The 144,179-nt window shown below is 44.6% G+C and overlaps 2 protein-coding genes and 1 long non-coding RNA gene across 6 annotated transcripts; 1 reads left to right on the plus strand and 2 right to left on the minus strand.

Annotated features, from left to right (window-relative positions):
* Window positions 1-41,383: 41,383 nt before the first annotated feature.
* Window positions 41,384-43,653, minus strand: LOC117705656 (uncharacterized). The gene is made up of 3 exons (XR_013109413.1): window positions 43,511-43,653; window positions 43,115-43,221; window positions 41,384-41,449 (listed from the first exon to the last, which is right to left on the minus strand). It is a non-coding gene; the product is annotated as an uncharacterized LOC117705656 (long non-coding RNA).
* A 5,416-nt stretch (window positions 43,654-49,069) lies between these two features.
* On the minus strand, window positions 49,070-88,060 carry Polr3a (RNA polymerase III subunit A). Its single transcript, XM_034498041.1, has 31 exons — window positions 87,850-88,060; window positions 85,207-85,342; window positions 84,823-84,960; window positions 83,296-83,467; window positions 82,888-83,042; window positions 80,255-80,494; window positions 79,986-80,148; window positions 79,740-79,876; window positions 77,591-77,694; window positions 77,310-77,451; window positions 75,407-75,547; window positions 72,951-73,020; window positions 72,004-72,131; window positions 71,717-71,855; window positions 70,516-70,680; window positions 67,914-68,086; window positions 66,222-66,333; window positions 65,209-65,327; window positions 64,496-64,633; window positions 62,532-62,702; window positions 61,118-61,231; window positions 58,089-58,175; window positions 57,896-57,978; window positions 56,724-56,894; window positions 55,691-55,784; window positions 55,407-55,499; window positions 53,961-54,125; window positions 53,283-53,447; window positions 52,954-53,085; window positions 51,185-51,317; window positions 49,070-49,603 (listed from the first exon to the last, which is right to left on the minus strand). The coding sequence occupies exons 1-31, from the start codon at window positions 87,891-87,893 to the stop codon at window positions 49,455-49,457; spliced, it is 4,173 nt and encodes a 1,390-aa protein (XP_034353932.1). The 5' UTR covers window positions 87,894-88,060; the 3' UTR covers window positions 49,070-49,454.
* A 3,053-nt stretch (window positions 88,061-91,113) lies between these two features.
* Window positions 91,114-96,073, plus strand: Rps24 (ribosomal protein S24). 4 transcript variants are annotated; one of them, XM_034498582.2, is made up of 7 exons: window positions 91,115-91,207; window positions 92,251-92,316; window positions 92,406-92,615; window positions 93,721-93,831; window positions 94,382-94,399; window positions 95,648-95,667; window positions 95,987-96,073. In XM_034498582.2, the coding sequence occupies exons 1-5, from the start codon at window positions 91,205-91,207 to the stop codon at window positions 94,385-94,387; spliced, it is 396 nt and encodes a 131-aa protein (XP_034354473.1). In that variant the 5' UTR covers window positions 91,115-91,204; the 3' UTR covers window positions 94,388-94,399; window positions 95,648-95,667; window positions 95,987-96,073. The 4 variants fall into 4 exon arrangements, with proteins under 4 accessions (XP_076787375.1, XP_034354473.1, XP_034354474.1 ...); XM_034498583.2 differs by lacking the exon at window positions 94,382-94,399; XM_076931260.1 differs by lacking the exons at window positions 94,382-94,399; window positions 95,648-95,667; window positions 95,987-96,073 and adding an exon at window positions 93,954-94,330 and having other exon boundaries at window positions 91,114-91,207.
* Window positions 96,074-144,179: the final 48,106 nt, after the last annotated feature.

Raw genomic sequence — 144,179 nt, forward strand, 5'->3', positions numbered from 1 at the left:
CTGTGTGAGATTCTGTTTTGAGTTTGTGATGAGTCTTCTAGTTGCCTGGCAGGTATTGAGAGTTGAAAGCTCCTGGTAGCTCCTGGAAAGAACCTGGTCCTACTTTTTCCCCTCTGAGTGCTTGACTATAAGGCTTGGGCTCATTGCTGTTCTCCTCTGGTCTTTGGCCTTATACTCTTGAGACATTACACCATGCATTTCTACTGTGTCCCATTGTTATCTCTCTCTTCTCTCTACCATGTCTGTGACTCTGTCTCTATCTCTACCCTGTGTGTGTGTGTGTGTGTGTGTGTGTGTGTGTGTTTTCTCATGCATGTACCCACAAGCCCAACTATATGTTTGCATATTTATGTGTCCCTCCAGACTTTGGTATCCAGGGGTCTGCTTCTTGGCCTGAGGATTTGTCTGTCTCACAGTTTCAAGGTGATGACAGTGCTGAGGTCTGGGAGCCCCACTTTAAACAGCACTTCTCTTGGCCTGTGTGGTCATATTTTCATCAAATTTGAACTCCTTCAGTAGTTCATAAAGCTCCCCTTATGCTGGGGTCTCAACTGAGAATTATGTGCAATGTCTACCTCTGCAGTAATGATTACCCAGGATCTGGAAATCCTGTTGTGAAAACAGGAGAAATGAAATGGCAAGTTTCTGGTGGGCCAAGACCTGTGTTGTAAGCTCCTGAGACTATAATGGGATAGACTGTCCCTTGGAACTTATTGAGTGACACATGCAGCCAGGGCACCCTCCACCCCAACACCTAGGCTCTCCTTGCTTGGGGCCAGGATAACAAGGTTCATAAGCACTAGGATGTCTCAGTATATAGGTATAGAAAGTGGCTATCTGTGGGCTGTGGCAGTCCTGGGCACAGGCTAAGTTATCATCCTGGGGTTCAGCTTTGACCTCAGGTCCAATCCCATCTTTGACATTGAAATTGGAGCATAAGCATGTCATGTCCAGATTCATACCTTGAACAATCATGGACAGGTAGAGATTCCTCTTTGTTTTGGAGGAACATGGATCCCTATTGGTTTGGGAGACTTCAGAATTTGTTTATCCTGTCCTGAATGGAACATTCTCTGTTTTTGATCCTTTTTGTGCAACTGTCAAGGATTTATTGGGATGTTTTGTAGGCCTTCATGGGAATTATGGCCCTGGAAGGTTAATGGGATCTGGGAGTAGGAATGGCAGGAGGTGGCTGTGGATCTTACTGTGCAGCGTGTGTTTCCAGCAACCTGCACAACTGGCTTCTGATGGAGCCATCTCAGCTGAAGAAGAAGATGGACATACTGAGGCAGGCAGTACTTATGGGAATTGAAACTCTTTTATAATGAACAGGAGGAGACCAGCAACTACCAGACAAGGCATCAGCAGGTAGGGACAGGCAACTGGGTCAGGCTAATATCTCACACCATATGTCCATTGGACTTCCGGTTCATTGAACCACCTCTGCTTCAACCCATCCCCTTTCTAATTCACACTCCCAACCAGCCACCTACCTCATGTAATGTGATTGTTCATTTCTCTGTGCATTCACAAAAGTTAGTGTCTTGTGAGAAACTGAATTATTGGCAAGCATATCCAGCTGCCCTGTTTGAAGATGCAGTCCAGTGAGGAAGATGGGCAAAAAATGTGGAAAAAAAAATATATATATATAATCTCCATCCATATCCTCAGGATAGGTTGGGTGCTAATCCCTGAGCTTTGGTGAGTTCTGAGTCCTGTGAGTCCTTTGTATGGCAGGGGTCATGAATATTACAGTTAGGAAGCAGTTTGCAGGGAGAGCCTAGTGCAAATGTCAAATAAGTACTTCTCTTTGTTAATTTGCATGTTCTGTGGTTTTCTCATTTCTTCTCCTTGCTCAATTCTTGGTTCACACTGACAGAAGCCCCAGTAGCAACTCTTCAGCTCTGTTTTCTGTGAGTGTTGCTGGAGAGTTCTCTTTTCCTGGAGCGTCTAGTCTGGACCTGACTACATGACCAGGAATGTGGGAACAACTTTTTTTTTTTCTCAAACATCAGTTTATTGAGCTTCCTTATAAAATACAAGTGAAGAATTACTTTGAGAGTTTTTGAGTTACCCAAAAACAAATACATAATGGCAAGGTCTCTCTCCACATGATAGATGAGACCATGTAGAAAATAGATGCTATAGCCCTTTTAATCCATGGGGAACAACTTTTGAAGGGCTTCTGGATTGGTTTGGAGATTTGTGGATTCAGGGAAAAACATTCTTTAATCACCTCCATATAGTCTGACAAAGCACAGAACCCCCCTCTCAGCAGATTTCCCAAGGGATGGATAGCAGAGTTCTGAATCTCTTCTGAAAGAGCTGGAGTGCTTTGTCTAAATGCCCATGCTCATCTCCAATGATATTGCTTCTTGCTAAATTCTCTCTCTCTCTCTCTCTCTCTCTCTCTCTCTCTCTCTCTCTCTCTCTGTGTGTGTGTGTGTGCGTGTGTGTGTTTGTGTGTGTGTTGTGCTTCACACATGTGCATTGGGTTTGTTCTTGACAGTCTCTACTGTGAAACAGGGATTTTTACTTCTCCAGAAGCTTGCTGGGGGAAGTGTCCGGCTTGGCTGACCAGTAATCTCTTGGGATACTCGTGTGTGGTTGCTCTTGTATGAAAAGCCTCTGCATTTCTGTGTATAACCGCCCACTCAGGACACAATCTTCTATTGAACAACACATGGATGGATGAAATGCTTCAGTATGTGCTGAAGCAGGAGGAGATGGCCACCAAGCAAGAAGAGTTATCAGAAAAGATGTAGCATCACTTTGAGCTCCTCCAGATGAGGTAGAAGCCCAGGATGAGAGAAAAGGGTAGAGCCAACTGGGTCCCTTGTACCTGGGTTCTCTGTCTTTTATGAGCTTCTGCTCATCAGCAAGACTAGAGCCACTGATATGAAAAGAATACCTCAAAATATTGTGCTGCTCTACCCAAGAATTTCTGTTGATACTTTCTGTGTATGAGCCATTGTGATGGCCTTCTCTCATCTCTGTGTTCTTTCTGAGCAGGCTGTTCTTGAACACAGAGATCTGCCTGCTTCACCCTCCAAAGTCACAGAATCTCAAGGTGTACATCCTTGGCTGAAGTTACATTTTACGTAGGAACATGCCCTGTAGAGAATAGATTACTATTTAACAGTGATCTCTGCAGTGTTTAATCAGTTCTTTGAAAAGGGTTTTCTGGATAGGTTAATTAGTTTCCATGATAAACCCAGACAAGGTTTATTGTAGATCTGCTGCAGGAATGGTTCAGATCCTTTACAGGGGTGTTCTGTAACAAGACTTCCATAGAGAGTCAGAATGCAGTTTCTGAGCTTAGTCCTAAGGAATTTCAGGTTTTTGTTTGGTGTCAGATCCTGTGCAGGACCATTGTTCTCAGACATAACACTGGAGAAATGCTGCTCCAGCATGACAGGCTCTATCTTGCATTTTGCTTGGGTGCAAGGTGCCTCCTGAGCAGGACTGAACTATCTCCATGACCTTGCTCAGGTGCCAAGGATGTAAAACTGTAGTATATTTCTCTAATGCTGCCACCCATTATTAACTCACCATAAATAATTGTATATCTCTCATATGCTATCTACTGTGGTAGGCTACCTTTACAAAATGATGTACCTGGACTGGAGGAGAAAGTCTAGTAGAACAGAGAACATACAGTAGCTCGATCAAATTCTTTCCTGTGTTTAAGGCTGAGATAATTTGTAGGCCCAGCTACTGTGTGAGTCTTACTCATTTGGGGCTATGAACAATGACTTCAGGTAAATGATCCATGTTGAGTGATCAGTACAGTTAGTTAAGGTAGTGGGAGGTAGTAGCCTGACAACTAACATGGCAGGTCCCTACCAAGCCAGTGGCTTAACTGCCTTCCTCTCCCAGATCTGAGAAACTGCAGCATGAGATGGTACTGGCCACATCCCAGAAGAGAGCGTACTGCAGAATGACCCGTTGCAACAGGAGCAATCTGCTGACCCCACCTCCACCACCACCAACCACAGAATCCCTTGGATGGATTTTCTTCCATACATTTTTTGTGAATAGGCCCTAATTTTATGTAGCCGGTGAGTTACCAAGCCTTGCATCTGAGTCTGCTTCCCTTTGATTTTCTGACAGCTCTCCTTTGAGAGAATTGAGGTGATTGCCCAGCCATGAAGTGTTCAACACTAGGCACAGGCTGCAGGCCGGTGCTGCTAACTCTGCAGTGAGAATGCTTCTCAGCGTAACTGTGTGTTTGGGTTTCTGTTTTCTCTTTTTAGATGTTTTGGTTTTGTTATTGTGGTGTTGTACGTGCTTGGTATTGTTTTTCAGAATTTGGCAAGTCTTCATATTGACTGCTCTTTAAATGTCCATTTAAAATGTTATATGAATAATAAATTGATCTCTACCTTCTTACTCTTTTTTATATTGTGGATTTTTTATTCCTCCAAATTTAAAAGTTTTGTATACAATATGGAAAATTCTTATAGCTATATTAAAGAGAATTATTTTATCCAAAATTTACATAGAATTTAAATTATACATGACATAAAACATAATTTGCACTTGAAAATATAACAATCCATTGGAGACCTGCCACACCAGGACCATCTCCAATACCTACTACAACAAGAACATCCAGGGACCAAAACTGTCCAGGTGGCTAAAGGCCCTGGAAAGAACACAATCAACAAGAGCCAGGTTAATATGACACCTTCAAAGTACAAGTACACACCAACACAACAAGCCATAGATCTGAAACACAACAAAATGATCTTAAATTCAATCTTATGAAGTTGATAGAGGCCTTTAAAGAGGAAATTCATTAAAACAGGAAAATACAATGAAACAGATAGAGAAAAGACATACAGGAAAATACATTTAAACAGCTGAATTTAAAAAAAAAAAAAAAAAAAAAACTGTACAAGACCAGAAAGTAGAAATAGAAGCAATAAAGAAAACACTAACTGAGGAAATCCTGGAGATGAAAAACCTAGGGAAGAGAACAGGAACAACAGATGCAGCATCATCAACAGAATACAAGAAATGGGAGAGAGAATCTCAGACATAGAAGATACAAAAGAAGACATTGATACATCCATCAGAGAAAGTATTAAAGCTAAAACTTTCCTGACACAAAACATCCAGGAAAACTGGGATGGCATGAAAAGACCTAATAATAATAGAAATAGAAGAAGGTGAAGAATCCTAGCTCCAAGGCCCAGAAAATATTCTCAACAAAATCATAGAAGAAAACTTTCCCAACCTAAAAAAAAAAAAAAAGTCTGTAAACATGAAAAGCTTATAGAACACGAACTAGATGGACCAGAAAAATCCTCCTGGCACATAATAAAACAAAAAAATCTATAGAAAAAAGAAAGAATAGTTAAAATGGTAAGGGGAAAAGACCAGGTAACATAAAAAACAGATCTATTAGAATTACACTTGATTTCTCAACAGAGACTTCAAAAGCTAGAAGGGCCTGTACAGATATCCTGCAACCACTAAACCACCAAAGGTGCCAACCTAGACTACTTTACCCAGTAAATAAATCACCATAGAGGGAGAAAACAAGATATTTGAAGACAAACCCAAATTCAAACAATATCTACAAATCCAGCCCTATAGAAAGTGGTAAAAGGAAACTCCAACTCAGCAGGGATAACTACATTCAAGAAAACACAGGAAATAAGTAATTCAGTACCAGTAAAAACAATGAAATCACACACAAAATTACACAACACACACACACACACACCACCACCACCACCACTACCAGCAGCAGCAGCAGCAGCAGCAGCAGCAGCAGCAGCAGCAGCAGCAGCAGCAGCAGAATGGTCCAAAAGCAGGATACATCATTCTGCTGCATACAAGAAAATTATCTCAGCCATAAAGGTAGATATTACTTCAGAGTAAAGGCTGGATAAAAGTTTTCATGTAAATGGACCCTAGAAGAAAGTTGGAGTAGCCATCCTTATATCTAGTAAAATAGATTTTGAACCAAAATTACTCAAAAGAGAAAGGGAAGGAGACTTCATACTCAAAGGAAAAATCTACCAAAATGATATCTCAATTCTGAACATCCATGCCCCAAATACAAGGGCACTCACTTTTGTAAAAGAAACATTGTAAAGCTTAAATAGCACATCAAACCTCACACATTAATTGTGGAAGGCTTCCAACAACACACTCTCACCAATTTACAAATCATCTAAACAAAAACTAAGCAGATAAACAGACATTATGAATCAAATAAACCTAACATATCTATAGTATACTTTACCCCAAAACAAAATATGCCTTCTCAGTATTTCATGACTTCTCCAAAATTGACTATATAGTCAGTTATAAATCAAACCTCAGCACACTCAAGAAAATTGAAATAATGCCTTGTTTCTCTTATCAGACTACCGTAAGAAAAGCTGTATATCAATATAAACAATAGTAACACTGGAAAGCCTACCTATTTATGGAAATCTAACAACTCTCTACTCAACGGTCTCTGGGACAGGAAAGAAATAAAGAAATGACTTTCTAGAATTCAATGAAAATGAAGGCACAACAGACTCAAATTGAAGGGACACAATAAAAGCAGTGCTAAGAGGAAAGTTCATAGCACTAGGTGCCTTCATAAAGAAATTAGAGAATTCCCATATCAGCAATTCAAAAGTACACCTGAAAGCTCTAGAAACATGAAGCAAGCCCGGAAAAGAGGGGTAGAAGGCAGGAAATAATAAAAATCAGGGCTGAAATCAGTTAGAAACAAGGAAAACAATACAAAGAATCAACAAAACCAAGAATTGGTTCTTTAAAAAAAAAAACAAAAAACAAAAAACAAGAAGATAGACAAACCCTTAGCCAAATTAACTAAAAGGCAGAAAGACTGTATCCAAATTAACAAAATTAACAAAACCAGAAATTAGGGAATCATAAGTTAGGGAAATTTAAAGAATCTTTATGTCTTAGTTCAAAAGCCTGCACTTCTCATACTTGCAAAATCAATGAAATGAATGATTTTCTAGACAGACACCACTTACCAAAGTTAAATCAAGATCAGGTAAGCCATCTGAATAATCCTGTAACCCCTAAGGAAATAGAAGCACTCATTGAAAAAAATCTCCAAACCAAAAAGAGGCCTGGGCAAGATGATTGTGGAACAGAATTCTACCAAACAGTCAAGAGCCAATGCAACATTCCTCAAACTACTCCACAAACAGAGACAGAGGGAACATTGCCACACTCATTCTATGACGCCTCAGTCACCTTGATAACTCAGCTACACAAACACTCATCAAAGTAAGAGAATTTCAGACCAATTTCCCTTATGAACATTGATGCAAAAATCTTCAATATTCACAAACAGAACCCAAGAACACATCAGAGACATCACCTACCATGACAAAGTAGGCTTCATCTCAAGGATGCAGCAGAGATGGTTTAATATAGGACAACCTAAGAGTGACATCCACCATATAAACAAACTGAAAGAAAAAAACCATATGATTATCTCCTTAGATTCTAAAAAAGTCTTTGACAATATCCCAAACCCCTTCATGTTAAAAGTCTTGGAGAGATCAGGGATGAAATAAAAACCTACCTAAACACAGTAAAATCAATATAAAGCAAGCTGATAGCCAACTTCAAATTAAATGGTGAGAAATATAAGATAATTCTACCTAAATTGGGGACAAGAAAAGGCTGTCCACTGTCTTCCTGTCTCTTCAGTGTAGCACTTGAATTTCTAGCCATAGCAATAAGACAATAGAATGAGTCAATGGGATACAAATCAGAAAGAAGTCAAAGTATTGCTACTTTGCAGATGATGTGATAGCAAGAGAGCTCCTACGGCTGATAAATACCTCCAGCAAAGTTGCTGGATACAAAATAAACTCAAAGAACTTTCGGTAGCCCCTCTTTAACACAAATGTTAAATGTGCTGAGAAAGAAGTTATGCAAACAGTACTCGGACAATAGCCACAAACAATATAAAGTATCTTGGTGTAACTCTAACCAACCAAGTGAAAGACCAGGAGGACAAGAAAGTCTCTGAGGAAGAAATGGAAGATATCAGAAGATGGAAAGGTCTTCTATGCTTTTGCATCTGTACATTTTACATAGTGAAAATGTGCATCTTACCAAAAGGATGTTTTTTACTTCCATCCATTTGTCTGCAAATTTCATGATGTCCTTGCTTTTAATAGCTGAATAGTATTCTGCTGTGTAAATGAACCATGTTTTCAGCACCCATTCTTTGGTTGAGGGGTATCTGGATTGTTTCCAGTTTCTGGCTATTGTGAACAAAGCTGCTGTGAACATAGTGGAACACTTCTCCTTGTGACAAGGTGGAGAATCTTTTGAGATGCCTCCTGCAAAGTGGCTGGATACAAAACAAACGGAAACAAATCAGTAGTCCCCCTCATGAAAATGTTAAATGTGCTGAGAAAAAATAACGGCTATGAACATAGTGGGACAAGTCTCCTTGCAATATGGTGGGGAGTCGTTTCTGTATATACTCAGGAGACATACAGCTGGATTTTCAGGTAGAACTATTTCCAGTTTTCTGAGAGTGAAGATTGGACTAGTCACTGAGCCCTGGGCTCCCTACATGCTGGCCAGTGATTCTGTCAACCGAGCTATGTCTATAGCTGTTATCCTCTGCTCTCAGCCTGTTTATTATTAAGTAGAATCTCACTGTGTAACTCAGAGAGGCCTGTAATCATGTAATCAGTCCTGCTTTGGTACATTTGTTCCACAGAGAACAACACACTCAGCCACAGGGAAGCTTCTCTTGTTGACCACTATTTAGGTTTCCTCTGACAACAGTTCGACATCACAGAGTTGCCGGCACCCTGATGGCTGCCTTCTGTATCTGATAAGACATCTTGGGGAAATTCTCAAAGGCTAACAGCACATGGCTCCTGCAGGTTCTTCCTGGATGTGCTTTCAAGCACCCTTACATAGGAGACAGATGATCTTTCCTTCTCCACTCCTGATGCTGTGACTTCTCAGTGTTATTTAATTGCTTATATAGATGAACAGGGGTATTTTGAAGGAGGAATTAGATTCTCCAGGACAGACTTCTGAAAGACTCCATTCTCCAGCTTGGAAGAACTACTATGTTTCCAATCAAGCCCTAATCAATCTCTGGCATTGGAAGGAGGAGGTGCTCAATGGCTATGCACAGGAGTATCTCCTGAAGAGGGCACCTCAGTTTCTAATCAGTACAGACAGAGCATTAGCAGAGAGGCAAAGGGTGGCTCCCATGACACCAGCAATCCCTCCTTTGGACACTGAATTGTATCCAGGAGAGCTTTTGGTATCCCTTGTGATGTCACCTGTGTTGTAGCAACACCAACTGCTCTTAGTGCATTCAATCAGTACCCATACAGTTTATCTATACGCCTGTTTGCAAGACTGAGGAGTTCAGTCAGGAGAGAGCTGGGGAGCATGAGAGATCAGAGAGGCAGAAGGAAGCTGGACTTCCATCTCAGTGTAAAACAGCAAAGAGGAGGAGGTCCTGGGGAAGACACATTGAGTCCTGGGTTGGGGCAGGAGCTGCACTTCCTGGAGAAGGTGGGCTTGAGCTGGGCTTTCCATCAATGGGGCACAGGAAATGAAGGCTTTGAGAACCTAATGAATGTCCCTGCTTATCATAATTCCTTAAATACAAGGATGCAGAAAATTTGTTACTCCATCTCCAAAGGTACTTGCTCACAAGGCCAACACAGTTACTCTGGGAGCCCCAAGATTTTATTATTAAGGGCATTTGGGGTGTAACATGAAGACAGAAGGAGAGATTCAGGAGTCAGGGAGGGACTAATGTTTCTCAGGTTAGTGTTGGGCATCACAGCACTTCACTCCCAGTTGCTTCTTTTAGGTGCAGTGCTATCTGTCAGTCGTAACAGAGAAATCTGCTTCGGGATCTGGGACCTTATGTTCTCACAGCTCTTGTGACTAGCTCTTCCTGAGAGTGATCTCTTAGATTTCTGAATCAGCTGCTGTGGGGTACAGGCGTTGGATCTAGTGCAGCCAAAACAAAGGTCAGAGGCAGTGGACACACACACAGACTGGAATCTTGCAAGCTCAGCAGTGTTTTAGTCTTTCCAGTAAGGCAATTGATCAGACTGTCGAACATGCTCTGCCCCTGCATGACCTGTTTTAAATGATAGTTCAAAATGATTTTATTATAAAATTTTTAAAAGTCCAAATAATAATAATTTTGGATTGATAAATACATTATGCATATGCTCATATCTGTTCATTTAATAGGAAATTCAGAAACTTTTAGTTTTGGTCTAACACAAGAGAAACTTGGGAAGAAGCAAGAAATTCTTTTTGGAAATAATTTAAAACATCTATGTGTAAACAAAGCAGTAAGTAGTGAACACATGGAATGAATCCAATTTTCAAATTGTGGGGATTACAAGCTAGACTCAGATAAAGCAAGAAAATTGAAAGCATTACGTTTTCCTGTATTTAAATATTTGAAAATCAGCAAATCCAATTCAACAAATATGCAAACAAAAGTATACAATAACCAAGGAGGCATTTTCCAGTTACATATGATTCATTTGAAATTAAAAAGAAATTCATGTAATCCATTACAATGGGAGGAAAATGAAGAAAGTTATATGATTTTATGGGTAGATATAAGAATAGTTTTACAAGTGTGACACATGTTTGGGATGGACACTCCCAGTAAAAGGGGAATACAGAGAATTTAGCAATATGGTATTTTCGCAGAAGTCAACTAAAATCACCTCTAACAGTAAGAATCTGGAAGATTCTTCATGAAGATTGGGAATGAAAAAGATCTCTCACTGTAACATCTCAGACTTATTGCAATAAGTCAAATGTAATGTAGAAATTGTACTAATTGCTAATGAAAGAGTAAAACTATCAATTTGGATAAGACATTATTGTCTCCTTGGATTGTCCAAAGGAATTCATTTCATAGAGTATTATAGAAAACAATTACATCACTATTATCAAAGATAGTTAAGGTAACATACAGAAGTTAGTTGGTTCTTTTTCTATGCTAGTGATTAACATGTAGAAAAAATTAAAATGTTATGTTACACTTAGCATGTTTAGCAAGAAAAATAAAAAAAACTGGAGTATAAACCTGACAAAGTATACATTAAACTTATATAAGCACAACTAAAAATTCTCAGATAAGTAAACAAAAAGGAGTAGAAAGGTATTTCATAATCATGGCTAAGAAGACTCAATTTGACCATGTTACTAGTTTTTATTAAATTGTATGGATAATTCAAAGAACATATGTAATTTTCTTATTTATTTATTCATTTATTTTTTTAAATGTAGTGCTGTTTTTTTATTATTGGATATCTTATTTACATTTCAGATGTTATTCCCTTACCCCATTTCTCCCCCACTCAGAAACCCCTTATCCCATCTCCCCTCCTCCTCCTTCTATGAGGATGTGCCCCCACCCAGCCAGCAACTCCCATCTCCCCTTCTCTGCCTTCTATGAGGATGTGCCCCCACCCAGCCAGCAACTCCCATCTCCCAGCCCTCAAATTCTCCCACAGTGGGACATTCAGGCTTCATGGGACCAAGGACTTCCTGTCCCACCTATGCCCAACAAAGCCATCCTCCCCTACATCTACAGCTGGGGCCATGGGTCTCTCCCTATGTGTTCCCAGGCTGGTGGTTTAGACCCTGAGAATTATGGTTGGTTGGTATTGTTGCTCTCCCTGAGAAATACAGAAAATGTAGTACATTTACACAATGGAATACTAGTCAGCTATTAAAAATGATGAATTTATGAAATTCTTAGGTAAATGGATGGAAAAAGAAAATATCATCCTGAGTGAGGTAACCCAATCACATGTATATTTTCTATTTCAATAGTTAGCATAATCTAAAGGTGATAGAAAGTTGGAGTAGATTTATAAAATACAATAAAGATGTTACAACACTAATTAAACATGAGGTTAAAAAAAAAACCCTGTGTCAGATGGAGGCCCACGTTAGAGGAAACCCCTCTTTGACAAATAAATGAGTGAAATACAACATATAGGTTACAGTTTCATCAACACTTCTAGCTTGAGCAAGCAGTTATAGGCATCAGGTTATTTTTCGTTAGCCTTAGCTGCAATTCTTCAGGATTCACATGAAGCTCAAGCTGAAGGCCCTCTACATATGTGCAGGGAGATCTATCTCCAGCTGGGGAATGTTGTTCAGTTGCTACTTCAGTCTCTGAGAGCCCCAGGGGTCCAGGTTAGTTGACTGTTGGTCTTCCTGTGGAGTTCCTATCCCCTTTGGGGCTAGCAATCCTTCCTCATATTCTTTCAGAAGAGTCCCCAAGCTCCATCCACTGTTTGGATATAGGTGTCTGTGTTTGTCTGAGTCAGCTGCTGGGAGGAGCCTCTCAGAGGACAGCCATGCCACGCCTGTCCGCAAGCATAACCGAGCATCATTTAGAGTGTCAAGGACAGCTGCTTGCCCATGGGATGGGCCTCCTGTTGTGCTGGTTATTGGTTGGCCATTCCCTCAGACTTTGTTGCAACCCACATGCCTGGCTTCCATGTAGATAGGATAATTTGGGGGTAAAAAGTTGTGTAGATGGGTTGGTGTCTATCATCCCACTGGGGTTCCTGCATGGCTACAATAGATGGCCCCCTTAGGTTCCATATCCCCAGTGTAGTGAGTCACAGCTAAGGTTGGGTATTTCCCTTTCCCAGATCTCTGTCTCCTCCTAGAGATGCGCTCACCTCCCCACCTCCATCAGTTGCAGATTTCCTTTCATTCTCATGGACATCTATCAATCTTTCCTGTCCCTCTCCACCTGATCCTAAATTCCCAATTCCCATTCCCATTTTCCGTCTCTCAGTATCCTCCCTCCTTCTGTTCTTATGACTATTTTATTCCCCATTCTAAGTGAGATTCAAAGCATGTTTGCTTGTGCCTTCCTCTTTTTTTTTTTTTTTTTTTTTTTTTTTGTTAGCATCTTTAAGTCTGGGGAGTGTAGCTTAGGTATCCTAGACTTTATGGCTAATATCCATTCTGACTAAGAAGTCTACTTGGGAGAAAGAATGGGTAGCATAGTGAGACCAGAGAAAGGAAGAAGGAAGTGGACTTACATCTCAGAGTAAACTAACAAAAAAGTAGCGATCCTGGGGCAGGTACAGTGAGTCCTGGGCAGGGGATATAAACTTCCTGGAGGAGGTGTACTTGAGCTGCACTTACCAGCAATGGGACACAGAAGATGGAGCCTCTGGGAAGCTAATGAATGTCCCTGCTTATCACAATTCCTTAAAGTCAAGGATTGCAGGGAATTTGGTCCTCTGTATCCAAAGCCACATGCTCACAAGGCCAACACAGTTACCCTGGAATCCTCTAGCTTTTATTCTTAAGGGCATTTGGGGTGTAACATGAAGACAGAAGGAGAGATTCGGGAGTCATGGAGGGACTAATGTTTCCCAGGTTAGGGCCGGGCATCACAGCACTTCACTCCCAGTTGCTTCTTTTAGGTGCAGTGCTATCTGTCAGTAGTAATGGAGAGATATGTGCTTCTGGATCAGGGACCATATGTTCTCATACCTCCTGTGACCAGTTCTTCCTAAGGGTGTCTGTCCCTTTTACATTTGTGAACCAGCAGTTGTGGTGGCAGGCATTCTAGGCAGCCAAAGAAACATCAGAAGCAGTGGATTAAGACAGAGACTGGATGTCATTGCCAGCTCAGCTCATGGGGGTTTTGGTCTTTCAGTGGGGTGAATTGATCAGTCTGTTGACCATCTTCTGACCCTGCGTGACTTTTAATTATACATAGACATAGGCCTAGAGTACAAGGCAGGACGTCTGGGACATCTCCACAGCACCTGTATGCTTGTGGACTGTTCCACTTTTCTCCTGGATGCTGGAAAACCAGGGCTGAGGGCTCTGAAGCCATGTTGCATCTTATGCATTTCTAAAGGCCTGGAGAGGTCAGTTCTGTGGTCATTGCTAGCCTGGGTAGGGAAAAAGGAGAACCCCTGGACTGTTTAGATATCTACATACTACAGTGTGATGGGAGAGTTGAGATCCACAGAAGAGGTATCTCAAGTCTGGACCAAAATCTTTGGGGTGTCACTGGACTCAGAGTGGTTTGTCCACCCTCTAGGTCTGTCCACCCTGTATGCCTTATCACCTATTCAAGTACACGAGGCTGCGGATTGCCACCAAGCACCCAACCCTCTTCAGCAAGCAGTTGATGAAGGAAATGAAGACCTGACCACTTAGTTCCAGTTGATGACCAGTGAGAGAAATGAGGTGCGAGATCACCTGGTCCTCATCACCAAAGGTTCTTTGGACAATAGGTATGTATAGTTTCAAACACGTGATGTCAGTCTTAGTCTGCAATGTCACAGTCATCTTATGCTTTTAAGGTCTTGGGTTCCAACTTGTAGAAGGCAGTACAGCATGACCCTGTGCCCAACTCATGTCCCTAAATGCTTCTCAGAGGAGAGGCAGAACCTGACCTGACGCTTGGGCAGGAATGAGATGGGAACTGGACTCTTCTGCTTCTTCCAAATGGAAACCGGAGCCTGTGGTCTGAATGACTGAACTCAAGGATTCGGGGATTGAGGGAGTAGAGAGTAAGTTGCCAGCATGCATTTGGAAGGACCTTGACTTGTGGTAGCTTGGGGAGTTTCCAGCTGCTCTGACTTTGTGTGAATCTTTGTACTTGCCTGGCATGTGACTGAGTACTGGCACCTCCTGGGACAAGCTCAGGTGGCCTGAACTTTCTATTTCAATGTTTGTGTGGAAGGCCTGAGTTCATTACTGCTCCTCTGTTCCTTGTGCCTGTTACTCTGAGACAATATTGCTGCACACATATCGTCTGCATTCCATTGTGCTCTTTCCCTCTTCCTCTGTCTCCTTTTCTCCTTTAGGGTTTATGCATATACATTTGTATCATTGTGTGTCCCACCAGACTTTGGGAACTAAGGGTGTGCATTTTCTTCTGAGTATTTGTTTCAGAGTTTCAAAGTGATTCCAGTGCTGACGTCTGAAAGCCCCACTGTGTGCAGCGCAGACCTGGAGGCACATTAAAATTCCTTGAGCAGTTTATAAAGCTGTCACGCCCTTGGGTCTCATCTGTAGAATTCTATCAACATCTGACTCTGCAGTAATAGTGACCCCGGAACTAGAATCCCTGTTGTGAAAACAGGAGAAATGAAATCACTGGTACCTGTGGGCCAAGCCCTGTGGCATAGGCTCCTGGAAACATAATGAGCTAGACTAAACTGCCCGTCCAGGCCTACTGAGTGACAATGCCTCCAGTGCACCCTGTATCTGGACACATGACCTCTACAGGCCTTGGGCCAGGATAAGACATTCATAATCACCATAATGTTCCCGTATGTGGAATCCAGAATGTGGCTTCCCCTGGGCTGGGGTCCCCCAGAATACAGACTGAATCCCCAGGCTCCTTCAGTCTGTGTTCCTGGGATTCTATCCTCCTGGAGCCAGCCTCTCCCACAGTTCAAATCCTTTGTATAAGAATCTGAAAAACAAGCCTAAACCAGTCACGAAGGAGCTTGGAGAATGAGAATACTGAGGCCTCAGAGATCCTCAAGGAGCTAGAGAAAGAGATAGGCTTCTCTAGGTAAGTGCCTATCAGGGACTCCAGCAGCGGAATGGCCATGTTTGCCATTCCTTGTTTCTAGACTGGAGAGTCTGCAGCTCAGGTTCAGGTTTGTACCCTTTCTGCTGCCTATCTCTCAACTTGCCTTGTGTCTTTTCAACCCAGTTTTGCCACGTGGGAAAGAGACTGCCACCCCTCCCTCCCAGCATTGTCCTGCCATCCTCAGGAGCCTCTAGATTGAAAAGGGATTCGCACTATGAGATGGGGGTCAGGTAGCCTTGGGCCTCTGGGGGATTAGGCTGGGTTTTGTTTTGTTTTGTTTTGTTTTTTTACAGAGCTTATAGTTATGGAAGATAGAATGTCCTCCTCTTGGTTCTCCTGTCCCACCTTGAGGCTATTTACACCCCACCTCCTTTACCCCTATTTACCTTCTTTTTATGTTTCCTTATTAACTTGGACAGTCAAGAACAGGTGGAGATCCACCTTTCTTTTGGGGGAACAGGGATCCTAATTGCTTTTAGGGGCTTCAGAAATTGTTTATTTCTCCCTGGTTTAGTTGTTCTCCTTTTATGGTCTTAGGAGTACAGCTTTCATATCTGTATTGGCTGGGCATTTTTTAAATACTTGCATGGGAACCTGGGGTGTGGTAGGGTTAATGGGATCTCGAAGTAGGAATGGCAGGAGGCGGCTACAGGGTCTTACTATGCAGAGTCTGTTGCCAACAACCTGTGAAGCTGGTTCATAATGGAGTAAACTCTCATGAAGCAGAAGTTATATATGTTAAGTCAGAGGAACAAGAAATTGCAGGGCAATTGATGCCTTCTACAGCAATATTTGGGGTCATGTGCTTATCTCTAAGAATCAACAAGAGGAAACCAATGACCTCCAGTCCCATCAACAGCAGGTAGTGTAGGCAGCTGGGTCAGGCCAGTGTCTGGCACTATTTGCCCTTTTGACCTCCTATCTGCTCTTCCAGACACCTGTGCTTTCACCCAACACCTGTCTAATCCGCACTCCCAACCAGTCACCCACCTCATGTGATTGTTCGATTCTCTGTCTGTGCACAAGTTTGGGGGGAACTTAGTCTCTTGTGAGAAAGTGAATTATTGACAAGCATATCCAGCTGCTCTGCTTGAACCTGCAGTCCAATGAAGGAGACAGGTGACTCACATGTCACACATGTACATGTCCTCATGATAGCTGTAGTGCGAGGCACAGAGCTTTGATTGAATTCTCAGTCCTGTGTCTCCTTTGCATGGCAGGGCATGGGACATCACAGGTGGGGAAGCTGCTTGCAAGGAGAATATCCTGGTACAAAGGCCAAGTGTGTGCTTCTCATTGTCATGGATTTCAGGGCAAGTGGCCTTCTTTCTTCCTGCAACCCAGTCATAGGGACAGAAGCCTTGAGAATCACTGTGATAGCCCTGTTTTCTCTTGAGTGTTGCTGGAACGTTCTTTCTTCCTGGAGCCTAAAGTCTGGAACTGACTAGGTGACCAGGCATTCAGGAAGGGCATTTGATAAGTTAGGCAAGAGAGCAGGAGACTTAGGACTTCAGAGAAAAAAGTTCTCTCACCACCTCAACGTAGGCTGGCCATGCAGAGAATGCCCTGTCCCGAAGTTTAGTCTCGAAGGAATGATATCAGAGTTTTCAACCAGTTCTGACATAGCTGGTGTGCTCAGTCTAAATTCACATGCCTGTCTGCCTGAAGCCTGTGGGAGGTGTGGTGCATGATGCCCGTGTTCATTAGCAAGAGGCGTTCTTTTGTTTTCTTAGTCTCTACCTTTACACAGGGTTTTGATTTCTCCACCTGGCTGAGCAGCATGCTCTTGGGATCCTCTGTGTGTGCATGCTCTTGTATGAGGGTCTATATAACCCTTCACTTAGAGCACCATCTTCTAATGAACCGTTTATGGAAACAATGGAAGAGATGCTTAAATATATGCCGAAGCAGGAGGAGCTGGCCATTGGGAAAAGCACATAGCGGAAAGGCTGAGTCAACACCTTGAAATCCTCCAGATGAGGGAGGAGCCTTGGTTGGGATGACAGGGTGGATCCACCTGTGCACCCTGAACTTGGAATCTCTGTCCTGTATGGGCTTCTCTTCACCAGCCAGGCTAAGAGCATCCTCCCAGGAAAAGAACACCTCAAAGTTTTGTGCTGGTCTAGTCAACAGGTACTTCTATCCAGAAAAAAAATGTTTGCTAGTCTGTGTCTGAGGATTTTGACTCTCCTCTGTTCTACTATGTTTTGAGCAGGCTGTCCTTGAAGTCAGATATTTGCCTGCTTCCTCCCTCCACCATCCTCTCCCCGTACCCCTCCCCCTCCCCCTGCCACCCCTTGATGGGATCTCAATGTGTACACCTTCCCTACCTGGTCGAATTTACATATTTAGGAACATTCCCTGTAAAGAATTCTACTCCTGTAATAGTGTTTTCTGGCGTGTCTACCCATATGTATCCATTCTGTGGATAGAATAGGTTAAGGAGTTCCCAAGACAAACCCAGGCAGAGAGAAGCCTCTGCTGCAGGGATGATCACATCCTTCTCAGGAGTGCAGTGGAACAGGCTGTTATAAATTTAACTCTTCGTAAAAATCATACTTTTTCCTTTATATTCTTATTGCTACTTTGTTAGTGGGTTTTTTGTTTTGTTTTGTTTTGTTTTTTAATCTATCTCCTACAATATCTCCCTTTACTTTCTCTTGCCACAAATGTCACCCTCTGTCTTCTCAGTCTGCTATCCCAATACACTTTCAACTGTCTCTTAGTTTCACTCCTCAAAATCCCTTCCCTTCCCTTCTGTTTCCTTTCCTTCCCTTCCCTTCTCTCTTCTTTCCAGCCCTACACATTCTCCTTTCTTCTTCTTCGACCCTTCTTTCTGTCTCCTGACCCCTACTCCTGCCCCCTCCCCAATCCTACTCTCTCTCTCCTCCCTCCTTATACTCTCTTCTCTTTTACCCTTTGATGGATTTTATATCCTCTCTTGTTCCCAGAAGTCCCAGAGCCAACTATCACTGAAGAGAATAGGGTCATTTAAAGGGCCAGGCACACAAAATATTTCATACTATATTTCCCACCCCCGATTTATTTTAGCCAATAATGAATCATAGCACTCTGGAAGCTGATCCAGAAAGATGCAGATTTCCAGACCTTCCTGGAATGTATAGCAAAACCCATTAAAAAAAAAAACAAAAAACAAAAAAACAAAAAACCAACAACACCAAAATGATTCTCTTCATACTATCCTGAAGCTTTCGCACTAACATAGCTTTTTGTAAAAAGTTACTTTTTGTTTTGTATGTTTTCCTCATATTATTATTGGCTACTTTGACTGTGGGATTTTCCTGGGTTCTTCTTTTATCTGTCTCCTAACAGTATCTTATCTGGCTGGGTCAGGGTCTCCTGCCTCAATTGTTACTACTGCCTTCTCAGTAGGCAGGTTTAGTTCACTCTCAACTGTCTCTTACTCCCTTCACACTTCACACACTAGTGCTTTCTTCTCTAGCCCAACTTTCTTCCTGTATCAACTGCCTTCTCTGACCCTATTCTTAGGTGGACCCTACCTCTGCCCACCATGAGGACTCTCTCCAACTACTTTATCTAACTCTCCTACTGTCTCTCTCATCTTCTTTTAAACCCTCTCCTGCTCCCAGAAGTCCAAAGGCCAACTGTTTCCGCAGGGCATTAAGATCATTTAAAGGGCCAGACAGGAAGTTAAGACAGGTGTGGTGGGAACCTGCCATGCCAGCTGTCAGGCTGCCGCCTCCCACCTCCTCAACTGTACTGGAAAGTCAACATTAAACATTTACCTCAAATCATTGTTTGTACCCCAAAAGAAAAAGAGTCACACAATAGCTGGCCCTAGCGATTTTCTCTGGCTTTAAGACATGTCAGAAATTGATCTAGGTACTGTATATTCTCTGTTCCATGAAAAAGACCAGGCCTTTCTCTTATAATCCAGTGGCATCATTTTGTAAAAGTAACCCTATACAGTCAATAGCATGAGAGTGATAGGCAGTATATTTATGATGAGTTACTGATAGTTCACAGCATGGATGTAATAGAGACCTGGACAAGGGCATGAGGCTAGCTCAGTTGTCCTGCTCAGGATGCACCTTGCTCACAAACAGCATGCAAGATAAAGCCTGTCAGGCTGGTGCTGCATTTCTCAAGTTGCCTGCTGGGAACAGTGGCTCCTCCATTGGTCTAGAAGCAAACAGAAGCCTCAATTTTCCTTACAACTAGTTCTGGAAAAACCACTTCCTGGCTCTCTCTGTGCAGTACGAAGTATTTTATGAGTCTGGCCCTTTAAATGATCTTAATGCCCTGCAGAAACAGTTGGCCTTTGGACTTCTGGGAGCAGGAGAGGGTTTAAAAGCCAACTGAAGATGAGAGAGACAGTAGGAGAGGTGAGACAGGAGACCCTGACCCAGCCAGATAAGATACTGTTAGGAGACAGATAAAAGAAGAACCCAGGAAAATCCCACAGTCAAAGTAGCCAATAATAATATGAGGAAAACATACAAAACAAAAAGTAACTTTTTACAAAAAGCTATGTTAGTGCGAAAGCTTCAGGATAGTATGAAGAGAATCATTTTGGTGTTGTTGGTTTTTTGTTTTTTTGTTTTTTGTTTTTTTTTTTAATGGGTTTTGCTATACATTCCAGGAAGGTCTGGAAATCTGCATCTTTCTGGATCAGCTTCCAGAGTGCTATGATTCATTATTGGCTAAAATAAATCGGGGGTGGGAAATATAGTATGAAATATTTTGTGTGCCTGGCCCTTTAAATGACCCTATTCTCTTCAGTGATAGTTGGCTCTGGGACTTCTGGGAACAAGAGAGGATATAAAATCCATCAAAGGGTAAAAGAGAAGAGAGTATAAGGAGGGAGGAGAGAGAGAGTAGGATTGGGGAGGGGGCAGGAGTAGGGGTCAGGAGACAGAAAGAAGGGTCGAAGAAGAAGAAAGGAGAATGTGTAGGGCTGGAAAGAAGAGAGAAGGGAAGGGAAGGAAAGGAAACAGAAGGGAAGGGAAGGGATTTTGAGGAGTGAAACTAAGAGACAGTTGAAAGTGTATTGGGATAGCAGACTGAGAAGACAGAGGGTGACATTTGTGGCAAGAGAAAGTAAAGGGAGATATTGTAGGAGATAGATTAAAAAACAAAACAAAACAAAACAAAAAACCCACTAACAAAGTAGCAATAAGAATATAAAGGAAAAAGTATGATTTTTACGAAGAGTTAAATTTATAACAGCCTGTTCCACTGCACTCCTGAGAAGGATGTGATCATCCCTGCAGCAGAGGCTTCTCTCTGCCTGGGTTTGTCTTGGGAACTCCTTAACCTATTCTATCCACAGAATGGATACATATGGGTAGACACGCCAGAAAACACTATTACAGGAGTAGAATTCTTTACAGGGAATGTTCCTAAATATGTAAATTCGACCAGGTAGGGAAGGTGTACACATTGAGATCCCATCAAGGGGTGGCAGGGGGAGGGGGAGGGGTACGGGGAGAGGATGGTGGAGGGAGGAAGCAGGCAAATATCTGACTTCAAGGACAGCCTGCTCAAAACATAGTAGAACAGAGGAGAGTCAAAATCCTCAGACACAGACTAGCAAACATTTTTTTTCTGGATAGAAGTACCTGTTGACTAGACCAGCACAAAACTTTGAGGTGTTCTTTTCCTGGGAGGATGCTCTTAGCCTGGCTGGTGAAGAGAAGCCCATACAGGACAGAGATTCCAAGTTCAGGGTGCACAGGTGGATCCACCCTGTCATCCCAACCAAGGCTCCTCCCTCATCTGGAGGATTTCAAGGTGTTGACTCAGCCTTTCCGCTATGTGCTTTTCCCAATGGCCAGCTCCTCCTGCTTCGGCATATATTTAAGCATCTCTTCCATTGTTTCCATAAACGGTTCATTAGAAGATGGTGCTCTAAGTGAAGGGTTATATAGACCCTCATACAAGAGCATGCACACACAGAGGATCCCAAGACCATGCTGCTCAGCCAGGTGGAGAAATCAAAACCCTGTGTAAAGGTAGAGACTAAGAAAACAAAAGAACGCCTCTTGCTAATGAACACGGGCATCATGCACCACACCTCCCACAGGCTTCAGGCAGACAGGCATGTGAGTTTAGACTGAGCACACCAGCTATGTCAGAACTGGTTGAAAACTCTGATATCATTCCTTCGAGACTAAACTTCGGGACAGGGCATTCTCTGCATGGCCAGCCTACGTTGAGGTGGTGAGAGAACTTTTTTCTCTGAAGTCCTAAGTCTCCTGCTCTCTTGCCTAACTTATCAAATGCCCTTCCTGAATGCCTGGTCACCTAGTCAGTTCCAGACTTTAGGCTCCAGGAAGAAAGAACGTTCCAGCAACACTCAAGAGAAAACAGGGCTATCACAGTGATTCTCAAGGCTTCTGTCCCTATGACTGGGTTGCAGGAAGAAAGAAGGCCACTTGCCCTGAAATCCATGACAATGAGAAGCACACACTTGGCCTTTGTACCAGGATATTCTCCTTGCAAGCAGCTTCCCCACCTGTGATGTCCCGTGCCCTGCCATGCAAAGGAGACACAGGACTGAGAATTCAATCAAAGCTCTGTGCCTCGCACTACAGCTATCATGAGGACATGTACATGTGTGACATGTGAGTCACCTGTCTCCTTCATTGGACTGCAGGTTCAAGCAGAGCAGCTGGATATGCTTGTCAATAATTCACTTTCTCACAAGAGACTAAGTTCCCCCCAAACTTGTGCACAGACAGAGAATCGAACAATCACATGAGGTGGGTGACTGGTTGGGAGTGCGGATTAGACAGGTGTTGGGTGAAAGCACAGGTGTCTGGAAGAGCAGATAGGAGGTCAAAAGGGCAAATAGTGCCAGACACTGGCCTGACCCAGCTGCCTACACTACCTGCTGTTGATGGGACTGGAGGTCATTGGTTTCCTCTTGTTGATTCTTAGAGATAAGCACATGACCCCAAATATTGCTGTAGAAGGCATCAATTGCCCTGCAATTTCTTGTTCCTCTGACTTAACATATATAACTTCTGCTTCATGAGAGTTTACTCCATTATGAACCAGCTTCACAGGTTGTTGGCAACAGACTCTGCATAGTAAGACCCTGTAGCCGCCTCCTGCCATTCCTACTTCGAGATCCCATTAACCCTACCACACCCCAGGTTCCCATGCAAGTATTTAAAAAATGCCCAGCCAATACAGATATGAAAGCTGTACTCCTAAGACCATAAAAGGAGAACAACTAAACCAGGGAGAAATAAACAATTTCTGAAGCCCCTAAAAGCAATTAGGATCCCTGTTCCCCCAAAAGAAAGGTGGCTCTCCACCTGTTCTTGACTGTCCAAGTTAATAAGGAAACATAAAAAGAAGGTAAATAGGGGTAAAGGAGGTGGGGTGTAAATAGCCTCAAGGTGGGACAGGAGAACCAAGAGGAGGACATTCTATCTTCCATAACTATAAGCTCTGTAAAAAAAACAAAACAAAACAAAACAAAACCCAGCCTAATCCCCCAGAGGCCCAAGGCTACCTGACCCCCATCTCATAGTGCGAATCCCTTTTCAATCTAGAGGCTCCTGAGGATGGCAGGACAATGCTGGGAGGGAGGGGTGGCAGTCTCTTTCCCACGTGGCAAAACTGGGTTGAAAAGACACAAGGCAAGTTGAGAGATAGGCAGCAGAAAGGGTACAAACCTGAACCTGAGCTGCAGACTCTCCAGTCTAGAAACAAGGAATGGCAAACATGGCCATTCCGCTGCTGGAGTCCCTGATAGGCACTTACCTAGAGAAGCCTATCTCTTTCTCTAGCTCCTTGAGGATCTCTGAGGCCTCAGTATTCTCATTCTCCAAGCTCCTTCGTGACTGGTTTAGGCTTGTTTTTCAGATTCTTATACAAAGGATTTGAACTGTGGGAGAGGCTGGCTCCAGGAGGATAGAATCCCAGGAACACAGACTGCAGGAGCCTGGGGATTCAGTCTGTATTCTGGGGGACCCCAGCCCAGGGGAAGCCACATTCTGGATTCCACATACGGGAACATTATGGTGATTATGAATGTCTTATCCTGGCCCAAGGCCTGTAGAGGTCATGTGTCCAGATACAGGGTGCACTGGAGGCATAGTCACTCAGTAGGCCTGGACGGGCAGTTTAGTCTAGCTCATTATGTTTCCAGGAGCCTATGCCACAGGGCTTGGCCCACAGGTACCAGTGATTTCATTTCTCCTGTTTTCACAACAGGGATTCTAGTTCCGGGGTCACTATTACTGCAGAGTCAGATGTTGATAGAATTCTACAGATGAGACCCAAGGGCGTGACAGCTTTATAAACTGCTCAAGGAATTTTAATGTGCCTCCAGGTCTGCGCTGCACACAGTGGGGCTTTCAGACGTCAGCACTGGAATCACTTTGAAACTCTGAAACAAATACTCAGAAGAAAATGCACACCCTTAGTTCCCAAAGTCTGGTGGGACACACAATGATACAAATGTATATGCATAAACCCTAAAGGAGAAAAGGAGACAGAGGAAGAGGGAAAGAGCACAATGGAATGCAGACGATATGTGTGCAGCAATATTGTCTCAGAGTAACAGGCACAAGGAACAGAGGAGCAGTAATGAACTCAGGCCTTCCGCACAAACATTGAAATAGAAAGTTCAGGCCACCTGAGCTTGTCCCAGGAGGTGCCAGTACTCAGTCACATGCCAGGCAAGTACAAAGATTCACACAAAGTCAGAGCAGCCGGAAACTCCCCAAGCTACCACAAGTCAAGGTCCTTCCAAATGCATGCTGGCAACTTACTCTCTACTCCCTCAATCCCCGAATCCTTGAGTTCAGTCATTCAGACCACAGGCTCCGGTTTCCATTTGGAAGAAGCAGAAGAGTCCAGTTCCCATCTCATTCCTGCCCAAGCGTCAGGTCAGGTTCTGCCTCTCCTCTGAGAAGCATTTAGGGACATGAGTTGGGCACAGGGTCATGCTGTACTGCCTTCTACAAGTTGGAACCCAAGACCTTAAAAGCATAAGATGACTGTGACATTGCAGACTAAGACTGACATCACGTGTTTGAAACTATACATACCTATTGTCCAAAGAACCTTTGGTGATGAGGACCAGGTGATCTCGCACCTCATTTCTCTCACTGGTCATCAACTGGAACTAAGTGGTCAGGTCTTCATTTCCTTCATCAACTGCTTGCTGAAGAGGGTTGGGTGCTTGGTGGCAATCCGAAGCCTCGTGTACTTGAATAGGTGATAAGGCATACAGGGTGGACAGACCTAGAGGGTGGACAAACCACTCTGAGTCCAGTGACACCCCAAAGATTTTGGTCCAGACTTGAGATACCTCTTCTGTGGATCTCAACTCTCCCATCACACTGTAGTACGTAGATATCTAAACAGTCCAGGGGTTCTCCTTTTTCCCTACCCAGGCTAGCAATGACCACAGAACTGACCTCTCCAGGCCTTTAGAAATGCATAAGATGCAACATGGCTTCAGAGCCCTCAGCCCTGGTTTTCCAGCATCCAGGAGAAAAGTGGAACAGTCCACAAGCATACAGGTGCTGTGGAGATGTCCCAGACGTCCTGCCTTGTACTCTAGGCCTATGTCTATGTATAATTAAAAGTCACGCAGGGTCAGAAGATGGTCAACAGACTGATCAATTCACCCCACTGAAAGACCAAAACCCCCATGAGCTGAGCTGGCAATGACATCCAGTCTCTGTCTTAATCCACTGCTTCTGATGTTTCTTTGGCTGCCTAGAATGCCTGCCACCACAACTGCTGGTTCACAAATGTAAAAGGGACAGACACCCTTAGGAAGAACTGGTCACAGGAGGTATGAGAACATATGGTCCCTGATCCAGAAGCACATATCTCTCCATTACTACTGACAGATAGCACTGCACCTAAAAGAAGCAACTGGGAGTGAAGTGCTGTGATGCCCGGCCCTAACCTGGGAAACATTAGTCCCTCCATGACTCCCGAATCTCTCCTTCTGTCTTCATGTTACACCCCAAATGCCCTTAAGAATAAAAGCTAGAGGATTCCAGGGTAACTGTGTTGGCCTTGTGAGCATGTGGCTTTGGATACAGAGGACCGAATTCCCTGCAATCCTTGACTTTAAGGAATTGTGATAAGCAGGGACATTCATTAGCTTCCCAGAGGCTCCATCTTCTGTGTCCCATTGCTGGTAAGTGCAGCTCAAGTACACCTCCTCCAGGAAGTTTATATCCCCTGCCCAGGACTCACTGTACCTGCCCCAGGATCGCTACTTTTTTGTTAGTTTACTCTGAGATGTAAGTCCACTTCCTTCTTCCTTTCTCTGGTCTCACTATGCTACCCATTCTTTCTCCCAAGTAGACTTCTTAGTCAGAATGGATATTAGCCATAAAGTCTAGGATACCTAAGCTACACTCCCCAGACTTAAAGATGCTAACAAAAAAAAAAAAAAAAAAAAAAAAAGAGGAAGGCACAAGCAAACATGCTTTGAATCTCACTTAGAATGGGGAATAAAATAGTCATAAGAACAGAAGGAGGGAGGATACTGAGAGACGGAAAATGGGAATGGGAATTGGGAATTTAGGATCAGGTGGAGAGGGACAGGAAAGATTGATAGATGTCCATGAGAATGAAAGGAAATCTGCAACTGATGGAGGTGGGGAGGTGAGCGCATCTCTAGGAGGAGACAGAGATCTGGGAAAGGGAAATACCCAACCTTAGCTGTGACTCACTACACTGGGGATATGGAACCTAAGGGGGCCATCTATTGTAGCCATGCAGGAACCCCAGTGGGATGATAGACACCAACCCATCTACACAACTTTTTACCCCCAAATTATCCTATCTACATGGAAGCCAGGCATGTGGGTTGCAACAAAGTCTGAGGGAATGGCCAACCAATAACCAGCACAACAGGAGGCCCATCCCATGGGCAAGCAGCTGTCCTTGACACTCTAAATGATGCTCGGTTATGCTTGCGGACAGGCGTGGCATGGCTGTCCTCTGAGAGGCTCCTCCCAGCAGCTGACTCAGACAAACACAGACACCTATATCCAAACAGTGGATGGAGCTTGGGGACTCTTCTGAAAGAATATGAGGAAGGATTGCTAGCCCCAAAGGGGATAGGAACTCCACAGGAAGACCAACAGTCAACTAACCTGGACCCCTGGGGCTCTCAGAGACTGAAGTAGCAACTGAACAACATTCCCCAGCTGGAGATAGATCTCCCTGCACATATGTAGAGGGCCTTCAGCTTGAGCTTCATGTGAATCCTGAAGAATTGCAGCTAAGGCTAACGAAAAATAACCTGATGCCTATAACTGCTTGCTCAAGCTAGAAGTGTTGATGAAACTGTAACCTATATGTTGTATTTCACTCATTTATTTGTCAAAGAGGGGTTTCCTCTAACGTGGGCCTCCATCTGACACAGGGTTTTTTTTTAACCTCATGTTTAATTAGTGTTGTAACATCTTTATTGTATTTTATAAATCTACTCCAACTTTCTATCACCTTTAGATTATGCTAACTATTGAAATAGAAAATATACATGTGATTGGGTTACCTCACTCAGGATGATATTTTCTTTTTCCATCCATTTACCTAAGAATTTCATAAATTCATCATTTTTAATAGCTGACTAGTATTCCATTGTGTAAATGTACTACATTTTCTGTATTTCTCAGGGAGAGCAACAATACCAACCAACCATAATTCTCAGGGTCTAAACCACCAGCCTGGGAACACATAGGGAGAGACCCATGGCCCCAGCTGTAGATGTAGGGGAGGATGGCTTTGTTGGGCATAGGTGGGACAGGAAGTCCTTGGTCCCATGAAGCCTGAATGTCCCACTGTGGGAGAATTTGAGGGCTGGGAGATGGGAGTTGCTGGCTGGGTGGGGGCACATCCTCATAGAAGGCAGAGAAGGGGAGATGGGAGTTGCTGGCTGGGTGGGGGCACATCCTCATAGAAGGAGGAGGAGGGGAGATGGGATAAGGGGTTTCTGAGTGGGGGAGAAATGGGGTAAGGGAATAACATCTGAAATGTAAATAAGATATCCAATAATAAAAAAACAGCACTACATTTAAAAAAATAAACGAATAAATAAATAAGAAAATTACATATGTTCTTTGAATTATCCATATAATTTAATAAAAACTAGTAACATGGTCAAATTGAGTCTTCTTAGCCATGATTATGAAATACCTTTCTACTCCTTTTGTTTACTTATCTGAGAATTTTTAGTTGTGCTTATATAAGTTTAATGTATACTTTGTCAGGTTTATACTCCAGTTTTTTTAATTTTTCTTGCTAAACATGCTAAGTGTAACATAACATTTTAATTTTTTCTACATGTTAATCACTAGCATAGAAAAAGAACCAACTAACTTCTGTATGTTACCTTAACTATCTTTGATAATAGTGATGTAATTGTTTTCTATAATACTCTATAAAATGAATTCCTTTGGACAATCCAAGGAGACAATAATGTCTTATCCAAATTGATAGTTTTACTCTTTCATTAGCAATTAGTACAATTTCTACATTACATTTGACTTATTGCAATAAGTCTGAGATGTTACAGTGAGAGATCTTTTTCATTCCCAATCTTCATGAAGAATCTTCCAGATTCTTACTGTTAGAGGTGATTTTAGTTGACTTCTGCGAAAATACCATATTGCTAAATTCTCTGTATTCCCCTTTTACTGGGAGTGTCCATCCCAAATATGTGTCACACTTGTAAAACTATTCTTATATCTACCCATAAAATCATATAACTTTCTTCATTTTCCTCCCATTGTAATGGATTACATGAATTTCTTTTTAATTTCAAATGAATCATATGTAACTGGAAAATGCCTCCTTGGTTATTGTATACTTTTGTTTGCATATTTGTTGAATTGGATTTGCTGATTTTCAAATATTTAAATACAGGAAAACGTAATGCTTTCAATTTTCTTGCTTTATCTGAGTCTAGCTTGTAATCCCCACAATTTGAAAATTGGATTCATTCCATGTGTTCACTACTTACTGCTTTGTTTACACATAGATGTTTTAAATTATTTCCAAAAAGAATTTCTTGCTTCTTCCCAAGTTTCTCTTGTGTTAGACCAAAACTAAAAGTTTCTGAATTTCCTATTAAATGAACAGATATGAGCATATGCATAATGTATTTATCAATCCAAAATTATTATTATTTGGACTTTTAAAAATTTTATAATAAAATCATTTTGAACTATCATTTAAAACAGGTCATGCAGGGGCAGAACATGTTCGACAGTCTGATCAATTGCCTTACTGGAAAGACTAAAACACTGCTGAGCTTGCAAGATTCCAGTCTGTGTGTGTGTCCACTGCCTCTGACCTTTGTTTTGGCTGCACTAGATCCAACGCCTGTACCCCACAGCAGCTGATTCAGAAATCTAAGAGATCACTCTCAGGAAGACCTAGTCACAAGAGCTGTGAGAACATAAGGTCCCAGATCCCGAAGCAGATTTCTCTGTTACGACTGACAGATAGCACTGCACCTAAAAGAAGCAACTGGGAGTGAAGTGCTGTGATGCCCAACACTAACCTGAGAAACATTAGTCCCTCCCTGACTCCTGAATCTTTCCTTCTGTCTTCATGTTACACCCCAAATGCCCTTAATAATAAAATCTTGGGGCTCCCAGAGTAACTGTGTTGGCCTTGTGAGCAAGTACCTTTGGAGATGGAGTAACAAATTTTCTGCATCCTTGTATTTAAGGAATTATGATAAGCAGGGACATTCATTAGGTTCTCAAAGCCTTCATTTCCTGTGCCCCATTGATGGAAAGCCCAGCTCAAGCCCACCTTCTCCAGGAAGTGCAGCTCCTGCCCCAACCCAGGACTCAATGTGTCTTCCCCAGGACCTCCTCTTCTTTGCTGTTTTACACTGAGATGGAAGTCCAGCTTCCTTCTGCCTCTCTGATCTCTCATGCTCCCCAGCTCTCTCCTGACTAAACTCCTCATTCTTGCAAACAGGCGTATAGATAAACTGTATGGGTACTGATTGAATGCACTAAGAGCAGTTGGTGTTGCTACAACACAGGTGACATCACAAGGGATACCAAAAGCTCTCCTGGATACAATTCAGTGTCCAAAGGAGGGACTGCTGGTGTCATGGGAGCCACCCTTTGCCTCTCTGCTAATTAATGCTCTGTCTGTACTGATTAGAAACTGAGGTGCCCTCTTCAGGAGATACTCCTGTGCATAGCCATTGAGCACCTCCTCCTTCCAATGCCAGAGATTGATTAGGGCTTGATTGGAAACATAGTAGTTCTTCCAAGCTGGAGAATGGAGTCTTTCAGAAGTCTGTCCTGGAGAATCTAATTCCTCCTTCAAAATACCCCTGTTCATCTATATAAGCAATTAAATAACACTGAGAAGTCACAGCATCAGGAGTGGAGAAGGAAAGATCATCTGTCTCCTATGTAAGGGTGCTTGAAAGCACATCCAGGAAGAACCTGCAGGAGCCATGTGCTGTTAGCCTTTGAGAATTTCCCCAAGATGTCTTATCAGATACAGAAGGCAGCCATCAGGGTGCCGGCAACTCTGTGATGTCGAACTGTTGTCAGAGGAAACCTAAATAGTGGTCACCAAGAGAAGCTTCCCTGTGGCTGAGTGTGTTGTTCTCAGTGGAACAAATGTACCAAAGCAGGATTGATTACATGATTACAGGCCTCTCTGAGTTACACAGTGAGATTCTACTTAATAATAAACAGGCTGAGAGCAGAGGATAACAGCTATAGACATGGCTCGGTTGACAGAATCACTGGCCAGCATGTAGGGAGCCCAGGGCTCAGTGACTAGTCCAATCTTCACTCTCAGAAAACTGGAAATAGTTCTACCTGAAAATCCAGCTGTATGTCTCCTGAGTATATACAGAAACGACTCCCCACCATATTGCAAGGAGACTTGTCCCACTATGTTCATAGCTGTTATTTTTTCTCAGCACATTTAACATTTTCATGAGGGGGACTACTGATTTGTTTCCGTTTGTTTTGTATCCAGCCACTTTGCAGGAGGCATCTCAAAAGATTCTCCACCTTGTCACAAGGAGAAGTGTTCCACTATGTTCACAGCAGCTTTGTTCACAATAGCCAGAAACTGGAAACAATCCAGATACCCCTCAACCAAAGAATGGGTGCTGAAAACATGGTTCATTTACACAGCAGAATACTATTCAGCTATTAAAAGCAAGGACATCATGAAATTTGCAGACAAATGGATGGAAGTAAAAAACATCCTTTTGGTAAGATGCACATTTTCACTATGTAAAATGTACAGATGCAAAAGCATAGAAGACCTTTCCATCTTCTGATATCTTCCATTTCTTCCTCAGAGACTTTCTTGTCCTCCTGGTCTTTCACTTGGTTGGTTAGAGTTACACCAAGATACTTTATATTGTTTGTGGCTATTGTCCGAGTACTGTTTGCATAACTTCTTTCTCAGCACATTTAACATTTGTGTTAAAGAGGGGCTACCGAAAGTTCTTTGAGTTTATTTTGTATCCAGCAACTTTGCTGGAGGTATTTATCAGCTGTAGGAGCTCTCTTGCTATCACATCCTCTGCAAAGTAGCAATACTTTGACTTCTTTCTGATTCGTATCCCATTGACTCATTTTATTGTCTTATTGCTATGGCTAGAAATTCAAGTGCTACACTGAAGAGACAGGAAGACAGTGGACAGCCTTTTCTTGTCCCTAATTTAGGTAGAATTATCTTATGTTTCTCACCATTTAATTTGAAGTTGGCTATCAGCTTGGTTTATATTGATTTTACTGTGTTTAGGTAGGGTTTTTTTTTTTTTCATCCCTGATCTCTCCAAGACTTTTAACATGAAGGGGTTTGGGATATTGTCAAAGACTTTTTTAGAATCTAAGGAGATAATTATATGGTTTTTTTCTTTCAGTTTGTTTATATGGTGGATTTCACTCTTAGATTGTCCTATATTAAACCATCTCTGCTGCATCCTTGAGATGAAGCCTACTTTGTCATGGTAGGTGATGTCTTTGATGTGTTCTTGGGTTCTGTTTGTGAATATTGAAGATTTTTGCATCAATGTTCATAAGGGAAATTGGTCTGAAATTCTCTTACTTTGATGAGTGTTTGTGTAGCTGAGTTATCAAAGTGACTGAGGTGTCATAGAATGAGTGTGGCAATGTTCCCTCTGTCTCTGTTTGTGGAGTAGTTTGAGGAATGTTGCATTGGCTCTTCTTGACTGTTTGGAAGAATTCTGTTCCACAATCATCTTGCCCAGGCCTCTTTTTGGTTTGGAGATTTTTTTTAATGAGTGCTTCTATTTCCTTAGGGGTTACAGGATTATTCAGATGGTTTACCTGATCTTGATTTAACTTTGGTAAGTGGTGTCTGTCTAGAAAATCATTCATTTCATTGATTTTGCAAGTATGAGAAGTGCAGGCTTTTGAACTAAGACATAAAGATTCTTTAAATTTCCCTAACTTATGATTCCCTAATTTCTGGTTTTGTTAATTTTGTTAATTTGGATACAGTCTTTCTGCCTTTTAGTTAATTTGGCTAAGGGTTTGTCTATCTTGGTTTTTTTTTTTTTAAGAACCAATTCTTGGTTCTGTTGATTCTTTGTATTGTTTCCCTTGTTTCTAACTGATTTCAGCCCTGATTTTTATTATTTCCTGCCTTCTACCCCTCTTTTCTGGGCTTGCTTCTTTTTTCTAGAGCTTTCAGGTGTACTTTTAAATTGCTGATATGGGAATTCTCTAATTTCTTTATGGAGGCACCTAGTGCTATGATCTTTCCTCTTAGCACTGCTTTCATTGTGTCTCCTGAATTTGGGTATGTTGTGCCTTCATTTTCATTGAATTCTAGAACGTCTTTCATTTATTTCTTCCCTGTCCCAGAGATCATTGAGTTAAAAGTTGTTCGATTTTCATGAATGTGTAGGCTTTCCTGTGTTACTATTGTTATTGATGTAGTTTTACTTCAAGGTAGTCTGATAAGAGATGCAAGGTGTTATTTCAATTTTCTTGAGTGTGCTGAGGTTTGCTTTATAACTGACTATATGGTCAGTTTTGGAGAAGGAGCCATGGAATGCTGAGAAGGCATATTATTTTGTTTGGGTGAAATATTCTATAGATGTCTGTTGATGTATTTATAAAAAGATAAAGAGAGAGTATGTCCTGTGGAGGTGTATGTTGTAAGGTATTGGGAAAGGGGGTGTCTCAGCTGTCCCATGCCGAGGCATCTCTTTCCCTCTGAGTGACCAGCCAGCCACACACTGGTGTAGTATAGAATAGAGTTTATTCAGGGCATGGGGAAGGGAGTTAAGAGCATAGTAGAGGCAAAGAGAGAGGGGGGGGAGAGGGAGAGAGAGGGGGGACAGAGAGGGAGAGGGAGAGTAAGAGGGAGACAGAGAGAGAGAGAGAGAGAGACAGAGAGAGAGAGAGAGAGACAGAGAGAGAGAGAGAGAGAGAGAGAGAGAGAGAGAGAGAGAGAGAAGAGGAGAAGTAGAGGCTGGCCATGAGCATGTGGAGAGAGGGGGGGAAGGGAATGGAAAGGGGAGAGGGAACAGAGGGCTCAAGAGCAAGCGGGAGAGAGAGAGAGAGAGAGAGAGAGAGAGAGATAGAGAGAGAGAGAGAGAGAGAGAGAGAGAGAGAGAGAGAGAGAGAGAGAGAGAGAGAGAGAGGAGGGGGCAAACAGCCCCTTTTATTTTTCAATTTTCTTGAGTGTGTTGAGGTTTGCTTGGTCAGGCCTTACCAGGTAACTGCGGGGGTGGAGTTTAGACAGAATGCTAATACCTGTAGGGTCTATTTGATTCATAACATCCGTTTCTTTGTTTCTCTGCTTAGTTTTTGTCTAGATCTGTGAATTGGTGAGAGTGGGTTGTTGGAAGTTTCCCACGTGTGAGGTTTGATGTGCAATTTAAGATTTACAATGTTTCTTTTACAAAAGTGGGTGCCCTTATATTGGGGGCATAGATGTTCAGAATTAAGATATCATTTTGGTAGATTTTTCTTTGATAAGTATAAGGTGTCCTTCCCTGTTTCTTTTGGTTAATTTTGGTTCAAAGTCTAATTTAATAGATATTAGGATGGCTACTCCAGCTTGCTTCTTGGGTTAATTTACATGGATACTGTTTATCTTTATGGCTTCTTGGGTTAATTTACATGGATTCTGTTTATGGCTGAGATGTTTCTTGTATGTAACAGAATGATGAATCCCGCTTTTGGACCATTCTGGTAGCCCGTGTCTTTATATTGGAGAATTGAGTCCTTTGGTGTTGAGAGATACTAACAACCTGTGAATCTTATTTCCTGTTATTTTGGTGGGGGGGGGGGGAGGCATGCATGTGTGTGTGTGTGTGTGTGTGTGTGTTTTGTGTTTTTGCATGTGATTTCCTTGTTTTTGCTGGTATGTAATTATTTCCTGTGTTTTCTTGAATGCAGTTATCTTTCCTAAGTTGGAGTTTTCCTTCTAGCACTTTCTGTAGGGCTGGATTTGTAGATAGATATTGTTTGAACTTGGATTTGTCTTCAATATCTTGTTTTCTCCCTCTATGGTGATTGAGAGGTTTACTGGGTACAGTAGTCTAGGTTGGCACCTGTGGTGGTTTAGTGGTTGCAGGATATCTGTACAGGCCCTTCTAGCTTTTGGAGTCTCTGTTGAGAAGTCAAGTGTAATTCTGATAGGACTACTTTTTTCTGTTACCTGGCCTTTTCCCCTTATCATTTTAACTATTCTTTCTTTGTCATTTAGATTTTTTTGTTTTGAATATTATGTACTAGGAAGATTTTTTTTTCCTGGTCCAGTCTAGTTGCTGTTCTATAAACTTCTTATATGTTTATAGACATCTCTTTCTTTAGGTTGAGAAATTTTTCTTCATGATTTTGTTGAGAATATTTTCTGGGCCTTGGAGCTAGGATTCTTCACCTTCTTCTATTTCTATTATTCTTAGGTCTTTTCATGCCATCCCAGTTTTTCTGGATGTTTTGTGTCAGGAAAGTTTTAGCTTTAACACTTTCTCTGACAGATGTATCAACGTCTCCTTTTGTATCTTTTATGTCTGAGATTCTCTCTTCTATCTCCTGTATTCTGTTGCTGATGCTGCATCTGTTGTTCCTGTTCTCTTCCCTAGGTTTTCCATCTTCAGGATTTCTTCGGTTAGTGTTTTCTTTATTGCTTCCTTTTCCACTTTCTGGTCTTACACCATTTTTTTTTTATTTCTTTCAGATGTTTAATTGTATTTTCCTGTATGTCTTTAGTGGATTCATTTGTTTCTTCTTTAAAGACTTCTGTTTCACTGTATTTTCCTGTAGGTAAGGGAATTCCTTTCCTCTTTAAAGGCCTCTATCAACTTTATAAGATTTTATTTAAGATCATTTTCTTGTGTTTCAGTAGTGTTAGGATGACCATGGCTTTCTCTAGTGGGCTGTAGTGTATGTTGGATGTGTCATATTGCCCTGGCACTTGCTGATTGTGTTCTTTCCAGGGCCTTTACCCATCTGGATGGTTTTGGTCCCTGGAGGTTCTGGTTGTAGTAGGAATTGGGGGGGGGGGGTGAACTTCGATGGTCCTGGTGTGGCAGGTCTCATGAATTATTATATTTTCAAGCACAAATTATGTTTCAGGTCATGCATAATTTAAATAATTTCTATGGAAATTTTGGATCCAATAATTCTCTTTAAGATAGCTGTAAGAATTTTCCATATTGTATACAAAACTTTGAGGCATTAAAAATCCACAATATAAAAAGTAAGGAGGTAGAAATCAATTTATTCATATAACATTTTTAAAAATGGACATTGAAACAGCAGTCAATATCAAGACTTATCAAATTTTTAAAAACAATAAGAGCATATAACAAAACAAAACCAAAACATCTAAAAGGAAAAAACAGAAACCCAACCACAAAATTAAGCAGCATTCTCTCACTGCAGATTTAGCAGCATCAACCTGCAGCCTGTGCCAGGTCTTTGGCACTCAGTGGCTGGGTAATCACCCTAGGTTTCTCATGGGGAGTTGTCAGAAAATCAAAAGGAGCACACCCAGAAGCAGGCTGGTAGCTCATTGGCTCCATAAAATTAGGGCCTATTCACACCGAGGAAATATAATATGTGGAAGCAAATCCACCCAAGGCATTCTGTGGTTTCTAGGGATGGGGCTCAGCAGGTGGCTCCTGGTGCAGCAGGTCATTCTGTAGGACACTCTCTTTCTGGGCTGTGGCCAGTTGTATCTCATGCTGCAGTTTTTCAGACCTGGGAGAAGGCAGTTAAGACACCGACTTGGTAGGGACCTGCCATATTAGCTGTCAGGTTGCTACCTCCCACTACCTCAACTGTACTGGTCACCCAACACAGATTGTTTACCTGAAGTCATTGTTTATACCCCAATGAATAACACTCACATAGTGGCTGGGCCTACAAATATTCTCAGACTTACACACAGGTCAAAATTTGATCGAGGTTTATATGTTCTTTATTCTGCTAAAAAAAAAATAGGACTTTCTCTTGTAGTCCAGGGGCATCATTTTGTAAATGTAGCCTACCATAGTCAACAGCAGATGAGTGATACACAAGTCATTGATGTTGAGTTAGAGATGGATCACAGCATTATAGAGACATAATGCAGTCTTACATCCTTGGTACCTGAAAAAGGCTGTGAGAATACCTCAGTCATCCTGCTCAGAAGGCCAATGATGGAGGAATTCACCTTGCAACTCCATGACATTGGAGAGAGAAGAAGGCAGATATCTGTGAGTGCAAAGAAACCCTTCTCAGAACATAGACACTGGAGATGCTACAAGGCAGTCACACTGCCACATGCACAAGGAGTAAGAATTGTCTGCTTTGCTGGATTGAAGCTCTTAATGACTAACTAGCACAAAACTTTGAGGTATTCTTTTCATGGTAGTGACTCTTAGACCTGCTGATGAACAGAAGCCCCATACACAGAGCACCCAGGTGGCTCTGCTATCTCCTTCCAGACTGGGCTCCTACCTCATCTGGAGGGCATCAAAGTGATGCTGCAGCTTTTGTGCTAACTCCTTTTGCTTGATGGTTACCTCCTATTTCATCACACACTGCAATGTTTCCTCCATTCTTTCCATGTGCTGTTCATTAGAAGATGGTGTTCTTAGAGGAGGGTTATACACGGGCATGCACAGACTTTCCTAGAAAAGCAACTTGATATAGAGGAACCTAAAAGCTTGCTGCTCAGCAAAGCAAACAAGAGCCTTCTCAAGCGAACTTCTAGGGAAGTAAACCATTTTTCAAGGTAGAGACAAGAAGCCCAGTGTTCCCTCTAGCCAAAACACTCATGCATGAAGCACTACACACACACACACACACACACACACACACACACACACACTCACGAATTGAGCAAAAAGCAACCTCATGTGAGATGAGCATGTGAGTTCAGACTAAGTACACCAACACTGTCCATCCCTGGGGACAGACTCTGCAGTATACTGTGCTTGGCCAGACTATATAGAGGTGATTTGAGAACTTTGTTCCCTGAATCCCCAAGCCTCAAAAACTCTTAAATCACCTTAATCTTTCCTGCATCCCTAGCCATGTAGTCAGGTCCAGACTAGAAGTTCCAGGAAAGGAGAACTCTCCAGTAACCCTCACAGAAAACAGGGCTAAAGAGTTGCTACTCAGCGGCTATTTACTTTGAGAGAAAAGATTTGGGAGTATGGTTTTCAGCTGACATTCTAAAGCCAAGAAAAAAGCCAGGTTCAGAATTAAGTCTTTTAGAAGAGATGACAGAGGTTCTGTTTAGTCAACAAAATGAACTGGGTATTAGGTCTATCTTGTAACTTACTGTTACAAATTGGTATAGTTATGCTCTAATTGTATTTTGAGAAAAGTTTTTTTTTAACAGGAAGGGTGATATGTAGGGAGGAGCTAAGGTGGGAGAAGTAAGGAGAGGAGGAGGAGTAAGAGTAGTAAGAGGAGGAGAGGAGGACCTAGGAAATGAGAGAGGAACAAGGAGGCGGATGTTCACGTGTCTCTGCCAGTCAAAGGTAGTTGGTATATCTAGGTTGGGTATTGGGTTACACTTCTGATTGTATGGGCATCTTGCTATTGAGAATTACCAAACTTTAAAGCCTTTGATTAACATTTTTTAAAAGTTACTAATAAAAAAACAAAAAGAGTTGCTACTCAGGCTTTTATCAGTGTGGAAAAAGAATTGGGCAAAGGGAAGAGAACTACTTGGGTTACAGAAAGAAAGGAGAAGGCCACAGGACATACAAATAGACCACGAGAGCCGGGCAGTGGTGGCGCACGCCTTTAGTCCCAGCACTTGGGAGGCAGAGGCAGGCGGATTTCTGAGTTTGAGGCCAGCCTGGAGTTCCAGGATAGCCCGGGCTATACAGAGAAACCTTGTCTTGAAAAACAAAAACAAAAAAAACAAGACAATGAGAAGCAGTTATTTCACAGTTTCACTAGGCTCTTCTAGCAATCAGATTCCCACCAGTGATGCTCCGTGACCCATCATGCAAATGACTCACAGTACTCAGAACTAATTCCATGCTCTATGCACAGTGCCCCATGTATCAGGAGGGCATGGACACATGCTATTCACCCATTTCCCTTGGTAGACTGCAACTTCAAGCAGGACAGAAGGATATTCTTGCCAATAATTGAGTTTCTTACAAGAAGCTAACTGACCAGAATACATGTGCATAGACAGGGAATGAATAATCATGCTAATGTGCTGGGTGGCTGCTTGGGAGTATGGATTACAAAGGTGATGGGTGTGAAAGCAGAGGTGGGTCAATGAGCAGACAGGAAATCCCATGAGAAATGGTGTGAGACATTAGCTGTATGTACCTAGATGCCTCTCCATACCTTTTGGTGCTGGGTCTGTGCGTCACTGGCCTCTTCCTGTTGCTTCCTGTATTTTCACTTCAATTCCCCCAAGTGCTGCTGTAGTTGTACACAATCCCCCTGCATTTTCTGGTTCTCCTCCCTCAAAATTTCAGCGTTTTTCACATGATTCAACTCAGGAAGCAGCTGTGCAGGTTTCTAGAAACAACCTCTGCATAGTAAGCCCCTGCCAGTTTCCTCCTGCCAACCCTACTTCAGGGTCCAAGTAACCCCAACAGGACCCATGTTCCCAAGAAGACCTAGGAAGGAGACCAATACAGCCATGACAGTTACACTTAGAAGACCCAAAGCAAAGAGAACAGCAAAATCAAAAAAGGATAAATGAATCCTTAACTTCCTAATACCAATAAAGATCCAAGTCCCTTGATAAAAAGAAAATTTCATCCTTTCTTGGATCTCCAAGGTCATGGGGAAACATCAAAAAGTAGGGGTTAGATAACCTCAAGGTAGGTGAGGGAACTAAGGGGAGGACATTGTTTGCAAGTGTTCTATATCAACTAGCTCTGTTAAAAACATGCCTAAGACCCAGAGGTCCAGGGGTGCATGAAATTATTGTAATTCCAATGAATAAAAGTCACCAAGTAACAGGGACTAGATATTTACTAACCTTAAACAGTATGCCAGCATGTTTAGATACTGTATGTTTAATGAAGTAGTAATAAGAATAGGACATTCTTCTGCAGCCCACAGGCATCATTTTGTAAAAGTAACCTTCCATACACAACAACATATGAGCAATAAACAACATATTCATGATTAGTTACTTATGCACCACACCATTTTATAGAAAGATTAAAGCCCTACAATCTGGACATCAGAACATGATCATGAGGCTAGCTCAAACCTTCTACTGGGGGCGGGAATACATCCTTCATTGAAGCAACATATTGGATTAAGATAAAGCACATCCTGCTGAAGCAGCATTTCTCCAGCTGTGTGACTGAGAAAATGGCCCCTGCACAGGCTTTGACACCAAACAGGAAGCTGTATTTCCTTAGGACCAGAGCTGAGAAACCACAACCTAGCTCTCTATGGGAGTCTGTCTGTTACAGAATATTTCCATTGAAGGTTCTGATCATCCCTGCAACAGAGCTATCAGCCTGGGTTCATCCTGGAAATTTCTTAAACTATATTATCCATAGAACTCTTTTCACAGAAGTGGGTAAACAGGGCAGAGGGCAGTGTTACGAAGTGGATTCTGTTCTGTAGAGGGGATGTTAGGAATAAAATATAAATATAGCCAAGCATGGAGGTGTACATGTTGAGATCCCATCAAATGGGAGACAGAAACAAGAAGATCTCTGTGACAACAAAACACCCTTCAAAACATACTAGAGAGCACAGAAGGTAGTCACAACAGGTCAGTCATATAGAGGATCAAAAATATAGTTTCCTAAACAGACGGTTGCCAGTTGCCTGGCTCTGAGAGGGTAGTGGCAGGGGCACAGAGTAGGACTCTGGTGATGGCTTTAAAGTCTGAGGGTCTCAGGTCTTTCTAGCTTTTTGACCTGTACTGGAATGCAGATAACTTCTAAAAAGTCCTAAAAACTTCTTCTGAGGGTAAAAGACTGCAAGTGTAGGTGATTAACACCTGTAGCCTATCTTTCTATAGGCCTTTGTTCTATCTCAGCAGGAACTGCTGGGCTCTAACTTACAAGTCTGCTAGTCTGAGGTTGCAGGAAGAAAGGACACTTAGAAAAGTTGCTATAGTTTATTAAGTGTAAAAAGTATCCTATGAAAGCTATCTGAGGGGAAAGGTGGAAAGGTCCTAAGTGGGGAAAAGGAGAAAACTTCTATTTGGGAAAAGGGAAAAACTCTATTCTATCTCTATTCTATCTTCTATTCTAACTCTATTCTATATCTAACTATTCTAACTCTTCTAACTATCCAATTCTCATCTCTTTGTCCTCAGAACTTATACATCTTTCAGAGTACATGGTCACATGTTACAAGGTTCATCACAAGTTCACACCAAAATTCAAATCATAAGTTGAAATAGAAGTTTACAACACAGAATGTTTACATGAATATCTATTAGGAGTAATTATCTAGCTAGACATTCATCACCTAGCTCCACAGGTTTGCCAAAGGTTTAAAACTATAACTTAAGAAATTAGTGAAATTTTGTATAGATAAACCCAGGTAATATTTTCTCTTCTGTCCTGGTACCTATAATAAATCATGAGTTCCTCTTTTAGTGACCTTGGTTAATTGTTTTACAACTTCTTGGAATGTGCTCTGAGCAGGAGAAAGTCTGGTTACTATCGCTCTTCTGGCAACTAACTGATAACATTCCAGAGACTATCAGAGTTCTCATTGCAGTTTTGACTATGCATGAGGGATTTAATACAGTCCCTTTATAAAAGAGCTTAATAATCATTGATATAATTTTAGGAATTCTTATAGGATCATCATTAAGACTTAAGTCATCTATTTGTCTATATAGTATCACTACAAGACAGTACATCTTCGTGGATTTGCAGAGATCTGCTCCAAAGGGGTGTGCTATTGCTTAGTGATTGTTACATATGTTTAATAATAATAATAATAATAGGAAAGGCATATTAATAGCAGGAATTTTTCCTAAAATTATGTCCGCCACAGCCTTGCTTAATGGGGCACACTTGTCTCAGATTATATAATAATCCAAGGCAAGCATTTCAGGATGATCATCTGCTAATTATTAGCTTGTCCCATTATGGCTCCTGACAGACAATAATATTGACTGGACCAGCAAAATCTATAAATTTTTTTTCTGGCAGTGGCTCTCAGACTTGCTGATGAGCAGAAGCCCATAAAACACAGAGATCTCAGGTACAGTGGACTCAGGTGGCTCCACATTCTCCTACCCTGGGCTCCTACCTCTTCTGGAAGACCTTAAAGTGATATGTTAGATTTTCTGTAAAATCCTTGTCTTGGATACCCAGCTCCTTCTGCTTGTATCTCTTCTGTAGCAATAACTCCATTTTCCCAGATCCTGTTCATTAGAAGACAGCGTTCTTAGAGGATGGGTAATGTATAAGCATGCACAAATATGCATCCAATACCAGACACCTACACAGGATCCCAAGAACTTGCAGGTAAGCCCAATAGCCCCAAAGTTTCTACAGTATGCTTCTGGGGATATAAGACATGTTCCAATGTATGGATTTCCATGGAAAAAAACCACAGTGTCTCCTCTAGCCAATGCACACAGGCATGGTGTGCTACACTGCCAATAAACTTCATGCTAGATGAGCATGGGAGTTCATATGAAGTACACCAGGGTTTCAGGAGAGGTTTAGAACTCTGGTATCCACACACTTGGAAAGTAAAACCTTATGGAAAGCTTTCCTTTGCCAGACTATGTTAAGATGGCTATAGAACTATTCTCCCTGAATCCCCACATGTCCAACCCTCATTTCAAGTCTTTCAAGTTGTTCCAACAACCCTGTCCATATAGTCAGCACCAGACCTTAAGCTCAAGGAAAAAAGAACTTTCCTGAATCATTTACAAATAACAGGGCTGACAAGCTGTTACTTGGGGTTCTATCAGTGTGAATCAATAACTGAGCAATGGGAAGAGACTTAATTGTGTTGGTCGCAGAATAAAAGAGAAGGCCAAATGCCACCTCATAGATACTTTTAAGAAGTACTCATTTAATCACTATTTCTAAGGGCTTATCAGGATGACCAAAATATCTGAGCCTACTTCCAGGTCCTAGCCCAAAGTCATTTTCATGTCTGAAGCCTACTACTTTGTTCTAGCCTAAGATTTAGATTCCTGCCTGAAATTACTTCTTTGTTCTAGCCTAATGTCAGGTTCCTGCCTGAAGCCTTGTCCTTGGCCAATGTCACATTACTGCCATGCAGCCCCAGAAGCTCTCTGCCTCTCCTCCTTTTTTCATATTCAAGACTGAGCCTGTCTTAGGTCATTCTGACAAGAATGCCTTCCTTATCCATCGTGGAATATGCATCATCAAAACCAATGCAGTTCTGTCTTAGGTTGGTAAGGCTCTGTGCAGAATCTTACCCATCCTTGTCTTGCCAGCCTGTTAATAACTCTGTCGGGGGTCCATTTTCAGTTTCAAGCCATGTACTTTGGCTGCCAACATGTTAATGCTATTAAAGACAAGCTTTAACATGATGGGCAAGAATAAAAGTATTCCCAGGACAAAAAGGGGCTGGCATGATCAAACTATATATGCCATTCTTGAAATTTGACCAAAATAGAAATATTGATCTCAGGCCATGGGTAATTTTATCAGCAGTATCTGCCACATCAATGCTCAGCAGAGCAGCATTCTTTAAGTTCATAAGCTCACTATGTAAAGTTAAAATATCCAGAGAGGTGTTAGAATTATGGGAGTGATCACGGAACTTTGTTTATTGCCTTGCTTATTCTTTGGCTATTTGTGTTTATTGTCTTGCTTGTTCCTTGATTATTTGCATCTATTGTATTGCTATTTCCTCAACCGAGAACTGACCTTAATACTTGCATGTAATTAAAATGGTATAAAAGCAAAAAGGAGGAGGAGGGAGGGGATAGGGGATTTCGGGGGGGGGGAAGAGGGGGTGACATCTGAAGTGTAAATAAATAAAATATCAAATAAAATAAAATTCCATGCTGAAATGGAAAAATAAAAATAAAAGAGGTTCTCACTTGACATATACACAGGGCTCTTCTAGCTTCAAGATGCTTCTCATTTGTGATGTCATATGACTCCTGCCATGCAGATGAGTTACAGGATCCAGAAATCCCCCAAAGCTCTGGACATAGCACAAAACTTATCATGACAACATGTACATGTGTGACATGTTATTTGCCTATCTCCCTCATAGGACTGCAGTTTCAAATAGAGTAGCAGGTATGATTCAGTTTCTTGCAAGACACTAACTTCCCAGATTACTTGTGCACAATCAGGGAAATGAACAGTCACATTAATGTGGGGTGTGGCTGTTTGGGAGTGTAGGTTAGAAAAGAGATAGGTGGAAGCAGAAGAAAGTTCAAAGGGCAAATGATGAGGGACACTAGCCTGAGCCAGCTGCCTGTCCCTACCTGCTGCTGGGTCTGGTGGTCGCCTGTGTCCTGCTGCTGATTCTTAGAAGTCATTTTCATGTCCCCCAAATGCTGCTGTACTAGGACACATTGCCCCTGGATTTTCTCCTGCCTCAGTATGCCCAGTTTGTTCAACTGAGACTGCTCCATCAGGAGCTGGTCATGCAGGTTGCTGGAAACACAGTTGCATAGTCAGATTCTGCAGCCTCCTCCTGCCATTCCTACTTCCAGATACCATTAACCCTACCACATCCCAGGTTCCCATGAAGACCTAGGAAAGAGTCCAATACAGCCACGGCAGCTGCACTCTTGAAGATCAAAAACAGAGAACAGCCATGTTAGAAAAGAAGAAATTAATTCTGAAGTCCCCAACACCAATAGAGAACCCTGTCACTCCAAAGAAAGAGGATTCTCTACCTGTCTTTGATTGTACAAGGTATTGGGGAACAACAAAGTTAGGGGGTAAATATTCTCAACATAGGACAGGGGAGACAAGGAGAGGGCATTCATTACAGGTGTTCCTTAACAATCAGTTCTGTAAAACCCTACTGACCCACAGAGTACCAAGGTTGCCTGACACCCATCTCCTGGTGTGAATCACTTTTCTGTCTAAAGGCTCCTGAGCATGGCAGGACAATGCTGGGAGCAATGACAGTCTCTTTCACACTTAGCTAAACTGAGTCCAAAAGGCCCAAGTTATGCTGATGGCTAAGAACCAAAGGTAAGAACCAGAGAGGGGACTCACCATTCTAGAAACAAAGACAGACAGAAATGACCATTCTACTCTGTCATGGGTACCTGCCAGGCACTTACTGATAGAAGCCAGTCTCCTTCTTGAGCATCTTGATATACTTGGAGGCCTCGGTGTTCTTAATCTTCAAGATCTGCAGTCCTGACATGATGTACTTATGCTCCAAATGCAATTTTTCACAATACGTTTTTGGCAGGTGGTAGGGCCTGGTTCCAAGAGGATAGTATCCCACGAACACAAGCCTATAGGAACACTTGGGATGTTCCCAGGACTGCCCCAACTTGGCCAATGCCACATTCTGAACCTATTTAATGGGACATCCTGGTGTATGTAACCTTGTTATCCTGGCCCCGGTCTGGCAGAGCCTAGCTGTCCAGGTAGAGGGTACTCTGGCTGCATGAACTCACTCAGTAGGCATAGATGGACAGTCTAGTCCAGTATAGTATCAGGAGACTATGACAAAAGTCTTGCCTCACCAGAAACTTGTGTGATTTCATATCTCCTGTTTTCACAACAGGGTTTCCAGATTCTGGATTACTATTACTGCAGAGGTAGACATTGTACACAATTCTTGGTTGAGAGCCCTCTTCAGAAGAACTTTATAAACTACTGGAGAGATTCAAATGCAACGAAAATGTGACCACATAGGTCAGGAGCAGTGCTGTTTAAAGAGGGACTACCAGACCTCAGCACTATTACCTTGAAAGTGTGAGACAGAGAAATCCTCAGGCCAAGAAGTAGACCCTTGGATTCTAAAGCCTGGAGGGACACAAATTCATGCAAACATAGTTGCGTGTGCAGGTGCTCGCATGTGCAAACACACTCTCTCTCTCTCTCTCTCTCTCTCTCTCTCTCTCTCTCTCTCTCTCAGGGGTTGGAGGAGACAGAGTCACAGAGACAGAGAAAGAGACTCGTACAATGGGATGCAGAAGAAATTCATGCACTATTGTCTCAGAGTGTAAGGCAAAAGACCAGAGGAGAACAGCAATGACTCCAGGCCTTGTAGTAAAGCACTCACAGGGGAAAATGTAGGACCAGACCCTTCCAGGTGCTTCCATGCGCTTTCAACTCTCAATCTCCTGCCAGGCAACTAGAAGACTCACCACAAACTCACAACAGCTAGAATTTTACACAATCTATCACCTGTCAAGTCTTTTCAAAATGCATGTTGAGAACTCACTCTCCAATACCCCAATCTCTGAGTTCTGTTACTCAGACCACAGGCTCTGGTTTTCATTTGGAGGAAACTGAAGAGACCATTTCCCATCTCACTCCTGCCCAACCTTCAAATATGCCTCTCCTCTGAGAAGTGTTTAGGGACATGAGGTTGGACACTGGGACACCTTGGAGGGGAAGACTTCTAGAAACCAAGATCTTAGAAGGGTAAGATAAGGGTGACAGAGCAGATTCGGTTCCAGACATCATAGAGTTTGAGACAATGAATACTTATTCTCCAAGGGTCCTCCCAGGATCAGTGTTCAGGTGATCTTGCAATTCATTCCTCTCAGTGGTGAGCTTCTGAAGCTGTGTGGTCAGCCTCTCCGTTTCCTTCTTCACCTGCTTCTTGGTGAGAACGGGTATGGAGGATGATGGCTGTCTGCCAGCCTCTGTAGGCAGAAGACTACAAGTGAACTTGCATAGTAAGAAGGCATAGAGAATGGACAGACCAGCCTAAGACTTAAAGAGAAAGAGAGCATGCAATTCAAATCAGAGACACCCCTAAGATTTTGGCCCAGACTTGAGATGCCTCCTGTGTGGATCTCAGCTCTCCCATCATTCTGTAGAGAGGACAAAGTATAAAAGCATCCAGGTGTTTCCTCTGCCTCTCTACACATGCTTATGATGACCTCACAAATGGCCTCTCAGAACTTATTAACAACTGCACAGGGGCGCACATTGACTTCAGAGCCCTCAAGCCTGTGGTTTCTGAAGCCAGGAAAAAAAATGGCACAGTCCATTCTACATTGTTCTCTAGGTAAATGACTATGGATTAGAAAGTCATGCAGGAGCAGAACATGATTAACAGACTGATCAGTTCACCCATATAGGTCACATAGACAGAAGCACATTTCTCTCCCAGCTACTACTGTCAGGAATCCACTATGCCTAAATCCCCACTAGGAGAAAACTTCAGTGATGTCCTGCCCTAAAGTGGGAAACATGAATCTGTCCCTTACCCTAATGGACTCCTTTTCCCCATGATGCACCCAATTCCCTGTAAGAATTTACACAATAAATTAAACTTTGAATAAAATAACTCACAATAAAATAACTTTGGTCTTACAGACTCTGACTTTGGACTGGACAAACTAATGTTTTGGAATCCTTGACTTTCAGGAGTTATAATAAGCACCAAAGTCCATTTGCGACCCAGAGGCTCCAGTTCCAGTGACATTACTTGAATCCACTTCAAGCCACCTCCTCCAAGTTCACCTTCCTACCCCCTTTCCAGGACTCACTATGTCTTCTCCAGGACCACTTGTTTCTTCCTGGATGACTCTCAGATGGAAGGGCAGCTTTTGTCTGCCTCTCTCTGGTCTCTCTTCGCTCCCCATTTTTTTTTTCTTGCAAATAGACTCCTCAGTCTAGAAAACATGTCTACAGATCGGCTCTGTAGTCACTGACTGAATTCTCTAAGAGCAGTAGCTGTGGCCACAATACTGGTGACATCACAGGGGATGCCATGAGCTCTCCAGGATACAATAGACTGTCCAGAGACGGGACGAGACTGCTGATGTCATAGCCTTTGCTCACTACTTATTATGTCTCCCTGAGCAAACAATAAACTGAGGTGCCCTTTAGCTCAGTTCCAAGTGAGCATCTCCGGGAACAGGGAAAGCCTTCAAGCCTCCCTCCAAAGTCATTTGCCCTAGGCTTGATTGAAAACTCCTTAGCTCATCCAGTATAGGGAACTGAGTGTTTATTTTTCAAACCCTGCCTAGAAATATCTGATTCCTTTCTCAAAACATTCCTATTCATCAATATCAGTAATAGTACTGGGAAATAACACCAGGATGGATATGGAGGTGGGAAGGTACCTCATCATGTACAGGTGTTTGAAAACACATCCAGGAAAAGCCTGCAAAGCTGGTTGCAAAGTGGGATGTGGATTAGGGGGAACAAGCATAGGAGCCATGTGCTTAGCCTTTGAATTTGCCCCAAGATGCTAAGAGCAGATAGAGAAGGCAGCCATCAGGGTGCTGGCTAAAGTGTGATCAACTGTTGGCAGAGGAACTGAAATAGTGGAGCCAACAAGAGAGAAGCCCTTAGGCTGAATGTGGTGTTCTTTTCTCTGCGCCCAAGGTACCAAAGCAGGATTGGTGACAGGCCTCTGTGAGTCACATAGCGAGAATTGCAATGGGTTTGGGGGCTAGTAAGAAGACAACAGATATAGATGTACTTCAGTTGACAGTGACTGCCTGGCATGTAGGAAGCCCAGGGCTGACTTTGCTGGCCTTGGTAGCCACACTTGTAATACTAGCCCTTAGGACGTGGAAGCAGCATGATCTAAGTTCAAGGTTAACCTGCAAAGCCTGGTTGAGGACAGCTTAGGACATATGAAAACCTGCCTCAATAGTACAAAAATACACTCTACCTCCAAGGTCTCACCTACTAATCTTTTTCTATTGAAAAGAACTTGGGGGAAGGAATTACAACCTGGAAGGGATAGGGACTCCACAAGAAGACCCAGAGTCAACTAACCTAGACTCTTGGGGGCTCCCAGAGTCTGAACCACCAACCAAGGAGCACACATTGACTGGATCTTGGTCTGTCTCCCAACCCCAAAAGTACGATGTGCAGCTTGGTCTTCATGTGGGACCCCTCCACAACTGGAGTGGGAAATTATTCTGACTCTGTTGCCTAGCTGTGGACTCTGTTCCCCTACTAGGACTGCAGTGTCTGGCCTCAGTGAGAGGATGTGTCTAGTTCTGCTGTGGCTTGAGGTGCCAGGGTAAGTTTGTACACAGGAAGGACTTTCCTCTACTCAAAGACAAAGCAAGGCAGAGGCCTGTGATTGTAATATAAAGTGATCAAATAAATTTGGAAAAAAAGTTAAAAGTTAGCATTCTCTCCACCACTCCTTTATTTTGGGAGGATGGAGAGAAGTGGACGTGATCTTTCAATTCTTGTCTTAGGTCCACGTTGAGACCAAATGAAAGTCGTTATCACCATCTGAACTACTGAGTAATATCCACTGTTGCCAGCATAGCAGTGCATCTATGACAAACTCTGCCTTCCAGTGCCATGTCATGAGGTCAATCACAGATCCCTTCAAGGGTCAGGACAGAAGCCATCAGGGATACTGCACTTCCTTGGTAAGAGATTAAATCAAGTTGATCCATTGGAAACTAGTGGATTATTTAACCACACCTGATACCCCCATCTCAACCCCTCAGAGATCAGAACAGGGTGGAGTTCAAGCATCTGCAAAAGTGATGAATACCTCGGTAGACTTCCTGGTATACCCATGGACCTAGATTTGTTAACAGACTGGGTAAAGACAAACAACTACTGCTCTCAAGAGAATTCGGGGGAATCACTCCTCCTCTTGTTAATGATGTTCCACGGTCTTTACCTGGGAGCCACAGGCTACAGAGTCCTCGAAAGTGACTCACTTTATTAAGAAACTCAGCTTGCCTCTCGTTTTCTTCTAAGGCATTTATATTCACATGGACAGTGCCTGACCAGGGACACGTCATCCCATACTGCACTTCACATTGGTATGTGCTTTCCCAGTATGCTTTGAAGCTGTTGTTCTTGTTTCAACAACCTCTGTCTCAAAGTAGAATAACAACAAACACTTAATATCTCTTGGAACGAATAAATAAAGGTAATGTATTTACATTAGTACATCAGTGGAAAATCTGGCATAACTGAGCAATGGGATACCAGGACTGTGTCCTAGCCTCTGTGGGTCTAGGCCTGGCTCACATGCAGGTGTGAGCACTCCTTCTGAGCCTCTGTAGAAACAGTGAGATGGCATGGGTCGTGAGCAGGCTGAGCAGCAATATTGAGGCCCCTCAGTGAAGAGAATCCCAGTTCCCCATCCAAGGAGCTCCTGCTGAGGGCATGGGCTTTGTCTGACCATGGTAAGTTCATACAGACATCTGTCCTAGTTATTACAAAGTTCTTCCATTCAGCAGCACATAGGACAAGGAGCCGAGGTCAGAAATGATGACCTCTTGCCATAAACTATGTGACAAGAGGGATGTGGAATTCATGTGTGTCAAAGATCAGGGGCCTCCTGGGTGGTTTTGGGTCCCTGTTGGCTTTGTGTAACAGCTTGAAGAGACCAGTTCCAATGTTCATTGGGATTCCCATGATGATGCACTCAGACACACCTGGAACCAACCAGAACCTTGGTTAGAGAAAGGATTCCCAGAGTGGAGAAAACATTAAGATTGTAAACTTGAGATATGAGGCCCAGCTCTACCATATATCACCTGCCCATCTATATCTTGCTCATTATTTTCCTTCCCATGTAAGGGCAAAGACTGCGGAGCCCTGTCTCTGGGAGGACAGTGCCCACCAGTCTAGTAGGTCACTGTAAACCAATTCAGCTCAGCTATTTCTGAAACATGAGTCAAAAAGCAGAAGACAGTCTTTGGGAAACAGCTAGACAGTAGGAGGCCTGCACATGATCAGGAGATGGTGAGTGTCACTTGCCTTTCTTACCCTAGTGCCCGAACAAAGGATGACAACAGCTGGAAGTGCAGGGCCCTGAGTAACCAGTGCCCGCATCAGAACACTGAGAAGGCTCCCACTGACCTCGAGAAAGGATGGGTGCAGAATTCCCCTCTCGGCTTCAAATCTTTCTTTTCCTTTTTTTGTTTTTGGGGTTTTGTTTGTTTGTTTGTTTGTTTTGTTTTTTTCAAGGCAGAGTTTCTCTGCTTACCCCTGGAATCCCTGGAACTCACTCTGTAGACCAGCCTGACCTCAAACTCAAGAGATCTGCCTGCTTCTGCCTTCACAGTTCTTGGGATTATAGGCATGCAATACCACTGGGCAGTTTTAGTAAGTTTTAAAAGCTCTAAGTATAGGCTCTGTGCATGTCTCTGATTCTCTAAGAAGCAAGCAAGAGGCAGATGCATTACAGGTTGATGCCAAAGACAACTACAGAACCAGAGAGACAAAGAGCCAACCTACGCCCAATACACAGAGAGCTACTGTTGGGCTACAGTGCTCCACGCATAGAGACAGGGGCAACTCCAAGCAGGATGGGGGACAGAGGGTTTACTAAGTCTGCATGCTGTCAGTGGTGGTAAAGCATCAGAAAGTTGGTGGGTACAGCTTGAGGAAGGACCCAGTCTCCTATATCAGGTGGGTGCTAGGTCTCAGTCCCAGTATCTCACAGCTAGCTCTACTCTGGCTTGTGCCTGGGCTTCTCCCATGCTAAGCCTCCTCACTTTTCTTTCATCTCTCCTTGGTGTTTTTAAGACAAGCTCTCACTGCATAGCCTCGACTAGGTTGAACTCACTGTGTAGAACAGGCTGGCATGGAACTCACAGGTTTCTGGTTGCCTCTGTCTCTTTAGTTTTGGGATTAGAGATATGCATTACCTGGCCTGGCTTTCCAGTCATCCCCACACCTCCTCCCCATCCCCCGAGCCTCCCTCTCTCTCCAGCTTGTGTCTCTCCTCATTTTCTGTGGTACTTGATTTTTGAAATGATGTCCAATGCCTCACTAGGAGGCATGACCACAAGCCATCTCTTCTACTCCTGGTGGCACTTTCACTGTCCCCACCTGTCATCCCTGGACAACATGAGGGCTGTTAGGCAATGGGGCCAAGCACAGCTTCAGGGACGCAGGATCCACATATTCTTTTGGAACTCAAAACCTGTCTTCACTGAAAGTAGCTCAGATTTGGTAGAACAGGGTGCTTCAGCCGGGTTCTAGAGACAACAGATCTATTCCAAACCTACCACATACGGAGTCTTTCTGCCCAAAGTAGGCAGCATCAAAAAGATGGTCAGCTGTCTTCTCAAAGGAGGCCAGCATCAACACACTCTCCTTCATCTTGGCCAGGCCAAACCTGGTTATACCCAGGACTTCACCCTGTGTGAGGAGAGATTGTCAGAAGGGAATAAAGCCACTCCCTGAAGTTCCAAACCAAAGCAACAGACAATATCCCAACACTAGAAACACCAAAAGCAGCCATGCAGCTGGAACAGAATTAGGGTTTTGAAACAATGGGGTTGGGGTGGAGGTGGCTTCTTTCTTCTTAAGAAGCCAGTACTAGAAACAATGTAGGTACTTCCAGTTAAGAAAAGGCCTAACGTGCACAAGCCTGGTGCTGTCAACATCTTAGGATGGAGGGAGTGCTTCAGAAACTCTTATGAAAGGATTTACATCTTGGATGGGCACAGGGAAAAACATTCTTCAATGATATAAACACTGCTAAGGTGCCCATGTTCCTGTACCTGACCCCTCCCTCACCCTGACGCTCTAAGCAGTCATACTGAGATTTGGGTCTTTAAAAAGAGGGACATGAAAATGGAAGGACAGCTGGGACCAAGAAGGGGATGAGCAGGAGTGAGTCAGTCAGACATGGTAAATGGAGGTGACTCCAACAAACAACAGCATACACATACACAAAAGGGTCATAGTGAAATCCCCGGTAATGCACAATTAACATATGCTAATAAGATCATTTAAAAGCCTGGCGTGGTGGGGCACACCTTCAATCCCAGAGCTTAGGAGGCACAGGCAGGTGGATCTCTAAGTTTCAGGCCAGGACAGCCAGAGCTATCCAAAGAAACCATGTCTTGAAAAAACAAAAACAAAAACAAAACAAAACAGCATTAAAAATCAAAGGTCAATGTCTTGTGAGGAAGAGTATCTATCCAAGGTTGAACTCTGACCTCCATACATGAAGGACTAACCGTGTGATTACACCCCCACATGTTCATACAACACACAAATAGAACGAAACCTGTCTGGCAGACACAGTGAACTAGTACATACATTCAAACAATAGCAGAGGGCACACCTGAGACACCCTCTCCTTTAGGGATGCTACTGTCACAGAAGCCAGAGACTCAGGGATATTTATCACGACTGTGCTCCACCTCTGACTTACACCTCTGGTTCCTGAAAGCCCTCTACTGCAGCAGCAGCTTACCATGAAAAACCCAGTACTACAGTACGAGGAATCAAACACCCTCGGCAGCTTCCTCCGATGCTCCTACTTGAGAGCAGGGCAAATCTGTGTGTGTGTGTGTGTGTGTGTGTGTGTGTGTGTGTGTGTGTGTGTGTGTGTGTTTTGATGGTGTTCAAGCACAAGGCCCATGCATGCAAGGCAGACAATCTATGACTGAGCAACATCCCCAGCTCTACTCTCTGGAAACTGTTAAATAATCTGCACAAGGCATGCTTTAGTGAAAAACACCCCAAGTCACCATGGACAGCCTTGTTTTGGTGATGGCCAGGTTTGCTGTAGAGTAAGACTCGGGACATGGAAAAGCCATGTTCAAACACTTCTCTTCCATAAACTACCGGTGTTGAAATTCTGTCCCTGGGAATTTACCAGAATACCTGGCCTAGCCTCACACTTAAGGCCATTTGGTGACACCTTACTTCCCATCCAGGTCAGTCCTCACTGTATTTTACATGATACAGAAGTTCTCTGGCTCTTTTCACCATACTGTGGATGTCACGATCCCTGACAACCTGGAACCAACCTCTCTCATACCTTGTAGGTCATCAGGTCAGAGAGCAGCATCACGTGCCTCCTGTCAATGCTCATGCCATGGTTGACCATCGTGTACTGGATCTCGTTGATGATAGTTGTTCGGGCAGCCTCAATGCCCAGGGTTTTCTCCACCTAGGAAAGGCTTGGAGTGAGCAGAGGCAGCCCCTGTAGGGAGCCGCCCCACTCCTTCTTCTGCCTGACAAGCACAAAGCAAGTCCTGCTCTATTTCCCACAACACATTGCTGTGCAATTGTTGGGGGAAGAGAGAGTAAATATCAGGGTCAGGTAACTGTGCTGGGTATTGGGCAAGGGTCCAAAGGGGATGGTACCTCATAGGTGTTGTTAGAAGTGGTTCGGGTGCCTTTCACACCATGGGTGGCCATGACTGCACGCAGGTTGTCACCTTCTACTAGAAGCTTGAACTTCTCCTTCCCACTCTGCTCATCGATATGGATGACAGCTCTTGACACCTCTGGGATGCCCTGCACCACCACCTACATTCAACATAAAATGTTCAAGATACAGCAACCCCTCGGTCCCCCCCGAGAACCTCAGAAACAGGGCAGAGGAATGGGCTGATAACCTGACTCATGCCATTCTTGGGCATCCCCACTTCAATGTGTGTAATCCAGGGGGGCTATGTATTGTCTGGGGGTAGGGGAAGACAGTTCAGAGGACTGTGCCCCAACCTACAATCAGCTTGGAGAGAGCAGAAAGAAGACTAAGCGACAGAGCTTCAGTCACAGAATAAAATATAAAAGTAGGCTGAGTCAATAAAAAAGTCTGACAACCCAAGTTTGATTCTAAGAACCCAAAGGTAGAAAGAGCTGACTACCACAAGCATACCACATACTCCCACACCTCCAAAAATATTTACTAAGAACCAGATTGACCCCTTGGGTATATGACCATGAAGGACTGGGGTGCCTTCTTTGGTATTATAGTGAGTGACCTGGTCCCCAGCTCCACCCCTGGCTGTTTCTCCAAGAGAGGATGCTTTGCCTCACCTTGGGTAAATCCTCTTTCAGAAACTGTAGCACATAATACATGGAGCTCTTGCTGTTTTCCCTGGGGGTGACACACACCACAGCCTCTCCATGAACAGCCACATCACCAGGCTTCACTCGGAGCTTGGATGTGCAGATGGAGTACCGCACTGTCTCAGCATTGACCTGCAAGGTGCCAGGGACATTAGCAACAGACATCTGCAGAATTCCAAGACAATGGCTTTCATCTTTGATGACGTGATGACTCTTTAAGAAGTCTTGGTAGTCAATTTTTGCCACCTCCTCTGCCACAAGGTTTACTCTTATTTTTACTCATGTATATGGTGTATCTCTGTGAATGTACGTACCTATGTGTAGGTATACATGAAGACAAAAAGGAGTCAGATCCCATGGAGCTGGAATTACTCAAGGTTTTGAGATAATCTATGTGGGTGTTGGACAGAACTTATACTTCCTGGAAGAGCAGTAAGTACTCCTAACTGTTCAATCTCTCCAAGCCCACAAATGTTGCTATATTATGTATTTATGTTCAATACCCATGCTTTATTCATAAACAGGAGATTCTTTCACTGAAAAAAATGAACAGTTTTCTTATTGAACATTCATGTTCAACTCATGGCAATAAACGCGACTCATGGAGAAAGTTCTAGAGTGTCTGGAGAACAGAGGCCAGGAAGGCTGAAAAGTTTGTTGGTTTTGTGCTATACTCCCAAATGCAAATGCATTCTTCATTTTTTTTATTTTTTTCCAATCGCTAGATAAAACTGAGGAGTTTATACATAAGAGGCAATTATTCTACTATCATGCTACATTAAGGCCTACAAAGCAAGTGTTACCACAGTCACAAGTTACACAACAAGACAGACTTGACTGCCATGTGGGAACCACAAGAATACGGCATCTGAGAATGGCTTTGGGAACCACAAGAATACGGCACCTGAGAATGGCTTTCAAAATTTTTTTCAAGGCTAAGAAAGGCTTAACTAGCAGTTGACCTCAGCTCACCCCTTACAAAGGCTGTTGTCAGTTAACTGTTATCTATCTCCACAAATACTAGTAAGAGAGGTCAGGCTAACTCACCAACTGAAAACATTACAAACCAGCCAAGTGCTGTGCTTGGGATCCACAGTGATTACCACAGAACGGGCCCAGGCTTCTTCCACCGTGCATAAAAATGGACAGAAATAAGTTATCCTAACACCATGTGATGATAAAACAGTAAATGGAGATGGCACCCACACCAAGTCAATAGTTTCTTGTGATGGCCATGTCTTGTCTACATCGAGGTCAACTCAGAAGGATGTGACAACTAATGGTATGACCAACAACAACCACCAGCCAAAAATCTTTACACTGCTTCTCTGGCTGCTCAACTTCTCCCTTGGTTTCTCAGCACCTGTCTCAGAACACACTGGATCACATCCTCACACATTAACTCTGACTCACCTCTAGTCTCAGAAGTCGGATCCGTTCCAGGGAGAGCTTGACAAGAATAAAGCAGTCATCAGGAAGAAACACTTCTTCAATATACTCTGAGATCTGCCATGGCAAAAGAGCAGATCATTACCTCCATTCTCATGGCCCCTTCCCCATCCAACCCTACACAGGAACACACTCTGCATGGCCTCAGCTGCAGGCTACATCCACAGCAGCTGCTCTGCCACATCCCAACACTTCAGAGAGGAGAGGATGTCTGGTAACATTTTCCTGTTATCAAAGGGACTCCTTACCTCCCCCAGGAGTGTCTTCTCGATCCTGCCCTTCACCAGGCGTGCGTAGTCCGCATCGTCATCCTTGTCCAGCTGTGCTGTGATGATTGGAGTGCTGCCCGGAGGAGCAAGGGTCAGCACACAAGGAAGGGACCAGGACTGAGCAGTGCGCTGCTATGTTATGTCTGAGTGCTACTCACGGCCATGAGGGCTTTCCTAGAGCTCACCTCAGGGAGGCCTGCGACAAACACTTCACAGACCTCTCACTGAGGCTACCTAATTTTGGGAGATCCCGGGTCCCTATTCTGTCCATGGAAAGACTTAAGAAAATTTCCATATGGAAGAAGCCTTGACCTTCTGCTCCAGGGGGAACCAAGTCTTCAGGCATTTCACCTCCCTTTGCCCCTCTGCAGCAATACCCTGGCTCCTCTCACAACTATCACCATCTGTTCTCACAGCAGACAGTGTCCCTTCAACACAGGCCCTTGAGACAGATCTGACCAGCCCACAGGAGGAAAGTAGACCTCCAACCTGGAGATCCACCGCTGCTGGTCTACAACCAGGAGCAGCTATCTTTAGCTGTTCCTAAGATGTTATTTCTACTGCAAGACTTACAGAATAGACAGAATAATTTTTACCCCCTAGACATGATACATCTCTAGTTCATCTGGTCTCAGGTCTTTTGGAAACTCGCCTGAATCACTAGGGGCTTACAGAGAATGGCTAGAAACAAAGCAGGGGAAAAATCAATCAGGGTTATTCCAGCATGGAATAATGGCACCAAAGAAATAAAATGTCTAGTAACCTAGTCTTTAATACTGCTAGTGAGTTTAACATTTTTTCTTGTAACTAGAAGCCATAAAAAAAAAAAAAAAAAAGACAACAGATTTGTTTTGACCATATCCAGTTTTGACTTGAGTGACTTTCTAAAACTCCAATGATCACTACAGCAGACCTGCCCTCTGGACATCAGAAACTGCCCAGTTAATAAATCACAGGCATTCATGAGCACAAGGACCACTGGTCCCCAGGAAACAGGCCAGGGCACAGCTACCTGATAGCCTTGGAAGCGTTGATGATCTCTTTGATTCGAGGCACTCCCAGGGTGATGTTCATGGAGGCTACCCCGGCAAAGTGGAAAGTCTTCAGGGTCATCTGGGTGCCTGGCTCACCAATGCTCTGTGCACAGAGTGCACCCACTGCAGAGCCTGGCTCCATCTGTGCTCTAGAAGAAAAGACACATGAGAAGAAGATAAGATGCTACAAAGAAAAGGCCATCACAGTGCTGGGACAGGCTTCTGGTTACTGCCTCTTAAAGGAGAATATATAGATTCCGTTGGTTTCAGCAATGAGCCAGGCAGTGTGTGCCAGAGGAAGGGGCTGGCACAGGCTAGGAATAAGTGTCATTAGGGGAGTGAGATGGTCAGAGGGGCAAACAATATGACTAACTTCTGTGTGATGAGCCTGTCATATATACAGGGCTGGTGTCCACTGTGTGCAGGAGTTGGAAGTGGTCTGCTCTTACTGGGTAGTAAACGTGGTCAGAGAAGTGGAATCTGCAATATATGACTTTCCTTACAGACAAAAGACATTCAGGAAAGTCCTTTGTAAGTCCTTTCATGTTTAGGAGCATCCAGCCTAGGGTCCCACGGGAGACTCCAGATGAAAGGCACAAATTTGTCCAAAGCCTGGCATTGATGCCGGGCAATGTGCTTGTTAGCTGTTATTATCAGCCTGACCCGACCTAGAGTCACCTGGGAATGAGGAATTATGTAGATCAGGTTGACTGTGGGCATGTCTGTGGAAGATTTTACAGATTGTTAATTGAGTTGGGAAGACCCACCCTAAGAGGTCAGAATCACTTCATCGTCTGGGACCTGAACTGTGTAACATGAAGGAAGCTACAGCATGACTGTGTGATATGCCAGCTGACTGAGAGGCAGGCAGGCGACACGGCTGCTCCCCTTTCCCTCTGCTCCTGACTGTGGGTGTGATGTGACAGCTGACTGAGTGCCTGCCTTGACTTCTCCAAATGGATTCTAACCTGGAACTGTGTGTTAAAAATCATTCCTTCCCCCTCCCACCCCCCAAGTTGCTTTTGCACAAAGTATTTTACCACATCAACAGAGGTAAAACTAGGCCAGCCAGGATCCTGAACCCAGAGAAAATATCCAGGACATGGGAGTCCTGCATGGATGCCTGGCAGTGTAGGATAGTTATGCCTACCTCATGTACTTATCCCTACAGGTCTCCAGAAACTTCTCTAGTTGGGTGGGGGTAATGCGGTCCAGCTGGTACAGCACACGAGGCTGGAAGGTCAAAGGCAAGCACATAGTCAGGACAAGCTGTATCTGTGAAACACTACAGCGCACAGTCAGAACAAGTTGAATCTGTGAAGCACTGTGTCTCAACAGTCTACCTCTGTTGTGCCGTTGTCGTTGATCCCATATTTATCTCTGGTTTTCTTAATCTTCTCGGACACCCCTTTAATGAATGTTTTTATTTCCTGAAAAGATTACAGAACACATATCAATTTGTGTGATTTTCAATGATTGTCAATGATTTAGAACAGCAGACAGCAGAATCACTCCATAACCCAACAATGGACACAGTGCTCCATATCTTAGCCACTGCAACCTATACAGTGCAGAGGATGCAATATGTCCACTGGTTCCCTTACACAGCGTGTTTGTAAGGAGCCCACTGTGCTTTCTGCTCTGGGGAAACTGGCTCTTTGCTTAAGATGTTCATTAAGCTTCATAACCAACCTTTCCCCATGTGTTATCCTGGACCCTTATCTCAGCCACATGGCTGTAGGAAGAAGCCTGCCATAGCTCTCAGGGGGCTCTACAAGGCATTGAGATTCCACACTCAGAACCCTCATGAGTCCACAGTGAAAACCTCTTTCAAAGCATTGACAGTCACTCTAAACATCACTGTCTCTCTCCTATGGTCTCTCTGCAGGTCTCATAGCTGCCTGGGCTAATCAACTGTCTTTATATTGAGAAGGTGGGAGACATGGAGGGTGAGTCTGCAGTTCAGACATCTGTTAGACATTCAGATAGAAATGATTTCATTTTAGAAAGAGCTTTATTAAATTGTAAGATTTAAAGTCTCAGAATGGGCTGGAAAGAATGCTCTGCACTTAAAAGCACTGGTTACTCTTCCAGGACATCCAGATTCAATTCCTAACACTCCTGTGGAAGCTCATAACCATTGTAACTCCAGTCCCAAGGGACTTGATACCTGTGGACTGGCCTCCATGGGCACCAGGCATGCAAATGGTGCACAAACATACACCCATATACATAATTTTTTAAATGACTCAAAGACTGACTGATATTGAAGAAAAACTCATTGCTAGTGAGATGGCTTGGTGGGTAAAGATGTCTAACCCAAAGCCGGATGGCCTGAGTTCTGTCCCCAAGACCATATGGAAGAAAGAGTTGTCCTCTGATTTCCACATGCTTGCCATGGCACACATATGCATGTCACCAAAAATCTAAATAAATAAAAATGTAGTAATATTGAAAAGGAAAGAAAAGAAAAATTCTCCAGACTCCTTCATCAGTCACCTGGAGCTGGGCCAGTGAGTAACTGCAAAGGACAACCTGAAAGGGAAGGTGGAGCACTGCGAGACAGGGCAGACTTCTCTCTGTGCTGCTCAGGGCAAAACCCCTGCACACTACCGGCTTTCACACCTTGCCACTTGTCTGGCTCAGGGCTGAGATCTAAGGGCTCAGGAGCTGGGACAACTCTTTCAGCAAGGGGAACAGAAACGATAGAAGGCAAAGAGGCCTGGGGGTTCCAGCCGTGAGGAGACGAAAACAGACAAACACAGAGACACACACACACACAATCAGACACACACACCAAACCGCAGCCTACAGGCATTAGGAGTAACACCCATCAGTGTCTCCCCCCCACCCCCCAACAAGCTCCTAGTGGCTTTGTTGAAAGGAATAAAAAGCCTAGGGCACAGACGTACACTGGATATGAAGTTTCTAAAAAAAAGGGTAGATTCACATGCAAGAACCAACCTGATATAAGTACCAAGAACTCTAGCGGGTGAGTCTATGCGTGCTAGAGGGACGGCACGTACAACACTCAGCAAGCAAATGAACTCATGGGCAATTCATTGTTGGGTTCACACTGCAGTGTACCAATAGCATTTATATAAGCCTCTGGTCAGGACCAGGGAACAAGGGCTGGCTACTCAGACCTGCCTCAGCTGTAGTGTGGCCTGTGCTCAGCATTAAATTTTGGTTCTCTTAGTGCATGTGAGTTCCTCAGATAGTGAGAGACTAGACAGAGAGCACATGTTTCGCCATTGTCAATCATCAAGTCTTTAATATGAGTGACACAGTGGACAAGCTGAGCCAGTGCTCACTGAGAAACTGCTAGCTATAAGGCCACCTATGAAAACTGGTCAAAGGTATAAGAATCAGCCAGAAGAGGAGCCTCTGTTTACTAGAACTGGGACAGAAATGTGTGGCCCTCATGCTGGCTCACAGGCCATGCCAACACAGCACATGGCTGCTTTTTTCCAGTGAAGGTCCTTGAGGATGAAGAGAAAGATAACTAATACAGTCACGTGGGAAAACAAAAATGTCATTCTAATCTCTAAAAAGCAAAAAAGGAAGATGACTTCTAGGGTAGAATCCAACACAAATGGTACTTGGAAGAGACCGTTCACCTTCCACACCTCCACACAGGATGAAGGGGAGTGGGGTCTCCCCAGGATTCCCCTCTGGTCCTGCTGCAGACACAAAACTGGCCTGTAGATTCAAGCCCAAAGGTGAGCACTGGTTAGGGTCTCTCGATCCCTCTGCTTTTGATCCCAGCCATGATTATAGACAAGGAGACACTGCTGGAGCAGGTCCTCATTGGTCAAAACCAAAAAGCAAACGGATGAAACCTTAAGGCCCAGCATGGTGATGGCCCCAGGAGGAATGGGAAGACCACTCAATAGGTTTGTGATCTGTGATAGAAAGAAGCTGCAATGTGAGGCAGATGGCAGTCTCTAAACACAGCCGTTCAGAATGGCAGCAGAAAAAAGAAAGTGGACACGAGACTAGTGACAGACAGACAGATCTCTAGGTTCCTCCTCCTGACAGGGAGTCACTTGTGTGAACGACAAGACATTATTCTTCATCTGGCTAGTAAAATACTGTCCAGGACACAACAAAAACCCACAAGAGAACTTATAAAATGCAGTGGGAGGGCCGGGCGGTAGTGGCACACGCCTTTAATCCCAGCACTTGGGAGGCAGATGCAGGCGGATTTCTGAGTTCAAGGCCAGCCTGGTCTACAGAGTGAGTTCCAGGACAGCCAGGGCTACACAGAGAAACCCTGTCTCAAAAAACAAAACAAACAAACAAACAAACAAAAAATGCAGTGGGAGGCACCAGAGAGAGTCCTCGGGACACCAGGCAAGGCAGAGCCTACCTGCAGGAAGCTGTCTTGGCAGCACAGGAACTCGTTCTTCTTCATGATGGCCTCAGTGGTCAAGGTAAGCTCATTCTTACTGAGAGCAGGTTCACTCTGACATGGATACACTGCCTGAGTATCAGAAAGACATGGTTTACATGTGACTGGTGAGGGGGGAGGGAGAGGACTAGGCAGAGGAATTTCCCAGATATAAAACTCTGCAGAGAAAGCTCTTAGCAACCTGTGGCATTCTTTGCTAACAAACTCTGGACTCCACATCTCATGTGGAAATGAACACCAGATAAGCTCTGTCTTCTGTTTCGTCTGTCTGAGACAGTGTCCTGTGTAGCTCAGGCTGGCCTCAAGCTCACTGTGCAGCAGAAGCTGGCCTTTACACTCCTGATCTTCTTCCCTGCCAAGTGAAAGGATTACAGGCATGCTCTATCATGCTGTCAGAAATCCACCTTATTTAAAGAGTTCCACTCTAATTGGTAAGTATGGATATTGTTAAGTTATTGTTGTTGCTACTAGTCTGTTGTGAGACAGGATTTCTCTGTGTAGCCCAGGCTGTACTGGAACTTGCTCTGTAGACCAGGCTGGCCTCAAACTCAGAAATCTACCTGCTTCTGCCTCCAAAATGCTGGGATTACTACAGCCTGGCATACTTTATATTTGTAAAAATGTACATTGCTGTTACCAGGCCTAGTGGCCCACCCTATAATCTCAGCTACTTAAAAGGCCCAGGCAGGATCACATGTTCTAGCTTGCCTAAGCTACAGAACAAATTCAACTGCAGTTGGCAAGTTAGCAGCCAAGTAAGACTTTACCTGAAAATAAAAAGTACAAAAGTAACAAAGGATCAAAGACACTGCTCATGGTAGAGGCTTTCCCAGCATACTCCAGGCCCTGGGCTCGACTTCAGGACTACAAAAAACAGCAAGCCAACTAAACATCTCAAGAGGTGAAATACTTCAACACACATTAAGCTCATGGGGTTTCCTCAAAGTTTTACTAGTTTTTTGACCCATTCTTAACTGGTAGCTTGCAACTACTAGTGGAGAAGCCCCCTCAATGGAACAACCTTCTGTCGATAAAAGAGCTGGCTCAAAAGCACTAAACCGAAATCTAGATGAATCTTGTCCAAAGATTCTTCAAAAAGAATAGTTCCAACATACATTCTTGGCTCTAGTGTATGAAATGAGCCTGCTGCCTAACTCCATTCTTTTTAAAGCTCATCTCTAGCTCACTCCACTAGGTGTGAGGAGCCAAGCCTCTTACACTTGCATCTGATTTAGACTAACAGGGTCATTCGGAGAAAGGTACTGATCCTCAGGCAGAGGTGACTAAGAGGGAAGTGTGACACTATGAACAGTGTCAACAGAGGACAGAGTCCCCAGAAGTTTGTAGCCCCCAATAGAATGCTGTATCTCACCTTGATGTTGTCCAGAACCCTTTTAAACTCCAGCGGCTCATCTTTGCCCTCCATGGCGGCAGGATCTAAGCCATCTCCTCCGTAGATGAACTGGATGATGTCACCGGTGGAACTGCGCACTGTCAGATCGTACTGAGAGCAGAGGTCTTCCAGGGATTTGACCAGTCTTCTCTACAGGAAGAGAAGGAGGCTCAGCTGCCTGCTGAGGACTGCTTCATAGCACACAATCAGACTTGCCATTCAGAGTTTTAAGGTCACAGGTCAATGATTTACTTGTCTGTTTTTCCTGGTGCTAGAGATCAACCAGGGGACTTACGTGCGCTAGATAACCACTGGGTCATCAAGCCTCATCCCAGCCCTGGGTTACAAGCACTTGTTACATCAACAGCACTTTATTAGCCATCCCTTAGCAGTGCCTCCCTTGACTGAGGACATGGAGGCACAGGCTCAGCAAGAGGCACCTCTTGCTCTAACCTTATCTTCACTGGGTTAAGTCTCCCTGTAACAGAAACCTCACCAGCCCCAACAACTTTGCACAGTGCTTTTCTGGGCTGCTTTGCCTTCCCGCCCAGCTCCCTATGGTACAAACTATAGTTTCTACACACACGCAAGCCAGGACACCTGTAGACTTCAGTACAGAGACTCGGATGCAAACTCTGCTTTTGGAAGGAACAGGGCAAGAATCTGAACCAAGAGCTGCAACCATTTCTCAAACTCCGCTTGGGAGAGTCTTCCACCAGCAGCCAACAGTGTACCTTAAAAAAACAAACTTCCCCTTGCCAGAACCCACTGCTTCTAGGTTAACATACTGCTCCGGGAATTCATACCACACATGTTCATACACTAAGTCACAGCTCATCATGCAGAAGTAGGAAAGGCATTCACAGTCCAGTGGGTTTCCGAGTGGCATACCTCATACCAAAGGGTGACTCCCAGCAGATAGCTATAGCACTCAACACGTGCGATACCAAACACGGCACAGACGGGGCTCTGTCTGGAACAGGTGTGTCTGCCACTATGCCCTCATCACCTTTGTTTGGCTCACTGGTTCATCAATCTTGGCCTATAGGGACCACACTTCCAGGGGAGATACAGGGGAGATACAAGCCGGAATCAAGTTTGTGGCCCAATAATGTGTCCTGTCAATTTTAACTGGTGCCAGTCAAAAACATGAAGAATTTTGGTGGGGCTAGGACTATGCTCGGCAGTGAAAGCCCTGGCCTAGCATTTGGGAGGCCCTGTGCTAGATCCCCGGGGCCTTCCAAAGGATCTATGTCTTGTAACACATAGAGCTACTGATGTCTAGGGAGTGGAAATGACCTCCACCAGGGTCTGGAAAGAAATCCTGCTGCAACCTTACAGGAGACACACAGGGTCAAGGTCGACAGCCATTTGAGAAGTGCAGCAAAAATTCGCTAGCTCAGCCCTGCTACCCTGCAGCTGTAATTCCCAGCAGCCATGGAAAGAGAGAATAATGGGACTTAAACAGTAGCAAAGTGGGAGGTAGAACCTTTTCAGTAACTAGCAGGCAGGTACCAACCCCACACCCTTCATGCTAGGAAACAGCCAGGGAGGCTGAATCACAAATCCCAGGCTATGAGCCGAGCATCCACCTACAGGGCACTCGGTTCCGCCAACTCCAGCCTGGTCTCCACTATTCAAGGTCCACAGGACAATCTGAGTTGGGCGACTATTCTGTTTATTTCTCTAGTTCTGTAGCACCAACATGTCTAAATGTTCCCTTCAAATCCAAGATGGTGGTAAACCACAGCTCACGAACAAAACCATAGACACACAGACACACACGTCTCTCTCTCTCTCTCTCTCTCTCTCTCTCTCTCTCTCTCTCTCTCTCCCTCCCTCCCTCCCTCTCTCCTTCCCTCCCTACCTCTCTCTCCTCCTACAGGCAGAGTTCACACTCACACAGAGCTATGCTCTGCAGCTAATGACACTTCCTCACTTACCTGCATGTATCCTGTTTCAGCAGTCTTTACAGCTGTGTCCACCAGACCCTCCCGACCAGCCATTGTGTGGAAGAAAAACTCAGTAGGCGTTAAGCCAGAGTAAAAGCTATTGGCCACAAAGCCTTTGGCAGCAGGAAGCTAAAGAGAAGTAGGAAAGAAGAAAATGAGGTTCAAGATCCAAAACAGTAAAATCCATCCACAAAAGAAAATGTCCCCTGGACATTTCCCTATGGCTGAAGGACTGGCAGGTGCTGTATGCCCTTGCCTGTAGTAGGAACAATCTGAATAGGCTATCTTTCTGGAGTGCCAGTGCATCTGAGTGCCTCAGAAGAGGGAAACGTGTGTTGGAGCTGCTGTTCCAAAGTGTCAAGGAACTCCAAAGGTGCTGAACCCATTCTCTAGGCAGCTGCTGCCTTCAAGGCATCCTTACTGTGGGCCAGCCCCACCCACCTCCACGCACGAACCATATGTAGCTAGAGCTACTAAAAATGTAAATATAGACTGTTGTGATGGTGGGGAAACTCTCACATGTCAGCAGTCACCAAACAAGCACTTCAAATGTTTGAAGACTGATGTGAAGGGGACCTAGTACCACAACAACACATCATAGTAAACACCACATGGAAATAACCAATGGTGGCGCTACACCCTGATAGTTCTGTGTTCCTCAGAGGACAACCTAAACAAACCTTCAATCTTCCACTGCCATTTACCTTTGAATGCTTCTCAAAGTGAGGCAAAGATCTGTTCTCAAAGCCATCTGGAACCCGAGAACCACTGATGGCTTGCTGTCCCACACAGGCAATCATCTGTGATATGTTAATGAAGGAACCTGGGGTACAGGTCAGAAATGTAAATTGTACTGGAAAAACATAAAAATGCAAAACAGTAACAGAAGCCAGGCAGACAGAGGCTAAAACAGAATGGGAACACAACCCTTATGCTCATAGCCTAGGAGTCCAGGGGTGGTGAAGGACAGAAGCTACAGCAATGTGGGTGAAGCCAAGGAAAGGCCTCAGGGGCACGTGCATGTGTGGGGTGGAGGGAAGAGCCTCTGGAACTTTCCACAGTCACCAGACTGGCCTTCTGGACATGGGGTTTGCATACAGAGGAGGACAGGGAGGAGGCGTCTGAATGAATGACAAGACTAAGAAGCAAAGACAGAGGAGGAGAGACTCTAGGTGTACACCAGGGGCAGGAAGTAGAACAACGGGTAAAAGGCAGCCAAGGTAGAGAGCTAGAATTCTACTTCATAATAAACAAAAAGTACAGCAACAGAAGCCCCAGGTTCTGAGTTTGAGTGTGGATTATGAAATCTAATGCCTTTAAGGGTCTGAGTAAATACAAAGTCACACTTGCCACACCTAAGATAAGGCTATAGCGCAGTAGTAAAGCACTTGCCTAAGGTGCACGAGGCCCTGAATTTGATATTCAACACCACACACACAAAGAAAGGAAAAAGATTGTTACATCACTAAATCTATTACTGAGAATTCCCAGCTTTTTTCTTAACATCAAATTTAGTCAAAGCACCTCCAAACTCAGGAACCCAGCCATAATACCAACCAGTTTCTCCGAAAGACTTAAACTGCCCTAAATGCAAGCAAAGGCTCACTCATCCATGACTTAGAGACAGGCGCTTAAAGAAATGAAGAGCCTCTATGAAGTTCTAGAGGCAATCCCCTGGCAGGCCACACAAAAAGCCAACCCTGAGGGCTTAGCTCACCTTTGGAACCACACAAGGCCATGGTGAGAGGGCTGTTGCTCTTGTCCAGCTCTCGGAGGCAGGCACTGCCAGCATGGTCCCGGATCACAGACAGCTCCTTCAGGATCAGAGCCTGGGGCAGGAGGGAAGAAAATGCAGTCCATGAAAAGGCACAGCTTCAGTCTGATATTTACAGAAAATTCAAATGAGTCCAATTTCCAATTGGTGAAGTTTACTGAGCTCTGATAATCAAAAGGCCCAAGTTGCATAAAGGCCTTTCTTCTGTAGAGTTCTGAAAGAGTGTGAATAGCTATTCATGAAGCAGCATGTATAAATGGCCTTGTACACTGCTATGTGACAGCACCTGAATATAGCACTGTGTGCACATATGGCCCTGTAAAGACACATTCAGCAAGTGAAGGAAAACTACTCACTCTGCTTAAACACTCTATCTCTCTACCTGTTCTCACCAAGCACGCTTTTAATCTGCGTGAGCAAAGAATGTTGACAAGATGACTCCAGGAGCCCCCTTACCTGTGAGCACAGTCATAACCCACAATTTAAGGTGCCGAACCCCCTAGAAGTCCTGGTCCTATTGAGGACTCTAGTAATTTGAAGCACTCTCTTATCTCTCTGTCTAAAACTCAGTAAGACTGAAAGTGAGCTGACTTCCAGGGGATTAATATAGTCCTTGGAGCCCAGCACTCAGAAGGCTATGGAGGAATTGTGAATTAGAGACTATATAGGCTTACATAGAGAAACCTTGTCTCAAAAAACTGTCACAAAGAGAATTCTTCATCTCGCCACCTCTCTTTTAGTCATAGTATTGCTAAAGCTGCCCAACCTGGTTTTGAACCCTCTTTAGCAAAGTATTTCTATGATCTGAAGAGAAAACAAAACACTGGCTTTGAAATCTCCATTTTCCTGCCTCAGCCTCCAGGTAACTGGGATTATAGGTATGCGCCACCACATTCAGCTTAGAAAACTTAATGCTTCAAGAGCCTATCTCCCCCACGACAGTGAGATACAGACACAAGGTGCAGGCCAAGAGAAGGCAGAAGAAAGAGAGACATGGTGACACATACTTGCAAGTCCCAAGACTCCAAGAGGCTGAGGTCAGAAGAGCTTAAATTAGAGGCCAGCCTGAGCTACAGAGTGAGACTGTCACAAAACAGAACAAAACAAAGCCTGGTGCCCCACCTGTTGGGAGTGCCCCACCTCCTGGCACCCCACCTCCTGGCACCCCAGTCACTCTGGAACTCCAGGCTTCTAGAGGAGAAGTAACAGATTTTGATGTGGCCAGCTCAGCACTCAGCCAAGTGGCTTCACATGTGAGGCTGTAGGCTGAGCGTGTAAGACTAAGACCGTCCAGTATTTGTATTCCCCGTCCTGTACCCAAGTTGTGGTAATGATCAACCCACTGAGTTAGTTTCTGAGTGGTGTCTCTGGAAGGATGCTGCAAGCAGGGAGGGCAGAGGCACTGAGGGACAGAGCAGCCCCATGAGGTCAAAAGAATAGATATCATGTTTTCATACCAAAGAGTGTGGAGCAAAGACCCTGCCTTGTCAAATAAATAAGAACACAGGCCAGGACTGTGACCAGATGGTGCTCCCCTTCTTAGTCCTCTGCCATCTCCTCTTCCTGGCTTTTAACCCATCCCCAAGCACACTGTAAGCAGGACAACTGACCATGCTGATCTGAGGGCAGTCTCACCTCGAGCGTCTCCTCGGCGGTGCAGCCTGGCTGCTGCTGCAGCTTGCCTGTGTTCAGAGCTTCAATGTATTCATCGCACTTTTTGTAACCAGCATTTAGCAGCTCATACTTGGCTTTCAGCAGTCCCTGGCCAGGCGTGACATCACCAATCCCGATGGAGAACCCACGGTTAGCTGAGGAAGAATTGGCAGGCAGAATGGGGGTGATAACCATCATCAGTTGAGCTGTCAGGAGAGCTCATCCCTACTGTCTGCCCTCCTCATCTCAGAAATCACTCTCAAAGAGAGAAAAAGAAGAAGTGCCAGGTTGGGGTGTAACTCAGTGGAGAGAGTGCTGTGTGAATCGTGGTTCTGTCCCAATAGGGAGAAGAAAAGGCAATATAAATGCCTCTTCTGGTAGGCTAGGACCAAGCTTCAGATGTGAAGAAGTGAGTAGCTGATCGGTCAGTCTTAGCTAAAGAAGAGGACTTCTCATGTCATGAGGGGGAGAACTAACAAGTCTAGAGAAGCTTAAACCTGAGGTCACTAGGTCCTATAGACATGGAGATGAATGTACCAGAAACAAGGTGAGTGGGTGGAAGGTCTGTGTAAGGAACAGGCTTGGGTTGTGCTTCAAAGGGAGATAGCAGGACACATGCTCAGAAAAGGACCCAAGGGTTCTGGATTTGGGAATACCAGTCACAGCCAGATAGGACAAGACACTGGAGAACCACCTGTGGAATATATAACAGGGAAAACTGAGCCCCCTCCTTGCCCAGCTTCCAAGTCACTATCCCCAGGGAAGACATGTCTTCTGATGTCTCTGAAGAAATCAAGCCTCCCTAGGAAAACCTGTTATTAATGGGGATAAGTGGTGGCCCTTTGGATGTGAGGTACTAATCACTGACTGGAAATGAAGCTGTGGACTGATGGGCCTCTAGGTTCCTTAGTTGAGGTGAGAGCCAGTCTTCTCACTGCAGGCCACCACTTACCAACAGAAATGCTGAGAAGTGAAAGGAATCAAGAATAAAGACAAAGATAATAGAAAAAAGGTATAAAAAGCAGAATTGATACAGAAATAGAAATGCAATTAACACAAGGTAAAAACAGCAAGAAATGAGAATAAAATTATCCAAGAAATAATGAGGAAATTTCCTGAAAGAAAGGATACTGTTGCAAACTTATAGGAGTTGCCTGAGTGATTAGCACAAGAAATGAAAAAGCGGCGGCTGGAGGAATGGCTCAGAGGTTAAGAGCACTGGCTGCTCTCCCAGAGGTCCTGAGTTCAATTCCCAGCAATCACATGGTAGTTTACAACCATCTGTAATGAGATCTGGTGCCCTTTTCTGACATGCAGGGAAAACATTATATCCATAATAAATAAATCTTAATCTTTAAACAAAACAAAACAGAAAAAGGAAAAAAAAAAAGGAAAAAGCCTATACCTGGGCTTAACACACACACACACACACACACAAACATCCAAAACATCATGGGAATAAAAATAGCCACACCTGGGCTAGAGAGATGGCTCAGCAGTTAAAAGCGCTCACTGCACTTCTAGAGGATCTGGGTTCAATTTTCAGCAACCACATGGCAGCTGCCTCTAACTCCAGTTCTAGGGTTCCTGACACCTTCACACAGACATACATCCAGGTAAAATATCAATGAACATTAAAAATATAAATGATAAAAAAGAAAAAGCCACACCCTTTCAATTGTACCTCTAGAAGCTAAAACGGACAAGAACAACACTGAAGGGATTCTGAGGAGAAGTATCCGATCTAGAATTTTTCATCCAGACAGAATTAGTCAAGTGTGAGTAGAATCAAGATTTTATGGTTGGCAAGGTGGCTCAGTGGATAAAGGTGTTTGCCACCAAGCCGGATACCAGAGTCTGATCTCTAAGACCCACATGGTAAAAGGGGAGATTCCTGTAAGTTGTCCTCTGACCTCTGCACTCACGCTGTGGCATAGCGTACCCTTACTCAAACACCACACACCACACACACCAGCAATGAAACTCAATTTGGGACACATGCAAAAATCACTTGAGATAGCCAGGTGGTGGTAGTGGCACACACCTTTTATCTCAGCCCTCAGGAGGCAGAGGCAAGTAGATCTCAGTGAGTTCAAGGCCAGTAGGGTCTACAGAGTAAGTTCTAAGACAGCAGGGATACACAGAGAAACCCTATCACGAAAAACCAAAAGCACTCGATATATATACCTTTAAGTGTGAGCAAGCAGAAGAGAGCCGTGTAAGCACAGCGGGCTGATTCGGAATCATCTGGTTGGGATGCAAGGGAAGCCTAGAGGCTGCAGACCTTTCCCAAGTACCTGGGAAGCATCCCACAAAGGGCTTTTTATGCAATGTACCCATTTATAGACAACAGGAAGCTACTACAAGTTCTGACTAGAAAGGAAAAAAAAGGAAATCAAATTCGTATCCCCAACATGGCAGCCTTAAGTCAACCTCACTAATACATGCACAAATGACTTAACATTTTGTCCTGTGTGGGTGTGGGATGAAGCAGTGGAAGAGCACACTCATAACACACTAAGCCTTTCCCTATGGCAGCATTAACACGAAACTACTGTACAGTAGAAGCTACTGAGACACTCACACAGGTAGACAGGAGCCAGCCTGGCAAGCCGAGACATGGCATCGGCAGCCTCATTCTGCCCCCAGTCTCGTAGCAAGATGTAGAAGATGTTGTTCTTAGACCCCGAGCCCAGGGTCCCTTTGTCCATGCTGCCGCACATCAGCTCGCTGTTCTGGATGGTGACATCTGGAAAGGTGATACTGACAATGCATTTAAGTGAACAATTATCTGGTCGAGAATAATGCTTACATCCTGAAAATTCAAAGTACAGCCAAAGAATTTTGCCTTAAAAATTTGTTTTCTGAGAAGGCAACAAATATGAGAAGAACCAGTATCCCTCCAAACACTAGACACAGTAGAAGTTCTGACCTTCCGAGAACTCAGCAGAGCATCCTGGAGATTCACACAGCTAGTCCCAAGGCCCTGCTAGCCACATTGATTTTGACCTTCACTATGCCAGGGACTGTTTACCGGTGAGCTGGGGAGAGCTAAAACAGATTGTGCTAGGCAGTGACCACTTGATGCCGCTTGTGAACCTCACTCGGAGTCACTGTTTCTATTAAAGAGACTCAAATGAACTGTATTTAAATCCTCTTTCTGTTATACTGAATCTTCATGTTAGCAAGACTTCTTTCTGACAAAGTAAAATCAGTTTTAAAAAAAAAAACCCATCAGTCTTGAGGAGGGCTGTGGTTCTGTGATAGCATCATGCATGAGGCCCTGAGTTCAGTCCTCAGCACCAAAACAGATCGAGGTGGGACTGCTCACCACTGAAGAGCCAGCTAGCACTCTTGAAGTGAGGCAGAAGGATGCTGTTAGCTCCATGCTGGCGTGGGTTGCAGTGTGAGACTTTACCGCCATTAAAAATCTCACTTAGTAGTCGTGCTGTTAGACAACGAACACACTGTCTAAAAGGCATATATAATAATAACAACAATTGTAATGATAATAACTTATAAACCTTAAACAAACTTTGATGCTCACCTGCTCCCCACCCCCCACCCCCCAAGAAAAAAAGAGAAAGTGCACTAACTGACAAAACCATTAAAAAGGACCACTTTGACCCAGGATCTCTGCCACCTACAGGAATGGAGACTGATACTTCCTAAAGAAAACCTTTCCTCCTGGGCCTTTGTAGAAACAATGGAGGTGGGCTTACAGAGTGGAGGTCACTCTCGGCCACCTGCTTGCTCCTCCCATGCCCTCCTTTCCTTCTACTCACAGGAATCGTTGGTACAGAGGTCTTCCCCCTTGCCACAGTACTGTTTGCCCTTGGTTCGGAGGTTGGCCCTCACTGGATTGTCATCACTAGGTTTGAGGATGACACTGAAGATCTGCTTTCCCGTCCACAGAGTAACAGGCTGGAGGAAAGGAGGGGGCAGATGAGGGCTGGTCTGCTCTCACCACAGCCCACTTCAGTAAAGCAAGAGGGTGCAGTGGGGACAGGCAAGCCCAGCAGCAGCACAGTCCCCTCCACTCCACCCCCAACCCACACAGACCCCAACACACCTTTAATATTGTAGGGGGTGGGAGGCGCACTTTAATTTTTTCATCTTTGCCAACCAGTATTGAAGCAATAATCTGGCAAGCCTTGGCTCGATCAAAGAAAGTGTCCTTGAGGGTGAGGAGGTAGGCACCTAAGAAGGTAAAGAATCAGCGCGTGCACACACACACACACACACACACACACACACACACACACACACACAAGGAAACATACTGGGGGAACGCACACATTATTAACCTTCAAGTCTGTTTCCCAGAGAAGAATTAAAACAGAGGTGCGGACTGTGGCCTTGACTCTACTCCAAAGTTAGTGAAGTGGCTTTGTTTCATCCCCTGCCTCAATTCAGAGCTGTGGCAGTGCCTCGGCCTGATACTAGGCCTAGAGAACTTCTAGTTTCAGGAAGATCAGCCTTGGCTGCATCATAAGCTCAGTCAGCCCAGATGAAGCCCTAATAAACACCTTCCAACACGTACTTAGCCTACATGAAGACCTTCTAAATTGCTCTCCCAGTTCAGCCAGTATGAAGTCCCACCTAATCCCCCAAACGCAGACTCAGCCTACCTGAAGCAATGGCCCCTGCCCCAACCTCCTCTTTCTAAGCCTCCACCACAAAAGAAACAACAGAAAAACAAATGGAATGTCTGTGGAGCTCAGTGAGTGTACCCAGAATCAAATGCTTAAACAACCAGTTAATAAGAAGACTTCCAGCAAGCTCAAGGGCAAACGACACACCTAAACAGGGCGGAGCACAGAGGTGCACACCTATAACCCTGACACCTGGGAGTGTGAGACAGGATTCTGAGCACAGCCCAGCCGAAGCCATACAGGGGACCCTGTCTCAAGCCAACACATGAATAGCATACAGTAAATACTGTTCAGTTCAGGCCATCGTGTGAATCACTGTGGCTAGAGAATTCAGCCTTCTTTCAAGTTGACTTCACAAACTCACCTGTTAAGAAGTCCTGAATGGCCGCAATGAGTGGCTCCCCATTTCGTGGGGTTACAAGGTTCGCTTTGGTCTGAAGGAGAAACAAGTACACGTCAGACACTCTAGCTGGACATTGCAGTCTGAACCACATGACTGTTGAACCGAGAGGTCTCTACCCAGCATTCTTATCACCTTGTAGTTTTCTTATCTATCAAGGGAAAGAAAACTCTTTAGTAGGCACTCATTCCGTAGCCCAGGCTGGCCTGGAACTCACAGTGATCCTCCAGCCTCAGCTTCTCCAGCACTAGCATTAACAAGTATAGACCCAGTCAGCTAAGAACTCCCTTCCCTGGGTGCTAAGGGGAGTGTCTTCTCTGAAATCAGCCGCCAAGTCCACGATTCTCCACACTCACAACAGAACTGAGCAAGTTCTCTTGTTTGAGCTGCTAAGTTCTAACAGCACTTGAGAGCAAACACAAGTTTCCACGTCAGAATAGGAATCGTCTAACATCCATGAGGTGATGTGGAGTGAGTGCTCCTGTGACTGGGTTTTCTGGGTCTCCTTACTACCTCCAAAACCCTGTCAGACAAAGACCTTTGACTTCACAACTGTAAGCCACTACACAGTAATGACTCTAATGGGTCTGGAGTGGGGCCAAGACCCACTCACCTAGGTTTAGAGACCCCAGAGGGAGAGCAGCAGGTGACCTGGGGCAGGCAGAGGATGTGGGGTAGAGTTCCATCATTTTGTAAATCTGTGTACTCTGGGCCTACATCCAAGCTCAGCCCTATAGGCCTTCCTGAGAACTATTGCATCGTAGTGCCAGGTCAAAACCTTCTCCAGTGAAACTCAAACATTTGTTCAGATGAGAACCCCATCCCCACTCCACCCCCTACAAACACACACAAGTGTCTAAGCCTCTAGTTAACAGATGTTACTTTAACCATTAAGTTTGTCTAAAGAATGACAGTGGGACTGCTCCCCACAAGCAAATTCTGACTGGCTGAGTCCAAATATTGTCTGTTCTTCCTGGGAATATTTTAGTATATTACTTTTAATTACAAAACAGCATATGCTTTCTGTTAGAAAAACAAAAACCCTACAAAGACGGACAACACAAAACCCCAGAATTAACACCTAGACTAAGGCCTGAATCGGTTAAGTCTGAAGTATCACATCAGTGATGAAGCCTGTGGCTAAGCATGGTATTTCACGTCTGTTATATTAGGGCTAAAAGCAGATGTAGGAACATCACAGTGAGTTCTAAGCTAGCCTGTGCTACAGAGCAAGCCCATCTCAACAATGCAAATGTGGAGGCTGGGAGTGTAGCTTAGTGTGTGGGAGTGTGGTCAAGGTTATGAGTCAATCCCAACACTATAGAAGAAAAGATGAAGAAAGAAATAATTGGCTTTAAAAAAAAAACTATTTACATTTAGTGGGACTGGGGACTGAATTAAAGGCTCTGAGCATGTCAGGAAAGAGTCCACCATAGCTACAGCCACACTCGACCTACAGGTGATTTTTTTCAGGGTAGGATTACAGAATACTTACAACTATAACACAGGTTAGTTTACAATGTAGAAATGTAAGCCAGAGGAGAAAAAAGCCAAGGCAGATGTAGTGTAATGTGTGTAGTCTTGACCACTAGGGAGACTAAGGCAGGAGGATCACTTGAGCTCATGAGTTCAAGGCTAATACAGGCAAAACACCTAGGTCCCAATTAAAATCCACAAAGCCCAAAGCTATACCAAGTAACTAGTCAGGAATTATTAGAGGGCAGAGCCCTACAGAGCAGGCACCCAACAGTGCCATGTGCAGCAGGGGTAGGAAGCCCTGTGAGGACAGTCCGATAGACAGAGACCAACTCCTCTGAGCAGGCACAAACCTCCGTATCACAGAACCCCTGCAGCCACAGCAGTCTCATTTTAAGTCTGGAGGAGAAAATAGTAAAGTGCCCTTTAAGAGGCCAAAGCAGCATGCAATACACTTCAGGAAAAGTTTAATTTAGAACATACATGGGCCAAAAGCTACCAGGCAATCCACTTAGTAGGGCACCTTCCCCCAACAAGGCCCATACCAGAAATGATGAACTCCCTCCCCCACCCTTTTTGAGACAGAATCATGTAGTACATGCTGGCCTTGAACTCATAATGTTCTTGTCTCTACCTCCAGTAGGCTGGGTCTCACTCTGCAGCTCAGGTTCTTAAGTGCTGCAATTACAAGCACGCATCATCATGCTAGGTTACATCTTCCCTTCTTTTTACTTCTTTTCTTTTAGAAAAGTTTCTCTGTGTAGCCCTGGCTGATCTGGAACTCATTCTGTAAAGCAGGCTGGCCTTGAACTCAGAGATCTGCCTGCCTCTGCCTCCTGAGCGCTGGGATTAAAGTCACGCACCACCCACCCAGCTGAGCCTGGCATTAACTGCACTGCCATCTCATGTGGAGCCCTTCTCACAGGCAGTGTCCCACTACCTACCCCCATGAGAACAAGGGCCTCTGCTTTGGCTTCCTCTGTCTGAGGAAGATGAAGGTTCATTTCATCCCCATCGAAGTCTGCATTGTAGGGGGTGCAGACACACTCATTGAATCTGAAGGTCCGGTGGGGCTTGACCCTGGCCTGGAGAATACCAAACAAAATGAAATATGAAAAGGACTTAGGCATGTCCAGAAGAAAAGCATTTCTACATGTTCTGTGTGGTAAATACTCATTTGTAGATTTAGTCAACAAGCTCTGGGAGACCAAGACAAAGCTAACATACAGAGGCAGACACCACCACAGGAGACGACACGTACAGTCCACACTACCCAAGCACTCATAAAGTTTCACACTGAGCTTATGACAGGTGGAAGCCAAAGAACAAAGAACCCAAGCCTATCAAGTAAGGAACTTGGCAGTGGCTGAGTCCCACCTCCCCAGACTGGAAAGGAAGGGAACAAACTAGTCATGAATGCTGCCTTTCCTCTGTGAATGGTACTGCAGGGTGAGCCGCTGCCCTAACAGCAAAGGAAATACTTTCATTAAAATTTGTCTGGATAATGCATGATAATAGAAAGAAGTTAGAAATTAGGGTTCCCTTTGTGGGCTCAGTATTTGAATCTTTTTGTTAGTATCAGCAAGAGGGATGGGCAGATTACATGAACCTCCCCAAACAACACAATAACCAACACCATCTATGCATCAGTTCTGCCAAAAAGCTGAACCTGAATCTGGTGAGACCTTCAGGCCCATTTCGAGCTCACAGGGATGAAAAGCAGCAGCAGGAGCAGAGCCTCATCTGCAGGTGAGCCCACAGCACACAGCTCTTCAAAGCCTTGTCTGCTTCTGCTGGTAAGCCTATGACACTCAACACTCCTCAAGAGGCCTGCTGAGGCGAGTCTTTTAAGCATTTTAGTTGCTTCCCCCCCCCCAGGGTTTCTCGGTTATAAAAAGGGTTTCAGGGTTATAGCCCTGGCTGTCCTGGAACTCACTCTGTAGTCCAGGCTGGCCTTGAACTCAGAAATCCGCCTGCCTCTGCTTCCCGAGTGCTGGGATTAAAGGTGTGTGTACCACCACTGCCTGAGCATTTTAGTTGCCAAGTTAACAGGCAAAAGCAAACCCAGATGATTTTCTGCCTATTTTATATAAAGCTGTGTGCACAACACGTGTGCCTTTGCAAATTGAACCATTTCTGCCTTTTTCACAACAGCTCCCACTTATATCTGTGCTGTGTATGGTTCTTACAGCTCGCATCTAAAGAACTCTTAGGGGAGCTACAGATGGTTCTGAGGTTAGAAGCATTGCTACTCCAGAGCGCTCATGTTTAGTTCCCAGCCCATCCTGGTCCTCCAGTTCAGGGGATCCCATACCCTCTTTGGGTAACTATAGGTACCTGCACACATATGGTGTTTGCGCACGTGCGTGTATACACGTATGCACACACACGCAAACACACACACACACACACACACACACACACACACACACACACACACACACAAATAATAAAATCTAAAGAATAACGTAAAAACTAAAAAGTTTTATTCCTGACAACCTGAGAACCCGAGTTTGATTTCTGGGAAGCTCATGGGAGAAGAGGAGAATCAATTTCTACAAGTTGTTCCCTAATTCCACATATGCATCATGTCAGAACCACAGACACAGACATACACACATACACACAGACACACACAGACACACACAGACACACACAGACACACACACACACACACACACACACAATTTTAAAGGCTAAAAGAAGTTTTATTTAAACCGAAAGGGAAAATTCAAAGTTGTAAAACTTTGAGATTTCCAGCAATTTTAACTCATTCAGAACTCAGCTCTGCGTATACCCTGTAAGCTCCCACTCAGCAGGAAATAAGAAAGGCAACCTCACACTCACCAGATGGGCCATGATGCTCAGTTTGTGCAGTGAGGGCTGCCGGTTGAACAATACCACATCTCCATCTATCAGGTGTCTCTCTACAATGTCACCAAACTTGAGCTCCTGAGCCATCTTTTCCCGATTTCCGTACTTGAGGAACCTAGGGGTGCAGCATACATATGGTGTCTGAACTAAGTTCTCTACACTCCAAAATGCCACTCACTATCTGGAATGCATGCCATGGTCCCGGTAGCAGTTCTGTAAAGCAAGTTAATCCCACTCAACTGAAAAGGTGTTACCTTTTCATCTGCATGTGTCTCTGTTGGATGAAATTGGCTCCTGGGTGGACATCAGGACCATTTCGAACCAGTTTCCTCAAAAAATGGATGTTTGCTTTGTTCACCTAAGGGACCGTGATAAAAAACACAGTGAAACAGTCTTTCCTTTCATAAGCTAGCCAACAGCACTCAGTTGTTCCTTGTATAGATTCTAAGAGAAAAAAAAGCTACCATAGGGCTTGACTGAGGTTTAAGAACAAGCTGCAGACAGAAGCCTAGATCTAAGGAGGCATGGCTAAGTCTCTTCTCAGTCTCCAGCTTCCCCATCTCTACTATACCGTACTGCACTGTGCCAACACTGAACAGGGCTGCAATCAGTGGCAACTTCATCTGCCAAAGTCTACTAGGCTCTAAGACTTAGAGGACATGGCAGCAACACCACAGGCTGTGGCCTGCTCCAGCCACACTCTGTAACTTCTCAGTCAGCAGTTCCCTGGGAAGGTATTAGATCATTTTTCATTCAAATGAGCACACGTTGTTACTAGTTTACCACAAGCACTGATGACCCAGGCTAGAAATCCCAGGCTAATCAGCAAGCTTTTACAAGCAGGACCTTCAGTGCTCTAGGTGTCCATGCAGAGCTCAGGGTTGGGTGTAACCACCATCTTATATAAACTCAGAGTATGAACTGAATGCAGACTGCTACAAACCAGCAACAGCTTTTAAATGATCAAACTCCTTGACTCTGTGATTAAAAACTAAGAACCCATCCCAAGAAAACTAACTAGGAAGAAGAACTGATTGTTTTGATTGTTTTGACAATTGTGTGGCCAGAAGTTTTTGGACGGCCAGACTGCAAAATGTACAAGCAACCGAGAAACCCTGACTATTTTAATTAATAGCACTGTTTAGGAAAACGTTTTCAGTGAAGTAGTTTAAAATATGGGGATTAAACCAACAAAGGTGTTCAAAGTGTTGTTGGTAGGCAAAACAAGTTGGGGAACAGAGGTGGGAATGTATGCATTCATAAACAGGAAGCATGAAAGAGAGATACTCCAAATACCACACTCCCCAAACCGTCACACATCTCAATATGCCCACATCACTAAAACATGGAACCCAGAATGGTTAAGTAACACTGACTGAAGTGAAAACGGATTGAGTGGGTTTTGATGTTTGGGGGAAGCCTGAGCTAGAGGGCAGGACTTTTTGCTTTAAAACACTGCTGAGCTGGGCAGTGGTGGTGCACGTCTTTAATCCCAGCACTTGGGAGGCAGAGGCAGGCAGATTTCTGAGTTCGAGGCCAGCCTGGTCTACAGAGTGAGCTCCAGGACAATTAGAGCCACAGAGTGAGACCCTGTGTCAAACAAACAAACAAACAAACAAACAAACACAACCCCAACAAACCACACCTTACCAAAACAAAACACTTAAAAAAACTAATATTGGCAGACTGGAGAGGTAGCTCAGTGGTTAAGAGCACTAACTGCTCTTCTAGAGGTCCTGAGTTCAATTCCCAGCAACCATATGGTTGCTCACAATCATCTGTAATGGGGTCTGCTGCCCTCTTCTGGTGTGTATTATTTATATATGTATACTCACATACATAAATAAAATCTTAAAAAACAAAACTAAAACAAAACCCTATTATTGACTATAGTTACTTGATAATAACTGTCTCTTCAGAGTCAGTGAGATGCCATTTTTGGTCTGTGGTGCAGGGTGCAAGTAAACGACTGAGTGTTTATGTGCCTGGCACAAGCAGTCCCAGGTTAGACCTCTACCACTACAACAAACAAACACCCAATAACCACCCCCTACAACTTTGACTGTACCAGTGCAGATGTTACAGAGGTTGTGTGTGTTTAAAGTGAAATGAACTGGAGAGATGGCTAAGGGGTTAAGAGCACTGACTGTTCTTCCAGAGGCCTTGAACCTCATGGTGGATCATCACCATCTATAGTAGGATCTGATGCCCCCTTCTTGTGTGCAGATATACATGAAGACAGGATACCCATTTAAAAACAAACAAAACCCCCATAAAGAGGAATGAGATATTTTCACAAAGCTGTGTGGGTTTTTTGGATATTTGCTTCTATGTGTAGCATGAACTATCAAAATTAAAACACTGGACTGTAAACAAAGAACTGGGGAACTGAATGCTATTTACCTTCTCAGGAAAAGTTAGGATTTTGGCCACATGAACTGGCACAGCTACTTCATCAATCCGGAGGTTAGGGTCAGGTGAGATAACTGTTCGGCCAGAAAAATCCACCCTCTTCCCGGACAGATTACCTCTAAACCGACCTAAATAAATCAAAACACATCATGAGTTCCATGACACACTCTGTGCTGTTTGGTGGTTATCAAACAGACATCTACTCCCTCAACAGGGACAATCTTGTCAGGAACATACCCTGTTTCCCCTTCAGGCGCTGCACAAAGCCTCGAGTCCACTTCTTAGGAGCCATATTGAGAGGGATGCCAGAGAGCTCACTGTTGATGTAGAGGGCACACTGCAGCTGCAGGAAGTCCCAGTCCTCCATGATCATCTGTGTCTTGGCTCCGGAGATCCGATGCTATGAGTACAGAGAGAGGAGAAACAAGCCTGCTCTCTCAGTCTTCTCGGATGTGACTGAGCAAACATCTCCAGGGGGCAGAAGTTAACAGGAAGGAAACACTGACCTTTTTAATAACATCATTTAGGAAAATGATCTCTGTCAGTTTCATTGTCAGATCATCTTCATTGGTTCCAGACTTCAAATCACTCACAACAGAAGGTCTGATACACAGGGGAGGCACCAAAAGTCGGGTGAGGATCAAATCAGAGGGCTTTCCAGCTTCTGGGTTCATCAGAAGTAACGGGACATCTTCAGCTGGGATGCGCTTAAACAAGTTCAGAACTACTAAGGGATTCAAGTTCTCCTAGGGGAAGTAGGAAGGAATAGGGATAGTAGGTTAGTTTCTTTCAGGTTGGTAAGGTTATCCTTCCCTGTTTGCTTTGCTTGGAGACAGGATCCCATATAGCCTCAAACTTGCTATGTAGTGGAGAATTGCCTAGGGCTAGCTGGCCAGCCAAGTCCTGTCTCTGCTTCCCCAGAGCTGGGATTACAAGCGTATATCATCACACTGGCTACCTCCGACATCTGGGTTCTAGATACTCATCAAAAATCCTTTTATAAGCACTTAACTGAGTATCTGTTTTCTTTTTATTATAATCAATTTTTTCTTAATAAGCTTATATGTATTACCTTTGAATTAAGCCCATTAATAAGTGTTACTTTGTGAGGAAGGCCAGGGCTCACAAGACTCCACTCCTAGCTGAGGAGCCACTGCTAATTGATGGCCCTTAGGGAAAGGACAGCCAGTTCTCTTTAAGGAGCCACATGTTCCAGTAATGACCTCACTCTTGATAAATTTGACTTGGTGGATTAGTTAAGAGTCGGAGAACATGAAGCTAGGAAGGGACAAGCCATGGATCTGAGGGGATGTAGAAGAAGAGTAGGGTGAATATGATGAAGATATACTGTATGCATATATGGACTTCTTAAAGAATCAACAACAATATTACATTAAAAACATTAGGCTATGAGTTGCTAACTTATTAAGAACTATGCAAGTGATCAGAGATCTAAAAACTCTAAGAATATAGCCAGGCATGGTATCACACACCTTTAATTCCAGCTTTTGGGAAGCAGCCGCAGAGGCAGGCCAGCCTGGTCTACATATTGAGTTACAGGACAGCTAGGACTACATAGAACAGTGGTTTTCAACCTTCCTAATGCTGTAACCCTCTAATACAGTTCCTCATGTTGTGGTGACCCCTAACCATAAAGTGATTTTCATTCCTATTCATAACTGTAATTTTGTTACTGTGTTTTCTGATGGTCTCGGGTGACCCCTGAGAAAGGGTTGTTCGATCCCAGCAGTTAAGATGCACAGACTGAGAACCACTGACACAGAAAGACCTTGTCTCAAAAAAATATCAAATTGGGGCTGGAGAGATGGCTCAGTGGTTAAGAGCACTGACTGCTCTCCCAGAGGTCCTGAGTTCAACTCCCAGTAACTACATGGTGGTTCACAACCACCTGTAATGGGATCTGATGCCCTCTTCTGGCGTGTCTGAAGAGAGACAGTACTCACATACATAAAATAAATAAATAATAAATAAATAAATATTTTTTTTAAAAAAGTCATTATGTGGCTTGCTTTCTACTTATTAAATTTTCTGGGGATTTTTACTAACTAAATCTTACATTTCAATAGTGAAATGTTATACTTAAGTTGACATTAACACATATTTTCTCCAGGGATCTAGGAGAAAAACAAAGTAAGAAAGAAACATCTGAATAGCTACTGCTATCATGGAAGGCAACTGTGAACTGGAGGGATGGGACTGGTTAGGTAGCTCCTGTCTTCCAGCCGTGAACGCCTCCCTACCATCTGAGAAAATAAGGTAGGAAATCTTCAAGTGCACTAAGAAATGGTAGGAAAAGAACAGAGAGAGGCCAGACCTCAGCTGAGAACCAGTCGCAGCTAGACAGGACACTGGAATGGCATGGAACTGAAAGGCCAGAGGACTGGAAAGTCTAGCCTGCTGGGGGCACTGGGAAGAGGCTGCTGGCAACTGTACCCTATACAAGGATGCAGAGACCAGGAACCACAGGTGAGGAACACAGCAAGCAGGCCTAGACAATGTGAGAGACTGATGACCTCCATGGAGGGACTATCCACCAACCTCAGGCTGTGCACTGTGTGACATGAGTTTGAGGACACACTAGTCTTTTGGGGACAGACTGTAATTCCTGTCCAATTCCTCATGGACCTGTATTGTTTGAGAACCACTGCTGTAGATCCTTTTCTACTCAATCATGTGGTGCTACCCACAACAGCATAGACTGGGCTGGACTAACCAGCTCCACCCATGACCTGGGTGTGGGAGCACAAGCCTGTAATGCCAGCACTTAGGAGATTGGAAAGTTATGGGAATGGAGGATCCTGGGCTACACCCTGAGACCCTGTCCACCCTTCCCACCCCCACTAGGAAAGAAAAATACTAAAGGGAAATCACAACGAAGTAGAGTTACAAAGCCAATTCAGATAAACTTTGTGCCACACATACACCTATCACAGTCCCGGAAGGTGCCATGGGGAAAGACAACATAAAACCCTCGTTACTTTTTGAAGAATGTGGATATACTGGGGATGGAGAGTGGAAGAGGAAAGGAATGTGTATGACTGTATTTGTATACATGTGCATGCCCCTGTATGATGTTTGAGAGGTGCAGGTGAAGGGCCAGCATACTCCTCCAGCTCACCTGGGCCTTTCCCAGCAGTGGTTCAACCTCCTTGTTATGCTCAATGGCTGTCTCAAAGGACTGCAGAAAGTCTGATACAATCGGATCCATGACTTTTTTGTTTGTCTTGTATTTTTCATGAATTATCTTCAGTAAACCACATTTCTTTACGGTACCTACAAGAGGGAATTAATTTACCAAGGATTAAAAAAGTCAGGTTCTCAGCTACTCTGGCTAAAGGTTATAGTCAAACGAAGCTGCTACAGCAATCAAAGGGAGAGGAACATTTTTCTAGGAACACACCAGCTGCTGGGCCCATAATCCTAACTCACAGGAAAACAGCTGATTTAAAAACATCATCCAGAACCAATCCATCAAACAAAGAGTGAGCAGAAGAGCCATCACTGAGCCTCTGGGCATTCCCCTCACCATTAAAGGCACCACAGTAGTGACAAGTGGTTTTCTTCCGGCACTTATCTGAGATCTTCTTCTTCAGGCCTCGCTTCTGCAGGTAGGTTAGGCCAGGCCTCTTCAGGAAATCCAGAAACTGCTGCTTCTCTTCCTGGGACAGCATAATGTGGCAGCAGGTTTTGCAGATCATCTTTCAAAGGGTAAGCAGAATGAAGACAAAGATAAGAGGCTAAAAAATTTCCCTTCTTTAAAAATGTCACCTCTGGAGTTACCAAGATGGGTCATTGGCCATGGTGCTTGCTGCCAAGCCTGATAACCTGAGTCCAATCTCTGGGAGCCACAAGGCAGACGGAGAAAACTGACTCCTGTGAGTTATCCTCTGATACCCACTGAGTGGCACTATACATACATACATACATACACACACACACACACACACACACACACACACAATACTACTAAACATCACCACTTTGTGTGTACATGGAGTGAATTATCAGGAACCAAGACCTACAAATAGAGTCAGCCCGTGTTCCCTGCACGCTGCTGGCGCTCAAGGCCGGATGGCAAGATTCTGTTTCTGTTTCTTCTTTGTGCTTTGTGATTGTTACAACTGTCATTATTTTTGTGCAGTGCTTGGGACTGAAGCTAGGGCCTTACGCATGCTAGGCATGCCTATCAATGAATACATCTACCCTATGGCCCTTGTTTTTTGAGACAGAATCATGCTATTTAGTTCAGGCTGATCTTGAACTCACATGTCTCAAGCTAGCTTCAAATTTGCAATCTTCCTGCCTCTGCCTCTCCAGCCCTGTGATTACACGTGCACATCACCACTCCTATAGTTTTTAACACTTGGAATCTAGATTTTTTAAGACCTTAAGACGCCGGGCGTTGGTGGCACACGCCTTTAATCCCAGCACTTGGGAGGCAGAGGCAGGCGGATTTCTGAGTTCGAGGCCAGCCTGGTCTACAGAGTGAGCTCCAGGACAGCCAGGGCTACACAGAGAAACCCTGTCTCGAAAAACCAAAAAAAAAAAAAAAAAAAACCTTAAGACAAGGTTTCATTGCACAGCCCAAGCTGGCGTTGAACCTGGGATTCTCCTTTTCTGCTTCTTGAGTGCTTAGTGTATGTTAAGCCTAGCTTAGCACTGTTTGCAATGAATAAACTACCACTTCCACTTGGGCAGATTTTTCTTTTCTTTTAACACGTACTTATTTCAGTGTGAGCTACAGCTTATGTGTGAAGATCAGAGGACATTAGGAGTCAGCTCTCTCCTTCAACAACATGGGACCTGGGAATTGAACTCAGGTGCTTAGATTGGCACCAAATGCCTTTACCCATTAAGCCAATTCCTCTGCCAGCTACTACTTTCTCAAGGAAAACAGAATATTACAGAATCTGTAAGGAATTTTAACATAATGCAAGATTATAACACTATGTACTGAGTATAGAAACTTCTGGATATATCCCTCCTCAGTCACAATTCCCGGGTTCATTCCAACGCCTCTTAGTGAGCACTGCTGAACTTCTCCCTTGCTTACCTGTAAGATGCCGATGACAGCTCTGAAGTACCCGACATGAAAGCATGGCAACTCTAGATCAATGTACCCATAGTGGCCTAGACAGTCGGCCAAGTTCTTCCCACAGGTCTCACAAGGCCGATCCTTTTCACTTGTACCCTTTGGAGGAAAGAACACCCAGCCATTAGTGGAGAGCACAAGAAAGGGGCTCAACCTCATAACTCACAACCCGCTGGGAAGCCAGAGTGTCCATATGGGTCCCACAAAGGCTAGAGTTCCTGATTCAAACTCAGATATTCGGGGAAGGAGAAGGAGGGAAGACTGAGAAACCTGGCTCCTTCTTTTGTGGCAAGCCAACTGATTAAGTGTGTCAACTGTGGAACACTGGGAGGGACAGGGCCTTACCATTCTGTGGTCAAGCACTCCATACAACAAGGGGGCGTGGTTGTTGTCTTGGCTGTACAGGTTCTTACTGACAACCTGGATATGTGCCTGCTGGCGCATCTCCTCAGGGGATTTCATTCCAAAGCAGATATGGCTTCTGCAGCGGGAGCAAACAGGGGAAAGGTATAGGAAAGCCCATGGATCTAGGCACACACACAGAAACAACCAAAACCAACCTGCCCTCCGACTCGCTGGACAGGCTCGTTCCACCAGACCCAAATACAGCTTAATAACTGGGTCTTCCTTCAAAATATCCCTTTATCGTCTGGGAAAATTTCTATTTTCCTCATGAAATGTTATTGCTCAAGATCTCTCCCTTGGTGGGTGGCCTAATGATGAACATACCTTTCTCATGTTACTGTTCTGCAGGCAGTGGTTCACCCCCACTCTCTTACCAACCTGGACTTGCTTCCCTGTCTCTGCTCTCAGGGCTCCCTACACCCCGAGTGTTCCTCTCCTCTCTGTATACTCTTCTTCTTTACTGTCTTCATTTAATCCTTTAGAGTCTTTTGAGGTTTCTTCTTCCATTGCTATCATTTAGATATTGGAACCCCCCCCCCCCCCCCCCCCCCCCCCCGCCACAACCCTCCTCTTCTTTTCATTGCACAATCCTCCTAGGGATGTCCTTTGTATATAGAGATGTCTTCCAAATCTCTTTATGTTGGCCATCTCTAGCCAATTGGGCACGAGCATTTCCAATTCAGTGAATCTGAAAAGCTATGTCTATATCACACGTGTACAGACTTCCCCCCCCCTTGGCTGTTTTCTAAGAAACACAGTCAAACAACAATGTACACAGACAAAGAGTTTATCTAGAGATACTGTGCTGTTTTGAATAAAAGACTTAACATCTTCAGAGTTAACTATCTGTTTGGAGTGGATGGGGGGAGGGCTTGGAAACAATGTCCCATAGAGTGCTAACTGTTTATAAAAGATATAGAGGGGCTGGAGAGATGGCTCAGTGGTTAAGAGCACTGACTGCTCTTGCAGAGGTCCTGAGTGCAATTCCCAGTATCCACATGGTGGCTTCACAACCATCTGTAATGGGATCTGATGCCCTCTTCTGGTGTGTCTGAAGACAGCTACAGTGTAGTCATATACATTAAATAAATAAATAAATAAATAAATATCTTAGAAATGCCTAAAAAAAAAAAGATATAGAGAATTAAAACGACATGGAATGGTACACCAGGGTCTGGTCAGAACGCCTCTCCACAAAGGTGACCTTCCAGCTGAATTCTAAGTAGGAAAGGGCAATTAGGAGAATGAATGTCTGAAGCAAAGGTAAAGATGCCTGGGCCCCCACGCACTGGGCATCATCAAAGTATCACATCAAGTGGCACAGTGATGGGCAGACAGCTAAGGGGACAAGATGAGCCTAGTAAGGCCTGCAGGGGAACAGGGCTTGGGAATTAGGAGGGAAACAAGTGTAGGTGTTATTGAGAGCTGCTAGAATATCCAACTGACATAGACCTAGCTCGAGTTTGAAATGGAGGGTCTTGCTCTGTAGCTTGGACCAGTCTCAAACTCCTGACTTCCTCCCTTGGCCTGAGTGTGTGACTATAGCTTGTGCCATCTAACCTGACCTCATCTGCCTTCTAAGAGCATCCCTGGGCTGCTGTGTGAGGATCCTTATGGGTGGACAGTGAGAACAGCCGGGAGGTCACTCAGGTAAGACGCCTGTCCCAGTGAATTCGGTGTGGGTTCCTTTAAATCCACTTCTCTCCAATGTCCCCACATCCACCCTCAGACCCCTGGCCCCAGCTCAAGTCATCATTATTGCCAGTCTGGATCACTGTCATGGCCTCAAACTGTGCCCTAGTCAAACATTCCAAAAGTCTGACAGGACTTTCAAGACTCACAGTGTACGTCCACTGCTTCACTTCTATCAGCCCACCCTGTCCCTCCAGTATGCGTTTTAAAAGAGGCCTGGTCTGCACCGAGCCCGAACTTATTCATTACTAGGTGTTCTCCATATCCCTTCTGCTTGTCCTTGCATTTGCCACAACCATGGCTTATTTGTCTACTCTACAATAGACCAAGCAGAAAGACTGCATTTGTGTGGAACCTCTAGTGCACAATAATGGCCTCAGTACACTCTCTTATGCAAGTTGAAGAAGAAAAAAAAAGATCCGCCTTAAGCCTCGCTCCAAAAAAACAAAACAACCCCCCCCCCCAAACAAAAAACAAAACATGAAAACTCATAAGGAGGGTCTAGGGCTTAATAGTTAAACTTTGAAACAGAGAGCCCAGAATAAGCAGCTTGGTTTCTGAGTCTGCCACCTAGCTGCCAGTGAAGCCACTTTCTAGCTGGCAACCTTGAGTCAGCATACATAGTCTCCTCGTGCCAGAGGAAAAGGTTCGCCGAGAGGAGTCAGCGCAGGGATTCGGGAGGTGGCATCTTTGCCTAGAATGCCTGTTCCGACGCCGTTCCATCCATCCCACTTTCTCCACTGTATTTAGGGAACCCTCCCACCCCAGGATCTGAAATCCCATCCTGGAACTTCTTTCTTGACTTCTTTAACAACTGTCCCTCACCTGGGAACCTCGGGACCCGGGACCTCAGCCTCCACCTCACCCCCACCCCTCCGGCTGCGTCCTTACATTTTCTTAGCCACATCCGTCTCGCGAAACTGCTCCTTCACCATGGTGCCGGCTGGCCGGACGCCCTTCTCGGAGCTGCGACTACAAAAACCACTGTCGCTGCACCTTGCCGGGGGTGCTTAGGTAGTCAGGGGTAAGGAAGCCGAAGCAGTCTCCTCCTCGGCCACCGTAGAGCGCCGCACGTGTCGCTTCCTCTTCCGCCGCGGGACTTAATGAAGAGAGGCTTCGCTCACGCTGCTTTGAATCCTCCCTCTAAGATCGCCACCTAGCGACTCCTGTATGAAAATGCATCTATGTCGCGCAGAGCAAAACAATGCCTTTTCCGGTGGGTTTCTCAAAAACAAAACAAACAAACAAACAAACAAAAAACCAACCAACCAACCAACAACAACAACAAAACGGCAGAAGAGAAGTACCGCTCTCTGTCTCTTTTTAAATCTCAAGACCAAAAAGTTACATCAAATAGGAAAAAAAAATCAAAAAGTATTTTGAATAAAGAGAGTAATTATTTAAGGGACATCGGAAGCCAAAATCCACCTGCCAAAGGAACAGAACAGCACCATGTAGGCAATCCGAAGAAGAAACAAGTAGCTGAAAACAATAGCTATGCACACAAGGCTTCAGTTTATGAAGTTATTTGAAGAGAAAATGTAATATGTACAAGAGCAAACAAAGATGTGTGTGTGTGTGTGTGTGTGTGTGTGTTGTTTCCTGAAAAAGGATCTCCGTACACAGTTCCTACTGGTATTGCACTTGTCATCCTCTGCCTCCGTAGTCTCAATGCTTCGATTACTTTCCACCTGGTGTAAATAAGCAAATTTATACATCTATTTACATACCTGTGTATAAACACATATACAAACACATATAAACATGTTAATACTTACATAGTATATATAACATATTATATATGTATGGTTGATTTTTTTTCTGAGACAGGGTTTCTCTTTGTAGCCCTGAATGGAATTCACTCTGTAGATCAGGCTGGCCTCGAACTCAGAAATCCGCCTGCCTCTGCCTCCCAAGTGCTGGGATTAAAGGTGTGGGCCACCACCGCCCGGCTGTATGGTTGATTTTTAATCGTGTGTTTTGTAAGTAGGTGCAACAAAAAAACCCCCACTGAACCCTCCTGCTCTCCATGGAGAGAAAGAATGGTTTATTAAAAGCTTCCAGGCCAACGCTAAGAGCAGTAGAAGACAGCCCCCAGCTGCAAGGTTTTAGGGGCTTATACGAACTGGAGTGGAAGCAGCTCAGAAAAGCCAGGTGGTTAGCATGGGAACTCTGTCAGGCAGAGAGGAGACTGATAGATACAACCAGGAGCTTTCAGTCAGTTGTTAAGAGCTTCTGAGAAATGCTTTAAGTCTGTTTCCTAGCAAAACCAAGTTCTGGTGGGGCCCAGACCATCACTCTAAAATACTGCCATCAGCACTGCCATTGAGGGCCTGCTTTGGGGACCTGGCATACGTGTGTGTGTGTGTGTGTGTGTGTGTGTGTGTGTATGGGGGGAGAGAGAGAGAGAGAGAGAGAGAGAGAGAGAGAGAGAGAGAGAGAAATCTTTCTGTGTAACCCTAGTTGGTATGTTGGTGCTTGCTTTGCAGCCCAGGGTAGCCTCAAGTTCTTGGCTAAAGCTCTTATTCAACTTCCCAGATTGGTGTGCTCATCGGTGTACACCACACACCTGAATCAAATAGATGATTTCATTTTTCTCCCATCCAGGGCCGGGCATTAAACCCAAAGCCATTGCATACTGAACAACATAGATCAAACCCAGAGCCTTTGCATATTAGACAATGTTCCACCACTGAGTGGACCTACATCCTCGGTTCTTTTAAATTTTTAGTTGGAGCCAGGATCCAACCATGTTATCCAGGATAAGTGGCTTAGCAGCCTAGGGTAGGCTTCAACTTTTGATCCTCTTGCATGACCACACCCAGCTCAGCAAAATTTTAAAGACATTCAGTAAGTCTCAAAGCCAAAACAACCACAATCCCCCTCCCAATCCGATCTATTACTAGGTGTGGTGCCACACTGGGGAGGTGAAGGCAACACAATGGATTTTTCAAGGCCTTTCGTGGGCTTCGTGGGTTTTGCTACAGGCCCTGTTTTAAAGACTCTAAAGCAGCATCCAAAAAAAACCCTATGAAAAAGTCACTAACTGTGTGCAGTGTGCATGCGTGAAATAAGGATGGAGTGTGCTAAGGTGTCTGCTGTTTCCCTTGGTGTAAAGTGAGGATGCTGACTGAAAGACCTTTATTTCTCATTAATTTATTCACTTTACATCCGGATCAAAGTCCCCCTCCTCTAAGTGCCCCTCCCCAACCCTCAAGGCCTTTTTTTTGGTTTTTTTGTTTGTTTGTTTTTTTCGAGATAGGGTTTCTCTGTGTAGCCCTGGCTGTCCTGGAACTCACTCTGTAGACCAGGCCGGCCTCAAACTCAGAAATCCGATTGCCTCTGCCTCCCAAGTGCTGGGATTAAAGGCGTGTGCCACCATGCCCGGCCACAAGGCCTTCTTAAAATGCCTTCAAGATTAACTTTCCTGGAGACAAGTTTTACTTTATTTTAGAGTCAGAGGCTCACTGATTGACCTAAAGCTTTGTAGACAGTGCAGACCTCAAACTCAGAGATCTGCCTGCCTCTGCCTCTTAGGCCCGGCTTGATTTAAACCAGTGGTTCTCAATCTTCCTGATGCTGCCTTTATTATAGTTCCTCATATATTGACTTGACTCCCAACTATAAAATTATTCTCATTGCTACTTCATAATTGTAATTTTGCTATTATGAATTGTAATGTAAATATCTGTTTTCTGATGGTCTTGGGTAACCCCTGTAAAAGGGTTGTTTGACTCTCAAAAGGGTCGTGACCCTTGGGTTGAGAACCGCTGATTTAAACAAATTGCATTGAAAGCGAATTTTGCTTGGTGCAGTAAGTAGTGCACGTCTCTCAAATGCCAGTACCCAGGGAGAAGCAGGCAGATCTCTTGGGTTCGAGGTCAACCCGGTCTACAGCGGTAGTTCCAGGACACTCAGAGCTATACAGTGAAAGCCTGTTTCAGAAAACAACAAAATACAAAAGCAGGAGGGAAAAGAAGTGAATCGGAAAGGAACACGCGGCTGTGGAACCAGGAGTCAGTTTGAGCTGATCCACTTTGCTTCAGATCAGGCAACCCACAGTTCTGGGGGCGTGGCTAAAGGTTAGAGAGATGAGACTTTCGGTACTTTCAGTCAGGCATTGGTGTGGTCTGCCTCGAAGCCTTGGCCACGCCCCCACGTTGGGGCCTTCCGTCCGCGTTGATATGATTGGTCGGCAGTGAGCAGTCCTCTTTTCCTCCTCTACAGCTCCGGCACCGTAGCCATCATGGTGAGTCTCCTCCGGCTCTTTGCGCTATCCGTCGCTTATCCGCGCCATCCCTGCCTGCTCAGGCCCGCCACTGGAGCCGCAACCACCCAGGGCCCACTAACTCTGCTCCGGCCTGCCTCACGGTGGCCGGTCGCTCAGGGTCCCCGAGTCGCGGCTGTCCGGCGCCGCCATCCAGAACACGCCGGGCTTTGGGCTACCGGGCCTCTGCCATGGAAACCCATGTTGAGCTTCAGGGCCACGAGTGAGACAGGCGCTGACGGGCCAAGGTGATGAAGGCGCCTCCCGCTCTTGGGCCAGTGGGCCCCTCGAGTAAACCAGCAAACTTAGCGGTGGGGTAGAACTTGGGTGTCTTGGGAACATTAAGATTCTTGGAAAGGGGGCCGCTAAAAAATAGCCTTGCCTATTTCTCTCAGGTGGAGTACTTAGAGTTTTGCGCCATTTGCAGGCTGTTTTTCTTGAACTCGTGGCTTTGGTGCTATCGAGGCGACTTGATCCCGATTTCTCGAGTCAAGCTACCAACCATTTGCAAGCTGCTGATTTAAGTTGATCTCTGTTAAACTTACGCCTGCTTAAGCTCGCTGAATGCCAGCTACCAAAGTACTTCTTACTCTCCTTAGAGAGAAAGTTGAAGTCATGTGCCCGAGTATTCACGGAGAGGTGATGCTGGGAACCACGACGACTTGGCTCCAAGCACTGGGGGCATTAGTTGCAGCACGTAGAGGGTGCTGGTGGTATCTAATATCAGGTGGCCTGGGATTCTTAAATCCGCATGTGAGATCACAAAACCAATAGTAGTGAGGTTTACTAAGTGCTATCCATAATTTAAAAGTGAAGTTTGGATGACGGGTGAGAGAAAATGTAGTTGTTTTATGGTAGTTTTTATAAGGTGGCCACCTGCTTTGGGGGCTCTTGCCTGTTCTTTCCTCTATAGCTTGTCCCCAATTCCTGCCTCTTTCTAGACCATATGGGTAGTAATTGCTGAAATAGAGCAAAGGCAAGTAGAGGTTGTAACACAATATTTCTGTCTTGTATGTTATCTGCAGAATGACACGGTAACCATCCGGACCAGGAAGTTCATGACAAACCGTCTGCTTCAGAGGAAACAGATGGTAAGGGTCAGCATGTCAAAATTTGGTCTTCCGTGTCTGCTTTTGAAGAAGCAGTTGTAATGGGTACTAAACCTTAAACCTCTTTTCAGGTCATTGATGTCCTTCATCCTGGGAAGGCAACAGTACCAAAGACAGAAATTCGGGAAAAGCTGGCCAAAATGTACAAAACCACACCAGATGTCATCTTCGTATTTGGATTCAGAACACATTTCGGTGGTGGCAAGACAACTGGCTTTGGCATGATCTATGACTCCTTAGATTATGCAAAGAAGAATGAGCCTAAACACAGACTTGCAAGAGTGGGTATCTTGTTGTACAACTCTTGAAGATGTAGATGCACTTTTCTGGATGCATTCCTGTAATTCCAGCCCAGGCTGAGTTAGGATGGCAAGTTAGATTTTGTTTTCCAGTGTGTGTTGGGATACAAGAACAGTTTGGGCCAAACTTGTGGTTATCTCCTACCTACCAACTAGCCCATCACCTGTTCTTCTGAACTGGGGCTTAGCAGTCTGTCCTGGACTTTGTAGTAGTGTGCACTACCATCCCTGGCTTTTGCTTGAGCTGTGCTGCCTTATATGCTTAGGGAAAGTTGGTAGTCATTTAATGGGCAAGTTAACCATACTTACTGCAATGTACAGACAGTGCCGTTAAAAATTTAGGACCAAACTTCATGTAGTCCAAAATGGGTAACAAGCTTGATACTTGATTGATGATCAGGATGGCCCTGGCTGGTTTTATTTCATTCTTTAGTTGGGTTCTCAGCTTTGTCCAAGCTGGCCTGGAACTTGTGATCCTGTCTCCAGAGTGGTGAGATCACAGGCATGGACCACCCTGAGTTATTTTCTTGTTTCATTGGGTTTATTTGAGGCATGGCCTCTAGCACAGGCTGGCCACAAACTAGGAGTTACTTTTTACCCCAGTTTCATGAGTGGCTAGGATTGTAAATGTGAGTTGTTTCTTGAATCCATTTATTCCTTGCTGTGATGAGTTCTCTAGTATAACAGTTGAATATGAAGATTTCCTGAGGGTATTTTTGTGGATAGGGTGTTGCCCCAAATCACAGAGATTATCCTGCCTCTGTCTCCAAGGTCTGGGATTAGAGGCATGTACCACCACACCTGGCTAGATAACTTTCAAGGTGGTGCTTTGGGAATTTGGCTGAAAGCCTTGTAAAGATTCTGTCTGGATTGCCAAGTGCAGATTAGTGGGTTAGGATCCACAGTGGGAGGGGTAGGGTTCTTAGTAAAAGTGTCCATCCTTCACTGGAGAAGTAGGAATTGAAAGGCAAGATGCTGAGCAAAGTCGAGTTGGTTTTTAAAGCTTTGTTTCAAAGTTGTCTGATCATGTCAGCTTCCCTCTCAGAGTGGTGAGGAATGATTTCATTGATGCACTTTTCTCTTGTAGCATGGCCTTTATGAGAAGAAAAAGACCTCCCGAAAACAGAGAAAGGAACGCAAGAACAGAATGAAGAAGGTCAGGGGGACTGCAAAGGCCAATGTTGGTGCTGGCAAAAAGGTATGGTTCATGGGTGGTACAGAAATGTCGTTCATAGTTAAGCTTAATATTGCCTGTGAGGAAGGGTTTTCTTTTCTAATAATTTTTCTTGGTGTTTTTCTTTTCCCTCTTCTGGACTGCAGAAGGTAACGTTTTGAGAAGCTCCATATCGTGGTAGTATCCTAGAGTAGATTGGCCCACCTCTTCTGCTCATAGACTAGCAACTCCAACATAAGGCCACATTGATTCAGGGATCCGAGTGGTTAGGCCTCTTGTAGGCGTTTCCGTCTCGTGTTAATTGACACAGGCCTCAAGGGAGAGCAGATTGTGCTCCCGAGGATTTCTTTTGTTTTTTTAACATGGGCGCTAGTTTTTGATTGCAGTTGGATCAGTGTGGCCTGTGCTTTCCTCTCCAGTTCGCTGAGGTCACCGTGATCTGAGTCGTAGCTTTACACTAGCTTTGCTAGCTGATCTTGACTAGTCAGTGGAATTACGGTGCTGGGTTGCTGAATAATCAAGTGTTTCTGTGATTTTTCCCCTCTCCTCCTGTCTTGGATTTCTTGTTCAACAGAAATGAAATATCTAGCAGGTACTGCCGTTGGGCACGGTGTGGGGTGTGCCACCTTCACTGAGCTGGCTCTGATGCTTTGCATGTTGGCTTTTAGATGATGATTTTCATAGTATGGCTTGTTAAAATGCCAGTGCCTGTTTTTTAAGTAATATCTTAACTACCAGAAGGAAAAGCTTATATTTATGTTGGAAACCCCAAAACGCATGTTAGATGGAGGGTGGTGTCTACTAAAGGAAGGTAGGTACCCTGGTCTCCTTTAATTTGTAGTTTGAACTGGTATTCAGGAAATGGCTTTAGTGACCCATCCTCTTTGGGTTGCTGGAAGACCAACAGATTCTCATGGGAATGGCATCTGATCCAAACTGGTTGGTCCTAGCAAGTAGTTTTAATAGAAAACTTTGAGGTAACCTACTGAAGCTTTGGGTACTATCTTTATCAAATGCATTTTAGTCACTATTCCACATGTATAATGATGTGCAGTAGATTAAGTGCAGAGGGGCTAAGTTTCTATTGTTTTAGAAATGTGCCCACTACCCACTGGCTGCCTGAGACTATAGGAATGATTTACACTTTCCTACCAGCACTGGAGTTAATGAACACTGCCTGTAGACACACTTCATAGGTGTTGCAGATTAGACCTGTTGACCAGTAGAAATTTTGATACAGATTTGTCCTTTGAGCCAGAACTGAAGGCCATATGACATTCTTTGCTAGCCTTTGTCCCTCTGGAGGTATTCTGTGGAGCTGGTGATCTCACTAGCACCACTTTGAAAGGCTAGCTCAAAAATGGGCTTAAAATAGTAATAACGCTGAATTTGTTTTGTTTGATGTTAGAACATCCTTTGTATAGGGTGGAGCAATGCCTTAGACCAAGGCATTGGTGGTCATATATTTGCAAAGTAGTTGGAAAGACTTGCCGAATCATGTAGACTCCATTGGACTCTAAAGATTCCCAAGTCAGGGTCCTCTGCTTGCCACAAGGCTAACCTGAGCCAAAGGGTCCAGCCTCATGTGTCCTCCATCCATATGCTGGTAGTAACAATATGGGTTTGGTACCACTCTGGCATTAATGCAGTTGCCTGTTATTCAGGGAAGATGCTGTCAGGTGGGTGATGTGCAAGGAATGATTTGTACACAACCACAGAGAACAGTCAGCTGAGGTATCTGGTTGCATGTACTTCAGATAATTTTGATATTTAAAAAAGGACTACTAATGAACTGTCTGTTTTCCTCCTTCCCATTCCCCCTTTCCTGCCACTGATTCAGTGAGTGGAGATTGGATACAGGTATAATTCCAGCTACTATGTAGATCACTAGACTCCTTGTTACTGACATAGTTTGAGCAAGCACGTAAACACTTATAAGTAGATTTGCAAGTGTAGTTTGTAACAATACTAACAGTGAGTGTCTAAAATTCAGAGATGTTGACTTGTTTTTGTTTCATTTCTAACGTGAATGTTTAGTTTCTGTGTTTGTTTGCATCATCCTTACAGTTCCTGTTTTAGGTTAATACTTGTTCTGCATGAGTTATTTTTAGAATTTGTCTTTGAACTTTAAAGACCTTTTCAAAATTGTTGCTGACTGAATTTTTTTCTCCATTTACAGCCAAAGGAGTAGATCTGCGGTGACTTGATGTTCTGCTGTGATGTGCAGATTTCTGAGAGAACAAATAAACTAACAAGCTTCTATGTATCTGGAGTCTGCTGCTTATTGGGCATTAGAATTGGGTAGCTGCTCAGGTGTTGAGTTGTAGAAAGCCCCGTGTGAAGCCGGGATGTGCCCGGCTCGTGCACATCCTTCTGGCAGAGGGTGGTGATGGGAAAATAACTACATGGGCAAAGTATAGGACCAGTGTGGTGTGTACTGTAGCGTTTGTCTTGGCTGAACCCCTTTCTGTGTCCCTAGGCTCCAACTTAGTTCTTAAGAGTTTTCTGGGCCTTCCTCCCTGCTTGGTTAGCTCTGGCTGGTCTGGAACTCCTTATGTAGATTAGGCTGGTCTGAACAGAGGATAAAGGTGTGTCTCTCTCATTCTCCATATCTGGCTTCTGGCCTTAGTTGAAACATACCTGTTTAAGACTAAGACATCTTACCAGATCTTGTCTAGCCCCAATGGAAATTGAACCTGTTTTGGGCCAGGACCCCATGCTTGGTGGCAAATGTTCTGGCAGTGACCCATAGCCACCAGTCCAGCCATAGATACTTTACTTTGCCTATTGGGAGGGATCCAAGTCAGGTTTTTTGTTGGGCAGTTAGAGTAGGAGTCACCTGAAAGGCATTAGAGCTTACATTTGTTTTTATGCTGGGAGTGAAGCTCGGGCTATGTGGATTTTAGGTGAATTTTTCTCTAAAGGCTGTATTTTAATCAATTTGTATGGGTCCATATGGGAGTCAGACTTGTAAATGTAATGAACATTGGATGGAAAACTAGTAACATTTTGGGACTGCAGAGATGTGTTGTTGTCCGTACTGTCCGTTCTGGTCCGAGGGTCAGGGTCTAGTGAGAGAGAGAGAGTGGGGATAAAGGGGAAGAGACTCGAAGAATGGAGACAAGACAGAGATTCTGATCAAGTCTCGTTTATTGAAGGGAATTTTGAGCTATTTATAGGCTTTTGCCACGTGCCTTGCAGGTGTTGATATGACGTAAGCCTTACAGGCGTCTATAGCGTGGACAGCACGTGCACCGCAATGCCTTGCAGACGTGGATAGCACGTGTGCCTTACAGGCATGTATGGCGTAGATAGCACGTGGACAGCACGTGAACTGCAATACCTTGCAGGCGTGGCCACCACGTGCACCTTGCAGCTGGGGGCAGTAAGCAGCAACACAAAATATGTGGGATATCAGAGTGTGCTTCAGCTGTTGTAGGCTATTGAAAACCAAATCTTTCGTCAGGGTATATGGTTCCAGATGGCTGCAAAGTTGATCTAGCCGCTTTCTGCTAAAGTCGGCTCCCAACAGAGATGAGTGGATCAGTAGTTTGCTTTTGAAGATGGACTGCTTTCAATATTTCAGTGACTCATGGCTGACGAGTAGTTTGTTTCAGGAAATACATACATTTTGTGCATTGGTGTTTTGGTTACATGTGTGTGAGCGTGTAAGATCCCCTGGAACTAGTTGTGAGATGCCATGGGGTTGCTGGGAAATGAACATAGGTACTTGGAGGAGCAGCCAATGCTCTTAATCACTGAGCCCCTCCCACCCTTGCACAATTGTATTGAGATATCTTGAAGCCATGGACAGGTGAGACTTGGGCAGCAATGGAAAGGCTTCAACGTGGAGAGCTAAGAAGTGACTATTGTAGCTGCAGACTTGGGTGTGAAGCTTTGTTGTATTTTAGGCAATCAGTTCCCTGGCTGCAATCAGGTGAGTAGAATGGACCATGGGCTGAACTGGTTATCTGGCTGCAGGGTTATGTGATGAGCCAGGGTAGGATGAGCCAAGGTAACTAAACAGCAAAGGCTACAATGCAGCTAGGTGGTGGTAAGGGAGCTTTATTCCGGAGCAGGAGGCAAGTGAATCTCTTGAGGTTAGCCTGGATCCAGGATAGGCAGGGCTACACAGAAGAACCCTGTCTCAAAAAGCCAGGGAAACCTGGAACAGGAGGTTGCTTGCTGAGCTTCAGTATGAAAGCAGGTTAACCTGTGGGTACAGGAGGGACGGATGGTGGGAAGATATATATATATAGCTGGTCTGTTGAAAGGAGTGCAGCATAGAGATCCTGTCTTGCTTCCTGAGTGCTATTTAAAGGCCTGTGCCAGCGGTTGTCAAAGCTGATAACTAGCTGGGGCAAGTGGGAAGGGTGGCAAGGATTACATGATGTGCATGGGCCTTTTCTGTGGCTGCTGTGGGCAGGGGCAGTTGTACAGGCATGCTTCCTGGCCTCCAGAAAGTGGGCCGGGTTCTCCAGAGAAACAAGTCAGACCAGCTGCCTGTAAGCTTTCCTTGATAGTGGTGAAGCCACTGTGGCCCACCTTCCTATGTGATGGCTGTAGGCAGCCTGAGTGGGCCAGTTAGCAGCACTCTGATCCGTTTGTCCCCTGTCATCTAAATCCTCTTTTAGTTCCTCTGGATGTTTGGGTTAATGTCAAATCGAGGGCTTTGAAGGGTACCTGTTCTGATATTCTGAATCCTAAGTTATTTTGAGTCTCAGGATGACAGAACTGGAGGCTGAAGGGCTTAAGCAACTGACAGGAAGTGAGGCGATGGGGAGAGTAGGTTGTGTGTAATTGTGTGCTATTGAGCTTGGGAATGTTGGGGGCTGTATCACAGCCCTGCTGATAACTAGGCTGACACTGCTCTATGCAGGCGTTGGGCAAGCCTTTATGAGAACGTAAAGTTGATTTTACCAAGGAGACAGCACAGCTCCTCCAACTTAGCACTAACTGGACATTGATGAGATGAGAGCACAAGACTCAAACCTCTACACCGTGTGCCTATGTGATGGGTGGCATGTGACCTTCCTTCCACGCAGAGACCATCAAGTGTGGGGAGAAAGGTTGGAGATGGTTCTGCAAGTGTGTCGTTTCCATTGTGTTGTGTTTGAGGTGCTGCTTTTGGATTGCCCCTGTACCCATGTGTTTGTAGCTTTCGGTTGTCCTTCACTGCTTCCCTTCCTTGCCTATTTAGGATTTCAGTTTGCTCTAAGGAGAATATCTTATACCAAATTCATGGAGCTGAGGCAGGTGGGGTTATAAGGGTACATTTTTTTCAACATTGGTGTACAATTTACCTCAAAAGGAAGGTGTATCTTCCAGGCTGGAGAGGTATGACAACCAGTAGTTTTAACCACCAGGCTTTTTTGGGTATGTGTGTGTGTGTGAGGGTGTGGTGAGTGGTGTAACCCCAAGGTATTAAGCTGCTTTCTTTTGAGCATACTATTGGTCAGTGAGGTGCCATTTGCCATAGGGATACTGAGCATAGGTAGCCAACCACATTCCCCGTTTACCACATTCCCCGTTTACCAAGTTAACCATGTGCACCACCAGTCCCTGATCTGTCTCCTGGGGAGGAAAGATAAGCCAATAGGAGAGTAAACCTGAGGATCTTGTGCTCTGGCTCCTGAAGTGGCTAGCAGGTTGGGACATGGTGGCAGCCCACAGACAAACTTGGGTGTAAGAAGCTGGATCCTGGAAGGTTTCTGGAGGTAATGGGGTTAAGTGATCTGGCTCAAACTCAAGAGCATAATCTCATTCGAGGCCATGAGAAATGATGAAGCAGCTGTACGAGGGAGTGGCCATTCTACAATGGGGCAGGGAAAAGAGGCATGAGATGGGAATCCTGAATTTAGATGGAAAGCTCTGTGACTGGTGGCTCCAGACAGTTGCCCTTTATTTACTCCTGCTATTCTTACAGGAGAAATCCCATTCTGAACAGACCTCAGGTCGGCAAGGACAGCTGACACTGAGTTATCAATGCTGACAGCCAAGTTCTGAGTCCCAAAGCTCTACACAGCTGTTCCTCTGTCCTCCAAATTTTCCTCCTATGCCAGACCTGAGGCCCTGTCTCCCAGTGTCTTCAGCCTGGGAGTGAGGTTATAGGACCTGCTGTAGCAGAAGGGGCTTGGGAAGGTCAGCAGGGAACAACCCAAGGAAGACCTTGTGTGCCAGGTTGAGGACCTTTCTCATTCATTATTTTGGTTGAGTAAAAGAAAATGTGGAAAGTTAGAGATTGAACAGTAGATCAAGTGTCCTTGTCACATGCTGAGTTTTTCCACATAGAATACTTGAACCGTTTGACTGCTCCATCAGGTATGATGGAGCGATTACGGCAGCAGAGGGCTGATGAGCTGGTATTTGAGCAGTGTACCGAGAAAGGGGGCCAGGCAGGAGCCATGGGGAATAGAGGGCTTACCATTTGGGCTCCCACTCTTCTATATCAGGTACTAGGACTGGCTTGAGTAGTGAGGGTTTGTTAAAAATACTCAGCTGTTCACCCCAGTGTTCACTTTGTAGCTCGGAGTGGGAGCACTCATTCATCTAGAATTTTAACAGCTTTGAGGCTTGGACTGAAAGTTCACGAAGGTCCTTTCTGCCTATGTCTCTCATGCGGCAGATCTTGTCCAAAAGAAGCTTGCAAATGAATGACAATACTATGACTACTGCTAATAAAAATTCTAAGCACAGAACTAGGGAGATGCTTAGTGGGTAAGGTGCTTGCTGTGCACCCGTGAGGACTTGAGTTGGAATCCCTATCACTGACATAAAAGCTGGGCTGAAGAGTGGGTATCTGTAACCCTAGTGCCAGGGAAGCCATAGGCAGATTTCTGGGAGTCTTCCCAGCCTAAGCCATAGGTTTAGTGAGAGACCCTGTCTCAAAAAGTAAGGTGAAGATTAATAGAAGAGATCTGAGGTCTCCCTCTGCCCTCCATATGTACATGCACAGGTGAGCACATGTAAATATACACATGTGATACATGCATGAACAGATTTATTGAGGTTTTACTGAGATCTGAGTCTAGGAGGGAGGCACTATAACCCCCATTTTGCAGATGAAGAAATTGAAGTTTACAGGGAGTTAAAGCTGGGTAGTCAGCCTGATGAGCCAGAGTAGCTAAGGAAGGTCGGTCATGCATGTTCACTCTAGCTAGCCACAGCACCAACTGCTAACTTGTTAGAATTGCACATTTCAGGACCCTACTCAGCCTACTGGAAAGTGAGAGTGGAGCCCAGTAACCTGGATTTTAACAAGCCTGGAAGCATCTGGTGCGGGGTAAAGTTAAGGGTATTGGGGGAGGAGACAGTTGTGGCCCCCCCCATGGATGCTTTTGATAGCCACAATTCTGAACCTTCCTTGGTGGAGTAAAAGTGGTCCATCCGGCCGACTTCCACGAGGGGGCACTGTGGGTTCAGGCTTGGAACCGCCGGCTTTGTTGTCAAGGCTGCTGCTGTCAAGGAAGCCTGAAGAAAGCCTGCTGCCAGATTAACAGAGGGGTCAGCCTTTCTTCTTCCGGGAAGGTCTGCCGGGGCGGTAATCTTGTTTACAGGATTCAGCCCTCGTAGTGAAACCGAACCTGGAGGGCTTGCTGCTGTTCACGTGTGCATGGCGATGTCTACCCATCCGTGGGGCAAGGCCTCTGCAGATCCTCTGCAAACAACATTCCCCTTTTGTAGCTGCCCAGTCAGGCAGCTTACAGTTCCTTTGGAGGGCAGAGCAGTAGAACACCAGTAGCCGATTATGGCTCGGCATTCAGCATGCTTCGGTGTCATGGTGCTGTCTTGTTTAGATGGGGGCCAGAAGCCATCTTCAAGTCTTTGCTTTGTGATTTGGGGCAATTTTCCTTCACCTCTGGGCCTCAGTTTCCCAGCTAGGTTGAGGGGGAGTATCTTTGATTAGGTGGCTCTCAGCCCCTCTTTCTCTGAGTCTAAAAATTCTGCCCTAGGGAAGAAAGGCGGAAGCCAACAGACTGCCTTTCTCTGTCTCCTGGTCTACCAAAATGTGAATGAACCACTGTTCAAACATGTCCTCTCCTCCGACAACAGAAGCTTCTGACGTGTAGATCCTCTGCTCTCAAAAATAAGTGTAAATGTATACATGCAAATAAATACAGGGAACTGGGGAAGAACCCAGCTCATGCTTTGAAAGGCGTGTGGTGCGAGCAGACTGCAGGAGCTGTGACACGACATCCATCTCCCGTGTCCGTTTCAGTAAGCCTTTCCAGGGACTCACAAGGCAGGAAGGTGGAACCTACCAAATTGGATTTTTTTTTTTTTCAGGTCCTTAGACACCCAGGATTTGCCTCTATATAGATTTCTATTCTGTGTGTTTGGAAGAAGGAAAGATTTACATCATGGTCTCCTCTTGGCAGCACTGTGTATTCCTTCAGAAAATACATTGCCTCAAAGTGACTTCAGCGTTTGCCTCCTAATACAGGGACTGGTGTCTTATGTTTACAGTGGCTGGCCACTCAAGCAGTTGAGTGCCAAGTTAGGCATTGAGCCTCTGGCATTGCCCAAAATGAGCCTAGAGAAGTACCCAATACCAAGGGAGATTCCAGCCTTCTGCTGATTCCTACCATGTGTGATGATACACAGCGTTTGGTTAGAAATTGCCCATCCCACCAGCAAGACCACTGAGCCATAAGCCTCTACAGTAAAGGGTACATGCTAAACAAGATAACTCTATCTGCTTTCCCAGAGAAGCAGAGGGAAGATTTTTGGCTGATACGGTACCTCCACAGAAGAGGTACTCTCCACAGTGGAGAGTGTCTGTGACTTGCTGAGGTATCTGAATTTGTTAATAGTGAAGAGAGGACTGGGCTTCAGGCTGCCTCACTCATAGCTCATGCCCCTCCTGGACAGCATGTGTCATTTGAAGAAGCTCAGGTGCATTTATACATACACAAACATTGACACACCGTGCTCGTGCGCGCGTGCGCGCGCGCACACACACACACAGACATCCGCTCAGTACACACCTTCTTGTGGTGCTTGGATGGAGCAAGCAGGGAGAGAGAATGCTTTATCTGAACTACACTTTAGCCTCTTCCCTCACATTGCTGAGTTCATGAAGCTCCATGGTACCTTTTCCATTCTCTCTAGCTCAATATCCTGTATCATCCCACATAGTCTGTCACTAGCACAGAGGCGACCCCTGGGAGGATGAGGCTTGACATCTCAACCCTGGTGCTTCCTGTGCCATAGATTCAGTGGGCTGGAATGAGATCTTGGCTGTGAGTCACTTTGATTCAGTATAAAGAACCTTGAGTAGGCAGGACACTTAGCGCTCATATATGCAAGGGCCTCTAGGCTTGGTGGATGCAGCACTTCCCTAGAGTCAGCAATGGCCAGGATGGTTTCCCTCCTTCGCTATCTCATATGGGTGCTGTGCTGTGGCGTGTGCAAATCACAGGTCGGCTAAGAATTAGGCAAGGAAGCAAGTGTTCAGCATAAGCGGTCTGAGGAGAGCTTCGCTGTGGATGACTAGATGAAGGTCCCATCTCCCCCAACCCCAGCACATCTGGGAGAGGTCATACCTTCTCCACATAGGTCAACTCTAGCCTAAACCATCAGTGGAGAATGGCTTAAGGACCAGTACCAGTCTTTGCTGTGGCAGAAGGAAAACAAGAGATGCTTTTTTTTTTTTCAGGTCCCTTTGACCAGAGGCCTCTGGAGCATGAGGGGTTTTTATTAGAAAACTGGCAGGTATTTAGCAGAACTGAAAAGCAGACAGAGCTGGAGGCTTCTCTGAGATTGGTGCAAGAAAAATCACTCAAGAACACGAACAAGCTTTATGCTCCAGTTTCTCTACATCTTCTCCAACACTTGTTAGTATCTGTAGTATTGATTTTAGCTGCCAAACAGAGTGTGAAGAGGTAAGCTAATTATGGTTTTGATGTTTTTGACACAGCATCTTATGATGTTACCCAGGCTGGCCTCTAACTGGAGATGTAACTGAAGGTAACCTTGAACTTCCAATCCTCCCGCCTCTAATTCCCAAGTGCGGAGATTATAGCCCTCTATCACCATACCTTGTTTTATGTGGTGCTGGAGAGCAAACCCTGGGCTTCATGTGTGCTAGGCAAGTGCCCTACCAAGTGAGCTACATTACCAGCCCTGTTTTGTTTGTTTGTTTGTTTGTTTGAAATAAGATCTCATTGTATGATGCATGTTGGTTTTCAATTCACTACATAGCTATCTTAGTTACTGTTCTATTGCTGTGAATATGCCATGACCCAGGCAACTCTTATAAAAGAGAGCATTTAATTAGAGTTTGCTTACAGTTTTAGAGCATTAGTCCATGTTCATGGTGGGAAACAGACAGTCATGGTACTGGTGCAGTAGCTGAAAGCTTTAAGTCCTCATTTATAGGTAGCAGGCAGAAAGAGACAGTGAGTCGGCTGTGAGCTTTTGAAACCTCAGAGCCTACTTCTAATGACACACCTACTCCAACAAGGCCACCCCCCTCTTCCTTCCCAAACAGTTCCACTAACTGGGGAACCAAGCATTTAAATATGTGAGTTCATGGGGCCATTCTCATTCAAATCCTTACAGCAGCCTCAACTGGCATTGGACTGGAGATCTTCCTGCCTTAATCTTTCTAGTGCTGGATTATAGGTGTCTGCCACCACACTTGGTTTGTGAATGTCTTTTTCTCTGTATATGTGTACTCTGGGGATCAAAACTAGAGTTTTATTTCTCTTAGACGTAAGTCTATATTATAAACTAGAGCTAAACCTCCAGCCTTCAGTATAGTTTTCATTTATGTTTCATAATAACTAATGGTTTTGCAAGGCATGGGAGCACACACCTTTAATTCCAGAACTCGGGAGGTACAGGCAAATATATAACTGTGAATTTGAGGCCAGCCTGTTCTATATAGCAAGTTCTAGGACAACCAGAGCTACATTAAAGAGACCTTATCTCAAAAACACACAAACACACAAACAAACAAACAAAAACAACCCAACTTATGGTTTTGACCATCTTTTCATGTGCTTATGTATGATTACATGTTGTTCTGTTGTCATTTCTGTTGTCTGTTGCTATGAAAAATGCCCTAACAAAAACAGCTTTTGAGGAGAAAGAGTTTATTTTAGCTCATAATTCTAGCTTCCAGTCCATTACTTTGGGAAGTCACAGCAGCAGGAGCTGGAGATGGCTAGTTATATCACATCTACAGTCAAGAGCAGAGGGAAATGAATACATAATGCCCAATTGCTGTCTTGCTCTTATCTCGTTTTTTCCCTTCACACTGTTCAGGATCCCCTGTCTAGGGAATGCTGCCACCTACAGTGGGCTGGGTCTTCCTATGTCAATTAACAATCAAGATAACCCCCACAGATATGTTCTAAGACTCTCTTTCCAGATGATTCTAGGTTGGCACATTGACAGTTAAAACTAACCAGCACATAAGCCTTTAGAAAAATATCCTTTGAAATCCTTTTCTCAATATAAAATTAGGTTGTAGTGTGTGTGTGTGTGTGTGTGTGTGTGTGTGTGTGTGTGTATGTGTATGTATGCACATGCGTGCTTGGGGGCACTGAAGGTCTGTGAACATGGGTGTGATAACCAGAGGACAACCTTGGGTGTCAATCCTCAGTCATAGTCCACTTTGTTTTTTGAAACATGTTCTTAACGGCTTGAACACTGATCAGGAGGCTGGCCAGGCAGTGAGCCCCAGGGACCTCTGCCTCTCTAGCACTGGGATCACAAGTGTGGGGTGGGTGTCATAATGTCTGTCCTGAAAAACAAACAAAACAGAACAAAACAACCCATGGACTGTGGGAATTGAACTGATGTTCTCATGCTTGTAGGGTGCCTACATTACTGATTGAGCTATCTCTCCAGCTCTTATTTGTGCTTTTATTGTTGAAGTGTAAGGGATCCTGTGTGTGTGTGTGTGTGTGTGTGTGTGTGTGTGTGTGTGGTGTAGGGGGTAGAACCAGGACAGTGCACATGCTAGCTAAATTCTTTTTTGTTTTTTGTTTTCGTTTTTTTTGTGGTTTTTTTGTTTGTTTGTTTTTCGAGACAGAGTTTCTCTGTGTAGCCCTGGCTGTCCTGGAACTCACTCTGTAGACCAGGCTGGCCTCGAACTCAGAAATCCGCCTGCCTCTGCCTCCCAAGTGCTGGGATTAAAGGCGTGCGCCACCACCGCCCGGCGCTAGCTAAATTCTTTACTATTGAGCTACAACCCTAGTAAGATGGGCATTCCCCATCATTTGTTTGTTGTTTGTTTTTAAACTGTCTTGCTAAAGTGCCTGGGTTGACCTCAGGCTACTGTATAACCCAGACTGACCTAAACTTTTCAATCTCACTGCCTCAACCTCCAGAGATTACATGCCACCAACCCGATTACTGTTCCCAGGGGAGGGAAAGGCAAATTAAAATTGAGAATTTAAGACATTGTCTGAGAGTCACTTATAGGTGTCTATTGGTGTTGCATCCCATGTTGGCTGTTCCCCACATACCCCCATGGGTGGACTCTCTAAGTACTGTGACTCTCTGCTCCAAGAAACCCTAATTACTTAGATCTCACTCTGGGGGTGTTTAGGGGTGTGATTATCTAGATCCATCCAATGCAGGAGTAAGGCTCCAACTCTAGGCAATGTAATGTCCTGCTGGGATTTCATGTGAGCTGGATGTCCAACTGTCTGCTTTAGAACAACATGGGCTCCTGAAGCAAGGGCAGGGATCTGCTACTCTGCCGTGTCTTACAGGTTTTTCTGGGAGTTATGTCAGGCTTTGAAATTACAAGGAGAATCCATGCACAATAGGGTGTCAAGGTGGCTTGCCTTCTGTTCGTGGTTGTGTGTGGCCTGTTGTCATGTGAGGGGCTTTTACTTGGCAGTTGTTCTATTGGTCATGGCTATCCTACAGGAAAAGCCTGAAGGTAGTCCTGGGCATGGAAGGCATGGGAGTGGCCGTGGCTGGACAAGAGGCCATTTATTTATTTATTTATTTATTTATTTTTTATTTTTGAGAGGAGGTCTCATGTAGCTCAGTGTGGCCTAAAACTTGCTATCTAGCGAGGAAGATGATCTTAAACTTTTTCTTTTTTAAAGATTTATTTATTTTCTGTATATGAGTGATTTGCATATATGCCTGCATGGCAAAAGAGGGCATCGGACAGAAGAGAGCATCAGATCCCACGATAGATGGTTGTGAGCTATCATGTGGTTGCTGGGAATTGAACTCAGGACCCCTGTAAGAACAGCCAGTGCTCCTAAGTGCTGAGCCATCTCTGCAGCCAGATCTTGAATTTTTGGTCCTCCTACTTCCACCTCCCAAGTGCTGGGATTACAGACATGTGCTACAACACCTCCAAACTAGGGCTTTGTGCATAGTAGGCACACATTCTCTCAACTCAGTTACAGCCCCCAACCCAGGAGCAAGTTCTAAAACTCAAAGGTAATGGAAGAAGACAGGAGCTTCTTGCGGACAGTGGGCATGAGCAGAGGCTGGATGTTTCTGTGCTGGGACTTCCTTAGAGCCTCTCCCAGCCTTTCGTGAAGTGTAGACTGGAGGTGTGGGGGGGGGGGGTAGGGGCAGGCATTTAGGGTTTCCTTTAGCCTCCAAAGCCTGTATGTCATGGGTTCTGATTTTATAGGGACTTCCTGTCCATGCAGCTGAGATTGCTCCCAGCCCAGATTTGTCATGTCTCACTGATCCCGAGGGCTAAATTTGGAATTTAATAATAACACTTTGGATTTATGTAGCCTGTTTCCTTGGAGGCGCTTCATCCGTCATCCCATTAATTCTCATAACGTCCCTGGGCGGAAGGTGAGTGAGCAGAGAGATGAGAAGGGATCTCTCTCTCTGGCGTCTATATCCTGAAGGTGAGAAGAGACGGCTGCCATGAGAGCAACCTACCTTATTGCCCCTTGGGCTGGGCCTTGTGGGAACAGGTCATCTTTGGGAAAACTGAACATCTCTCAAAAAGATGCTCATGTCTCAGGCAATCTGGTTTAGTTACACACACACACACACACACACACACACACACACACACACAAATTAATAATAATAAAAAATTAAGACCTACCTATTGTGCACAAGTTCCTAGGTATAAGCAATTGTACTAGGGGAGGGTGAGTGTGAGACTCTGTAGCATAAAGCCTGAGACTCAAGGAACAGTGGGAAGGCCACTGTGTCAACTTTACCAGAGGAGGCAGACCATAGACCTCAAGATGGTTTCCGTGCAGAGAGAGGGGCTTCAAGTATGGTGCTGAGACTTCCGGTTGGTTTTCCTAACCACCTAGATAGCGTGCATCTGGATGCAGAGCCAGGGAGCCAGGAGAGATGGAGAACTTCTCTGGAAGGGAACTGCTGGAAGTGGCTGCGATGAGCAGAAATGGAAGGGAAGGAGCGGCCTGGGCCGGTGGAGTGCTGTAGCAGTTCCTTTTCTCATCGCTCTGACCAAGTATTTGGCAAAAGCGGCTGAAGGGAGGAAGAGATTACTTTGTCACAGTTCAAGGGGATATCTAGTCCATTATGGTGGAGAGGGTGAGGTGGATGGGTACATTCTGCCCCCAGCCAGGATGCAGAGAGAGAAGAATCCTGGTGCTCAGTCTGTTTTGCTCCTCTGTATTCATCCTGGGACCCCAGCCCATGAAACAGTCAGCCCAGATCTTAGGATGAATCTTCCCATTTCAATTAAGTCAACCTAAAAACATACTCCTAGGCACACCCAGAAGTTTGTTTCCTAGGTGATTTGAGATCTTGCCAAGTTGACAATCCACATTAGCCATCTCAACAGCCTTCTTAGACAGGTGGGCTGACTTAGGGCTTCATGTCTACCCCAGAGCATGCTGTCGGTGCTTTTTTTCTACTCAGACTTTCAGAGCAGCCAATTTCTATAATCCTCCCAGGCTCTGTCCCTTCATGCCTGGCCATTTGGAATTCAAGCTGGCTTGGACATTCATTCTAGCCTGCAGTCAGGAACTTCTTAGTTGAGCTTCAGAAACTCAGGGCAACAGACTACAAGTAGAGACAGCAGGCAGACGTTTTTACAAACTCCCTGGTACCGCACAACTCTTGCCATTTCCCCTTTGGAGGTGAAGGGATCAGGTTTGGGAGCTGCAGATGTGATACAGCCCTTTACAGGAAGAGCGGGAAGCATATGCACAGACCTGGAGATGAGGTGGACCAGACAATGTATGGGAAAGAGGCTGGGGATGTGGATGTGGGCAGGGCTGACTGCAGGGGCTGTAGCAGCTCTTTACAGGGCGGGCTGTAACTGGAGGGGGTATGTGAGGCAGCAGTGTGAGCCGTCACATGTGTATCATATACAGTCCTGGGTCGGAGGTGGAGCCCCTGGCATTCTGTCTTCATCTGCTTCCTGCTTCTCTTCACTGCTCTGTGGAGGGCAACTTGAACCTTCACCTGACTGGACTGAAAGCCTCATTTCTCTGCAGCCTGGAACCCTCCTCTTAGGTTCCACAACTTGCTCATTGGTATCATCTCTTCTTTCGCATCTGGAGTCTAGCTGCTTACCACCCCACGGCTCAATTCTTGTCTAAGCCGCTGACACAGGTTCTTACCCATGTCGTTTCCATACAGCATTACCATGCCCCTCACACCTTTGTTCCTTCAGTTGCCCCTTTGTCACAGGGTCTCATGTAGCCCAGGCTAACCTCAAATTTGATTCATATCAGTGATGACTTTGAATAGTTTTGTTTGTATGTTTGTTGTTTTTGTTTTTGATGTTTTATTTTGTTTTGTAGAGACAGAGTCTTACTCAATAGCCTGCTGGCCTGAACCTGTTATTGAACTCATAAAGATCTGCTTGCCCATGCCTGCCTCTTCCTCCTGAGTACAGGGATTAAAGGCATACTCCACCAGGCCTGGTGGCCTCGAACCTTTAAATCCTCCTGCCTGGACCTCCCAAGTTCTGGAATTATAGACACATGCCACCAGACTTAGTACAGTGCTGAAGACAGAATCCAGTGCCTAGAACATGCTAGGCAGGTGCTTTGCCAACTGAACTACACCACTAGATGCTCCCCCACTTACTTTCTCACTCAGTGGCTTTATGAAAATGTCAATCCGAGAAACTTGCTCCCTTGTCCCAAACCCTCTGTAGCTTCACATCTGCCTCTTGGCCACAGCTGTGTCTGTGTTAGCCTTTACTGAGGTGTTTGTTTATTCTCTTCATCTTCAGGATCTTCTTGGTTACCAACTTCTCCTGCCATAAAGGAAGCACATGAAGGCAGAGGCACTTGGGGATTATATATGTCATTCCTTTCCCCTGCTGGGTCCTTTTGCCTTCAACATTGTCTAGCACACACTAATAAGCATTTTTTGACTGAATGACTGACTGACTGACTGAGCAGAGGCTGTGTAGGAAGGACTGTGGTACACAGGCAGAGAGAGTAGCCAGGAGGTTGAGGCAAGAGTTCTTTCTAACACAAGGTGATGGTAGCGAGAACAAGATAGTAGAATAACTGAATCCTTGGAAAGCTGCATAAAGACTTCAATACCCCTAGGCTCTAGTTGTAGAGGTTAATCAATATTATTTAAGGTTAAAAATCATTAAAATACATATCTAAGGTGGTTTAAATTGGTTAATCTGTAGCTAGGTGTGGTGGCATATGCCTTCAATCCTAGCACTTGGAAGGCAGAGGTAGATGGATCTCTATGTTATTAAGACCAGTCTGGTCTACAGAGTGAGTTTCAGACAGCCTAGATGGTGAGAGGCTATCTCAAAAACAAAAGAAAAGAAAAGAAAATTGTTTATCAATTACTTATCATTGAAAAAGAAATTGCATGGCATGGCAGTACAATCTGTAATCCCAGCACTGGAGGGTAGAGCTAGGGAACTAAAAGTTCAAGGCCAGCCTTGAGTATATATTAAATTTGAGGCCAGTCGGGGCTACATGATACCCTGTTTGAAACAACAATAAAAAATTTTTAAACACAAATTATATCAGATTGTGTGTTTGTCTTCATGTGCATCTTGGTTGTATGTTATGTATATGATATGCATGTAGGTACCTGCAGTGGCCAGCAGAGGGCACCAGATCCTCTGGAGCTGGAAGTACAGCTGGTTTTGAACCGTCAAGGTGGGTGCTAGGAATGGAACCTGGGTCCTTTGCTAGAATGGCAAGTGCTCTTAACTACTGAACTATCTATCTAGCCCTGTGCATAGTCAGAAGGTGGGAGAGGAGAAACATATGTACTTACATCACATGTGAACAGCTGGAGACAGACACACAGGTAACACGTACAAATAAAAACAAAGCAGACTCTTGGGCAGATCATAGATAAAAATGATCAATTGTCTGTGTGATGCTCAAAAGCTATGCTTTCATGTTGTGGTTTTCTCCATTTTACTCACAACCCACACTTTTCTGGAACTAAGAGTGAGTGGATATCAGGATGAAAGAGTCCAGACACATGGTCCATCTCCACCAAGGGGAGGGACTTGCCCCTGGATACTCCAGCCTGCTCAAAGTAAGTGCCCTTGCTGGTATTAATATTTGGACACCAGACAGTGATAGAAGTTGGGGCAGAGCCTTACATAACTTTTATTTGGAAAGCCTTCAAGCTTCTGTCTGAGCTTTGCTCTATACTAGCCAGGAGGGCAGGGGCCAAGAAACGCTCTAAACAGTTTCTTCCTGAAAGGGGCCAGTGCGGTTTTAGCCACGGGAGAAATTTGTCCCCCTGCATTGTCACAGTAGTCAGTGGCTTACAGAAGATCCCCTAGGATGAAGATGACATTTGGAGCAGGGACGAGCTAGTTTTTACTTCCCTCCCGATCCTACTACCCTCCTTAGCTGGGATCACAGCTGCCTCTGCTGCCACAGTTCTTGCACATACATGATCCAGTACCTACTGTGGACCACACATGGGGTCCTTCATCTCTCTTTGTCCGTTGGGGTAGGGGTTCCTTTCTGAAATGTTTATTAATGTATAAAGAAGATGGGTGTGGCAGCTGGCATCTATAAACTTACAGCTTGGGAGGCTGGGGCAGGACGATTATGGGTTTGAAGCCATTAGGGGCAACATTTCAAGATCCTGTGTCAAAACACCAACAAAAAGGAAAACAGAAATATGTATTTACAAACAAAACAATGTTTGCTAAGGACATACAGCAAAATGTCTATCTGAGATGAGAACCCACAGATGCTTTTTTTCCCCCAATTTTTTTTTGAGGCTAGTTTTCATGTTGCCCAGGGTGGCCTTGAATTTTTCATGTTTTGAAATACTGATCTTCCTGTCTCCATCTCTCAAGTGTTGAAATTACAGAAATGCACACTCCATCACACTGGGAACAAATGGTCATCTCTCTCTTTCTGTTTGTCTCTACCTCTGTCTGTCTGTTTCTCTGTCAGTCTCTGACTCTGTCTGTTTCTCTCTGTGTGTCTCTTTCTGTCTCTCTGTCTGTCTCTCTCTCTCTCTCTGCGTGTGTGTGCACATGCACCCATGTATACATGCATGTGGGGCTTGGGATCTACCTTGGTTGCCTTCCTTCATTGCTCTCTGCCTAGAGCTCATTGATTTGGCTAGGCTGGCTGCCCAGTGTGCTTCAAGGAACTCCACTCCCACCAGTGCTGGGTTTATAGAGATGTACCACTATTCCTAGCTTTTTATGCAGGGCTGGGGATTTGAACTCAAGTCCTCATGCTTGTATAACAGGTGTTTTACTGACTGAGCCATTTCCTACCAACCACCCCTGCTGCCCCAAGGACCTTTTTATTAATACATTCACATTAATACATTTTATTAATACATTCTGGGTATTCTATCCATGTACACCATAAGGGGGGTACCTGTGAGCCCCGAGTTGAGAATCCCTTAGTGTAAGGCAATTAAAGAACATTCCCACACATGCATGTCTGAAAGTAGGTAGCTGCGTGTACCTCCGTTTCTACATACCAGAATCCTTTTATACACACACACACACACACACACACACACACACACAGAGAGAGAGAGAGAGAGAGAGAGAGAGAGAGAGAGAGAGAGAGAGCTTCAAAAGCCTTGTCTTACACCTGCTGTACACACACAGCCACAGGCGCATCCAAAAATAAATTTACACATTTGTATCTAGCACAAGAGTCTATGTACCTTGCCCTGGAAGTGAATCCACAAATGATATCCATGCCCACCCAGAGAGCGACAGAGATGTGTGCTGACACACACAGGGAGGGGACATATGTACCTGGCTCCAGCCAGAGCTTTCTATACACCTGTAAACACAGTCAGATCCCAGACCACTGGGTGGCAGATGACATGAAGAAGTCTGTAAGCCACTGACTACTGTGACTTATGCTACTGGACACTGTCTCTAGCTACCAAGGGGGCTCAGTCCACGAGAACAAAAATACCAGCCAACCTACTCCCCAAAGCATGAACTGAGGAGACAACAAAGCCTTAATCTGCATCCTCACGGGGACAGGGATTTATCTGACATAGCCGCTCCAAGAGTGGGCCACCAGGGAACCCTCAATGGAGGCTTGTCTGACCCTCGGGGGCAGCAGGCCTATGGGCCCAGGACAATGCTGAGACACCCTCAAAGGAAGACATTCTTCATTGGTAATGAACATTATGTCTGCAGAAACTAATGGCTCCACCTCCTATTCAGTTTATGTAAAATAAAACAGGCCATATGTTGCTGCTTCCAGAGTTTGGGTGTTTAAATTAAATGTTGTTTAATGAATATTCAAACCCATTTGCTCCAAAGTTGTGCTCAATGTGGTGGCGGCTTTCATCCTCCCCCTTCTTCAAAGCCCCCTCCCCACTCCAGTACCCAGGGTATTAAGCCATTAGAACGGGGTGTGAACATCCAGGCATCTGTCTTCCAACGGGAAGTTAGATATTAAAATGCCAGAGCAGATGACAGTATAAAGACATACAGTGAGAGGGGCTGGCGAGTTGTTGTTGTTTGGTAATTAAGACTGAGAGGCTTTTGACTTGAATTCTATGTGCGAGAAATAGAGGTGGGGAGCTGAGAGGTGTTCCCCACTTTGGGCTCCATGGTGGCCTCTGCATAACAGGCTTATTGACGAGTGTCAGCTTGGTTGTGTGGAGAAATGAAATAGTTTCATTTTTCCCCAGCCACTTCTTATTGCTGAACCTTGTCAAATTACCTTTAACACTGGCTAGAGTGGAGTCCATAACTTGACAGCATGGATTCCAAAACTACAGGTTTCAGGCTGGTACAGTGCTTGCTTAGAGTGTACAAAGAGCTGGCTTCAGTCCCCAGCATCATAAAACTGCTGTGGCACAGGCCCATAATATAGTGATGTCCAAGTTAGCCTGGGCTACATGGGACCTGGTGTCAAAAATAAACACACACACACACACACACACACACACACGCACGCATGCACGCACGCACACACAAACATACATGCATGCACACATACATGGATGCACACACCCATGTGTGTAGACACACTAAAATAAAACACTCTGGGACTTGGAGTGTTGAAATCTCCCCTTGCCCCATTTAGGGTCACACCTGGACTTGGAGGACAGGAGCCACAGGGACAGTATATATTGTTACTACTCTTCCCACCTAGAACCTACCTACTACCAACCAACCAGGTTGGTCAGTAACTAGGTCTGCTCTGGGGTTGGAGACTGGATTTCCTTGGGGGTCAGGGAGAAATGATTCCCACGAAGGTCAAAGGAGACTCTAGTGGTCCTATTTTGTCTGTGGCTTTCTCCTTTAGCTTGTGTGGTGGTCTCCACATGGACCTCAGGGCTGCTGTCAGAGGCTGGCTTCAATCCAGGTTGACACATAGCACTGGGAAGTCCTTCAGCCCCACAAATATCACCCATGTGTCCTGCCTGGGTCGACTCTTATTTGTCCTGGACTGTTCTGGGATTCTCATCCGTTCTCTAATGTCTGTACCTTCAGGTGACCGTGTAGGAAGTGTCATGGGATCAGGAACACAGAGACTCCCCTAACTTTTTTGTCGTAGGCTTCGGCTTGAGGTATGGGTGTTTCCATCAAGCTTCTACCTTTGATGATCTCCAGGAGAATGTGACTACTGTGATCCAGAGAACTGGGACATCCATCACTCCTGTTGCTTTCCCTCCTGGCCCAACAACATCAAACTGTAGCTTAGCAGGCACCTAGCCAGGTAGGAAAACACTGCCTTCTCATCCCTCCAGGACCATCTTCCAGAGTGTGACTCTCTTGAGCACCCCCTTTCCCTTCCACCATGTGTGTGTGTGTGCATTGGTTTGGGATGAGGCCCATATTAGAGGGTCTGGGTCAGGTCTTTGTTGAAACTCTTGGGGATACATCTGTTGCTAGTGCCCACCTCTTTCTGTTTGCCTTGGCTTGTGCCCAATGTCCAACACTTGGGCAACAGTAAATTTTCAACTGCCATGTTCTTGCCCTCATGTAAAAGGGTTGTCTCTACCCAGAATGATTTTAGGAACACCATGGAGGGTATTGTTCTCTTCCTGCTTCCATCTATGATCAAGTCACCTTCTAACTAAAAGAGCTCATGTTGTCCCCATGCTTCTAGTCACCAGCCCAGTGTAGCAGACCCCTACATCCCTCTCACCAGCCCTGAGCACTGTGTGGGTCTGTCTGCATTTGGACATCACATCAAATTTCAACCTGCTCATGTCCAACCTTGTTATAGCTCGCCTTACCGTGTCTCTCTTACAGGCCAAGCCACTGTTTCCTCTACAGATGGAACTGGCCCCATAATCGACTTAAGTAAATTAATTTGCATTAATTAGGCAACTTCACACCAAGCCCCGTGATAGGTGTTGCAGTTCCAAAGATAAGCCAGACAGATCTTGGTCCAGTGGGAGCCAAGGACCCATGGCAAGCCTGCCATGAAGTGCACCGGAGATGCTCACTTGGACTTACCTGGTTTGGTAGTCTCTATCTTAGTCTTGGACTGTAATAATCAACGAAGTGAGATGTGCAAGAAGGGTTTCTATGGAAAGGGAAGAGCAAGAACAAAGGTTTAGAGTACTGGAATAACATGGAGAGTGCTGAGTAGCCAACTAGCATGTGGTCCCAGGGTCTAGAGACCAGTGGGGTAGTGAGATGCCCCCTCTCATTCTTTCCGTTGATGAGTCATCAGAGGGTAGAGGTAAGCTGGGATGAGGGAGCTTCCTACCACTGGCTAAAGAGACCTGATCCTCCTTCTGGGCTCAGTTCTTACTGTTTGAATCTCTTTCATCTTTGACTTTTATTTATTTTCTGAGTCCGTGACTTTGCATCTGAGTCTACCTCCCTGACTCCATCTGGTCCCTTAAATAGGCAGCATATTTATCTGTTGGTATTGCTATTTTGCACATGGATATGCCTCAGGATAAGGGAACCCTTGTGGATTCCTGGTATCACTATAGCTCAGCTCCTCACAATTCATGGCCTCCACTTAACTGTCTAGGAGGTCGAGTTGATGACTTTCTTTCCTGGCCTGGATCTGTATGTGTGTGTCCACATGTGCATACACTTATGTGTCTCAGGATAGATTGGACTGGGTACGGGGACAAAGTTCTATAATCTTAGCACATGGGAGGCTGAGGTAGAGGTTCCCATGTTGGGATCAGCCTGGGTTATAGTAGTGAGACCCTGTCTAAAACATAGACTGGAAACCAATGTTTCAGCTCCAAATTTCTTCTTGTGATTACATGTATGGCATCTCTCTCCAATGATCTGACTCCTGGTGACCTATCTCACCAATACAGAGGGTTTGGTCTATCCTAGTTTGGTAAACATTCTGGTGCCAGGCCTGTCTTATGCTCAGACTCTCTTAGGTGATAACAGGGACTTACTGAATGCAGTTTTCTGACCAACAGAATCTGGGAATTCAGCAACTGAACATTCCAGAAGGATATCATTAATTTATTTCTTCATCCTTCCAAACAACCTCAGAGCCATGGAGGAGACTAGGGAAAGCAGAGTAAGGAGATGGTAGTGGCTGAGAGGAGGCAGGTAAGCAGGTTCCATGATGTGTTTCTTTTAACAACACTGGCAGTAACCACCAGTTACCTGCTCAGGATGAAGAGGTCTGATGCCTGTCCTCTTGTCATAGTCCCCACTGGGGACTCACTTGCCTCACTCCATCCTTACCTCATTACATCAATTATGCTCCACCTGAGGAAGTACGCTCAGGGAGGATGAACCTTACCAGTTGTCACTGAGCACAGAGTAGCAGGCTTAGAATATGGGCTAATTGTAGGATCCTCTGGGTTCTTAAGTGACCACAATCTGCAAGTTATGCCTACAGGATAAAGTTCTATATTAATGACACACACAGGCAAGGTTTCCTAGGATGGGGAAGGCTCTAGACCAGTGATTCTCAACCTTCCTAATGCTGTGACCCTTTTATACAACTCTTCATGTTGTGTGAACCCCAACTGTTGGCACTATTTTTTCTTTTACTATGTCATTGGGTTCTTATATCTCTATCTCCCTTCCAAACCTTATTCTACCCTGACTCCTTCCAAGCCCCCAACACTAGGTAGGAGAGGAAGAAGGTTAGAGGGGAAGGGGTCAAGGACCTCTTTAGGATACTTCCTGCTGATTAGGGGCATTGGGTTCCTTGGGATAAACCTGATCTTCATTATCAGAATATCTCTAACTTATTCTCATCAAACCTCAACAACAGCAACCAGGAGCAGCAGGTAGAGGAAAGGGAACAGCAGCCTTCTTATTCTTTGGAGTGTCCCCAATCCCTCTCAGGGCTCTGGCATTTATTCCCTCCCCAGAGTCCTCAGAATTAATCTATCTATAGCTGGCAAAGATCATGCCCCCTCCTAGGGCACAAGATAATCATAGTTAACTGCTGTGGACAAACTGAAGCAGCCCCATATTCTACACCTGGGATGAAAACAAAAACATATTCATATAACGTAAATGGGTTTTTAAAAAAAAAACAAAATTCTCACTACACCCAACATAAAATTATTTTCATTACTATTTCATAACTGTAATTTTGCACTGTTATGAATCATAATGTAAACATCTGTGTTTTCTAATGGTCTTAGGTGACCCCTGTGAAAGGGTTGTTCAAAGGAACAGTGACCCACAGGTTGAGAATTGTTGCTCTAGATACTCTCTACTCCTGAGGATCTCTGAGATCAGCAGAGTCATTCAGATAGCTTTTGATCATGGATCCAATCTATGATTCCTCATCTCCCTGGGGCAGAGGTTCTAAGGGTTGAGTATCTAGCTCAAATCACAAATAACATTCTAGGTAGAGACAACTGGTCTACCTGAGTGCACTCAGGCCACTATGCTGTGCTGCCAGTGCAAGCTGCCCACCCCACATACCCTTCAGTAGTCCATTGTAACATATTTCTCCTATGTCTCCTCATTGCTGCCCATTTATGTGTCTGGTGGACAAGCAACCTCTTGCACACTTGTATTTTGATATTTTATTTTGCTATTTTTATTGCATTAGTATTTTTATATTTATGCAATATATTTTGATCATATCTATTCTCCCCATCACCCACTCTCATCCCTTCCCTCACATTGATCCTCTTCCTCTTCTCATCTTCTACTTTTATTTTGTATTCTTTGTCTTCCTCTCCCTCCTCTTCTTCCTCCTCCTCCTCTTCCTCTGTTTTTCTTAATTTTTGGTGATCCAATAAGTTTTAATTAGGTTATAGGAGCATGGACAGTGTGCTAGTGGCTATGCCATTGAGAGGAAAATGTTTCTCCTTCTATTCTGCTAAATATTTTCTAAACCATACTAGTCAGGTCCTATTTCCATGGGAAATGAGAAAGTATTTCTGTTCTATAGGAGACCAAACCTAAAATCCCTGGTGTTCTGTGCACATTTTCTCTAACTGACAGGTATATTCCCAGCTTGAAATGAGAAATTTGAGTGACAGAGAAGTTAGGAAATTTTCCTGAGGTCATAGAGTCAGTCAGTAGTAGAGCCATCATTTAAACCCAAGTCCTTTGACTCCAAGCAGCTTGCTTGCTAATGATGTAGTGGCCTGGCAGGGTTATAACTTTGTCAGTTCCAGGCAATCAAAACAAGCAATCCTTCATGTCATGGCTGGACATGAGGTGAATGTTAGTAACTCTGGGAGTATTTCAGACTTTTACTCTCTTCTCCAAACATAACCAGGCTGTTCGTAGGAGCCTAACATGCAGATTTACCCAGAGGATTTGGGGAAAATCTCTGCAGGTATGTGGGTCTTGAACTCTTAAAAAGGGTATTCAGACATCATGAGGTCATGTCCCTTGTGATAGGACCAAGAGTCCTTGAATGATGTTTCTGCTTCCACACAGGTGCCCTATGGAAGACACCAGTCCATTGCTGTTAGTGGAATCACTGGCTTTCAGGATAACTGCCTACTGGAGTGAGCTCATGTACCAGGGATTGGGGAGTATGCTGATATTGGAGGAGGACAAGGAATTTCAGTTGGAAAGTATGGTTGGCAGAGTTCATGGGAGCAGGACCTCAGAGGCCACCAGAAAGCAAGATGGCTTCTTTGTCTCTGTCTCCAGTATCCAACTCTCTTGGGATGGGTGACTATACTTTTGTGTCTCTATGACTAATAATCAGACCAAAGCAATTTGAGGATTAAAAGCTTTATTTTGGCATTTCAGTTCAAAGAAGGCGTGGCCGACTGGCTCTAATCCATCGTAGTGGGAACATGATGCTGTGGCTCCTTACAACTTGGTGGACTCATAAGTAGAAAGAACAAGGTCAAAATGGGGTGAGGATTGTGTATACTAGTGACTTACTTCTGCCAGTGATGCCCCACCTCCCGGATGCTCCAGAACTACCCTAAGTGGCACTACTAGCTGGGAAAACATGAACCTTCAAAACATGAACCTGTGTGGAACATGCCAGATTTCAACAATAACAGTGGTTTTCTTTTCTCTTTGTCTCTGTCATGATTTGCTTTCTATCAATGGGATAAACACCATGACCAATCTTGGGGGGAGGAAAGGGCTTACTTTACCTTCTAGCTTACAGCTCATCATGAAGGGAAGCCAGAGAAGAAACTCAAGGAAGAAACCTGAAGGCAGACTAGAATAGAGACCATGGAGGAGTGCTGTTTAGTGGCTTGCTCTTCCTGACTTGTTCAGCTTGCTTTATCATACCATGCAGAACTACCTTCCTAGGATGGCACTGTCCACAGTGAGGTGAACGCTCCCCGTATCAACCATTAATCAAGAACATGCCCCATAGACATGCCTGTAAGCCAACCTGATAGAGGTGTTTTCTCAACTGAGATTTCCTCTTTCCAGACAACTCTACCTTGGGTCAAGTTGGCAAAAATCTTAGCCAAGACAGCCTCTTTCTGAGCCTGTATTCTGTATCTTTTTTTTTTTTTTTTTTTTTTTTTTGAGATATCCTGTATCTTTCTTTACAGGCAGAGTTCTACTTGCACTTTCTTCTTTAGTTTCAAGCTGAAGAAGGCTCCATTTGCTGTGACCATGATACCATGCAACACCAAGTAACACCAAAAGTCTTCACCATTTAACTTAGTTTAACTTCTCCCTTCCCTTCCCTTCCCTTCCCTTCCCTTCCCTTCCCTTCCCTTCCCTTCCCTTCCCTTCCCTTCCCTCCCCTCCCCTCCCCTCCCCTCCCCTCCCCTCCCCTCCCCTCCCCTCCCCTCTCCTTTGCTTTTCTGTCTACTCTTCCTCCATCCCTCTCCTCTTCCTCCTTCCTTTTCCCCTATTTTCTTCCTTCCTTTAAATTGTTTTTTTTAAAAATGGGGCTTGTGTTATGTGTCCCAGGCTGGCTTTGAATCCACTATGTAGTGGTAGATGACTTTAGTCTTTAAACCTTCTGTTTCCCTCTCTCGAGTGCGCAAGCACCACTATGCTTGGTTTTATGTGGTTGTGGGGATTGAATCTAGGACTTCGTGAAAGCTAGGTAAGCACTCTATCAACTAAACTACATTTTGATAAAGGCTAAACAAAAGAGGAAGTGGCTTGAGGTTCCAGGAGTGACATTTCATGCTCCTTGCACTTTTTCTTTAGTTCTTTTGGAGATGCTAGGGTGACATGGGATGGGTAGGAGGCTCTCTGTAAACAATAGGACTTTGGTTAAGTCATGTTTGAGCTAAAGGGCTGGAGAGATCACTCAGCAGTTAAAAGCATGTACTGCTCTTACAAAGGACCCCAGTTTGGTTCCAAGCAGGTCTATAATCATCTTTATATCCACCTTTATCTCCAACTCAAGGGAATATGACTCCCTCTTCTGGACTCCAAGTGGGGAACCTGCACTCACATATGTACATACCCTCCATACATAATTTAAAATAAAATAAAATAAAAATAAAATCAAGCTGGGGAAAACCTGAGGCCCCTGGAGAAGTAAATGCTCCTGTAGATACAAATTTCCCTCTCTCACATAAAATAGTACAATGGCTAAAAATCAGATAAGATACCCAGTAATAGAGTACCGGGTCCATTTCTGACAACTTTAACAAGATAAGCTTTGAATAGGAAGGCCTGAGATTGCCTCTCTCCCCACTGGAACTGAGGGAGAGACAGGAGTTCCAAGAACAGAGGAATAAAAAAGGGAAAGAGTGGTTGGAGCTTGTGGGGAAGGTAGTCTCTTGCCCATCTTCCTCAGGGGCTGGAGGAGCAGAGTCAATGGCATCCTACCCATCTGTGAAGATGAAGCACATGTGGAGCATCTCTGGTGTCCTGGACCTTACCAAGTCTTTCAGCTTTCCCAGGATGTAGCTGATGGTCTTGCAATAATTGCTAGTTATCCTGTGTATGTAGTAAGTTTGATGTCAGCCTGGGCTATGTGAGACCATCTCAAAAAACAGCAACTTCAAAGTTCTGAATGAAGACACATCTTTCCCTCACTTCTTCCTTCCTTCTCTCCTTCCCTCCCTCCTTCCTTCCTTCCTTCCTTCCTTCCTTCCTTCCTTCCTTCCTTCCTTCCTTCCTTCTTTTCTTCCTTCCTCTCTTTCCTTTCACAGGATCTTTCTACATTGTCCAGATCTCAGCCAGCCTCAGACTCTCAGGTTCAAGCAATCCTAGGACTACAGGTGTAAATCAGTGTATCTGGATGGAGGTGCATCTTCAATGGACAGAAGATGACCCAGAAAATAATTGCTTTATTTCCCTTGGGATGCCCTTGCCATCCCCCTCCATTTATAGGCTTTCAGTTCTGCCTTTCACCCTCAGTGTTGTTCCCTTGTTGTGACCGTGTGATGGTCATAAGGCTCCTGGTTTACATGCTGACAGTGTTTGTGTCTGGGAGCCCAATGCCCAGCTGTGGCAGAGCCACACTTGTCTGCAGCTTCTCATGCCAGACATTTCTCCCGAGTTTCTGTGGATCACCCTCAAGTGTCTGTGTTCACATCTCTGCAGAAAGTGTGTGTGTGTGTGGTGTGTATACTTGTATCATAGTATTAGTATACAGTCCACAAGACGATTTTGTGGAATCATTTCTATCCTTTACTTTTATGAGGGTTCTAGGAATCAAACTCAAGTCGTCAGGTTTGCATGAAAAGAGCCACCACCCACTAAGCCATCTCACTCCACCCTCAGGATGAGAATTTTTGATGAGCCAAATGACAAGGTGATCGATCATGTTTGGTTGATTAACACAGCAGCTGCCTGTGTTCAACTGCATGAATGCAAACCTCAGAGTCCTCTTGTCTTGGGCACCACTGGGAACATCTCTCAGTGTGCAGAGGTATCAGGCATTCAAAGGACAAGGGACAGCTTCCCCATACCCTCCAAAGAAGACTCTTCTGGCAGCCACTTACTGACTGGGAAGCTTTTTGGTCTGGATGGCAACAGTTCTTTCCATCCAATGACTTTCATTCCTGCCCAGAACAGCTGCTTGTGAAGAGTTCATAGGTCTTTGTGAGTAATGCTTAATGTTAGGGCCAATCCAGAAGAGAAGCTTCCAGAAAGCATACTAGTGAGCTTTGGACATATTTGGAATGAGCTGGAAGAATGAGGAAAAACCCTGGGGTCCTTGTGGACTAGGGGGGAAAAGCCTCTAAATGTCAGACCACTAACTGGGTGGAAGAAGGTGGTTCTGATATCATGGAAGAGCACTATTATGGGACTCAAAGGATTCCTATAATAAAGACCAAGGAGTCAACTTCAAACACAATAGTAGCTAATAAAAATATAGCCCCTACAGTAGGCTGGGCAAGTCCTCTAGGAACTTTGTAGGTCTGAACACACTTAATGTGCTCTACAGCCCTGTAAAAGATTTACCTTATTTCTTCAAGCTTGGCACAGAGAGGGTGTTGACTTGTTCAAGGTCACAGAGCCACTTGACCTCACACAGTCCTGCTATGTGATCTGGGACAAGCCACCGGGTATCAGTCCTCTCCTTCTGTCCCATTTGGGCCCCACAGCCAGGCTGTGAGCCTCTCTGGAGCCGATGAGCCAGCCAGGGGCAAGGCTTCTCTTCCCAGGGACAAAGGATCTGCCCTAGCCAGCCTCTCTCTCTCCATCACCTCTGTCATCAATCTCTTGTGTGAGGCGCAGCTTGGGACTGGGCTGCGGACCTGGTGGTTCACTGCCATGTTTTCACAAGCCTGATAAACGAGTGTGCTGCACAGGCTTGAAGGGTATCTGCGCAAAGTGGTACTGAGCAAGATTCTAGAAGACCTTTTTACACATCCCATCAATCCTTGCCGCCTGGGGACCGGAGGATGCTGGCAGCGACAGGAAGCTGGTCTTTGGTTGGAGTCAGAGGAAGCTGGTCAGGTCTTTTCCCAAGGAGTCAGAAGCATGAGAGCCCCAGACAGTAATTAGTCCATCTCCCCCCAGCCCCACCCCACCCCCCGACACTGAAGGAGTCTCTTATTTGACAGGAGGGTCAACAAGCATTAGTCTGAACACAGATTTTTCCAGCCAATACCTAACCTTTTGGAACCATTTTACAGAGTACCACATGCTATCTCATTGACTCTACCTGAATCCAGAGAAGAGGGTGTTATTAATTCCAATTTACAGATGGGAAAATTGAGACCAAAGTGGCAGGACTTGGACTTTGCCCCTGTATCATTCCTGTACTTTCTTTTTTATCTATTTATATTAACATGTATGTGTGTGTGTACACATGTGCAGATGCGTATACATGTGTGGTACATGTGTGGGTGTGTATAAAAGCCAGAAGTATACCTTCAGGTGTTGTTTGACTTTTGGTTTTGTTGTGAGACAGCGTCTCTCACTGGCCTGGAACTCACCAAGGAAGCTAGGCTGACTGGCCTGGGAGCCTCAGGGCTCCACCTGTCTCTGCCTCCCCAGAGCTGATGTTACACCTGTGCGACACTCAGCCCGGCTTTCTGAAGAAGGGCGGGCCTCACGTGTGCAATTAAAGCACTTTATGGACTGTGCCACCTTCTGTTGAGTTTTTAGTTTTTGCATTGCTGGGGCTCTGACCAGCACGTGCTGGGAGTTGGCACGTGCTATTCCACCAAGCCCCACTCCCAGTCCCTTTGGGCTTCCTTTTAATATTTGAGGTGACTTTATGTCTTCTAGAGTATCCCCCTTTGCATGCATAGATGTACTTCTGGTGACAATACTTGTGTCTGTGATTCTTCACTAGATGCCTGGTTCAACTGAAGGTGGCTCAGGTCCAAATCCAGCTGGCCGCTCCTGAACAGGTAGGTTAGGCAACGGGGAGAGCCCCACTTCCCACTTTCCACGCTGGGAATACCACGACTACTCTTACTACTACTGTCTTGTTTGGTTTTGTTTAGTTCTGGGAATTGAGAGCATGTCTTTGGGCAAGCTAGGAAAACATTCTACCATTAAGTCATACCCCAGCCCTCACAGGGAAAAAAGTTAAATAACTGATTTTATGTGTAAGGGTGTTTTCTCTGCATGTATATCTGAGCACCACACGTTAAAGGAGCTAGAAGAGGATATTGGATCTTCTGAGACTGGAGTTACAGGTGTGCACCATAATGCCTAATGTATGCGGTGCTGGAGATTGAATTTGGGTCTTCACACATACTAGGCAGGCATTCTCCCAAGTAAACTACAACCTCAGCCCTATGGGGGCACTTTTTAAGATGAAGTGACACAATTTCTGGAAAAGGTTTATGATATCATGCATGTAAATGGTGATCTCTAGATGATTACTATTACTGGTACAGTGCCACTGTTGGATATTGAGACCATTGCTAAGAAATCTGGAATTAAGTTAGTTCTAACTAAAGAAGGCATGGCTATTCCAGCTTCATTTGGGAAGGCCTGTGGCTCCCTAAAATGTCCTCCTGGTCCTAATTTTTGTGTTGCCTTCTCTAGCAAAAGAACTCTGCTGATGTGTGTATACGGTAGATATGGCCTTATTATGTATCCCAGGCTAGCTTCCAAATCTGGATGATCCTCCTGCCTCAGCTTCCTAAGTGTTGGGATTATAGATGTGAGTCAACATGTGCAGCCTGATGTGGTTTAATGAAGATTATTGCTATAAGATTATCTGAGATTATGCAGGGTTTGTATTGCAAGACAAAAGCAGAGCAAGAGTGATAGAAACAAAGAAGAAAGGGGAGAAGGAGAGAGAGGGGGAGGAAGAGAAAGAGAGGGAGAGAGAGGGAGAGAGAGGGAGAGGGAGGGAGGGAGAGAGAGAGAGAGAGAGAGAGAGAGAGAGCCCAAGTATATGTGAAAGCAGTTTCTTGCTGTTTCTTGCTAGCTTTGAAGATTCAGGACATTGTCACCTCTAGCACCTGGAAGACATAAAGAACAGATTATTCACCCTACTCCCATTCCTCCGAAAGGTATGAAGGCTTGCCAACTCATTTTGGACTTCTCCCACTCAGAGCTAGAAAACTAACAGATCTGTGATGTGTGTGTATACATGTGTATACATGTGTATGTATGTGTATGTATGAATACATGTGTGTGTACATGTAGGTATGTGTATTTATGTGTATGTGTGTATATGGGTTTTTGTGTATGTGTGTATGCATGTATATATGTGTATGTATGTGTGTGTATGTGTGTGTGTATGTATGTGTGTATGTATATGTGTATGTGTGTGTAGGCTGGAGCTTAGTGTTAAGTGTCTTCCTCAATCACTCTCCATCTTATTTTTGAGACCGGTTCTCTCACTGAACCCGGGGCTCCTGAATTCTGCTAGGGTGGCTTGTCAATAAGCTCCAAAGGTCTGCCTGGCTCTGCCCTTCCCCCATGCCTGGCTTTTAGGTGAGAGCTGGGGATTTAAACTCAGCCTTATGCTTGCATAGCAAGCATTTTACCTACCTACTGGACTATCCACCACCCCCAATATGTGTTCTAATCCACTAGATGTGTCATGATTGCTCTCTCTCTCTTACTGCGGCAGTGGGGCATTAGTATGCAATCCTTTCCAGCTATTCCTGATGCAGATTCCAGAGGATTTATCCCTGTGCTCTGTTCTTCTACTCCAGGGTGTTTCCACTGGTGGGGTAGTGAGTCAGTGGGAGGACTCAGACAGTGGGGGCTGGCTGGGTTACAGAGTACTGAACACAGATCCAGCTTTTAGGGCTGCTGTCTTTTGGCCCTGTGATCTGAGTCTGTCATCTGGGATCTCTGAGCCTCAGTTTCCTTTTTGTTCCTAAAGTGGGCAGTCGAATACAGGGAAAGAAGCTGATTGTCTTGGTGCTCAATAGATTCCAACTCAACTGAAATTGTTGCCCTTGCCCGCCTCCCCAGTAATAATCCCTCACTTCTCTTTCCTATGAGAGCCCTTCTGCCTAGAAAGAGCAGACTCTCAAGGTCACATTCAGCCCCTTCCCCGCCACCCCACACCTCTGGGGTTCTTCTTTGTGCAGCCAGCTTATCTTATAGTGACAAGGACAGAGTTCAGATAAAGCAGTGGAAAAACTCACTTGGCCTGACCTTCAGGAGTTAGATGAACTCTTTGTACAGTATTATAGGAGACTCTGTGTTATGACTGGTCCTCATTCTGTCCCCAGGGATCATTTGGGCCGACACCCATACAAGCCTCATGAGGTAGAAGGCTTCCAACTTGTGGTTTTTATTTGAGGCAGTGAGTTAAAACCACATTTTGGCGATAGAACAGAGTGAAAACTCCTCCTTTCTACTGTTGTGATTGTTGTGATTGTTGCCGTTGTTGTTTCTGTTTGCCTCCTCAGAGCTTAGAAGTAGCTAGAGTTGATTTAAAAAATTTTAATTTGTGTGTGCGTGTTCATGTGTGAATGCGAGCATGTGCATGCAGAGGACAGAGGACAATCTCAGGTGTGTCTTTCCTCACTGGGCTAGAACTTGCTGGATTAGGTTAGGCTGGCTACTGCCACGGAAGGCTGGCTTTGGGGTTCTGGGCTTCTAGGTTTGGGATGAAACTCAGGTCTCGTAGTTGAGAGGCAAGCTGCACTAGTGACTACCGAGCCCTCCCTCCAACCTGTTGGCATATTTGGTTTTAGCTACTTTATTGGGCTCTTCTACCTCTAACTTCCTTCTAACCCTTATTACAAGCTAATTCCCTCCACCACCACCACCATTAGGTAGGAGAGAAAGGTTAGAGGCAAAGGTTGACATAGACCTCTTTAGGCTACTTTCCGCTGATTAGGGCCGTTGAGTTCCCAGGGGAACACCTAATCTTTGTAATCAGGATATCCAGCAAGCCAGCAAACCATCAATCTAGTAACAGCCAATGCCAAAGCAAACACAGCATCAGGGAGCAGCAATAGCAGCAGAGACCAGCAGCACACAGGGGGACCAGCAGCATGTAGGGGGACAGCAGCTATCACAGGCTCTCTTGGGGCTCTCCTATTTATGTCCTCTCCAGAGTCCCCAGAATTAAACTGTCTGCAGCTGGCAAAACCTGCTATTGCAGAAGGCAGATCTTAATCACCTGCTGTGAAGCAGTCTCTTATCCCACACCTGGGGGTAAAGCAAAAACACCATCACATAACATATCTGGGTTTTTTAAGAAACCAAAAGTCTCACTTCACCAACCCCATAGTAGATCTTCATCTGAGGAAGGCTTTGCCTCCAGCTTCCATTTTTATTCAAATCTCACCTCTCCCTTCACTCTCCCACCTTTTCCCCCACCCCTGCTTCTGACCCCCTGTCAGTCGTCAGTCATGATTCAGAGAAAGCACTCAACAGGCCCCCGAGGGAGGCACAGTTGTTCTGGCTCCAGAAAATTTAAGGATGAGAAGACGCTTGCTGCCAGCATACGTCCTGACTGGTCAGGACCAGTTCTGAGGGCTATGAGTTTGAGCAGTACTTTAGGTTATTTCCATTGTACAAGTGAGAAAACACGGGTGGACGAAGGCTATGTGCACAGTCCCCTGACTCCGAGAACCAGGGAGCTTTACTCTGTCTGGGCTGCCTTTTCATAACAAATTAAATCACATTAGCTTTAAGACCTCATTACACTTTGGTTTTCTCTCTCTCTCTCTCTCTCTCTCTCTCTCTCTCTCTCTCTCTCTCTCTGTCTGTCTGTCTGTCTCTCTCTCTCTCCCTTGGAAGAGGCTGTAAAAATATTAAAACCAATTGCCGTCATCTTTCAGATGGCTGCGTTATGAGACGTAACTTTCAAATGAATGGAAATAATGGGAAACTCCCTCCTGGTTCCATTCTATGAGGGTATTTCAGATTCATACAATATTTCTGAAAGCTCTCATAATGGGGCATGTGCACTTAGGGCATTAATGAAGTCGGCTCAGTGCTTGCTGGTCTCATTTCACAGAGCTAATTGTTAAGTGTTTTGCATACTTACAATTGAACTAAATTATTCCAAGCTAGCTGGTTTCAGGAAGTGTTAATTATATTTCAGTACAGGAAAATCCAGGCTAAAAAATCATCCACTTAAAGCTTATCTATTTATGAACATCTCATTCTGCAGATCTCAAACATATATTTTAACGCAATGTGAGTATTATGATTAATATTTCTTTACCAAAAGAACCTTTATTCTTTCTCTGAATAGCCCCACCCACCCGGCAGCCCCTTCCCCATCTCTCTAGTTTTATTCAACAGTCTGGTCTGGAAGTTGAAAGAAGCCTTCCTTTGTATTTCTGGCGCCTTGAATCTTTCAGCTGGATGCCAAGAACAGCATTAGCCTTCTTCACCCCAAGAGCGACTGGTCCTCTGTAAATGATATTAAGCAATTAATTTATGGGGTCCCATCCAGGCCACTGGAGACCAAGGGATCTCTTGCTTCTGGGTCTGGGGAAGTAGTTTGCACTGGAGTTTGCATCTGGGATTCAGGTTGGAGTGGTTACATGACAGTGGGTAGCTACCACACAGGATTCTGTGCACAGGTTGTGCTGGGGGACATGACATCCCAGTGGGCATTGTTCTTTCTCTTCCCTCTCTTCCTCATCACATTGGCTGAAGGAAATCATGACAACCTCTTGGAATTTCTTTTAGATCCTCTACTCATTTCTTCATTCATTCATGCTATATTTATGTGCTCATTCTAAGCCCTCGCTGTACCAGGGTTCTGAGCTAGGGTTGGGCAAACACAGCCAAAAGATGGCAGGGCCGCTGCCTGCAAGGACTTCCATAATCTGTCAATATGGCTACACCTTTTTGTTCTAAGAGAACCGGTTCTGTGAACTTCCTTGGATGCTGAAATCCAAGGAGTCTCAACCGCTTTATGGAAGATGGTCTGGTGTTTTTGCTAAGCTACACTCCTCCTCCCAGACACCTAAGGCAGGGCAGACACTGAGTGAGTGCATCATGCTTCTCATGCGTTGTTTAGGGTTAATGACTGGGGAAAAGCCTGTTCCCAGCAATACAGGTACTACTCCTTTTAAATATTTTCTGTTCAAGGTTGGTTGACTCTTTAGGTGTGCAGTGTTTGGATATGGTGGGACAACTGCAGACTGAGTCATCAGAACTGGAGGGCTTCCTGAAAACATGGGGCACTAGGTCTGGAGATGGTTCAACAGATAAAGGCATTTGATATACAAGCCTGACAGTCTGAGTTCGATGCCTGGAACTCAGGACAAAGGTGGAAGGAGAGACCCAACCCTATAAAGCTATCTTCTGTTAGCCATGGCATAACACACACACACACACACACACACACACACACACACACACACACACACACAGAGAGAGAGAGAGAGAGAGAGAGAGAGAGAGAGAGAGAGAGAGAACATGGGCTAGCAGTTCCCACCACAGAGTGTTATGATTGAGATCTGGAGGAGAGCTGATTATTGACCCCTCTGAGTGAGAGGGCCTCACGATCTGATGCTCCAGTCTAGGGAGGTCATTCTTTGAGAGCTGATGCAGTTGATTCCTGGGATATAAGAAGTTCCATGCTAGCACTGTCCTGGTTTATTTGAATTCGTGTGGATCACTCTATCAGTGCCTTTTGGTTGGCACAAGATGACCTGCCCTGTTTCTTTCCCTGTGACCTTTTAGTACAGTTCCTTATGTTGTGGTGACCCCTAGACCATAAAATTATTTTGTTGCTACTTCATAATTGTAATTTTCCTACTGTTAATGAATCCTATTATAAATATCTTGTTAGCAGGATATCTGATATGTGCCCTTCAGAGGGGTCGTAACCCACAGGTTGAGAACCACTGACGTACATAGATTAATCTCAATATAAATGTCAGCCTAGTATTATGTCTCACTGGCCCAGACCTGCCCTTGGCAGGTCTAGACTTGGAATCTGGGCCCTGAGGATGGCATGGCCAACTGGCAGAGAGAAGAAGGCATTTAGAGAAGGTCACAGGGTAGTAAGGTGGTTAATGCATGGTGCTTACACAGAATGAAGCCCAATTGTTGCAGGATATTTGATCACATTGTGAACCCGGGGGATGGTGAACTGTAAAAACCTGTTTCTAATTGTGGTGTGGCTCAGCCTTTGATCCTAGAGCTTTCTGTTTACTGTAAACAAGTCCAGCCCCAGCACACACCTTTAATCCAAGTGCAAAATAAAGTCAACCCTAGGTCAAGAGGCAGAGCAAGCAACCAGCTGACTGGGAGTGAGATAAGTAAACAGAAGGGAGAGTCTTTGAGGTGAAGGGCATTTAAGACATCAGAGGAGACAGATTTTTTTTTTTTTTTTTTTTTTTTTTCTTTCTGGGATGTTGGTGGAGTGGGAAGGTCAGCTGGATGCTTTCTCTGCCTCTCTGAGGTAGCAGGCTTTCACCCCAGCATCTGGCTCCTGAGTCTTCATTGGTAAAAGCAAACAGTTGGGATTTTTTTTTTTTTTTTTAAAAACAATACCTAACAGCTCAGTCTGCCAGGTTTTTGCAACCCAGCTTTAACTCCCCCCATTCCTCCCTCACACAGCATCTCTCTGCTCTGTGAACACACCCTGCTTTTTCTGACCTTTTGCCTAGATGAACCATCTGCCCACCACACACCTCCACACCCAGCTTTTTAACCCGGGTTCTGGGTACCAAGTTCAGGTCCTCAAGCCTGTATGACATGTGATATACTGATCAAGTTATCTCCACAGCCGATTTCATTTTTGAGACAGGCTCTGGCTATGTAGCCTTGGATGTCCGAAACTTCTGATCCTCCTGCCTCCACCTCTGGAGTGCCAGGGTTAGAGACATTCGGCTGGCTTGTTCGGCCTTTTCCAGAGAGAGGATGTTCAAGAATTATTGATGGTCCAGAGAGATGGATCAGCTGGTAGAAGCACTGGCTGCTCTTTTAGAGGACCAAGGTTCAATTCCCAGCACCCATAAGTTGGATCACAACTGTCTTCGACTCCAGTCCCAGGGAATTCCATTCCTTTCTCTGGCCTCTGGGGGGCACTGCACATATGTGGTGCAAGATACACATGCAAACAAAACTTTTAAAAATAACAAAGTAAAAGAAATGTTAAAGGAACTGTTATTGAGGTCTGGTGAGATGGCTCTGTAGGTAAAGGAGCCTTGCCTCTAAATCTTATGACCTGAGTTAAATGGTGGAAGGACAGAGTTGACTCCTGCAGGATGTTCTTGGACCTCCACACACATGCACACACACAAGTAAGTAAGTGCAGTATATACTGGCAGGGCTGAGAGACCAGGAGGGAAGAGGGTTAAATGAAGCAGGAGTCAGTTCATCAGGGGAGGCAGCCACATTCCAAGGATTCTGCAGACACAAGTAGTAGCTGCTACCACTGGGTGGCGCAATACAGACCTTTGCCATCACAGCAGATCGTTCATGGGCAGCCGCCTAGTCTCACTTCTAAGGAAAGAGAGTGTAGCAGAGGAGAACCAGAGAGGAGCACCTGGTTCCAGGACAAGCAGAACTACAAGCATATCAGCAGCAGAGGTCACCAAGTTTGCCCAGCTACAGAAGCTTCATAAACCTGTCTACGCAGAGAGAGGGGAATAAAGCCCGTGTGTTCCGTGATAGAAACAGAAAGAACTGGGCCTCACTATGAGGCTATCCTACCCGCTTCTACCCCAGAGCAGAGTCTTCACAGCAATGCTGACTCTGTGGTATACAGATTACTCTGAGTGAGCTTCTGTATCCTGTATCTCTAAATGCACAGACTCCTGATACGGTACTGACCCATATCAAGTGCTCTGTCATAGCTTGTGGAGTTGTCCACAATGGGGGACCGGAATCCTGGGCAGGAAGGGCAGGGTAAGGAGGTACCTCGGGGTAGTCTCTATACTCTTCCTCCAGGTTCCTCAATAGTGGTGGGAATACTGAGGGGGCTACTGGAACTTTATGCTCTTCACTCACCCCTTGGCATCTGTAATAGCCCTCCCCACCCACACCCCGTTTTCTAGAAGTTACATCCACGCGTGTTTGAGGCTTCGGCCCGTTTCTGGTATCCCTTACACTTGCACAACAATTCAGGTGGCAGCTTAGAGCCAATTAAAATTTATAAGCCACAGGTAGTGAGTGAAATCCCAAGGATTAATTTGCTCAGTGGAGTATTAATCTGTGTAGTGTCATAGGTGCTTTTTTATTATAGCAACCTGCAAGACGGAGCCAAGGAGGCACACCCTCCAGTGTTTGGCCGCAAATCTTCTAATTGATCCCACTGGGCTGACTGTGGGCGTGGCTTCACCTTCGGGAAAGGGCAGAGTCAGCAGTTTGGGCCCACAGCTGTGGACTCTCTTTCTGGCTCCTCCCTCTCTCCCTTGCTCTGCAGAGACTGGCCTGCTTTTGGTTTAGCCTCTCTATAAAGTGCACCGCTTCCAGGGCAATCAATATACAAGGATCAGTTCCAACCAACCCGCAGGACTTGCTTCTGGAGCTCTGCAATTAGAACCTTCTCAGTTAGAAGGCTAAGTAACTCTGTACTGATGCACTCCCCATCCTCGCCTCCACCACCCAGCTAGTCACCCTCCTTACCTCAGAGACAGCCCAAGCAAAGGAGGCACACCCCTCTACCAGAGGGGTTCAAGTCGGAGCTCCATGTTGGACAGAACACGACTCTGTCCAACCGGCCTTGGTACTAGAGACCTTTGCCCTGCTTCATTTCCTTTCCCCATGAGAGCTGGGTTCAGGAGCCCCTCTGGAAGGTTCTCAGTCTCTGTAGCCTGGAGGATCTCAGCTGCAGTATTCTAGGCCAAAGCAGTGACCGTGAGCCTAGAAGACTTACGAGGTGAGCCTAGAATGTAGTGGCCACCAGGAGGGGGCCCTTTTATAAGATGGTGGAGAATTCTAGGTTTGGAGCCAGACAGAACTGGATTCAAGTTTCCTTTCTGAACGTATTTTCTGATGAGAGTGGAGATGAAAGCTTGTACATTGAGGTGTTGCAAAATGTCGGAGCAATACATGTAGGTAGCCTGTCCCCGACAACGCTAGGCTTTACTAAGTTCTGTTATCAGCAATAATGAAATTGTCCTCAAGGGCCCCAAATTTGTTATGTTTTCCTCTCTTTTGGTGACTACCAACTTTCCCTGCTAATAACTGTTGCTGGTCCTGCCTACCTCACCTGATGGTGTGACAATGGGGAGGAATAGTATGTAGGACAGCTTTGCAAAATGGGTGGTTTGCAGTGTAAGGGATGATTATTGCCAATAAACTGAATTAGACAACCCCCCACCCCAGTCCTTTAAGAATAGTGTTTGAGTCTATTTTCTGTTTCTTATACAGAATATTCCAGGCTAGGAAATGTATATAAAAAAGAAGTTTATTTGAATTCATGGTCTGCTCAGCTACTGGTGAGGGATCCATGCTGTTCTATGCACGTAGGAAGAATGTGAAGGAAAGAGATGAATAAAAAAGATAGGGAGGGACAAAGGAACTGACTCAATTTATAACAATCGGCTCCCCCAAATCTGTATCCCTCCTTTGTTAGGATGGAGTCTCAAGGCCCCAGCCATCTCTTCAATGCATTGATGCCTCTCAACACCTTTTATTAGGAACCAAGTCTTTATGGGAGAGTTAGAGAGAAGTCATATCCAAATTGTAGCAGAAGCTTCCCTGACTCCCTTCCATTTCAGAGGACTCTGTGACTGTGGGGTGAAGTACAATCTACGTTCATTGTTACCAGCCACAGAGTGACCGCGGGCGATGTGAGTAGTGAAGACATTTGCTCAGCAGGCATAATGGTGCACGCCTGAAAGCCCAACTACTTGTTATTGAAGGCCAGCCCTGAACAAACAAACAAAAAATGGCTGAGAGTGTATCCAAGAAAGAAGGTGTTTGCTTACAACAATCAAGGCCTGCTGAAATCAAGGGCTCAGATAGAGGAAAGTCTCCAGTTAGAGCCAGGTACTTGGGGTACCCTGCAAGAGGAGGAGAGGCAGTGACACACACCCATAACACCCTCACAAAGGGCCTGGCCTTTTCTACCTTCTCTCTACTTTGAGAGGGAAAGGGACAATGAAGATGACCCAGCTGTTGAGAGAGCTGAGGAAGTCTTGGGGGCAAAGTTGTGTTTGCTGAACAGCGAGGCTTCAGTCGAGCAGGGCCATATGATGCTTTCTGCGGGTGGTAGGGAGAGGCAGAGTCACAGTGATGGCTAATCTTGACAACTTGACTGGATTCAGAATCACCAGGAAAAACACACCTATGGGTAAGTCTATAAAGGAAGTCCCTACCCTGAGTGTGGGCAGCTGGGTCCCATGGGCTGGAGCCCCGAACTGAGTAAGGACAAAGCAGGCTGAGCGCCATCATTTAATTCTCTGCTTCCTGACTGCTGACCAACATGACCAGCCTCCTTCCACTCATGTCATCATGCCTTTGGCCACAGCAATGAGAAAAGTAATACACATGCAAGCATAATTTGGTCTTTACAGTAGGGCTTCCCATCCTAGTTCCCTCTCCCTATGAGATCCATAACATCCCTCTGTGTGTATGTGTTAATCATCATCATGTTAATTCCTTTCTGCACATTAAGAAATGGGGACTAATTCCTCCTAGGATCTTCCCAACATTACTGGTGAGTCAAGCCAAGAAGCCAGGATTATAGGACACAGTGTGCTGGCTGTCAACCCTGTGGATAGTGGAAGGACATGGTTGGGTGCTAATTACCTGTGCAGGGAATGGGCTCTCTCTTCTTAGGGCCCAGAGAACTTTCCTTGCTTTGCCCTGCTGGCAGAGCTCAGGGTCAAGGATTTATGATGGTGTTGGGAGAGGGGTGGGAGGGTGGAGTTCTTAGAACTGAATATTCCTAGGAGCTTCCCTGATGGAGATGTTGCTGCCTCCTGGTAAGGAAGGAGAAATATGTTTCTGAAACTCTGGAGCCAATCTTCCCTAATCTGTTCCCCCAAACCTCTTCTCATTACCAAGTGCCAATCAGGTCAAATAAATGACTGTACTGCTATCCCCTGCATTTTAGACCACCACTACCACCACCACTTCATCCCTTTGGCCTGGTTCAAATGTTCCTCCTTTCAAATGCAGATGGTCAGGTTAGGCCCAGTGGACTGGATTTCTTTGTTCTTGCCCAACTAGAACCCCAGGCAGTGAGAAACACAAATTCCTCCCTCTAGAGAGCAGGAGTCAGGATTCCCAGAGATCACCCTTCCTAGACCAATGACAAGGCAGGCAGTGCTGGGGAAGGCTAAGAGGAGGTCTTTGACCTTCATTTCTCATTGTAGAACCAAGGTCTTGAAGGAGTTGGGGTAGCAAGTGGCCCATGACTAGACAGTGCTCAGAATTGGGGCTGGTTCAAGGAGACTGTCCTTCAGGGGCTTCAGGCAGTTAAACCCAGGTGTGACATCAAGTGCTCTCCCAGGCAGTGGTCGGTTGGGCAGCCTAGACTGCAGGTATAGCCAACATATAGTTGTTCAGGGGACACCTAGGGGACACATAAGGCTGAGGCGATGCTTGCTGAGCCTGGATAAGGCACCTTTGGGTTCGGTGCAGTAAAGTCTAGAGTCATAATTAATAAATCAAGGAAAAGGAAAGATAAGGGAGTAGGAAGAAGCGCTGGTAGACACACTGATTCTCTGGAGGCCTCTCACGGGCCGGATCATGAGGAATACAGAATCACAAGTAGAAAAGGGGGAAGGGTCACACAACACCTAGGCACGAAGGTATGGCATTTAAAAAGAGGGTGTTCCTGGCACACTTCACAGATCTCAGATAGGCTAGTCTGGGTCTTCAGGAAGTAATAGGAGTGACAGCTAAGAGGCAACTTGGGTTGACTATTATTTGGAGTGTGTGGGTGATGAAGACAGACTGCAGTGAGAGACAGGACACAGGATGGCTGAGAGTAGGTACCTTGTACATCCCCAGCTACTTTATTGTCTGTTTCTCTCAAAGCACAAATGGCCTGAAATGCAAACAGTACTGTCTGGAATGGCTAATTAGCCATGAGATGACTCCTTGCAAGAAACATCTTGGTCCACTTGAGTCTGCTGAAATACCTGTTCAGGAGACAAATAGGGTCAGCCACTATCCACAGAACCCTTTTCCTCATGGCTTTTTCTTAGAAATGCCCCCAAACAATCACCTAGCTCCCTGGGTCCCACTTTCCAAAGTGACAATACTTAGACCTGAACTAATTTGTATAATGGAAAAGTCACGGAGAGAGAATGTGGTGTCAATGTTAATCATTTTTTTAAACTTCACATTATGTGATCCGTTAACATTAATATTTAATTTAATACAGTCAAAAGATTAATGCTTGTGTTTATTTCTAAAAAAAGGCAAAGATGCTTCAGGCTGCTTTTCAGCTTGGTTGAGCTTTGGGGAAAAAAAAAAAGAGACAACAACCCATCCAGCATGGAAGAAGTGTATTCATGCCGTAATAATACAAATATCCGCTCCCTCCCTCACTCTCCCTTCTCAGCTCCTAAAAATAAGCCACAGGGTTCTAATGGGGACACTGATTAAATATTCGGCTCTGTAATTTATGCCCAAGTGAATCCCAACAGGAACCAGAGGCCCTGGAAATCTGTTGTGAAATAATTATCCTGAATGACATTGTGGAGATGGTCTGCAAGGGTGCTGTCAATAATGCATTAGCCCAAATCTGTTTGAAATACGGCAAGGAAATTACACAATCTTCATGGGAACCTGAAAGAATTATCAGTAAACAAATTTAATCAACTTGATGTTATGCATACCACTCTGCCTCTTATTATCTGATCATCTGGGTTTAGAACACTCAGGGGAATTGAATGACGTGGGATGCCAGGCTGCAGCGGCGGCCTCACTCTGTGTGTGTGTGTGTGTGTGTGTGTGTGTACATGCTGGATAGAATCAGCCTCAAGTCTCTGCATTTCTCCTTAGCTGTATTTTCATTTGCATTTTTCTCTCTGTCTGATTGCTGGCTCTCACCCTGGTCTGACCTGGCCCTGGGACTCAAATTCCTTCTCATAGCCTGATGGTTCTCAATCTACGGGTTGCGACTCCTTTGTGGGGGTCAAGAGACCCTTTTACAGGGCTCACCTTGGACCATTGAAAACCACAGGATTACAGTCATGAAGTAGCAATGAAAATAACTTTATGGTTAGGGGTCACCACAACATGAGGAAGTGTGTTACAGCGTTGCAACCTGAGGAAGATTGCGAATCAATACCCTAGTCCCTTAAAATGTCAGAGCCCTCCTTTAAAAAGTCAACCAGGGCTGGAGAGATGGCTCAGCGGTTAAGAGCACTGTCTGCTTTTCCAGAAGTTCTGAGTTCAATTCCCAGTAACCACACGGTGGCTTATAACTATCTGTAATGGGATCTGGTGCCCTCTTCTGGTGAGTCTGAATAGGGTGACAGTGTACTTATATACATAAAATCAATAAATAAATCTTTAAAAAAAAAAAAAAAAAAAAAAAAGCCAGGCCAGTAGTGTCGCAAGCCTTTAATCCCAGCACTTGGGAGGCAGAGGCAGGCAGATTTCTGAGTTTGAGGCCAGCCTGGTCTACAGAGTGAGTTCCAGGACAGCCAAGGCTACACAGAGAAACCCTGTCTCAAAAAAAAAAAAAAAAAAAAAAAAAAAAAAAAAAAAAAATCAAAAATCAAAAAACAAAACAAAAGTCAGCCAACTGCTCACGCTTCCTCATGCTTCTTCTGGGCACCTCTTCTTCCTCTTCTGCCTTCAGAGATGGGTGATCACCTTGCCTGTAAGCTCAGAAGCAAAGAGAGTGCAGAGAAAAAGAAAGAGGGTATTGTGACCCTTCGAGATGCTTTTCTCTACAAATGAACAGGCTCTGTAATGTTGGATTCTATGTGAGACTCTGACACCAATTTGCTGGATGATTCTGCTACATCTCTGCACCTTAGTTTTGTCACCTGCAGAGTGAGGCCTGGGTCAGAGGATCTGAGTGACCTCAAGGTATGTCTCCTAGGTGATTCTAACACTAGTCAAGTAGATGATGAAGATTATCTGTCATAAATGCACCCCTTTTCAAATGGAGATCCAAATAGTTCACTTTAAGCCACAGTATTTCACAGCATGGGCCCTAAAGTCTCATATTCACTTCATAATGCAAAATGCAGTTAGTCCATCTCTAAGATCTTCCAAAGTTCTAAGCGGTTCTAACATGGCTCAAAAGTCAAAGTGCAAAGTCTGCTTTGAAATGCAAGGTTACCTCTTTATTCTGAACCCCTGTAAAAACAAAACAAACAAAACTATTAACCACTACCACCATCACCACCATATGACTTATACTTACAATGTACCATGACAGAGTATACATTCTCACTCCAAAAGGGAAAACTTGGGTTATAGTGAGGAAAACCTAGCAGGGCAAACACCAGACAATAGAGTTCCATGTCTGGCATTTGGGACCCATGATGGCATTGTCTGTACTCCATCACAGATAAGTGGCCCTGCCTTTGTAGTTTAGTTGCTTGTAGCATATGGGGCCTCTTTCTGGGCTGGTTTCACTCAGTGACTCTAGCTTTCCTTGTTGATCATCCCACACACCTGGTATCTCTAGTATTTTGGGATTTCTACTGCAACTTATGCTTTATCTTTATATTTTCATGGGTAACCTGTTCAGATGCTCCATGCAAGGAATCCAGGTCTACCACACATTGTCTGGCCTTAACAGCTTTTGGGAATTGTTAGAAATTTTCCTCAGATTTGAAATATTTCTTCAACAAGGACTTGGGAGGCCCAATTTAGACTTAAGAATAAACACAGGATGATATGTTGGGTGGACAGAAGCAATTCTCAACAGTCCCCCCCCCCCAGCACTGTAAAAAAGGTAAACAATTCCTGTGGGAAGAGACTGTGACCAGCTGAGCTCCAGAGAAGAGTCTTAGACTCTTCTGTATCAAGCTGTATGGAAGTTGTGCTAAGAGCTCCATGGCTGCAGCTTTCCTGAGTTGTCATCCCTGTTGGGCTGGACTTTTCAGTGATGCAGCTGCTTTGGAAGCATCCCTGATGCTATAAGCAGCATCCACCCATATTCCTATTAGTAGTTTTGTAGCAGAAAAGCAATGCCCTGGCTTGATGAAGAGAGAAGTCAACAGACATGGCTAAAAGCTCTTCATCTTGATTCTGTATCGTATTTTATGATTGTGTCAGATTCCATTTCCTGTGAGGAACTTAAGTTCTAGAAATAAGGAGAAAAATTTATTGGTGTCAGTAACCCCAATGAAAGCACATTGGTTCATCAAGTTGCAGTTTGATATAAATCTTTTTTTTTTTTGTTTAATCTGTGGTTTTCCTTCTGGGGTTAGTAGATGTTTGTGTGGCATCTTCCCAGGAAATATCTACCACAAAACAGGTACCAGGCACCAGTCACTTTGACAATTAAGCTCACAGTGTTTGCCCTGTTTACAACCTCGCCTTCACTTTGACTGGGCTAATGTGCCTTTCTTTGCTGAACTGCATATGTTCTACACATTTCTGCTCCACTTCCTAATCTCTCTCGCTGTGAATCTGTGCAAATGCAGTGAGGAATAATCAAACCATAGCATGAATGTTCTGTTGTCTTGAAACTTCCTTCACCGAACAAATTTAGTCCTTTCATTTTAAATTAGGTTTAATTTACACTTGTGGGACAAAGAATGTAGCCAGATTCCCTTTGACAGAATATAATGGATGGCTTCTAGCTCAGTCCTGGTACAGTTCTTTTCCTTCTGTGGAACTCTATGAGTGCTGTCTGTGTTGTCTGCATTTCTATCAACATTCTAATCTTCCTCTTTCCTTCCAGGAGGGTCCATTTAGCTTTGCTTACAGCATTCTATGAATTTCTCTAGTCCACAGTGCCAGGCTTTTCTATATTCCTCCTTCAAACCAACTCTAAAGGCCCGCAGGTTTGTAAACCACATGGATACAACCCCACTAATGCTACCAAATTTTTGTACTAGTAACTGTTCTTGTGGCCATGACCAAATTACCTGACAAGAAGGAACTTATAGGAGGAAAGATTTACTTTGGCTTATTGTTTGAGGGGATAGTGTTCGTCATGGCAGGGAAGGCACAGAGAAGAACATGAGGCAGTTGGCCACATTGTGCCCATAGTCAGGATGCAGACAGGAAAGATGACTGCTGGTACGCCACAGGCTCAATCCCATACCTTTTACTTAGTATGGATCCCACGCTATGGGGTGATGCCATCCAAAGTTTAAGATAACTTCCTTCTTACTGAAACCTCTCTGGAAATGACCTTACAGACCAATCCTGAGGTATATTGCCTAGTTGATTCTAGATCTAGTCAAATTGATAGTGAAGAATAATCATTACACATGGATTTTTTTCTCCTTATTTCTAGAATTTAACAAGTTTCTTACAAGATCTGTTACAATCACAAAAGAGTATGCAGACTCAAGATGAAGAGCTTTTGACCATGTCTATTTGACTTCTCTCTTCATCAGGCCAGGGCATTGCTTTTCTTTTGCTCTGAAAGCCATATGAAGCATTTCTAAATCTTTATTTTGAACTTGGTTTGATTTCAGGGGACTTTAGATAGCCTTCGTTGGTCTGCAAGTCCCTTACCTTGTCTAAAGACATCAGGGTTACAGAAAGGAGACCCTTGAGAGGCCTCTTAGCCTCACTTTGACATTCTATATCGTCATCTACTTTCTAGATCATCTAGTCAGTTATAACTTTGCACTTTGGGGAAGAGTTCCTGGTGTCCATTCCAAGTTTGTAAGTCTTTTTAAGATAGGCGACCAAGGACAGGAGATAAGTGGGATCAGAGGAGGTTCACTTGAGCATCTCCTTGGGTAGTGGTTAGTCCCCTCTTTTGAGAGGTCTTCTGAAGAGCTCATTCATTACTTCCACAATGAGGTTTGGAATGAGCCTGGTATCAGAGATGGTGAAGAAATGGCCATGCAAGAGTATATATAACAATTAGATAGGTTAGGTTATGCTTAGTAACAAACAGTCTTTAAATTATAGTGCCCCAAGACAATGAAGATATACTCACTCTTCATCCTCTATGCCTGTCTCTACTCAATCTAGTGAAATCTATACTTACATGGCATTAACTAAGTTGAGTCACATGACTCTAGCAACAGAAAAATATAATTCCATTATATGCCCAGAGGAGTATATTTATAGATCTATCAATTCATATTCCCATCTTTGTATATTTGTTTCCAGACCTAGAAGCACTGGAGAAGAAATGGCCCAGGAAGAGAAAGGTTTAAAAAAGGGCATGTCAGTCCCTAATAACAAGATAATTGGGTTATTTTAATTTTGCTTTTTGTTTTCTTTTGGATACAGTTTTTTTTTTTTTTTTTCTGTGAAATCTTGGCTGTGCTAGAATGCACTCTGTAGACCAGGCTGTCCTTGAACTCAGAGATCTACCTTCCTCTGACTCTTGAGTGCTGGGATTAAAAAGCATGTGTCCCCCGCCTCTCATTAATGATATAACTAACCTTTTTCTGTCTTAGTTACCCTTCATTTCTGTGACAAAACATCTGACAGCAAACAGTTAAGATGAGGAAGGTCTTATTTTGGCTCACGGTTCTAGGGGATATTGTGATAGGAACATCTTGGTAACAGACTGATGAGATGACTGGTCACACACCTACAGTTAGGAAACAGAGATAACGCCTTGCTTGGATTTCCTTCTTCCTTTTTATTCAGGAAAGGCTCCCAGTCCCTGGGATGGTGCCACCTATATTTAGAGTGCATGTTCCCACCTCAGCCTATCCACTCTAGAAGCTTCCTCACATGCATGCCCAAAGGTTTGTTTCTTAGGTAAATCTAGATCCTGGCCAAGTTGACAATCAGTGTTAATTATCATAGATACCTAGCCCATAAAGGAGGGAGGGGATTATGACATTAGGTATGTAATTATAATATTGAAGATAGACTGGACTTTCAGTTTAAATTTTAAAAATGAAAGCTGGATATTTTTCCTATAATATGCTTATAAACTAGGAACTGAAGATTCATCAACACATGGATGAAGCCAGAGTGCAGGAAAGTATAAAGTTCATTTTCACATGTGGTTTGCTAATCAGACTTTATTAAAAACAACTGCTCATGCATTTAATCTTAAAAATGATGCCTCCACGTAGTCACTACTATTACACCCATTTAATATATGACAAAACTGAGGCTCAGAGAGAGGTTAAGTAATGTGCCTGATGACCCACAGATCAAGCAGTTCATTAGGACCCAACCTCAAATTTATCTAGCTCCAAGTAGAGACTTTAATAAAGCTATTCTTGCTTTATGGTGCCATTAGCATTTTACAAATGACCCTTCTGAAGCAGACAAGGAGAGATGTGTATACAGAAATGCCCTCTGCCTTTGTGGGCAAGAGGGTAACATTGCAAAGATCTTATGAATACATCTGAAGTGCATTAGTCACTTAAAAATGTTACTGTGATAACCTGAGGGGGGAAAGAGCTTTAAAGAGAGAAGATTTATTTGGGGTCATGGGTTCAGAGGTTTCAGTTCATGGTTGGTTGATAGTGGGTTTTTTTTTTTTTTTTGTTGTTTGTTTTTATTTTTTTAACTGGGCCATGGTGAGGCAGAAACTCATGGTGGAAAGGCATGGTAGACCCAAGGTGCTTACTTTGTGGTGCTCAGAGAAGTAGAAAGAAATAAACAGGAAAGGGCCATCGATGAGCTATCCTTCAAAGGCATGAGTCTGGTGACCTAATTCCTCTTATTAGGCTCTGTCTCCCAAGTCTCTACCACTTTCCAGTAATGAGTCAAATTATGAAACCACCAAATGGGTTACTCTACTGACGAGGGCTGAGCCCTCACTCTCTAGTCATTTTCTCAAAGCCCCATCAGTTGATACTGTTTGAATGAGAAATGTCCCCCTTAGGCTTTGGTGTTTGAACACTTAGTTTCCAGCAGGTGGTGCTATTTGGGAAGGTTATAGACCCACTAGAGAGTGGAGCCTTATTGGTGTATCACATGGGAGTCAGGCCTTGAGGTTTTTATGATCTGATCTCTCTTTTGTTTTCTCTCTGCTCCTGGACTGAGTGTTTGAATATGCTGGCTTCATGTTCCTGGTGCCAGACCTTCCCTGCGTGGTGACCTATGAGCCAAGATAACCCTCTCTCCCTGAAGTTGCTTTTGTCAGGGAATTTCATCACAGCAATAGAGATAGAAGTAAGCCGGGCAGTGGGTGGTGGCGCACGCCTTTAATCCCAGCTCTTGGGAGGCAGAGGCAGGCGGATTTCTGAGTTCGAGGCCAGCCTGATCTACAGAGTGAGTTCCAGGACAGCCAGGGCTACACAGAGAAACCCTGTCTCGAAAAAAAACAAAACAAAACAAAACAAAAAAACAAAAAAACAAAAAGAAAAAAGAAAAGAAATAGAAGTAAGTCAATGCCAGTTAAGCCTTTAACCGTTAGGGAACATTTTAGATTCAAATTATAACATGAAAGGAAGCAGCAATAGAGACCCAGTGTGCATTATCTCATTTAATTCTTGGGGAAGACCTATCAGGTAAGCAATTCATGCCAGGTGACTCTGAGGCATCCCAGACAATAGGACTTGCATGATGCTAATCAATTAGTAGGCAATACCTTAACTCAGTTCAATCTGCTTTTCAAAACTCTCCACTCAGCAGCAGTTTCCCAGTGAAGGAACTTTGGAAAGGTTAAATGTCCCTGTGGCATGAAGTCATTTTTCCTGGGGGCCTCCTGAGTGAGGGGGTGTGGTGGAAGTGTGGGCAGGTGAAATTAAACATAGGGAGTTTAGGAAGAAAGACTAGGCAGGCC

This window comes from Arvicanthis niloticus, chromosome 3 (genome assembly GCF_011762505.2).
Source record: "Arvicanthis niloticus isolate mArvNil1 chromosome 3, mArvNil1.pat.X, whole genome shotgun sequence".
NCBI lineage: Eukaryota > Metazoa > Chordata > Mammalia > Rodentia > Muridae > Arvicanthis > Arvicanthis niloticus.

Excerpts from the sequence above, each read along its gene's own strand:
- Polr3a (XM_034498041.1), bottom strand. The coding sequence starts at position 87,893 with ATGGTGAAGGAGCAGTTTCGCGAGACGGATGTGGCTAAGAAAAT. Across the intron at positions 68,087-70,515 it reads GCTGGCTCCTGTCTACCTGT|CTAACCGTGGGTTCTCCATC; the intron begins GTGAGTGTCTCA and ends ATTCTTCCTCAG. Across the intron at positions 53,448-53,960 it reads TGAAAGAGGATTTACCCAAG|GTGGTGGTGCAGGGCATCCC; the intron begins GTGAGGCAAAGC and ends TGTTGAATGTAG.
- Rps24 (XM_076931260.1), top strand. Across the intron at positions 92,317-92,405 it reads TGCTTCAGAGGAAACAGATG|GTCATTGATGTCCTTCATCC; the intron begins GTAAGGGTCAGC and ends ACCTCTTTTCAG. Across the intron at positions 92,616-93,720 it reads CTAAACACAGACTTGCAAGA|CATGGCCTTTATGAGAAGAA; the intron begins GTGGGTATCTTG and ends TTTCTCTTGTAG.